Source organism: Eleutherodactylus coqui, chromosome 1 (genome assembly GCF_035609145.1).
Source record: "Eleutherodactylus coqui strain aEleCoq1 chromosome 1, aEleCoq1.hap1, whole genome shotgun sequence".
In the NCBI taxonomy this organism is placed as follows: Eukaryota; Metazoa; Chordata; class Amphibia; order Anura; family Eleutherodactylidae; genus Eleutherodactylus; species Eleutherodactylus coqui.
Window position 1 is genome coordinate 342,056,653 of NC_089837.1, and position 144,179 is coordinate 342,200,831.

Consider the following 144,179-nt stretch of genomic DNA (forward strand, 5'->3'; position numbering starts at 1 on the left):
ACAGCCAGGCACTTTCTCCAACTTCAGGGACCAAAGAAACTTTGGATCCCTGGTGTTTAACCCTTTAAGCCATGGTCAGTGCAACTGCGGCATGTAAGAGGCTGCCAGAGGTCGATCCCAATGGGTTGTGTGGGGTCCTGATGGGTTGCCATGGCACCCGGAGGCTTGAATATAGCCTCCTGGTCTGCCAGCTATCGTGGCCTATAAGGCTCAGCGTCTGGCTGAGCCTTACATGCTTTTTAATGCACTACTATACTTGAATATCAGAATCTTTTATTATTCTTCTAATACACTACTATACTTAAGTCCCCTAGTGGGACAAAAATAAAGTTCTAAAAAGATATATATATATCTAATAAATAGTAAAAAAGTACTAAAAAAAACCTCAAAATGCCATTTCCCCCCCCTTTACAATGTTAAAATAACAAATTGCGTACATGGTATCGCTATGTTCGTAATGACCCAGAGAAAAAAGTTAGTACATTATTTAACTCAGAGTGCATGTCATAGGCAATAGTTTTGTCATGTTTTTCTATCTCGCAAAAAAAGGATAGAAAGTGAACAAAATGTTGCGTGGTTCAACAAATGGTACTATTAAAAGTGCAATTCATCCTGCAAAAAAAACCCTTTCACAGCACCGTTGACAAAAAAAGAAAAAGGCAGCAATATTATACAAGCCTTGTAACAATCACTGGGAATTAAAAGCAAAGCCAGACTCCATGTACAGACAGCTGTTTCAGGGTATTTGCCTTTCTTTAGTGTACAGTTGTGAGAGGCCTGGGACGGGGGTCAGAAACGCTATCTTTTCTCCTTAGGCAAATACCCTGAAACAGCTGTCTGTACATGGAGTCTGGCTTTGCTTTTAATTTCCAGTCATTGTTACAAGGCTTGTATAAAGAGTCTGACTTTGTCTTGAAAGAATGCTGCCTTTCAGTAGGTGGCATTCTGAAGGTATTATTCCATCTCCCTTATTTGCATGTTACCCAGAGGAGCATGAATGGCCTCTTGCGTCTCATCACTCACCGTCTAGGGGCTCTCCCTAAGGAGAAAAGATGATGTTTCTGACAAAAGTAAGAAAAACATTTTTTTTTTCGTGTAGAAAAATAGCAAAACTGAATAAACATGGTATCACCAAAATTGTGCTGATCCAGAAAATAATGTTATTTTATTTATTTATTTTGTATACTGAATGTCATAAAAATGAAATCCCAAAAATCACATTGAAGATTTTTTTTTCTCCCCAATCCACCTAAAAAAAAAAAAAAATAATAGAAGTTATACAAAACTTTTAGGGCTCAGTCAAATGAGCATCTTTTTCACGTATTTAGGTGCACGGAAAAAAAAACAAAAAACGCATGGGAAAAAAAATATGCGTGACCGAAGCGGCAGACGCATTTTTAAATTCGCACTTATTGTGCGTCTCACGATGAAAAAATGTGCACATAAAGTGCGGTTCCAACGCTATCCCCTGTTGTGGCTGTGACCGCTGCAGCAGTGGATTCCTTGGATGTAAAACCTCCTGGATGCTGTTTCACTTTGTGCTCTTTTTCTGCAGCTTGGGGTGGTTTTCAGGGAATGGCTTATATTTAAAGCCCGTCTCTGAAAACCCCTGCAAGGCTTGCCGTCATCCCATTGCTTTCAGTGGGGCTGCAGTAGCATCCACCCCAATGAAAGCAATGGGAGAACATCGTGCTCCTGTGACAGTTGTGGCAGGGGAATTTTTCATCCCCGTGGGGAGTCCCCTTGTCACTGAACACTGTGACAGTGCTATCGCAGTGTTTAGTGATGAGGGGACTCCCTGAGATCAAGAAATCCTGTGCCACAGCTGCTGCCACCGGCCCCAATGACCACAAGCTGAAACCTTTGGATGTGACGGCATCCAGAGGTTTCACATCCAAAGAATCCCCTGCTGCAGCTGTCACAGCCACAGCAGGGGATAGCGAATTGCTGTCCTATTTTTTTTTTTTACCGGTGCAAATGTTTTTCACATGTAAAAAACAGACATGTGACTGCTTTCATTGGAAAGCATTTGTTCTAATATATGTGAATCGCAAACACACCTAAAATGCGTTAAAAAAACTGCTTGTCTGACTGAGCCCTTATATATATTCAAAAATGATGGCATTAAAAAAAATATAACTCTCCATATGGCTATGTCAACGGAAAAAAAATTTAAGTTTTGGTTCCTGGAATGCGACTATTAAATAAACTGCGGGAAAAATCACGACATGTCCTATCTTTGGGCATTCCCTTGGAACGCCTCGCATCACCTATTGTTTGCAATGCAGCCGGCGAAGCATCCCACGGCGTGAGAAGCGAGGATTTCAATTGAAAACCATGGGAAACACTCCATGGGGACATGGCTCATTGGCCTGTGCAGGATGTTATTACCAGCAACCCTTTTACAGTTTTTACTTTACGAGATGTCAAATCCCCTAATAAGACAATATCTTAAAAATTAATTATGTTTAAATTATGATTACCAGCGAACCTCAAGTTTAATTTAATTACGAAATGAAACATAATCAGATATGACCTCTGTCTCCTTCCCACGCCACCAATATATTCTATAAAGCGTCCGTACAAGTGTATGTGATGGAGATCTCAATTGTCAAACAAGAAGACATTTTCCTCCCACCATGACCTACGGTAAATTTGCAGATGAAGAAAATTTTGAAGCCATCGGTCCTCTGCCCGCCTGCAAATAGTACTCTTGATCAAATGTAAGAAGTTATGTTCTAATAAATATTTACCAACTTCCAATATAAACTCATTCAGTTCATTAATATATTCTCCAAACATCTGGCTCCCACTGTAGATGGTGTGGCTTCAGCGCCTAAGCCTACTCTACCTATATGCCGTATATATGTGTCAGTTCACAGGAGCTGCTTTACTCCCATGGCGTACATGAAGCAGGAAGGAGTTGGAGGATACAGGAGAAATAGGGAGGGAGTTATTAATGCAGTATTTCAATGAAGCGTGCCTAGATACGTCTGTTGTTTTTTAGCCATGTAATGATCGGCACGTTTATGAGGAATTTATCAAGAGCTTTGCACCAGTTTTCTGGCTAAAAAAAAAAAGTTTACAGCTTTGGCACAGCTCCTCCCCTTCATCTCTACAAGCTCAAGGGAGAAGACATCAGTCATTTGGCCAGGGTAGGTTTTGTGGATTACTAAGGGGACACAGCCTGAAGAAGCAAGACTGCCCAGACCATGGATTGTTGCTAATGAACATACAGTGCGGCATAAGAAAGCGCTGCAACCTCTTTCATTCCTGTATTTTCAGCTGAACATAAGGTAAGGCTTAATAGGACCTCCCCAGTCCTGTCAGGAATTAATCTTCAATATTTTGCTGATAGCCTTCCTTTGAATTTAGTTCCATAGAGCCTTGGGGCAGCCGTAATACAAACCTTCGAGGCTGGGGTTACACGGGAAGGAATTTCAGCAGAATTCTTGCGGAATGGCCGCACCGAAAAGCCCCAAGAATTCCACTGGAAAAGCATAGCTTCAAAACCTGTGGCCTTTAGCTGTGGGTTTTGTAGCGGTTTTGCTGTCGGAGAGAAGCCGCTGTGGAAAAGAGAAAAGAATTGATATGCTGCGGAATTGAATTCCGTGCCGCATGTCAGTTTTAATGCGGCTTGGCCGCAGCGTGTGGACGATATTTTTGCAAAATCTCGTCTACTTTGCTGGCTAATCCTGGGATATGGAAATTCCATGGCAATTCCGCCCCGTGTGAACCCAGCCCTAATGCGATCAATTTACCGTAATGTGAAACCCTGCCCAAATATGCATTGACATGGCAATGCAGAACACTTTTCTGGCAGATACCTTATAAACCTGACTAGAGATCTGTATGCCTCCATAGAAAATGAGAAGAAGATGGAGGTACCGTATCGCTCTACAGACTTTTTTGTGTGCTGAGATTTGTTACAGATTTTCTGTGCAAAAATCATAAATTTCAGGGCATGCTGAGGATTTTCAAAACTTGAGTGCTTTCAGCTCCTAAGCATATAAAACTTGTAACCGAATTAAATGAATGAACATAACAAACATGTAAATACAGAAAAGCAATTGTTTAATAATATGTCGCAGCTTATTCAACACGTAAAAATGTGGCTCTTCAATTTGCCAAGACAAATTTAATAAGTGCAATGGTTTAGACTAGACTGTGGACTGACTGATCTTGCATAAGTACTATAAACTACGTTTATCGTACTACGTTCCTCATAGGACATGGGAACCAGGGCTGTACCTTCTTATACTTGCTCAGATCCCCGTTTCTGTGCTCATAGACTCATTCTTCAGTCAATGCGGGCTCAGTCTCCTAGAGCAGGGGTCCCCAACTCCAGTCCTCAGGGACCACCAACAGGTCATGTTTTCAGGATCTCCTATAGTAAGAACACCTGTGGCAATGTCTGAGGCACCGACAATAATTACATCACCTGTGCAATTCTGAGGAAATCCTGAGAAAATGACCTGTTGGTGGTCCTTGAGGACTGGAGTTGGGGAACATAGTCATAGCGGACTTACACATTAGAACCTGCTGATTTTCGGTCAACTATCTTATGTATATAAGAGTCTCCTGAAAGAAGGTTCACGCTTTTGAATTTCATTGCCCAATCCTTTTGTTCTTTTTTGGAGGTAAGACTGGTTCCATGATGTTTCCATCCATTATGCAAGAAACTGCAAGGGGGATGCAAACCAGGACAGAACGTGAACGACACCATAGTAGTAGAGTGGTATTTAGATTTCATGCTGCCCTAGGCACTTTTAGTGTTCACGTCCTCTAATGGCGAGTCAGGTTAAAGCTGCTACCCATACCCTTCAGCAGAGAGGCACAAACCCTGAACTAAGCCCTACGCAGGTGTGAAAGCAGTCCAACTGTTGCAGCTTCTAAATTAGACGTCATAAAGAATGCAATGGAGCCCAGCAATGCATTTTACTAGAAGTGCTAATAAAAATATTCCAGCTGTTAACCTTGAGACAAGGAGTTGGTAATCAGCATGTTATCTCTTGTTCTTTGCGGAATACATCAGCCGTTTATATGGAGGGTGCATTTACACGTTGCAGAATTGGTGCAGATTTTCTACAACTGAACATCCACACCAAAATTCACACTACTGACGGGGACTTTAATGCAGATCTGCAGCAGACTTCACCCTTTCAATTGAATCTGCTGCAGAACCGTGTCAAAATCAGTACCAAGTGGTGTGGATTTTGGTGCAGATCTGCACCAAACTGTATGTTAAAGCAGCCTCCGGCTACATGTACACAAACAATTTTTCTACGTTGGGGTCCAAGATTCTCGGGTGCAACTCGCATTGGAGAGCATACGGACAACTTTTCCATATACTGTCTGATGTGTGGGGCACTGCACATGTACTATTCTGAATATGACATGTTGTAATTATTTTTACTTTAACCCTCTCCAATCCACTGTCTGACATCTAAAGACATTATGATTTAGGGCTATACAGCTCCGGTGTTGGAAGACATCCGTCGGGGTTCTCTTACTGTATATTGCCAGCCTCTCTGTTGTCGGAGCCTATCCAATGTGTCGCCTCATGCAGTACTGGCTTTAGCCAGCATATAGCGCCATAGTATAACAGCAGAAAAAGAGTAAGCCCCCTAGGAAAACCAGGATACAAATTGGATTGGAAAGGGTTAAAACAAAGCCCATATAAATACACCCATTCAAATAAATGGGTTCTATTTCCATCTGATTTTTGGACCAAAGAATTGGTTGTATGCACATAGCCTAAGGGCTCCGGCACACTTGCGTTTATCTTGCGCGTTTTTTTTTCATGCGATATCGCTGCGTTTTTTTCATGCGATTGTCAATGGGACTTTCTAATGTTAAAAACGCATCGCAAGTTTGTGCTTTGCAATTTTTGTGTGATGCGTTTTTAACATTAGAAAGTCCCATTGACAATCGCATTAAAAAAACGCGCAAGAAAAACGCAAGTGTGCAGGGGCCCTCAGGGTGCATTCAGATGGTGCAGACAAAGCTGCAAGAAAAAACACATTGTAAAAACTGTGTGCAGTTTTGCTATAATTTGCCGTAAGACGTAACAGCAGTGGAAACTTCTGCCAATATACATGCCATACCATAACTGTACCGCCTGAATACAGACTTAATATCTGGGCAACCAATGCACCCCACTCCCTCCCGTTGAGGTCAGTGGCCATGGCAGGCTCCTGGCTGACAGCTTACCCCTACTGTGCAGTGTGCCCCACCCCTCCCATGAGGATAATTGACACACCATAATGACAGCAGGCAAAGTGGTGCAGGCAGCGACTGGGTGAGTTCCTGATCCTAGGTCTTCTTCAGAGGTTCCATGTGTACTTGATTGGTGGAGCTCCACCAATGTGTGTCAGATGTTTCGATTAAAATGCGCTCAATGCAAAGGATAACCGGACTCCTTCCCCGGTCATCTGCAGGAGGCTGAAGAGTTGCAGTTTTCATGGATACAATTTTAGGGTACCTGAAACTCTTTGATTGCCTTTTATTGCATTTTTTTATGAGGCAGATGGACAAAATCTAGCAATTCTGATATTTTCTTGCTAAATGATCTTTTATGTTGTATGGGATAAATATCTAAATATTTTCATTGTTTAGATTGTTATGAACACAGCAATACCTACAATGTAAATTTTTATATTTTTTTATGTTTTTTTTATTTTACAAGTGTTTTTGTTGGGAATTTTTTTTATTTTTACACTTTTTTTTTTTATACTAAACTTTTATTGAACTGCTTTTTAAAATACTGTTTCATCCATCAAGGGGACTTGAAGATGTGATCGTTTGATTGCTAGCATAGTGCGCTGCAATCCTTCAAGGTCTGATAGGCTCAACTAAATGGCAGACATGTAGGCCTTTGTCAGACCTTTAGCTGCCATGGAAAGCCATCAGAATCTCGGGATCAATGCAGAATGATATTGACCATGGCACGGAAGGAGTTAACTGGTCAGGAGTAACGGTTTAGTCGATCCTGGCTGTGATTTTACCACTTAGACTTTGCTCTTCCTAACACAGGAGACCTATGCTGGCTTAAACCTGCACTGCTGTTAAAAGGCGATTTACTAGTTTTTAAGGCCTCTTGGTAACTGCTGCAAAAAAGGCATGCGCGCAGTCACTAAGGCGTTGGGGCGGACACCCACTGGCGTTTTTTTCTCCATTGCACTGCGAGAGCAAGTGAAAACTCTCGCCTCGCAGTGAAAGAAAAAAAACGGGATGATGCTGGGATATCGCCAGTCTTTTCAATGAGGCTAGCGGCAGCGCTAGCCCCATTGAAAAGATATGGAGAATACCGCGGACTTCTGCCACAGCTGTGGCAGAAGTGCAGCATGCTATCCCATTGCTTTCAATGGGATCGGTGCTGCTGCCGGTCCTATTGAAAGCAGTGGTTTTTGGCAAACCCTGCAGTTTGATTTTCGGGGAAGGGCTTGAAATATAAGCCCTTCCCTGAAAATCATCAATAAGTGGTTAAAAAAGTTTAAAAAAAGTACTCACCTCTCCGCCCCTCACACGCGTCCTCCGCTGCTGGCTCCCTGACACTGCTATTCAGCACTTTCAGCAGGCGGGGATTTAAGAATCCCCACCTCCTGAAAGGGCTGTGCTGATTTGGTACAGATAGTATTTATTCATGACTAGCTAAGATAGTGCTTAGCTATTCATGAATGAATAGCACTATCTGTAATTGGCTGAGCGATCAGCTAATCAGCACAGCCCTTTCAGGAGGCGGGGATTTTTAAATCCCCGCCTGCTGAAAGTGCTGAATAGCAGTGTCAGTGAGCCAGCCGGAGGACGCCTGTGAGCTGCGGATAGGTGAGTAATTTTTTTAAACTTTTTTAACCACTTATTGATGATTTTCAGGGAAGGGCTTATATATCAAGCCCTTCCACGAAGATCATACTGCAGGGTTTGCTAAAAACCACTGCTTTCAATGGGTCCGGCAGCAGCGCCAATGGTTTCTATGGTAACGAATGTTACATCCCATGAAAGCCTTATGTGTCTAATATATGTTTTCGAAATTTTGTGCTTGTAGCTTATGGCAACAGTGATATAGGGACGCGGGAAAACAAAATGGCGGAGTCTAAGGCGATATTTACAGCAAATGAGAGCCGAGGAGTGATAAAATTCTTGTTTCTGCAAGGAAAGTCCACGAAGGATACTCATGGTGATATGCCGCAGACATTGGGGATCAATGCCCTTCATATTCTACAGTTAAGAACTGGGTTGCCAAATTTGAAACGGGCCACTTCAGCACCAATGATGAGGAACGTCCTGGAGGATCAAGAGAGGTTGTTGTTCCGGAGATTGTCGATGCTGTGCACAACCTCATACTGGAGAATCGGCCAATTTCAGCTAAAGGAATAGCAGACATCATGGGGATTTCTTGTAAACGTGTTTGTGTCATTATCCATGAACATTTGAACATGAAGAAGCTTTCTGCAAAGTGGGTCCCCAAATGTTTGACAACATATCAGAAAAGCATGCGAGTGAAAACTTCCCGCTCCATTTGTCAGCGTTTCCGGACTGATAAGAAATTCCTGGATCGACTGGTCACTATGGATGAGACCTGGATTTATTTTTATGACCCTGAAACCAAGGAGCAGTCAAAAGAGTGGAGGCACAGTGGTTCTCCTCGCCCAAAGAAGTTCAGGGTGCAAAAATCAGCCACTAAGGTGATGGCGTCTGTGTTCTGGGATAAGGAGGCATGCTGCTAGTGGACTACCTTCAAAATGGTTCCACCATCAATGCAAGGTATTACATTGAACTTTCGGACCAAGGCCAAAAGGCACGGCAAGCTGTCCAAAAGAATCTTGTTCCTGCAAGACAACGCCACCGCTCACACTGCACAAGCGACCACAGCAAAACTGGTGGAGCTAGGCATCCAGCTGGTTAACCACCCACCTTATTCACCAGATCTAGCTCCCTCCGACTATCATCTGTTTCCAAACCTGAAGAAACACCTCAAGGGTACCAAATTTCACACCATTTCTGATGCCATGGCTGCTATGGATGACTGTGTTGAGGCATAACCGAAATCCTTCTTTTTGCAAGGCTTACAGAACTTGGAATACCGATGTAAGAAGTGTGTTGACATCAGTGGAGAGGATGTGGAATAAATGTAAAGTTTCATCTTCCTATCTCGTGTCTTTCTGGGTAAAGCCAAAGACTTATCAGCACCCCCCGTACTCCTTTTTCCTTCTTTGCAACAATTTTAAGAAAGAGGGCTTTCTTAACAAAATTAAATAGATTTTTTCCACTAAATAACTAATCACCTTCCCCCAGTATAGGAGGTAGATGTACAATATCTGGTGGTTTTAATATTCAGTTGAGCTTTTTGACAAGGGAATACCTTTAAATACCCGGAAACAATATTCAAATGCTGCCCTGATACTTGCTGCTCAGAGCGGGTGTGACGTCCTAACAATCGCCCTGAGTAGGAAGTATCGGGGCAGCGTGGCACTGCCATTGATTTCAGCTGGCGCTGCCTCTGCTTCTTCTGACTACTGCTGCCCGCTGCCTGTACAGCTGATGGACATGGGTCCCCATCCCTCAACTACCGATGCCCTATCCGGATCAGTGAAAATAAGCCTGGAATACCCCCTTAACGTTGAAAACATCTGCAGCATTAAAGGGTTAAAAAATCTGAACTGAAAAAAAAAACATACTTCTCATAGCTTTCGCTAAAGACACGTGAGAGAAGAACTTGAATTAATTCACGTTTCCGGTTTCCCGCTTCCACTCTGATCCATCGCCTGATTATTGTTTTGAACTAATCTAATTTGACCTCCTGGATGGAGGATATAAAAACCGAGTGTCGGCGCGAGCACAATGTACTGGGAGAGCAGTTCCATCTCCTGTATCTCCTCATACGCAGTACACATACTGCTCTCCCACACATACCGGAACACTCCATTGTCAATTTTACAGTAAAACGTGAACTTTTAAAATGTGGATTTTTGTTGCAGATCTTCTCATAGATTTAACTCTGTGCATACTAGTGCTCTTAGTTCAAGCAGAGCATCGCACTCCAGTGCACACAGAGCCCCAATTGCATCCTAGTTCACCCAAAATCTCCCATGGCATGCACCAAGCATTGCATCCCGATGCGCACAGAGCCCTCAGGCCATGCAGAGCGTTGCATCCCAATGCACTCGCTCCATGCAGGGCATTGCATCCCAGTGCACTCGCTCCATGCAGGGCCTTGCGGTACTACTGTACCTTGTCACCACCGAAAGCTAGGGGTTTGACAGGGGTTGCATTGAGGAACGCCCCTGTCACACCCCCAGCTCCCAATTGGCTCAATTATTCCCTGCCGTACAATCTGCTGGGAACCGCACAAAATGTTCTGCAGCCTCCTCTTCACGCCATGTGGCCTCCCGTTGCGCCGGAACACGCTGCAGCCGGAAGTGCTGTGAAAAGGCTCCCTGCTACTCTGGCCACCGTACTGTCCACTCACTGCTCCCGCTGCTGACTGGCACCTCCACTTCTGTCCCCCTGGTCAGGCACTGCCGGAGTGGACTGCTACAAATTTTGTCCACCCTCCTCTCCACGCCACAATAGGGTGGCCTCACATTCCCCCAAAGCACGCTGCAGTCGGGAGCGCTGTCACTAGGGTCCTCGCTGCTCGACCCACCGTAGTGTCACTTTCAGTAATGGTGCCCCTGCGGTTAGGACCTGCGGTGGTCAGGGGAGATGCTAGGGGGACACCTGCTCTGGGGAGAGTCTTGTACCTAGCAGTGTCTGCATTGATTTTTGCTGGGGCTGCAGGCTTAGTTTTCCTGTTAGACAGGTGTAACATGGAAGCATTTAGAGCTAATAATGTAAGCCTAACTGCAAAACTAACCCTAAACCTGCAGCCCAGGCACAAATCAATGCAGACAGTGCTAGGACCTTCAAGATTTCAGCCAATCGGGAACTAGGGGTGTGTCAGGGGCGTTCCTCCACGCAAGCCCTGTCAAACCCCTAGCTTCCCGGTGGTGACAAGATACAATAGTACCGGGGGTTGTGTCCCAGTGCACTCTGTCCATGCAGAGAATTGCATCCTAGTGCGCACAGAGTCCCCAGTACTGCACAGTATTGCATCTGTATGATGCGAGGGAACCCAGAGCCCTCACAGAATATTGCAGCTGCCTTTCATCTCGAGTTGATGGCCTTCCAGAAAAAAAACAGTGTAGTTGTCCGCAGTCACTGCTAAGACGTCCAGAAATCAACTGTCTTTTTTTAGATACTCCATAATGACTCTAGTCTGCTGCTGCAGCTCACAACAAGCCAGGAGGGCGGCGCTTCCCAGCTAACTCGGGAATAGCTCCTCCCACACAAGTCTGGTCACATGGGTGTAACGTCACCACAGGTCCTGTAGACCACTAGCATGCACCACTGACAGCTGCAGTGTCGCATACTAATGACATCAGACAGGTCCTTCACAAGAGACAATAGTCACGTCTGCTGAGCCGGAGCCATATTTTAGGCGACTCTCTGTTACCTAAACATAAGTAAGTCTTCAGTAATATGTCGGCTTCACAGTCCGCAGCTGGGATACACGGGGCCGCTCTAGTGGTGATTGCTGTGGAGGGAGATCTTACACGGGACGCTGCGGGTTGTATCGGTACAACGTGTCGGTGCAGGTGCGGATATGTGCCGTGTGTTATATGTGTGACTGCGGGGGGAGGAAATAATGTATGTATTTAGGTGATTCCAGTTTATGATTAGTTTTCTTCCCCCATTCTTGTAACTGTTGTCTGTTTTCAGATGGTGCCGGAGCTAGGAGGAGTATAGAGCATGAGTAATGCCATGGAGTTCGGTAAGTCTATGTGCCCTCTGTATTGTCACCAGTAATCCACCCTGTCGGTGCGGCCGCTTGCATGTACTGGGACACCCCATAAGGCCCCCTGCACACTGCAGGGCCAGATTCTGCATGCAGAGTCCGGCTCTACTGGCAGCGGCGTCCCCACGTAGCTGTCACTTAGCTTTTTTTCTTCTGTACTGCGGTTGGTCCATATGGCTCTCCGTCGGACATGCACAGTACAGTGGGTTTTTTTTTTGTTTTTTTTAATTGGAACTTCTGCTTTTCCTTCGTCATTGTCTAGCGATGGCGTGGAATCTGTGACCTTTCTGCAGTATGATTGCGGAAGGGCCGTGGATCTGACGGCTTCCATTGACTTCAATTGGTTTCCGCTCATGTGCAGGAAGAATCGCTTTCCCGTAGCATGCTATGGCTGCTATTTGCTGCTGATCCACAGTGCGGACAACCGCCGTGGAGTCCGCAGCAAATACCCATTCGCGGGCAAACTTATTTTACACGAGGCAATTCTCGTTTGAACGAATGAGCAAGTGACAGCGCCATGTTCGGGCTCCCGGACACTTGCGTTTTTTAACGCTGTGTTAACTCTGCAATTTTTTTTTTAACACGAATGTCAACGGGACTTTCTAAGGTTAAATACACATCGCAGGTTTGTGCTTTGTGATTTTTTTTTTTTTGGTGCGTTGCGTTTTTAACCTTAGAAAGTCCCATTTACAATCACGTTAGAAAAACACAGCCTTAATGCAGCATTAATAAAACACAAGTGTGTGGGAGCCCTGAGTGTCCCCCGAGGCCCTATATGACGTCATAGGGAGTATAGATGGTAAAAAAAAAAGTTATAAAAATAAGTGAAAAAATTTAGGCTGGGTTCACAGGGCGGATTTGCCGTGGAAATCTGCCGCAGCAGATCTGCCTGCGGCTGCTAATCCCATGATTGGTCGGCCATGTGGATGAGATTTCTTAGAAATCCCAGCGGAAATCTTGCGGTTTTTCGTTGCGGTCAAACTGCGAGATTTCCGCCAGGAATACGCCGCGTGGGGAACCCAGTCTTACAGAATAAAATAAACATATAAACCTAAAAAAGAAAATGATCCAAAGCCGACGCCAACCAAATCCATCACCATATACACCCTGTAATCCAAAGCCATACATATTATATATCAAAACATCCAAAACAAAATGAGGAACCCATTCCCATACTTTATTTTATTGTAAATATACTAATTAAAAAAAAATATATATATATATGTTAAAAAAATCTATGTTTAGTTTCATTGGTGGTAGAAAGCTACAAAAAAAGGTCAGTGAAAAACGAAAAAAAAGTAGTCCCATATGCCGCGGGAAAAAATGCGGCAAAAATAATTTTGGTAGCTGAAGGAAGTAAAACTACCAAAAAATCCTTAAAAACAGCCTGGTCCTTAAGGAGTTAATATTGCCATGACACTGCCTGTTTTGTATACAGTGGGCAAGGTCACAGTGAAAGAGAACAGCTCTATTAGGATATGGACACACGAGGTGTAAACCTGCAGTGGAGATTCATGCGGAAAATCTCCATTGTTTACAATAGCAGCATTGTGGATCAGATTCAAAAAAACCATATGCTGCAGAAAAACCTGTGTGGAATTCACCTGCATTGGGATCTTTGTTGATTGTTCTGGATTCCCACAGTAGATTTCACCCCTTTCGATGAGTAGGATGAATTCTACAACTAACCTGCATGTAACGTGTGCATTTAGCCACAATATTGCTGCAGAACTTACACTGAAAATTCCGCTCCATGTGGCCATAACTTTACAGATGCACAAGATCATACCAATGATAATATATGGCAGATATGGAAATGCCCGCCGACTAGCTAACCTCTTCACAGATATAAAGGTTAGCTAAACGTGGCTGATGTTGTACTACATGGCCATTTAAATACCGTTATTTATTTAGTTATGTAGCTACTGTTGTGCAAAAAATTTAAAGGGCCACCCCAGCGACTCATTCATCATGTAGCTATTCCCCTGTGTGTGTGTGTGTGTATAAAATATATATACACACAAAAGCGTTACTTTGGTTAGTTATTCCTTTCTGTCTGTAAGGCCTCCTTCCCATGGACGGATTTCCGCCGCGTTGCGCGCAGCTATTGGGTTCTATTGAACCCAACAGCTCAATGCTCACGGTGCGGAATTCCATCGCGGAATTCCACACCGTGAAATCTCCCGTCCTCACCCGCGGCATGCTCTATTTGCTGCGGGTGTACGCACAGCCGGCTTCCATTGCAGTCAATAGAAGCCGTCCGTTCACGCTATCTTCCGCTGTAGCACAGCGGAAGATAGCGTGAAATCACCTCTTCGCCTACCGCCACCGCGTCATATGACACGGACGGCCGCGTCATGTAACACTGTGGGCGTGTCTTGTGACGCAGCCGGCGTGTCACATGACGCTGCGGCGCGTCACGCCGAAGCGTCATGCGGGTCCCAGGACGCCGGATCCGCTGGTAAGTATGGGGTATCTGGGGGGCGCCGTGAAGGGCTTCGCCGCAGAATATTCCGCGGCGGAGCCCGTCATGGCCGTGTGCAGCCGGCTTAACTCCTGGCCTCTTCATCCTCAGAGGGTCATGTGATCTCAATTCTGACCAGCTCACTGAAACTAGTCACTTTCTCAGTCTGTCTGATGCTGTTATATGGAACCTATCACAGAGACAGACTAGAGGGGTGCACAGACACTCACAGTTACCTATTATGGTCACACAGCTATAATAGCAGAGATCGCAACTCATCCTCCTTACTATATACTTAAACTCTGTAGCCTATTTAGGTGAATATACAGACTCTAGTCACATTATTGTAATCACCAGGTCCTGTACAGATAGCAGCTAGACGGGCTGGCAGCAACTCAGTAAGGTGCTGCCAGGTTATCTCAGGTTGGAACTAGAGATGAGCGAACCTACTCGTTTCGAGTAATTACTCGATCGAGCACCGCGATTTTCGAGTACTTCAGTACTCGGGATTCGGGGGGGCGCCAGGGGGAGGCATGGCCGCGCGGGGGGTAGCAGCGGGGAACAGCGGGGAGCCCTCTCTCTCTCTCCTCCCCCCCCCCCCCCCCCCCCCCCACTCCCCGCTGCAACCCCCCACTCACCCACGGCGCCCCCCGAATCTTTTCCCCCAAGTACGGAGGTACTCGAAAATCGCGGTACTCGGGCGAAAAAGGGGCGTGGCCGAGTAGGCTCGCTCATCTCTAGTTGGAACCATGCTGACTGTAGTGCATCCCGCAGTTACTGGAGGATGCTTGGGTAGGGTCCATAGACCGTATATGATGATCGAGGCGGTCCCACAGATGCTCAATTGGGTTCTGAGGGCCAGGGAAGTACTTTAAAAGCCTTGGTCATGCTCTTCCAACCACTGTCAGACATTTTTAGCTGCGTGACATACAGCTTTGTCTTGCTGGAAAATCCCATCTGCCCCAGAGAAGACAAACAGCATGTATGGGTGTATGTGATCTGCAAAGATGGATTCTTCTGATACACCTTTTATCAGTATAGGTGCAGTGACCATCCATCTGCTTCAGAGCTTCACACACAGTAGGGTTTGCTTAACTGTTGTATTCACATATGTCTGGTGGCCCCCTGCTTCCTTTTCTTGGTAAGAGCGCTCCACCATAGTGTATTAGTTGGCCCTCGCATACTTTTGTAGCAGACGTTCACCTCTTACATCAATGGCACATGGTGCTCTGCAGTTTCCACGTTGCTAATTCCCAATGGTGCCCTTTGTCCACTCATGACACACTTTCACCACGGCAGCACACAAACAGTTCACAAACTGCACTATTTGAGTAATACCACCACCCTTGGCCTGAAAGCCAATAATCATCCTTTCTTGCAACCCTGATAAATCGCCCCTTTTACCCATGACAACAAGTGATATGTGAGCAGACAGCCTATTATACCCAACAAGCCAACCCACAACACATCACTACCTTCATGGGCTACACGCTGCCAGCATCAAAAGTAGGCAGCAGTCATAATGATGTGATTCGACTGTGTATGTAATGATTAACCATTCCCAATCCAATTTATATCCTGGTTTTCCTAGGGGGCTTACTCATTTTCTGCTGTTATACAACGGCGCTATATGCTGGCTAAAGCCAGTACTGCATGAGGTGACATGTTGGATAGGCCCTGACAGCAGAGAGGCTGGCAATATACAGTAAGAGAACCCAGACAGGCGTCTTCCAGCATCGGAGCTGTACAGCCTTAAATCATAATGTCTTTAGACGTCAGACAGAGGATTGGAAAGGGTTAAACTGTTTCTACTCCTCCAGGAAGAAATGGTATAGCATTTAGCTAATGCTGTACTGATGCATCATGGGATAGATGGGGAAAGTAAAACCTGTCATTCTCAAAGTGGTAAATGATAAGCATCAGACAGGCTGCTGCACTGCATGGAAGTGACTGCTTACAGAGGAGACCCCCAGAGTGCGACAGGAAATCAGTTGAGAGGGGCAGGGGTGGAAAAAATTTCTCACTGTAGTTGGCTTTCAGGCCATGTCCACTGGCGGATTGGATTCTGCATGTGTGAGTGCGCAGCAGGAATCTGACCCTGCCCACGGCTCAGGACACTGCTGGTCTTCTACTTTCCGGTCCAGGTCTTCATTTTCTTACCTGCGGGTATGTGTGTAAGCGTTGGTGCGCAGTGCAGTTGTTTTTTTGCTAGTTTTTTTTTTTTTAAACTCCTGCTTTCCTGCAGAATTTGTGGTTCGTCCGCAATTGCGCGAATCGGACGGCTTCCTTTTACTTCAGTAGAAGCCATCCGTGCGGGATCCGCACTGAAATAGAGCATGCTGCGATTTTTATTTATTTATTTTCCTTCTCTTGACCAAAAGGTCCGCAAATCAAATCCGCATGCTTTTATTTCATTTGCGGATGTCCATGTATGCCTATGGGTGGCTTGATTTGTGGATCTTCGCACGGATTCCGCAAATCATATCCGTCCGTGGTCATTGGGCCTTAAGCAATTTACTTTCATAGGGTTTTTTTTAAATTTTATTTTAAAGGGATTTTCCAGGAAAACACCTGTGTAGTTGCACTTGTAACTACAGTCTGGAGTCTTGTTAAAATCAATGAAGCTATGCCTGCAGTTACAAGCGTCGACCACTACAGAGGGGTCGGAGCAGCAGCTTCTGCTCTGACCCCTGTGTACTGCTGCATTAACAGCAGGCACCTGATCAGCTGGTGTCCAGAGCGGCGCACCCAAGCCAATCAACTATTGATGACCTATCCTGAGGATTGCTCATCAGTAGTATTTTACTTGAAAACCCCTTTAACTGTTTGCAAGTCATGCACAAAAAAATAGTCAGGTAGTGGTATAAACTCTTTAAAAGTATGAGTTCTGGAACGATTCCTTTTATAGGAATCCACTAGTGGATTGGGAATCAGTTGAACAGTCTCTGAACTTTAGGCTGGATTCACACAAACGTATATCGGCTCGGTTTTCACGTCGAGCCGATATACGTCGTCCTCATCTGCAGGGGGGGAGGGAGGATGGAAGAGCCAGGAGCAGGAACTGAGCTCCCGCCCCCTCTCTGCCTCCTCTCCGCCCCTCTGCACTATTTGCAATGGGGAGAGGCAGGATGGGGGTGGGGCTAATTCTCAGAACTTAGCCCCACCTCCTTTCATTGCAAATAGTGCAGAGGGGCGGAGAGGGGGCGGGAGCTCAGTTCCTGTTCCTGGCTCTTCCATTCCCCCCCGCAGATGAGGACGACGTATATCGGCTCGGCGTGAAAACCGAGCCGATGTACGTTCGTGTGAATCCAGCCTTAGATTGTAGGACTGTACAGAAGTGCTAGATATAAAACAGAAGTTGTAGATTCTCCTCAAAAAGAACTGGAAACAAATAATTCCCCCTTTTAGGTTTTTAACTGATTTTGAGGTTATTGAGGTCCTGGATTTGCCTTTAACATCTAGCTGCTAAATGCATTTTCTTAAGCAATATTTTTGAATTGTATGTAATTTTCATTGGTTAATACAATGTACCTGCATTCATATTGCTGTTATTTTACTGTTTCTTCTGCATAGGAAGCTGGAACATTTGTGAACAAATAGTGGTTCTACAAGGAGCTCTACTATTGGCAGAAAAAATAACTTTACAGAAGACCTTGTTGGAGATTAAAAAGGCTGATTGGCCTCTTGTTGAAAAGCCAATCACAAACGCTTTAAAAGAAATTAGCTCAGGTACCTGGTCACAAAGCCATGAATGGAGAAAGAAGGTCGTTGCTATATTTTGGGCTAAAGCACTCTCCAGTCAAGCACAACTCTCTTTAGAAGACGACCTTGAGATTGACAGAAGATGGAGAGAGGATATTTTCTTTCCTGTGGAAAACATGATCCCAAAAATTAATCGCACCGTTTTCTTTGAAGTACTCAAAGTCACCAAAGCAGCAGACGTATTTGCAGAACTTCTCTTGGCACTGCCAACAGATTTTTGGGTGGAAGAAGTGTCCTTAATGTTGAACCATATTTGTGATGAAACTTCCATAGAAGATGTGACTTTTTTCCTAGATGTATGGTGGGAGATCATGAAAAATAGTAAAAACGGGAAGGATGAGATTGTGGAAGCATTTTCAGCTGTTGCATGCCAGTACTTGACAAAGGCTAATGACGAAGTTTGCCAAAGCTCTAAAAGATTTAAGCCGGATCCTGAGCAATGCTTACCTCCACCTGAAAACATTCTTGCTGTGTTCTTAGAAGGGCTTCATAGAATCAGGCCGAGTATTGAGAACAGCAAACTGAAGTGCTACACAATAGCAAATTTAGCAGACATGTTGTGCTCATCTGCTTTTCTAGAAAAAGAGTCAGGGGATCTTCCTATAAGATTATACTTGGAAAAGTTGGTTGCTGTCCTTTGTTTTTGTAAGACAAAAGTCAAGGACGATAATCCTCAAAAAAGCCTCCCAGAAATGATTAGGGAGGCGGAGAAGATTGTGCAGAGTGGCAGCACTGCTTCCAGGTTTCGCTTATTAAGAGGCGCCCAGCACTTTGGTTTAAACATTCTGAAAGATCTTCTGCTTCATTGGGGGGAAGAACTGCACAATTACATGAATAACAGTGACAAGATGTCCTATGAATGTTTTAGGATGAATGGTAGTCTGGCATCCTTACAAAAAAATTTGCTTGCATTAAAGCCTAGTGAGACTTTTCCAGAAGAACAAAGAGCGAACGCTTTAGATGTGGCAAACTGCATTTCAAGCCTTCTGGAGAAAACTGCCAACATTTCGATAACATGCAAGATGAATGATGTGGACATGATGGCTGCTGTTGCCAAAAACATAATTGATTATAAAATGTTGCGCTATAAAGAGGTATGTTCCGAGTTTGCATCAGAAATCACGTGGGCATTCACCGGTGACTGGCTCAACTGTCTTAAAACTAATAAAGAACTTTTTCTGGAACCTGACCTAATTTTGAAATTGTTGGAGACTATTGATAAAGCCACATCCGAGCAGAACAATCTAAACCTTCTGGAGATTCAGAAATCTACTGCTCTCATTTTAGATATGTTTTGTGAACTTTCCGTACCTCAGATGGATGATGTACTGATGAGAGTCCTAAATACATGGGGTGAAAAGGGTCTATCTCACTGCATGTCTGCATTTACAGATAACTTCCAAGAGGAGCTCAACATGACATTCAATCAAATCTCTCAAAACGTAACGGATTATAACACGGTTTCAAAAGTGGCAAGACTGGCCGTGTTGTATCCGGAGCATGTCATAAGCAAAGCATGCCACTTTGCTGTATCTAATCTAGGGGCTCATGTGTTTTTGGCAAAAATATTGACTTCGCTTACGGCTTTAAGCTTTAGGTGCTCTAATAATGCAGGCACATCGTTATTATCTCGCTGCTTGATGGAGACCTGTTGGGGGAAACTGTCCTCCGATAAAGAAGAACTTCAGTTTTTGTACTTGCTCAGTTATGTAATGAGTCCTTCTGAAACTACTGGTAATATCTCCCTTCTACAGCCGGCTGAGGTAGTGAAGACATTCGTTCTTCCGTATATACTTGATGAATGTGTTCATGTGGAGTTGTGCTTGAATATTCTTCATAAAGCTCTAAATGTTGAGAACCCATTAGATGAGTCTGGTAAGCACTGGGTTCTGTCCTGCTCACCATTCCCTCTCATTATGTCTCTTTGTAAACTCCTCAATAGTTTCAGTAGGTGCTGGCAACAATCAGATAAGCCATATTGCCTTACACTTGGATCCAAGGAGTTAATCATTGAAATTCTCACCCAGATCTGCACCCTAATATTACCAGAAGCGGAAACTGGTGTAGAAACTTGGGGCAAATCACTGTTTTGGCTGCACAGGAAAATGGAGCATTTAGATTGGGTCGTGCGATTGAGACTAAAGTCTGTATTTGGAGAGCACTTTAAGTATGAAGCCCCTGCATCCTTGTTTCAAGTTTGCAAACTTTCAGAGAATGACTGGACAGCAGTAGACCTGCCAGAGTATGGTCCAGGCACAGGGCTATTGGCTTGGATGGAATGCTGTTGTATTTCGGGGGAAATGAAAGATCTAATGCTTTCACTTCTTCGTGTCAACACCGAAGACCCAGATGAGGTTAATCTTTTTAGTAAAGGATTTCTAGTAGCCATGATACAAGTCCTGCCATGGTGCAGCTCAACGGAGTGCAAGCTTCTTTCTCAGGTGGTGATGAGTCTTTTGAGGAGACAACTTCTCCATGTACCATATTCTCTGGAGTATGTACAGTATATGCCTCTTTTGAACCTGCGCCCTTTTGCCTATGATCTTCAGTTCTCGGTCCTATTACTCAGAGGGTTTCAACTCCTCTGTAGCTCAAGCTGTTCGAACTGGCTTACTTTTGATGGTCAGAAGCACACTGCAAGACTTTATAGCATCTGTATAGCTGACATGCTGGATGCTGTTAAACAGCAGCTGGCAGAATACAATCTCGAAATGCAAAAAGTTGAAAAAGAATCGGACTGTGTACAGGAGGTGCTATTTATTTATAGTCAGGTATTCTGTCATGTGCTCCATATAATAGCAATGATGCCAGAAAATACATGTGAACCTCTCTTCTTCTTGTCCCTAGAAATCCTCTCCCTATATGAAGGCCTGAGGGCAAATGACATTTCCACAAACAGCTCACTCAGGCAAGCTAATGAAAGACATTTCTTGAGGTCCATTACGGAGAATGTGAGCAATGAGCACCATCGAGCTACACTAATGCAGAAAATTAACAAGCTTTAGAGACACATCTATAGTCCTATAGCTAACAGTATAGTCATATATATTGATTTCAAATCTCCACTGATATAGCATACACCAGTAAACCTCTAGTATCACAGCAGTGACTGTTTAAAGCAAATGTGTTGCCTACTATCTACTCAAGAAATACCAGCCAGCTCGGTAATCTTCTCGATAGCTTTGCTACTTGCACTCCTTTAGATAGTCATGATTTTCGAGGGCCTAGAAAACCTCCAGAGTGGCAAACAGTGTTGCAATGCTTTTCATTTAGTTTTTTTTTGTTTTTTTTTTCTGGTTTGAAAGTTGATTTGATAAAAGTATATAACTATATATCACCCAAAATGGGCTTTTTTTTTTGTTTTTTAGAAACTAGTGGTAAGTGAAAATTATGAAAATTTTTGCATGTCGTTAGAAGAAAACAGGTGCTCAAATAAAAGCCATGCGTGAAGCCTAAGATATTTTTAAGCCACGTTCATTGAAATGATACCTGCAGTATATTTGTTGCATATCTGTTGTCTACTCACCCAATGTTGTTCTTGAATCTTACTTTTTGGCCATACTTTTAAGGCAGTGTTTATTTCTGTCTCAATAAAAGGCTGTTACCTGTCTACTTTATATGAAGGTTGGAAAAGGGGTTCATTTAGGGTTTGTGCATTATTTTCACTTCTCAATTCCTTTTGGTTACGGATTCAGTTGTGATCATGTTTGACTGCTGTTATCCAATTTACCTCTAAACGTGCATACAAAGCGGGGAGGATACATCTTGAATGGGCCAGGTGTACAGAATTTACCATTTTGGAAGCCAGCTGTTTGGCAGCTATCGAGGGAACACCTAGGTTGAGTCCTGTTGGCTTATGTTCACATTTAATTATGGCCCCTTGCTTGCTTGCAACAAAGCCAGATGGACACTGGAGAGCAGAATTGGACTTCATCTATAGCAGTCGCCTTTCCTGGATACTAACAATATCCCCCAGTACTCCGATACTCCCAGCCCTAAGAGTAGAGCCGAATTATATAAGGAGAATATAGTCACATGAATAAATATAGGAAGCATAGACGAGTACAAGTAGGTACTTCAAAAATAGATAATAACAGGGTGGCAACGATAATCAGATAATGGCATGAATGATGATGTTAGATAATTTGAGCAGGCACTTTGTGGAAACCAAGATAACAGCCTGACAATGAATAACACTCACTCAAATGTCAATTCCTGTGTTGGTTTGATGCTGACATTAATGTTTGAGGGTGGGGCTGGATTAAAGAGAAGGCACCCAGGACATGTCATGGAGACTCCACCGTTCCAGAACACGTTTTTGTCTTTGACAACACCGCAGCATCCATCCATCTGTGCACAGCGGAGGCAGGAGCTCCTCTCTGGCTGTGCAGGGAGGAGGACTTGATGATGTGCTAGTGATGACTCACCTGGGGCAGGCAGACTAGGGCAGAGGCTGTAGGGTAGGTGGCTGGAAGGTGTTACTGCTGCCCGCATCTCCAGAAAGAGTGGAATTACCTCTGATCTCCATGCAAAGCTGAAGGCAGTGCCCACGCCGTAGCCTGGTAGCTCTTGCTGTGTAGGCCTGTGCTGGCCTCTGTATCCTGTGCCATGCTATCAGCGCACAGTGGAACATGAGTTATTTTACATAAGGTATATACTATATACATATACTTGCTCTTGCTGTGTAGGCCTGTGCTGGCCTCTGTATCCTGTGCCATGCTATCAGCGCACAGCTGGACATGAGTTATTTTACATAAGGTATATACTATATACATATACTTTGTAGGGTTCCATTCACACTATGTTTATGCCTCTGTGGTTCCATTTGCAATATCAAATATGGGATTCGGATGGAACTATGGACAGACAATACTGACATGGTACCCAAAGTTGCAAGCTTTAGCTCTTTCAGCAGGTTTCCATTTATTTCCAGCATTTGTACAAACTTTTGATGAGCGATATATTTCCATCTGTTTACTTTATTCTGGAAGCGCATTTGAAAAACGTTGGCTTTTTTTCAACCATTTAGGAGACGTACAAATTTAACATTATCAACATTTTGAGGAACACTCTGTTTTCCTGCACCAAGCCAAGATTGTAAAGCCTCATTTGTGTCAGAATGATGGATACCCCACACCATTTTAATAACTACACCCCTTAGTGTATTCACTGAGGGGGGGGGGGGGTAATTTTGACCCCACAGTTTCTTATCAGCAGTTAATGCAATTTAGAAGAGAAAAAATACAAATTTAAATTTTTGCAGGCAGATTTTTTTTCTATAGTGCACATGAAAATGAGGATTTGCACCCACAAATGTATACTCCTGTTTCTCCTGTGTTCAGAAACATACCCATTGTGGCCCTAATGTTATATCTGTATGCACAACGGGGCCCAAACCGAAAGGAGCAGCCTGTGGCTTTTAGAACAGAGATTTTGCTTGAAGGTGATTTAAGGCCCATCCCACTTGTAGAGCCCTTAAGCAGCCAAAACAACAGAGAACCCCCACAAATGACCCCATTTTGCAAACTAGACCCCTTACCAAATTTATCTAGGGCTGTACTATGTATTTTGACCCTACAGGTTTTGAATGAATCTAAGCAAAGCAGAAAGAAAAAATGATTTTCATTTTTTTGGCAATTATGTCATTTTAAGAACAGGTTTAAACACATATGAATGAAAACCCATTTGTCCCGTGTTCAGAGACATACCCATTGTGGCCCTAATCTTCTGTCTGGATATACAATGGGGCCCAAACTGAACGGAGCATCAAACTTTAACTGTCTTTTAACTTTTCTGTGATTGCCATTATCCATTGGATAACGGCAATCACATGACCGGGGACTGCTCCCCGCTGCCCTTGGTCACTGCTCCAGGCTCTCGGCTACCTTAGTAGCCAAGAGCAAGGACATTTTAAATTTCTCGGGCCTTTCCCAGCCCTCTGCAGTCTGTAAGAGGAGCTGAAACTTTAACTTGATTTTACTTTGCATTCGCGGTGATCGCGTGAATGGGGAAAATGCTTCCCGTCGCCCCCTTTGCACCCCTGACAGTTCTAAGATGTTGGCTACCTCCGGTAACCGACAGCATGGACTTTTCACATCCACAGCCTGCTGGGCTTTAATCCCCAGAGGAAGCGTGTTTTTACATCCCGAGGATTAAAGCCCAGCAAAGCAGGACGTAAAAAATCGGGTGGTCACTAAGGGGTTAAGGTCCATAGAAAACAATAACTTTTGTAGGATTTTAACCTGGAATAAAAATGGATTTTACGTTCAGACTTTTTTTTTATAAACTTGACAAAGTAGTTGTGTTTTTTTGTGTTTTTTTTAACAGGGAAATGAAAAATGGCCTCGTTTTAACAAATAACTGAAAAGTTGTAAGCATATTGAGTAGTTTATTGAGAAGCAGTTTTACTACCTTCATTTCTTATATCTCAGTGGCTGGAGACGTGGTGTACTTTTTATTTCTTAAAGGGTAGAAGCATATTCTAAAAACTTCTGCCAGGTGAGAGTAACATGTCAAAAGTTTTGCTCAGTGGGGTCTGGATGCCGAGACCTCTTCACATCACTCAAATAAAGGGGCTTTAGCGTTATCTCGAATGCTGTGCCCAGTTGACTGTCTTTGTCTTCTTGGGAGCTGAAGACAGGCGCATAGACTTCTATAGACATCTATGCTTCCATCTTCAGCTGCCAAGATGAGCCAACGGGTAGCAAAGACAGCTGAAGGGGCACAGAGGGAGATGCTTCGGCCCCTTCATTTGAGCAATCGGCAGGAGTTTCGGAACCCAGACCCCCACTCACCAAAACTTTTATCATGTCGCTCTGACATGTCAAAGTTATTAAAAAGTGCGGTTACTCTTTAACAATTGTTGTTAATAAAGTTAACGGTTAAAAAACACAACTGTCTCTAGGGGATGTTAATAATACGAAGCGCAACCGTTCATGTAGAATATTACTCACTTTCTAGTCTTGTGTATTGATGAGTTTGCATTTCCGAAGAACGTGGGGCCCATTTATCAATAATGTCTAATCATAAGACAGTTCTTGTTGCCCACAGCAATAAATCAGAGCTCGGCTTTCATTTTACCAGGTTTAAGAAAGGAAAGCTTAGCTTTGGGTGCTATGGGCAACAATGACAATCTCCCGGTTAGACAGTAAGTAACAGTCTAAGGAAAACCAGGGATCTTAATATTGATTCATAAAAACTTTTTTTTCTCGCAAGATAGCAATAGAGAAATCCTCGTTAACGTGAAGGAACCCATTGGAAAGCATGGGCTTCACATAATATGCGTTTTATCGCATCGTGGCAAAATCACCCAATTTTGTCGCTTGTGTGAAAGCAGCATAAGAGAAGCAATCAAACCGACCAAAAATGGAAAGGCCCTGATGGATATTCAGGGGAATTTTTCAAAATACCCAAAGATAATATTGTAACTATTCTCACTGAATACTGTAATTCCTTCCTTCATTGAGAAAATATCCCCACCTTGTCAAAAGTAGCGCATATCAATGCAGGAGAGATGGGATAATATATGAGAGATGATTTCTCAATTGCATTACATGTTAAGAATGGATAGACTGAAAACCTTAAGACACGAAGGAAAACAAACACAGGAATTCTTTCAGAAGTGGAAAGTCTTTACTGGTACACACTTGATTAGGAAATATCTGATTTGGTCATTCCATTTACGAGTTTACACAGTGATATTGCAGATATAGACTACACATATTTAAACATGAAGCAGTTATATAGGCTCTCATACACAAACCCGGTGACAGGATGTGAAACTGCCAGACAACTGCAATATAACAGACCCTGTATATAATGTAGTGCCCATATTATGGGGGTAACTGATTTATTTTTTTTTAGCAATGCCATTGCAATAATAGTTCTCTCCTTTTTCTGTATGTTTCTTGATAATCATTTTCAACTCAAGATATTTCCAATATTTGTATGTCTCAAGTTTACAAAAATAATAACTGTATTCAAAAATCATTTTTAAAAAATGCACTGAATAGCATGTTGGCACTGTTTTCGGAGTGAAGAAGTCATGCTATGCATTTTTATTCCCAGTCAGCGTCGGACAGGAGATTGCAGCCAGTCTGAGCATTTCTATTGATGAATTTAACCCCTTTTACTGGTCGGACTGCTGTAAACATGCACTGGAGGCCCAATCCAGTAGAGAGTGTCATCATGCCCCACCCCCTTCTGACCAGCATGCCCCTGATTCCCACTATGTCATAGTTTTCCTCAGACATTACTTCTAGCTGTCGACTTTATTGGTCAGACTTCTAGCATTGGTCACCATGCAGTTCAGAGGTTTTTGGTTATTTTTGTATTTTAACCCCTTAACGACCAATGACGTACCTGGTACGTCATGGAGCGTCGGGGTATGTATGAAGAGAGGTTGCGTGGCAACCTCTCTTCATACAGTGCGGGCATCAGCTGTTTATAACAGTTGACACCCGCGGGCAATAGCCGCGAGCGGCCGCGCGGCCGATCGCGGCTATTAACCATTTAAACGCCGCTGTCAATTCTGACAGCGGCACTTAAATCCCCCGAACGATGTTCGGGGGTCCCGCGCGGCCCCCCCGCGGTGAGATCGGAGGAGCCATGCACGTATCATGGCAGCCGGGGGCCTAATGAAAGGCCCCAGGGCTGCCTTAGCAGACTGCCTATCAAGCCGTCCCCGTGGGGTGGCTTCATAGGCTGCCTGTCAAAAAGCAGTATGACGTAATGCTATAGCATTACGTCATACTGCAGGAGCGATCAAAGCATCGCATCTTAAAGTCCCCCAGGGGGACTTCAAAGTAAAGTAAAAAAAAGAATCAATAAAGTTTTTTTTTAATTGAAAAAAAAAAAAAGTTGTAAAAGTTTAAATCACCCCCCTTTTGCCATATCTATTATTAAAAAATCTAAATAATACATTAAAAATATGTATTTGATATCGCCGCGTCCGTAAAAGTCCGATCTATCAAAGTAGCACATAATTTTTCCCGCACGGTGAACGTCGTCCGAAACAAAAAATGAAGAACGCCAGAAATGCACTTTTTTAGTTACCCTGTCTCCAAGAAAAAAACGCAATAAAAAGCGATCAAAAAGTCATATGTATTCCAAAATGGTACTATCAGAAACTACAGGACATCCCGCAAAAAATGAGACCTTGCTCAACTACGTCGACAGAAAAATAAAAAAGTTATGACGCGCACAAAATGACGGCAGAAAATAATTGAAAAAAATGTAATGTCTTTGAAAAAAAAAAAGAGGAGTATAGTAAAAAAAAACCTAAACAAGTTTGGCATCGTAGTAATCGTACCGACCCATAGAATAAAGTTATCATGTCGTTTTTGTTGCCATTTGTGCGCCGTAGAAGCAAGACGTACTAAAAGATGGCAAAATGTCGTTTTTTTTCCATTTTACTCCACTTAGAATTTTTTAAAAGTTTTTCAGTACATTATATGGTACTTTAAATAGCACCATTGAAAAATACAACTCATCCCGCAAAAAACAAGCCCTCATACAGTGACGTGAATGGATAAATAAAGGAGTTATGATTTTTTTAAAGGGGGGAGAAAAAAACGAAAATGGAAAAAGAAAAATGGCCGCGTCATTAAGGGGTTAAGGGTGTCCCTGTTAACTGTTCTGCCAGTTCTAACTTTACTAACTCCTCCCACCCCTAATTTCATTATATAAGGCCCATTTAGACGGTCGAATGTCGGGCAAACAATGCCCGACACTCATTCTCGCACATACTAACTCTTGTGCTGCTGCAGCGGAGCTAGTGTCACTTGCTCACAGCGGGGCGGCTGGAGATTTCTCTCCTTGTGGTCCCCCGCCCCTCTCCATTGACTTAACATAGCGGCCATCCAGTACTGAACGTCCGCTATGTTTAGTCAATGGAGAGGGGTGGGAGAGCGCAAGGAGAGAAATCTCCTGCAGCCTCCCTGCTGGCCGCTCTGTGAGCGAGCTAGTGCTACTAGCTCCCTTGTAACAGCACAGGAGCGAGGACACACAGGGACGAGTGTCAACATTCGTCCTGTCTAAATGGACCTTTAGTCCTAGATCATTGTCTATTCTATCTTCCCTCAGTCCTTTTGAAGGACATGTGCTCTTCCAATCACAGTTGCTGGTCAGTAAGGTCTGTATAGCCTGAGCATAATATAGGCACAGATTTACATGTGATTTTGTGGTAAGAAAGTTGTTAATAAGCTAAAGCATTAGCGTGATCTCTTGACAATGAGATATTTAGGAATAAGAACAGCTGATCATTTGGAATATAAGATAACTTTATTCAAAACCAGCAGATATCGTATGTTTTTCAGACAGCTGGATAAAAAGTACTAAATTTTTGATATTAAAAATAAATAAATAATTAAAAGCCTAAAAATAATAAGTGGCCTAAATAGGTGGTATCTCCCATACAAGGCAAATAGTAGTAAAAGATAGCATATGTAGTATATGAATAGGACCGTAGAGTACATCATAGAGAGAAAATGTAAACAAACAAAACATTTATATCTATTCATACAGCATGCGCTCTTAGGGCATAATGTACTTATTCTCAGTGAATCCCATTAAATCACATAAAACGTGTATACATGAACACTGCTTTAATGGGACATGTCACGATTACCCTGATAGTGAATCAGTGCCTTATGGTCCCATTCTGAAATGATCATGACCTAAATAGTTAACAATATATACTACCATGATGGTAAATCTACCCCAGAAATCAAACGGAGGATTGCATGGGGCATTCATGCAATGGTTGGCATGAATAAGATCTGGAAGAGCAAAGCTATCACTCTAACTACCAAAAGCAAACTACCGTATTTTTCGTTCTATTAGACGCATCGGTCTATAGGACACCCCCCCCCGTTTTAGAGCGGGAAAATTGGTGAAATTTTTTTTTGCCACATTCGCTCTATAAGATGCAGCAACCCCCCCCCCCCCCCCCCGCTTTGGAGGGGGGAAAAGTGCGTCTTATAAAGCGAAAAATACGGTAGTTAGAGCTTTCGTCTTTCCTATGATGGTGTATGGGTCCGAGAGTTGGACACTAAGAGAGGCCGACAGAAGGAGAATCGCTGCATTCGAAATACGATGCTGGTGGAAATCATTAAGAATGCTGTAGACAGTCGGGGTAACAAACAAAGAAGTGTTGGATTGCATAAACCCAGGATAGCTAAAGTCAGTAGATTGCGACTGACTTACTTTGGTCATGTCAGGCATGTAGATTCGCTAGAAAAGTCAATAATGTTGGGAATGAACAGTGGAACTATAAGAAAGGCCAACAAAGAATACACTGTCCTGACACCATCAAAATGGATAACAATATGTGCATCAAGCAATTAAAAGAAGCAGTGCTTGACAGAGAAGCATGGAGAATGTTCGCCTATAAAGTTATCAAGAGTCGGACACGACTAAATGGATAGATTGATTGATACACTGTACACTAGCCTTCAGTGTCTATCTGCTATGCCAAGTTTGCCACAATCTGTTGTGCCTGCCTCCTGTGTCAAGTCTGCTGTGCCAAGGCTGCTGAGCCTGTCATGCCAAAAGCAGAAGGGAAGGGGAGGAGGAGAGAGAGTCTCTCATACACAGATGTGCCTGAAGCTAAGCGGTGGGTAATTTACAACTACTGAAATCACATCTACACTGAGCAGTACTTTTCTCGCGGCCTCCATGATGATGGCATTTTTTGTGTGTGCTATGGTGACAGGGGGCAGAATCTTCAGTTTTCTCTGTACACAATTTAGAGAATACAGCTAGATTTCTCGCACCAGTTCAGAGACAACTAAATGTAGGAGGCTCAAAGAGTCATACAGTATAAGGTTGCTTACCCATGGACAACGCAATTCCACCGTGAGAAAATCACAGCGATATCGCATTGGTGGTCACCATGTTCACCATATCACCATGTTTTCTAGCTGCAATATTGCGATTTTCTGTTGCTACAAAGTCGCGCGACTCTTTTGCGGGGGAGTAAAATGTAAGCCCTAGCTGCAATAAAGAAAACAAAAAAAACAGATACATCACCTAACAGCCGCTGCCGCACTTTTCCGTGACTCCCCGGCACTGTGTCTGCAGACAATTCTTCCTCGTCTGGGGTTTGAAAGACCCTGCCTCCAGGAAGCACCTCCTCTGATTGGCTGAGCCCTGGCACTCGAGAACCAATCAGAGTCAGCACTCGAACACTGCAAAAAACAAGCCCTCAGACATCTACATTAACATAAAAATAAGAGCTTGGGGGGGAAAACGAAAATGAAAAAAGAGACTGCATCCTTAAAGGGTTAAAACAAGCAGCAAACCTGCTGTCTTGTGAATCCAAAATTTTTGGTTGCTCTGCAGCTGTTCTTTGAAGTAGGCCTATGCTTGAGTGTTGTATTCATCCTTTACCATAAAACCTTGTTGGTACCACAAGAAAGACCCCTCTACCAAAAGATAAAACTGTAAAACTTAGGATGGGGGTAGGAAGACAGGGAGAGGGTGGGCAGGGGTAAGGGTTGGGCCACATGTATTATTAGAAAAATAAAGCCCTCTCTGATGAGTAGGAATATAAGGGAAAAGTGAGAAGAGGACAGAATCACATAGGAAAGGGAAGAGCCCAAATGTAACGCTGACTCCCACCCGTGTGCGCCACAAGATGCAGCAGTCGGAACCTATGTTGGGGCCAGCCTCGTGAACAACCACCTCCCCAATCTGGGGGAAAATCTGAAGTAGAGCCAAGGCTGCCACACGGCAAAAAACGTAGGAGTTATGTCCTCTTCAGCTTTCATCTCCTCATAGCTCAACAGGGTATTGACTGCCTCCACCCAATGATCTCTGGTTGCGGCTGCGCTGGTTCTCCAAAACCTCGGGATTATCTGCCTGACAGCCTAGACGAAGAACCATAATAGACTATTCTTTATACTAGCCATGGACTCCGGGACCATGGACAGCTTCACCAACTCGAAGGTGAGAACAACCGGAACGCCACCTATGGCATTATATAGGGTCGAAACGTCCAACCACAGAGCTGCTATCAGAGGACATTCCCACCAAATATGTATCATGCTGCTCCTGTCTCCCAGACACCAATGGGATGACTGAGCAAACATTTTATGTAAATGCTGCGGCGTTCCTTACCAACGCGATAAGATCTTAAAATTGAGTTCCTGGAGTCTGGAATATACTGCACCCTTGTATGTTAGTATGAAAGCTTTCTGCCATAGCCCCCTGGAAAGTGACGATCCAACTCCTCCTTCCAAGCCCCTATAAATTCCAAAAGGCTTTTCCCCCACTTGCCACGCAAGCAGCATGTTGTATAAGCATGAAATTTGATGTTTGGGAGAATCTGTGGACATGTATGATATTGCTTTCAAAACAAGCAACATACCTGCATTGGGGACCTTCTGGAGGGCAAATTACCGAGCGCGATTTTTACTCCCATTGACTTTAATAGGAATCAGAATTGGGTGTCCTGATTCGCGATAAATTCATGAAAACAGCCTGATGCCAACACAAACTGATTATTCTACTAATCGCTCATCAGTACTGGAGCCTGCAGTGTAAAAATCATATATTTAGTACTATATAATAACAGAAAAATAGTAACCCTGTGTTTAATATGTTTCTATGTGATTACAGGAACTATTTAAATGTAATTTGAATATACTAGTACATAAATACAATTTAAGCATTTTATGATGGCTATTTGTTATTGCTTGGATAGTGGCTGTCATAGTACCTTTTTACCTCACTATCCATCTAAAATAAAATAGCTGCTATATAATAACAATTTCTAGTGGATTTGCAGTACTGTCTGAAAATCAGAACGCATTAACTGAGATTCTGTAACAACAAGTATTCTAAGGTACTACTACGTCACCAGATCAGGGAGTACAGCAAGACACCAACTGAATTGATCTAGCTACATTGGAGAAGAGTACGCTCATGAGACAACAGCAGCAAATGTGAAAAAGACTTGGGTTTACTAATAGATCATAGACTGAACATGAGTCAACAATGTGATGCAGCAGCCAAAAAGGCAAACACAATTCTGGGATGTATTAAGAGAAGCATAGTGTCTAGATTATGTTTGGTCATTATCCCCCTCTACTCTTCCTTAGTCAGACCTCATCTGGAATACTGTCCAGTTCGGTCTGCAAATCCTGTCCTATGAGGAATGGTTAAAGGATCTGTGAATGTTTAGCTTGCAAAAAAGAAGGTTAAGAGGAGACTTAATAGCTGTCTACAAATATCTGAAGGATTGTCACACTGCAGAGGGATCAGCCCTATTCTCATTGTTCAAGGAAAGACTAGAAGCAATGGGATGAAACTGAAAGGGAGGAGACACAAATCTGATATTAGAAAAAACTTTCTGACAGTGAGGGTGATCAATGAGTGGAACAGGTTACCATGGGAAGTGGTGAGTTCTCCTTCAATGGAAATGCTCAAACAAAGGTTGGACAAATATCTGTCTGGGATGATTTAGTAAATCCTGCACTGAGCAGGGGGTTGGACCCGATGACCCTGGAGGTCCCTTCCAACTCAACCATTCTAGGATTCTAAGCTCCCGCCCCCTCCCTTTGCCAGCAGCCAGTAAGAGGGGGAGGGAGTTTAGCAGAGCTGAACTCTCTCCCCCTGGCCAATGGCATTCCGGGCTACAGCGTTTACACGTTGCACCCAACCATGTGAATGGGTGAGAAAATGGGAGATGCAGCTGCTGCCCTTTGTCCAAGTGGTTTACGGGCTGCGATTCGGGCAGCCGAAAATCACAGCACCTATATGAAAGAGCCCTTACTGTTACTCTACAGGTGTTGTGTGTCTGTAATAACAGGATCACGAATGATGGTGAGCAGAATTTGGCGCTGTTGAAATATTTATATTCAGTTCTTTTACATAATCTGTTCATCTCCAGACTTCTTCAATACTCTTTGTCCAAGTCCCTTGGGTCACATTATGATTCATATATTGTTTGTCAGAATGCTTCAGTTAAGAAGTACACAAATGCAATTTATATTACACAATAGAAAGATAATTGGCAGAAATGCTAGTATGTAATACTTCTATTGTAACTTTTCAAACAAATGGGGATTGGCTAAACAAAAGTTTATTACACACTGGATCATTCTTTATAGAGGCTGCACCAATTATCTATACTGCTGAACAAAGGGTTACCTGAATAGTAATGCTAAGAAGAATATGTGAATTATTTGTAAGTGTAAGAGATGGTGACCACTTGAAGGGGTATTCACTGCATTTTATATATTTCTGACCTATTCCCAGGATATGTCATAAATCTCTTATAGACTTATCCACAGCATATGCTATAAATGTCTGTCCCGCCTCTGGGACCTGTTTCTATCTCCATTAATGGGGGTCCCTCATGTCGTGTCCAGGTAGAGAATGGAAGTAAAGGTTGCTCTCTCCATTCACGTCTGTGTTAGTTATGGAAACAGCACACTTGGGAATACACTTTTAGTGGCTAATCTCTAAGGAGGGCTAAAAGTTGAGGTGAACAGAACCTTACTGACAGCATTATAGAAGTTCTCTGTACAGTATATTAACTACATCAAATATTTATTTCTATTACTTCAGTTTGCATCCAATACATGCAGTAGTCTTGCTGCAGTGTATTATGATCCTATCACCACTCTAAGGTACAAATGTATACTGCAGGAAGCAGAGGTGAACTGGGCAGGCGTGCCGGTCCCCCAGCATGTGACCTGGGCCGGTCCCCCAGCAATTGTTTCAGGCTGGCTGACCGAATTGAAATCGCATTGCTTTACCTATCAACTGCCTCTGTCCTGGACGGCCGCTTGCAGAGTAACCCGTGAAAGCTGTGGGAGCAGCAAAAGCAGGGAAAGTGTATTAAACTTGACGCTAGCAGTGTGGGGCCAGTGGGAAACGGTGGGTGCACTTGCTACAATCATTCCTATGTCACACTTTGCAACGCTTTATTCAGACATTGCAAACCATGGCACGCATAGGAATGACTTGTAGCAGTGCCCCACCCCTTCCTGCTGACCCATGATGTTAGTGTCTAGCTTACTACACTTTCCCTGCTTTCACAGGTTTGGGCTCGTTCACATCAGCGTTATGGGATTCCATTTTTCTGCTCTGTTCGGGAAGCAGGAAAATGGCACCTACTGAGTGAACAGCTCCGTCTTATGATGGAACCAAATGCCCCCCCCCCCCCATTGACTATTATGGGGGTCTGCTCAATTTTCAGCAAGCAGTATGACATTTTGCTGGAATTTACATGAAGAAAAAAGGCTGCTTGTAGTGCAATTTCATCCTGTTTTTTAGCGCAAATCAGCAATGGAAATTTTAAATGGAATCTCCAGCACTGCAAGCGGTTGTCTTGGATTTGGAAGCAGAAGGGGGAGAGCTGCTTCGAGACACACCTGGGTAGCATTGTGAGTGTTAGGTACATGAAAAGAGGTTAATGTAATTAAAAAGAAACTACTAATGCACCACCCACCATACCCATATTTTTTTACTGATTGGTGGGTGTCCACCATCTGTAATCCTCACCAATTGACTAATCCCAGGCACTGCTGACTGTATGGACAGCGCAGGAAGCCAGTAGCGCTGTCTGTACTGCAGCGGCCTGGGTTGGTAGTGCAAATGCAGCTCCCACTGATTTCAGCAGGGTCTGCATCTACACTACCGACCTGTACCACTGCTGTATGGTCGGCGCAATCTGCTTGCTGTGGTGTCTATACTGATAACAGTGTTGAGAATGACCTAGGAGCCCAAGCAGCAAACCCCCGCTGATGACCTATCCAGTGGATTTATGTTCTGAGCTTGGTTCCGGTGTTGTAGTTATGCTATGTGCTTGGTTCTGGTGTTGTACAGGGTGGTCCAAAGGTATTGAGATACTTGAATAAATGGTAATTAGGAATACCTTCTCGTGTGTGGCATCTTGCTAAAGGGAATATGATAAATCTGCAAGGGGTAATGTCCAACACGGCAACCATTTTGAAAGCCAACCATCTTGGAACCAAGTCGACATTTTCAGATGGGAAAGGGTGCATGTGATATTTCTGTCTGCTAGAGAATTTGAGGAGGAATCCAAATCCTTACTTAAATGCCATGTACTTTTATCCCTGTCAAATTATCAATTTTCTCTTTGATACAGACACAGATGTGGCTGCAAGGTTAACATGCGAGGACAGAGATTGTGCTGATCTGCAGAGAGTGTAATACTCAAGTCATTGCAATGGATTTCAATGGTTGGCATCCTAAGAGACCACCCATCTGCCATGGCACAGTTGTCAAATTGCTTGCCAAATTTCGCCAAACAAGTTTTGTATTGGACCTGCCAAAAGTGGACATAACAAAACTGCCACAGACAAATGATCAACAATAGCCGTGCTGGTTTCCTTCTGCAAGAGCCCACATTGTAGCACCTGGCGTCTGTCATAGGAGAATGGGGCGAGTTGAAGCACTATTCAGCGGATACTGGCTACACGCAATTGCAACTCGTAAAGGATCCAGTTGCTGCATCAAATCAATGAGGACGATCTCGATCACTGTGTTGAATTTGTGGAATGGGTGTCACAGCAATTGCAACAGAACCTACATATCATAGAGAGACATACTTTTCAGTGATGAAGTAAACTACGTGAACGGAGAGGTGAACAAACAAAACTTTTGATACTGTTCCGACACGAACTAACACTGGACAGATACCTCTAAGATGGTTGGTGCAGAAAGTCATGGTGTGGTGTGTAAGGTATGAAGATACTAGGCCCATTCTTTATCAATGGTAACCTTACTGCTAAGGAGAATCTGTAATTAGTTACGTAATGAGGCATTCCTGTCACTGTGCAATGAAATGGTACATTTTCATTGTGCTTCCAGAAGGATGGTTCTCCCCTCCCCACCGCATTTTTCCTGGGAAGTGGATTGGGCGTCGTGGCCTGGTTAAGTGGCCTCTGTGGTTGATGGAACTCACTCCCAGGATATAAGGATGAGCAGCGCCCTTGAAATTCTACCTGTTGGGTTTACGCAGTAAAAATCCAGTGGTGGCGCACATGGATCCTGGATTCCAGTGCAAGCATTTCTGCTGAGGGGTTGCTCTCAGTACATTGTGAATGGGAATAGAGGACAGCCTTGATGACATTGAGCATATCCTGTAGTAGATCCTTGTTGTGTTCCAATGTCACAGAAAAATTAAGAACTTTAGCAGGCATAAAGTTAGATGACATTTAGCACAGATTTGGATTCCTCATCAAAATTGCTATCAAAAGATACAGTATGTATTACCTTCCCATTTGAAAACATCTACTTTGTTTTCCGGATGGCAGCTTTAAAAATGGCCCCCACCTTGAACACTGCCTCTCTTAGATTTGTCCCCTTCCTCACACAGGACAGGTTGACATGTAAACAGGCTTTTGGTCGTCTTTGACTGCCTGTATAGAGTGAATGGACCGGCCGTCCATAAGAGGTAACTGGAGCGCTCTGCCTCCTTTCTCTGATGAATATCACTCCTGCGTGAAAACACATGAGCTACAGTCATTGGGATAGCCATCCCGTGTAAAGATACCTTAAGTACACACTGCAGCATCTTTGCACTTTGCCTAACATATATACACCTGGTGTATATGTTAACCTTTCTATACATGCTCACTTGTCAGACGGAGGTCAAAATGACGTCTTCTGGCCTATCTGCCTGGTGTGCATGATCATACCATTTTTAGAATTGCATAAGAAGTGCTGCAGACTATGCAAAGGATACAGTGAATCCTTATGGAACCTCTGCAGGCTCACACACAATGCAGACAGAGCCTTAGTTTATTTTTTGGACTCATCTTTGCAAAATCAAAACAAAATTAGAAATATCACAGAGAACCCCATTAACCCCTGCCTGTCACAGCCATTTAATTCCTACATTCTGAGTCATAAAATGGATATTTTTTTACTTTGACACACCTATGAGAAACCCTACAACTGAAGATTGGGAACGTTTAAGTTTTTCCTTTGACATAGCCATATAAGGGTTGGGGTAATGGGATGATGGAGGCAGCCTCACCTCTGTCTAATGGCTTAGATGTTGCGTTCGCTATTATCAAGACATCTAATTGTCAGCTTTGTATTGTGTACATCACATGCTGGGAAGGGGTTAATGGTTGTACAAGAGAACAACCTCAGAAACTGTGTAACTTATTACCCAAAAGATGTGCTCCACTACCTGAGCTGCATCATGTGGTGTGAAGGATATCAAAGCATAATACTATTAGTTGCTGCATTGCATAAACTTACACCCCTATGTGTATATTATAAATGCCTAAATATATGTATTTCCCTATCAAAAATATATTAGTACATGAAAGAATACAGCGGACGATATACATTATTCAGGCTTATTAGCCTATTATTAATAATGACATTAATGGTCAGTCATATTGATTCCTGACTTGCAGGAGTGAACACCAAACTTTTATCTGGTTGGCAGAAACTGTTGGTCGTATGTGATCTGCAGGCACATTTACACAGCTGTATTTTTAGGTATTTTGCCCAAAGTAAGCAAGAATATGTTTTCTTAATCTTCCACTTATGACATTTTCTTGTTTTGGGGGATCAAAATATGTTCATGCAAATGTACCCGGAACACGGTTTCTAAATCTAGCTACAGACGTAATGGCAAAAGGCCCCCATACATCTTTGTGGCCATTTAACTCTAGATGCCCCGTTGAATTATGATGACACGGCGCTATATTAACCCCATACATCTAGGTTGTGTATATAAATCCTGGGGCGTGACAGGGTTAAGGAGTTTTCCAAGACTAAACTGCTGATGAACTATCCTCAGGAAAGTTGATTGACTGGACCCTGCCACTCAGCTGTGTCAAGAGGCCACAGTGCTTCCAGCCGTGTGATGTCATGTTCATGAGTCATATGGCTCGAGGACAGCTTAATCCCATTCAAGTGACCGTCCTGAGGATAGATCAATACACTGGCCTACAAAGCAAATCTTTTTATTCTTTCACAAGAATTTCTAATGGTGATTCTAGTAGTATTTCACCTCCTGAATTCAAATATGTTGTTAGAATTTTTCCATAAGGGATTTTTTGTGACACATTTCAAGTTCTATAAAATTCTAACAACCTATTTGAATTCAGGAAGTAAAATACTACTAGAATAACCATTAAATATTCTTATGAAAAAAAATCATGCTGATTAATGTAATAAGGTCCAGCAAACCTGTTTAACCCCAGTGTCATGCACCGCCCCTCGGGCCTTAAGGCCCATTTAGGCACAACGATTATCGCTCAAAAGCCATCTTTTAATTGATAATCGTTGGGTGTAAATGCGGCCATCTTTCACTTTTCTGCTAAACGATGAATTTCAGTTTGGCATGACATCCACCATTCAGCAGAACAGCTGATAAGATGGACCGCACGCTGTGTTCTGCCCATTGCTCATTACATTGTCTCAGCTGTCAGCCCCATGGCAGAACAAAGGGAATTTATTCAGAGAACAGTGGGTGGTGTGTTCCCTGAATACAGCTCCCAGCGGCTCACACGCTACTAATTGGTACTATTAGGCATTAGTAGCAAGTGGTAGTTTGTGCAAAATGATCGCTCAAAAGCCATCTTTTGAGTGATCATATTTGAGTGCAAATGCAGCTTTAGACTAGACATAAAACAGTGTGTCAGTTTTATTCACAATTTTCCTTTAAATTGCCAGATTGTTTATCTAAATCGGTCTTTAGTGCGCAATATCAAAATATTATTTTCAGATGAGAAACAGTTCAATAACGACCATAGTTTTCACTCATCCATCTATTGTAGCTTTAGCGCTACCCTTCTTCTTGTGATAAGTATATAGGTATAAGTAATTTTAGTGTGTGACCAATGTTTATCAGTTCACATCCTACATAAGTTTTGGTACAATAAAACAGATTTACAAATTAGCATGTTTAACAATTAACACATTAATGACAATACATTTTAACAAAACTAACAGATTTTGCCCAAAACCCATAGTGTAACATTCAATTACCATGGAAGAAACGTTTTTCAGTTAAATCATGGCTTTTAATTAATGCAGCAATCGCAGAAACCTGAAACATATGACTGGCATAAAAATACTTTCTTTATTGCATTTAATATGCAGCAATTAAAATCTACATACATTCATAAAGAGGTGACAAGAAGAATAAAAACAAGTGCTGGTAGTTGCATTGTGTGATTGTTCTCAGTAAGGCTGGGCTTACACGGGGCGGATTTGCTGCAGAATTTCCACCTGGAATTTCGCCACGGCAAATCTGTCTGTGGACGCTAATCCCAGGATTAGCCAGCCATGTGGGCGAGATTTCTCAGAAACGGGACGGCAAATCTGTTGTGGCAAAGCTAAGTGCCGCGGGTTTTGAAGCAGCGCTTTCCCGGGGGAAATTTCACGTTTTTTTTCGCTGTGGCCAAACCACTATTTTTTCGCGGTTTCCCAGGAATACGCCCTGTGTGAACCCAGCCTAAGAGAAACCAAGTAATCTTGTAGATATGATACCTTTTAATGACTAATAAAAATCCATGATGGTAATGCGAGCTTTCAGGTGTTTATTATATTGACCCTTTGTCAGGCTAATGAAACTGGTTAAGATGGGGTAGTTGCATCAACACTGGTTAAATAAAGTGTAACCAAGCAAAGGGGAGATAGAAAATTACAAAGTCATAGAATCTGGAGTAATGCATTAAAATAACTGATTGGGGCAATTTCATAATGTTACATCTAAAAAAGTGCATAAAGTGTCACATGAGTAATGATCCGCTTGATGCAAAGTTTGCAGCAAAACAATAAAATGCCCAATGCTCACCCATTCATTTAAATTGAAAATAAATATATGTTTTAAAATACATTGTGTTTTGTATTGTATTTATTCTGTAAGTTGGATTCATCAATATGTGTTTTTTAAATGTGATCGATAAGTAAAAGGTGAAATTAAATACAATTTAGTATATTTGGAATTCAGGCATTACCTTTAACCCCTTAGTGACAGCCCCATTGCCTTTTTACGTCCTGGCCTGCTGGGCTTAATTCCCAGAGGACATAAAAACATGCATCCTCTGGGAATTAAAGCCCTGCAGGCTCAGGACGTGATAGCTGCATGCTGCCGGTTCAAAAAAAGTTGAAAAAGTGTAAAAAAAAAAGAAAAAAAGTTTCATCTCTTCACCCCTCAAAGCACTAATGAGACAGCAGCCAATTTTCTTCATTTTAGGGGGAAAAAATTCTTCCCAACTCCAAGTCTGGCAGTCAGAATAATCCCTGAATTAACATCCCCTCTGAAGTAATCTGTGACTGAAACATGTAATATTGTTACACTGAGAAAGGCATCCAGGCCCCTCTAAAACTCTTTTAGTGAATTTGCCATCACCACCTCCTCAGTCAGAGAGTTCCATAGTCTCACTGCTCTTACAGTAAAGAACCCCCTTCTATGTCAGTGTAGAATTCTTCTTTCCTATAAACGTGGGGGGCGCCTACTTGTTACAGTAACAGTCCTGTGTATAAATACATGATAGAGAGATCTCTGTATTGTCTCCTGATATATCTATACACAGTTATTAGGTCGCCCCTCGGACATCTTTTTCTAAACTAAAAAATCCCAATTTTAATAACCTCTCTGAGTATTGTAGTTTGCCCATTCCACTTATTACTTTAGTTGCCACGTTTGTATCTGCTCAAGCTCTGATATGTCCTACTTGAGTACCAGTGCTCAAAACTGTCCACAATATTCCCTGTGTGGCCTGACCAGTGACTTGTCAAGAGGAAGAAAAGTGTTTTCATTATGTGTCCCTAGACTACTTTTGATGCACCCCATATTTGCCTTGGCAGCAGCTGCCTGACACTGGTTGTACCAATTAAAGGGGTTGTCCCGCGCCGAAACGGGGTTTTTTTTTTTTTAACCCCCCCCCCCCCGTTCGGCGCGAGACAACCCCGATGCAGGGGTTAAAAAAACAACCCGCACAGCGCTTACCTGAATCCCGGCGGTCCGGTGTCTTCATACTTACCTGCTGAAGATGGCCGCCGGGATCCTCCGTCTCCGTGGACCGCAGGGCTTCTGTGCGGTCCATTGCCGATTCCAGCCTCCTGATTGGCTGGAATCGGCACGTGACGGGGCGGAGCTACACGGAGCCCCATTGAGGAAAGAAGAAGACCCGGACTGCGCAAGCGCGGCTAATTTGGCCATCGGAGGCCGAAAATTAGTCGGCACCATGGAGACGAGGACGCCAGCAACGGAGCAGGTAAGTATAAAACTTTTTATAACTTCTGTATGGCTCATAATTAATGCACAATGTACATTACAAAGTGCATTACTATGGCCATACAGAAGTGTATAGACCCACTTGCTGCCGCGGGACAACCCCTTTAAGTTTACAGTTACCTAAAATCCTCAAGTACTTCTTCATGTCAGATTTACCCAGTGTTTGCACATTTAGTGTGAAAGGGTGACCTATATTTTCCTTAAAAAATGAATGTTATTTTTAATGTGTTACATCGGATTCTATGACTTTGTAATTTGCTTGGTTACATTTTATATTGTTGATGCCACTGCCTGCATCCTCTTGTACCTCTTTATGTATGTATGAACATATTAACTGTTGCATTTGTTATGGCAGTAATAGGTTTCTGTGTTTGTTTTCAATTGTGTTATGGAGTAACTGCTAATTGATTATGACATGACTAGGGAGGTATGAGTATTAGCAACAGTATGTACCTACCCCCTTAATTTCTGTTATTGTTCGTGATCTACATACAGTATGTTGTCTTAATCAAAAGCCAGTAAGCTATGACCTCTTCACTAGTTATATATTTTTCACAAAGTAAACACATCTCACATAGGAATAGACAAGACTTGTTTTGCTTTCTCCCTTTTACAATGAATGACAATAGTAAATTATTTACCATCAGAACTTATTAAATGTCCTCAATGATGAAGGGTACTTCTACACTGAGCAAACATAGTTCAGAACGTCGGTCAGAGAAGTCGCTGGAGCGTGCTAACCACAGTTGTTCGAAAGCTTTGACACAGAGCCACTGTTGTTCATTCCATGTGTTCGCTGATATAACATACATAGGGGGTATCTCCATGCAAATTTGTTTGCAGTCTTTCGAGTATAAACAACTGTGACTTTACAGCACATGACTTTTGATTAACCAGTGACTATGTTGTAGGTGAGCTGAATTGAAACAACTAGCGATTAGTGAGTGATTTACTGCTTGTCATCCTGTTGGTGGCCAGGTCTACACGGAACAACTGTTGCTTGCATTCCCTCTTTCGAGCATATGTATGGACGATAGTCATCCCATCTAAAGCCACCTTAAGCTGCTTCCCCTTCTCTATAAAATGCCATGTAGACACCACCATTAAATATATTATTTGAAGAAAAGTAAAAGAACTCCTCGATGTGAAGACAACCTATTTCCTATATATCCAGAAAACATCAGTGCCATTCTTACTGAACATGATATGTCTCTTGAAAACTACATTCTTTCTGTTCTAAGAAAAAGATGTAGAACAAATATACTTCAGATTACCCATCACAAATATAGTGCAATTCTGTAGCTGTGGAATACCACCTTGTGATTTAGAAAGCAACCATCCTTCTGTATCTAAAACAGAGATTTAGCGTCCGTGTAACTTGGAAGCTTGTACCGTTTTGGTTTCAATACATATCAAGTAGTCACTGTCCATGAACCGGACTGCAGCTCCACTTAAAGGACTGCTACAATATATTAGTAAGTCTGTAATAACATCAAGCAAAAGTAGTCCAGTCCAAAAGTAAATCCCAGCCATATAGCATGACTTCAGCGAGCACATTTTAAACATCATCTGTTTTTGCCAGAGTTAGAATTGCTGTACAGTTTCTTGGCCTTTCGGCAAATAAGCCAAAACCAATATATCTGTGGTGCCATAATGGCAGCATTTGTAATGTTGCAATGCAGGGGAATGTTGAAAGGCACTTTGTATAGTGGAATCCCAAATTGCTTTCCATAGGCATAGTACATGAAAGGGAACAGCAGGATGCGGCAGACAAAAAATGTTACCAATACAAAAGCACCGTTCACTTTGTGCAATAAGGAATTCTGCAGATTCATCTGTTGAAAATAAAATACATTGTATTAGTAGGAATACCATTAGCTACTTGTTTACATGAGTCACTAAACCTACAATACAAGTTTATAGCATATTCATGTTATGGCTTCATTAAAGGGGTTGTGCCGCGGCAGCAAGTGGGTCTATACACTTCTGTATGGCCATAATAATGCACTTTGTAATGTACATTGTGCATTAATTAGGAGCCATACAGAAGTTATAAAAAGTTTTATACTTACCTGCTCCGTTGCTGGCGTCCTCGTTCCCATGGAGCCGACTAATTTTCGCCCTCCGATGGCCAAATTAGCAGCGCTTGCGCAGTCCGGGTCTTCTGCTCTCTTCAATGGAGCCGCTCGTGCAGAATGCCGGCTCCGTGTAGCTCCGCCCCGTCACGTGCCGATTCCAGCCAATCAGGAGGCTGGAATCGGCAATGGACCGCACAGAAACCCTGCGGTCCACGGAGACAGAGGATCCCGGCGGCCATCTTCAGCAGGTAAGTATGAAGACGCCGGACCGCCGGGATTCAGGTAAGCGCTGTGCGGGTTGTTTTTTTAACCCCTGCATCGGGGTTGTCTCGCGCCGAACGGGGGGGGTTAAAAAAAACAAAAAACCCGTTTCGGCGCGGGACAACCCCTTTAAGCTTACAATTCCATATGTTAAAACCATATGCAACCCCTATCTATATTTGTATTGCACTAAATGCAAACACCGATGAGGAGTGCACTAACAGCCATTTGTGCTGCTTGGTGGTAGCAGATAAGGCAAGGATTCCGGACTCCAGTATAAAACCGGCTTTATATAAACAGTATGGAATGAAAGCATCTTACAAAATCTGCTTACGCATTTTGAGTAAAGTTCTTGATCATACCTATGATAAAGCTATTGCAAGTTCAAGTCCACTTACGGGACTAAAATTAAAAAGAGTAAAAAGTGAGTAAAATAACGTTTTTGGAATTATTACAAAAAAATATTAAAAGTTAAAACCTTCACTCATATTTCTTGTAAAATCAAAACAAAGAAATATAAATATATTTGGTATTGCTGCATCGGTAAAAGTCAGATCTATTAAAATAATGCATCATTCATCCTGCATAGTGAACACTGTCAGGCGAAAACTGCATGACAAAATGCGCTCTTTTTGTTCACTCTGTCTCTAAGAAAAAGTTTAATGAAAAGTGATCACAAAGTTGTATGTATCCTAAAATGGTATCAATAGAATCCACAGGTCATCCTTCAAAAAATAAGCCTTCACACCACTGCATGAACGGTACAATAAACAGTTATGGTGGTCAGAAGATGGTGACAAAATTAAAAAAAAATAAAATAAAATTATACATATATATATATATTTTTTTATATATGGTATAACAAAAAAACTATATAAATTTGTCAGCACCATAATCATACTCACCCACTGAATAAAGTTATTTTTGATGCAGTCGGTACATCATAAAAACAAGACCCCTTAAAAATGGTGCAATTCCCTTTTAGCCAATTTTACTCCACTTAGAAATGTTTTAAATGTTTTCAAGATATTATATAGTACAATAAATAGTATCATTGAAAATTACAACTTGTCCCATAAAAAAACAAGCCCTCGGACATTGATGAAAAAACACAAAAGTCATGATTTTTGGAAAGTGGGGAGGAGAATACAAAAGTGAAAAAAGGGCCATGTCCTCAAGGAGTTAAAGGGTTTTTTTCAGCGACGACCTATCCTCCCCAACAATCAGCCGTTTTCTGGAGCTGCTATACATTGGAACTGGCACAATCCCTTGAATTAGACTGAACTTGCAATATCACTTTAGACCACTGCACAGTGTATGGAGCTGTGCTAGTTTTGGCATGCAGCAACTCCGGCAAACACCTAATCGATGGCAGTGTCGGGTGCTGGACTATTGCCGAACTGCTATTGGTGACCCATCCCCAATACTAAGTGAAGGTGTTGCGTATGTATCAGACCCAAAGCTGCATGTAAGAAAGAGAAAACATATATCATGAATTCGCGCACACCCAAAAAATATATGTTAACTGACAAAATTATCCTGAGGATAGGTCATCAATAGTATTTCCCCGGAAAACCCTTATAAATGATAGAGGAAAATTAAATTTATCCAATGCATGATATCATCAATAATGAAGTAATCAGATAAATAATTAATATTGCACCATAGAGAAAATCAGCCCAAAATATACCAAAATGTGCATATGTAAAGGTCAATCTCATGAAAGTTCAATAGTGCTTAAAGTAAAGTCTCTATGCATATAATGAAGTCAAAGAACGATTAGATATTGTAGAAAAGGGGCGGAGCCTGGCCGGAGATGTAGATAGTCGCATCTCAGAGTAGCTCCTGCAAGATCCGACATTCCCATCCTGTTAACGGGACCCAGAGACGCCGAAAGGCAATCAAAAAGCAGCGGAGGCACAGTAGCAAGCTCCGGAGACAGAACAGACAGCAGCAGAGTTAATGGTGCGAGGCAAGGAGCGGGGGAAGGCAGATGAAGCCGGCCTCAGGCAGAAACAACATGGCGCCGGAGGGAGGGAGCCGAGAACGCTCATACCGCGGCCCAGCACAAACAGTGCAGACACAGCACGTAAACTGGCGGGGTATGCCAGGGAGGAGGGGGGCAGAAAACAGGACTCCATAAGCCCTAAACAACAGAGGGGAGAGCGGGAGAGCCCACAGAGAAGCACACAAACGGAGGGAGCAGGAGGGGAGGAAGAAACTGCAGACACAGTACATGCAGAAAGTGAAAGTCAAAAGGAAAGAGCAGACAAAGCAAACACAACAACGGACCCTGCTAAACACAGCAAGGACAAAGAAAAACAAAATAGTCTACATGCTGTACAAGATCATGCTGGAAATAAGCAGGAAGTCACAAGTCAGGCAGACAACCCCAACTACAAAAATAAAGGTGCAAACAGTGTCAATCCAGACGAACACTACACAGAAGACAGCATGAATAATGCAAGCAGCCCAGGCATATGCACGCACAGCGCAAATCACGCAGACACCTCAGAAAGCACTATACGAGACACCTCCCAAAATGCAGAAGATGCCGCCAAAAAAGATCAAAGGCAGGAGGACGAAAGGTGCGCCAGGGAGCCTACGTTGAAAGAAATATTCAGCGAAATCACTAAAGGCAACGCATCACTGAACAACCTTAATATGCAGATGGGGGCGATGCAAAGTAATGTAAACCTGCTACGGCAAGATATGAGGAAAATATCAGAGCGTCTGACAGAAACTGAACAACGTATAAGCGACGTAGAAGACGCAATACAGCCGATGCAGCGAGACGTGGAAAAAAATCTGCATGACATACAATATCTACAGAACAAGGTAGACGACCTAGAAAATAGGTCAAGAAGGAACAACGTGCGGATTGTGGGCCTCCCAGAAAAGACGGAAGGAAGAAACCCTGCAGAATTTTTTGAAACATGGCTGCCCGAACTGTTCGGAAGAAACACTCTAACTGCAATGTTTGCAGTCGAAAGAGCCCACCGTGTACCGACACGACCCCTCCCCCTGGGGGCTCCAGCCAGACCGATACTCATCAAAGTACTGCATTACAGAGACCGTGATACCATACTCCAAAAGGCCCGCGAAAAGGGTGAAATCCAATATAATGGCGTGAAAGTCTCCTTCTATCCAGATTTCTCCACGGAAATACAAAAGAAGCGAGCAACATTTGTAGAAATAAAAAGACGACTGCGAAACCTACAAGTGCCCTACGGGATGCTGTACCCGGCTAAACTGAGAGTGGCGGCGCTGAGCACGACACAATTCTTTGAAAACCCAAAAGATGCAGGTGCCTGGATAGATCAAAATGAAGAACAGATTCGGAGGGGAAGATCGCCGCGCAAGACACCATGAAGAGGCTGCACCTAAAGAAACGTTCATGCAAAGGGAACCGAAAATTTCTGAAAGGAGCTCCTGGGACGACAGGATGCATCGCGTAGGAGAATGGAGGACTGGTACCCCGATCCGATGAGACAACGGATCAGTGAGTTACATGTTGGGGGTGTCTGTTGTTTGGTCTCTCTCTCGCATATTAGGGGAATATTAGATAAGATACAGTTAAAAGGGATAAGGTTAAACGATAGAAAAATGATTCAGGGTGGGATAAGGGGAAGAAATGTCAACGTAAATGTACAAATGATAAATGTGTTGCAAATAACGAAAATATGTATAGTAAATGTGGATAAATGTCTGTACTGGGGGATGTGGGGGACCAAACCAAAATGTTACTGGAGAAGCCCTATGCGGAGAACAAACAGTAATACACATACACATATACGGGGCGACACGGGCGAGACACAAATACAGAGATGGGGACCCTCCCAGTGCGACTCACTCATAAAAACAAAAAGGGGTGGAGGCGCCCAGAAAATAATAACCCTGCGGAAAACAAAAAACAAGGAAAATGGGTAGTAGGATAAGGGTCGTATCGTGGAACGTGAGAGGTATGAGTGACCAGACAAAACGATCAGCAGTACTGCAAGTCATCAAGGAACAAGGCCCGGCTATTATATGCTTGCAGGAAACACATTTATCAAAAGAAAATACGGACACGTTCAAAATAGGGGGGATGGGTCAGAGCTTCCACTCCACACACACGAGGTATTCCAGGGGGGTCAGCATAGTGATACACAGAAATATACCGTTTAAATGTCTCTCACGAAAAATTGACCCAGAAGGCCGCTTTATATGCCTACACTGCAGAATCTACAACTACACATGCATTATAGCTTCAGTATATATCCCGCCACCATATAATAACACGATAATGCGGCAAGTTATAGGTTTCATAACAGATAAACCGGACATTCCAGTCCTTATCATAGGCGACTTTAATTCGGTCATTAACCCTGCACAGGACAGACTAAGGGCAGGAAACGCAAACGAAGAAAGGAACCTGACACCACTAGGTAAACTAATAAACGAGATATCATTGATAGACATATGGAGAACACGGCACCCCACAAACAAACAATACTCCTGCTACTCATCCACATACCAATGCTTATCTAGAATAGACCTAGCGGTAGGGAATATTCAGATATATAGAGATATAACCTCGATAGAATATCTACCAAGAGTTGTTTCTGACCACTCCATCCTACGTCTGGACATACAGCACAGTAACACTGTGAGTCATTCCCAAAAAAGATGGAATCTGAACTCGCACTGGCTAAACATACTAAACAAGGAAATAGTGAAAAAAACACTAGAGGAATACTTCATATTAAATAAGGATACCACAAGTATGACGATTTGCTGGGAGGCCATGAAGGCATATATGAGGGGGGTATACATACAGCAAATCACACAGGCAAAAAAAGGACATAGAGAAAGAGGGCAAAAAATACGAGACAAACTAAAAGAATCAGAAGAAAATTACATAAAAGAGAAAACTATAACAACACTCAACCTATGGAAACAGGCCCAAGAGGCCCTTAATAAATACGTCCTAGAAACGGCAGCCACTAAAAATGGGTTCAGGAAACAGACATATTATGAGGAGGGAGAAAAAACGGGACATATGCTGGCAGTTATAGCCCGAGCACAAACCAGCCCCACATACATCATTGAACTAAAAGACGCACAAGGCGAGATAGTCAGGGACGCAACATCCATAAGAGAGATTGCACGGGAATTTTACTCCTCTCTGTATTCCTCGAAACTGGAAAAAACGGTAGAACAAATCGAGGAATACTTGGCGGATATAAGAACACATAAATTGACGGAGGAACAGAGAGAGTTTCTAGATGCACCAATAGACTTGGAGGAGATGCAAGAGGCAGTAAAAGATATGCAAAATAACAAGGCCCCAGGGGAGGATGGTTTCCCAATAGAATTTTACAAACAACATGCAGACACTTTATTACCACAACTCCTGGAGACATGGGCGGGGGCGGAAAAGGAAGGGGAACTACCACAAACAATGCGAAAAGCAAAAATAATAATTCTGTTAAAACCAGAAAAGGACCCCCTGTTGATGGACTCGTATAGGCCGATATCGCTGTTAAACGCGGATGTCAAAATTATAGCAAAAGTTCTAGCCAAGCGGCTATCACAAGTGGCATCCACCTTGGTGCATCCAGACCAGAGTGGATTTATACCAGCAAGATCAACGGCAACGAACATCCGTAGAGTATTTCTAAACCTACAAATACCCGTAGATAATACCGGAGACAGAATCATATGCTCACTGGACGCGGCCAAGGCGTTTGATAGCGTTGAGTGGCAATACTTGTGGAAGGTACTAGAAAAAATGGGCTGTGGCCCAATATTTGTGAGACGAGTAAAACTCCTATATGCTAGAGCGGAGGCGGATGTGTCCATCAACGGGGGGTCATCAGAAACATTCCCACTACATAGAGGGACAAGGCAGGGATGCCCACTATCGCCACTCCTGTTTGCACTTGCAATAGAGCCCCTAGCATGCAAAATTCGGTCACACCAGGAAATAGTGGGATTCATAAGAGGAAACATGGAGGAGAAAATCGCTTTGTATGCAGACGACATGTTATTATTTTTAGGGGACAGGGAAAAATCTTTAGAAACCACGATGCAAACAATAAAAGAATTTGGAGCCTTCTCAGGACTCGCTATCAATTGGACCAAATCCGAAATACTATCAATAGACACCCCAGACATGCAAGTTGCCAACAGAGAATTAACCCTGAAATGCACCCCAACAATTAAATATCTGGGAGTTAAAATTACGAAAGAGGTCAGTGAGTACGGGAAAATAAACCTGGAACCACTTATGGAAAAATGGAAACAAAAACTTCACATATGGAAAAAACTACCCATGACAATCATAGGAAGAGTGAATCTTATAAAAATGATATGGATGCCCCAATTACTGTATCTAATACACAACTCCCCACACTGGATAACACAAAAATTTTTCCACAAGGCCAAGGGACTGTTTAGAGAACTCATATGGGGAGGGAAGACACCTAGGATAAAATTAGAACTGCTATACAATTCAAAAGAAAAGGGAGGATTAGCCTTGCCCAATCCGTTCTCGTACTTCATGGCCTCCCAGCTGCAGCATCTCAGGGGATGGGAGACAGAAGAAACACACGACGCTAGTTTCAGAATCCTTAAAAATCTCTTTAACGGATCACATTTGTTTGAAACCCTGGAACGTGGAGCGTTTAAAAAAAACGGTCAAAGTGCCCCCACGCTATTATTGATACATAAAATATGGTGGAAGACCAGAAACATGCTTGATATAAAAAACTGCACACAACATACCCCCATATGGAATAACCCGCACCTGCCAGAAATCAACAAGCTAAAAGGATTCCAAGGGTGGAAAGACAGGGGAGTTAGGAGAATGGACCAGATACTGGAGGGGGGGAACTAAAAACCTTCGAGCAGTTAAGGCAAAACCACGACATCCCCAATAGTGACTTTTACAAATATCTGCAACTTAGACACGCTATACAAGCGGAAAAAAACACGGCGGAAATAACAATGGTAATAAATATAGTAGCGGACATAATAGGAAAAGCCACCACCACAGCGGGGAAAATATCTGTACTATATTCCCATATACAGGACACGGTCAATGCACACAACCCGTTATCAACAAGAGCAAAATGGGAGGCAGACATAGGGCCCATTGAGGAGTCGCACTGGGAGGAAATCCTACAAATGACACCCAAGCTATCTCTGAGCGAATCACACAGAGTCTCACAAATATTTCTAATACACAGAGTGTACCGCACCCCGGCCTTCTTACACAATATAGGAATGAGAACCTCCCCGATATGTGTAAGGTGCAAAACCCACACGGCGGACCTAATCCACATGCTATGGCGATGTCCGAAATTGCACAGATATTGGATGGGAATAAGAAATGCAATTAACGCGGCATTTGGCATACGTATGGACTTTACACCATACGTGTGCATTGTGGGATACATACAGGATCTAACATTAGATGATCATGAAAAACTAGCGGTAGCCAGACTATTGTATATAGCCAGAAAAACAATAGCCCAGCGCTGGTTGGACGAAGAACCACCCACGCTGGGAGAATTCAAAAACAAGGTCAACCAAATTTTACCGTGGGAAAGGAGTATTTACACTAAGCGTAAGACCAGTCAAAAATATCAGGACATATGGCTGAGATGGATACACGCCCAGAGCAGTAATGATGGATCAAATACATAGGGAGTGGTGAGCCGTGTGGGGAGGCACCAGTAAACCGGGGATTTACTAAGACATAACAACGTATGTAATGGATATATATAAAGTTTATTGGGAAATGTAGAACAAATTACAGACTCGATATACAATAAAATAAAGTGGTAAGGAGTAATAGGGAAAAGTTAAGAAAGGAGGGATTGGAGAGAGAGAGACCGGGCAACGGGCAAAAGAAATATGACCCCCCCTCGAATGCAACAAAAAAATCTAACCCTGAATCAATAAAAGAAAACAGCAAGAAGATAAGCAACACGAAGACCAAAGAAGAAAACAAATATACGTTACAAGAACTGTTATTATTGTTTACAACACAACACGGTGTTCATTCAGAGACAGTTTACCCAAAGAACAGAACGTTGAGAGAGAGATCTTAGGGGGGATGGGGGAGGGAGGGGGGTGAGGGGAAGGGGGTGGGTGAGAGGGGGAGGGGGAGGGAGGGAGGGGAAACCAAAGATTTGTTAAAAAAAATGTTTTAAAATATGCAAAAGGTGAAAAAGTTTAATAAAAAATACTTTAATTAAAAAAAAGATATTGTAGAAAAAAGATCCAATTAGAGAAAACTAGCAAGGTGCCATCCAATGATGAAGTGAAAAAATACTTAAATATGAAAGGTGCAGACAGCCCAAAAACATATAGTCCCCTAGTTATGAACAGGTTCTGTTCCAGGAGGTTGTTCGTAAGTGCTTTTGTTCGTATGTCCATTCTGGGGTGTGTATGGAGGGGGATCACAGGTCGATCCTGCTCCATACAACGCAGGTGTCGGCTGTTTCTTAAAGCTGACACTCACCCATAACAGCTCCGATAAGCCGCACTGCTCATCGGAGCCGTTAACCCTTTAAATGCTCCGACCGATGTTCGGGGATCCTACACTGCCGCCCGCAATAAGATCGCGGGTTGCCATGGCAGCCAGGGGCCTTCTGAAAGGCATGGCTTGATAGAATGCCTGTCAGATCACGGACAACCTTGTTCGTATGTAGCGAAGTTCGTAACTCTGTACTTGAATGCATCTTTATAACTGGGAGGTTTGCTGTGAAAAGCCAGGCCCCACTTGACGTGAATGGCAGACAACTGCACTACCAAACCAGGTCACTACCAAATGGACAGAATTTTAACAGTTCCAACTGTCCACAGCTCCTTCTCAATAGTTGATTGGTGGGGTTCACGGGTGACAGACCCTGACTTGCTGCTGGCGACCTGTCCTGAGGATATGTCACCATTAGTTTTCACCCAGAAAACCCCTTTAAGGGCTCCTTCACATGAGCATAAGCATATCTGCATCCCCTTTTGTGCTATGAAAGTTGCATATTGCACGCGCAAGTACGTTTTTACTGTACTTTTTATGCATGCAAAAATACACACACCGATGCTCCCAGCCATTGGAATGACCAAATTCTTTCATGAGTACCAGATGTGTTTTCCTGCACAGATCCGCAGGAGAATCAAGTATGCTACAAGTTCTTTTGGTACAACACAATTGCGCACACCAAATACGCTCTTGTGAACGAACTCATTGAAATTAATGTGTTGTGTTTTCTACGTATTGCGCGTGCAAATATGGCCGTGTGTAGGAGCCCCAAGGATTGTAAATCACTAAAAAGACAGCAGCCATGATATAAATAACTCTCGGAACCGGATACATACCTGTATTAAAATTTTACCAAGTGATACAAATGGTGTGCTCAGCTCTGCTACTAAGAGACAGCCAATGTAAAAATCTCCAATATCCCCTCTTATAAACTGCAAAACAGAAGCAAAGAAAGTAACAACGATAAAATCAGTATAAGCGACCTAGAACAGCTTTCAGGAAGAAATACATAGAATGACAACTCATCAACTTAGAGCAACTTAATGGATCAACTTTAGAGATGAGCGAGCATACTCGTTAAGGCGATTTACTTGAGAAAGCATCGCCTTTTTCGAGTACCTGCTGGCTCGTCCCTGAAGATTCGGGGGGGCTGCGGGGGGCGGTGGAGGCGGAGAGAGAGATCCCTCTCTCTCTTCCTCCCGATCCCCTCCGCAACCCCCCGCTCACCCCCCCCCCCCGAATCTTCAGGGACGAGCTAGCAGGTACTCAAAAAAGGCGATGCTCTCCCGAGTAAATCGTCTTAATGAGTATGCTCACTCATCTTTAATCAACTTTGTGATTTAACATTCAGGCCAAGATGCTACTATTACTATAATTACCATGATAATTAATACACAAAAAGAACATGTTGAACAGTGTTCACATGTGCAAATATACAATATTCTAGACATTAGATATCTAAGAATACTCATTTACACTCTTCTCACTAAGCTGCAGTGTAAGGAGTATAAAGGCTTGTCCCATTAGGATAACCTCTTTCCATATGTCCTATTAGGGTATAAGTCCGGCATGATATAGAGGGGAAGTCAACTACTCATGATCCCACTCTATTACTCAAAACAGAGTACTTGAAAGTACATGCTGGTCACCTCTGTATCCTAATGATGTAGATCGTAATGGTGGCACTATTTAAGCAAAAAAAAAAAAAAATTAAAGGGGCATTCCAGCGACTAAAAGTGGCAGTTATACGCTTCATAAGGTGATAACATGTAATTTTGCAATATAATCTTATAACGTGTTTTGCGAAGCTGCAAAAATATTGCTTCATCTGTGGTCTCCCCCCACCCCTGTTTAGTTCTCCATTGGGTACGTCCTGTAGGCTCCGCTGTATAACTGGTCAGGCACGCTTGTACAGTTGTGAATGTGCACTCTTTAGTAACTGGCAGTGGGGCATTGTGGGAGATGTAGTTTCTGCACTCCCAGAAAGCAATTTTAACAACGTGGAGCTGTCTGGAAATCAGAGGTGGTCCGCAAAATAAAGTAGTGGAGTTCAGTTTGATGATTTAGATGGATGTTTTGAATGATGACAATAAGTGGAAACGTTAACGAAATTTTTGAAAATTTTGCCCAGTGTCCGGAATACCCCTTGAAGTAAAAACATATCCCCAAAAAGAATGCCCTACTATGATTTTAGCTTCCACAATGCAGTTCTCTACTGTCAAAGAATGCAAAATTTAGCCTAGATGGGTATTCTGAGATTAGAAAAGAGTCACTGTTGTTCATGGGTTGTCGGGTAATGCAGCTCTGAGCCCTTCCATTGAAAGAAATAGCAGAGCACAGCGGTAGTGCTGGCCAGGAGCTAGAACGCATGTGCTCCTCAGATCCTGACCGCCAGATGGTGAGGAAAGAGGGAGCAGCAAGTCCATAAGTGCTGGCCGCCCTTTACTCTATAGCGCCAATGAGCTTGAAAGAAAACGTGTTCTGGTGAATGGGGCATTTTTGATATACAACTATATGGGCGAAAAAAGTATTATTTTGATATTTTAAAAACATTGTTTTATACATCGTTTCTGCTATCCTGATAACCATTATGAATAAAGACATCCAGTTAGACTGTTTGATGCACTTACCAGTCCAATTGGCAAAAGGACAGTCAGGAGTGATATGTGGTGAACAAGCATGAGAAAGTCTTTCTGCAGAAGGCTGTTCATTGTGGATGAAAAGTGATCTTTCCCATTTAGCACCTTGCTGTCTTTACACTTATACCAATGGCGAAAAAACATAGCGTAGGTGTCATACACCATGTATGGGATCAGCACCCACAGATATGTTGTAGCCAGCCAGTGTCTGTGGGTACAAAATATAGAATTAGTAGGACCTTATATATCATTGTACGTTCTAGTCTCTGAGCTTCCTTAATTAAATATCAGTCTTCAATGGGTTTCTCCTAGTCTTGTGACATTTCAACCTGTCTCTCCGTTTTATGAGGGAAACTGTTTCTTTGTGACTAGTTTAATATTATCATTAAAAGGCCGCCTGCACACGGATCCCCACAGTAGAGTTCAACCCGATGCCCGTCAGGTGACCCCAGCGAACCTCTCCAGCGTCTTCTCTCCTCTGCTGCGGATGTTCTGGCGGGCGTACATGCCTAGTAGAGATGACGCCACGCTGTCGCTACGGCTCACGCGACCATTCTGCAATGATGATTGTAGAATGGCCGTGGGACGGACAACTTCCGTTGACTTCAAGCACGCTGCGATTTTTCCCCCACGAGCGGGACATCATAATCAATTTCCGCTCAGGGACAGGAAATCACGTACTGTCATAGCATGCTACGGGCTGGATTTGCTGCAGAATACGGAGGCGGGATCTTTTTCCGGAGTTCACTATGCAAATCTGCTCGTGTGCAGGCAGCCTAATGGATTTCCATTTCCGGCATCCGCATGCTTATACATGGTGTGCATACAAAAAACAAAAGTCCGCACATTCAATAAAGTGTGAAGATGCACAATAAACTACGGTTGTAACAAAATACAGTAACACATGCTTCAGCACTCACACACACACACTAAGGCCAGCTGTCCATGGGTGTAGCATCTTTCCTCAGCGGATTTCCGCGTGGGACAACGCTAAAGTCACCACAATTTTCCCACGATGAACCTATCATTAATGATAAAAATCACAGAGGTGAGGGGGAACACAAAAATGCAATACCTGATAAGGTGCAGAGCAGGCACGATCGCCATAAGGCCGGCACAATGGCCCCAGGGTAGGCACAATGGCCGTAGGGCCGGCACAATGGCCGTAGACCCTAACAATATGCAGCAAGCCAGACTATAAACCGGAGGAGCTAAATTGTCCACTGCAGATCTATATGCAGCCACCCACTCAACCCTGCCCAGATTGGGGAGGAGCGACTGCATGTAACTAAATCTGCAATGTGAACGATACCACAGAAGCCAGCCAAGAGATGGGTGCGTCCCACAATACAGGATTACAAATCACACTGACATGGCAGTGGGTTGCCCTGTATCCCAACAGTGCTTACTCTACGGCCATTGTGCTGGCCTTACGGCAATTGTGCCTGCTCTGCACCTTATCAGGTATTGTATTTTTGGCTCTTTTCCAGTGAAATATATCATTAATGATAGGTTCATTGCGGAAAACCATGGCATGCCTCAATTTTTATACGTGAGCAGAAAATCACTGCGATTTTCTGCTTGTTTACATTGGGCTGCGCTTTCCATAGTTATTCTATGGAAAGTGTTCATTGCATTACCGACTTGCGGATTATCGCCACGGATAACGCAATGGAATATCGCCCGTGGACAGGAGGGCCAGATGTCTGCATAAAAATGCATAACTGTTGTTTATACTAACTGCTGAAAAAATTTAAGTTACTTAGCGCACAATTTGATCAAATTCTTGTGTGCCCATCCGCCACGTCAAGTGAGCCTTAGTGGAAGGGTATCTAGCTCTATAGATACCTCTCTTTGGGCTAAAAAAGCCTTCACATGAATAGGAGAGCTGGATACTATCACTGAACCACCTGGGATAGATGGGAAAATGGAGTGCAAGGCAAAAGTGCAGGCAGCCATTCCTACACAAATGCAATGCATATGGAAAAAAAAAGTAATGTGCAGACTTTTGTTTTTGTATGCATTGCACTTGTGTAGTTTAGACTGGCTGCATACGGGTGATCCGGATTCCACATGCGGGAGCCTGCAGCGGAATCCGGCTCTGACCATGGCCCGGCGATCCCACGTATGCGGAGTCCATTTTTTTTTATATTTGTTTTTCCATGCTCCATTGCTAAGTGATGACTCAGGAACCCATAGCCCATCCGTAAAGTCAATTGTGGATGGGCTGTGGGTCGGACGGCTTTTATCCCGCACAAGAATTGTAAATCAGCTCGCGAAAATTGCAAACGCTAGCAGCTCATCTGAGCGGACATGCAAATATGAAATTTTTTTGGTGGGTGTGGAATACTGCGGATCGTCCGCGTGGGTGACGATCATGGATTCAACAATTGAAATCAATTGTGCACCTGGCCTTAGTGTTAGTACATCGCTAGGTATCCAGCTCTCTCATTTTGGACAAATGCAAATGGGTCCTGTAACTAGTGGCTTGGAGCGGCACAAGAGGACAACTGCAGGTAATGTACGCCCTTCCCCTCCTGACTTGGGACATAATTCTAGGGAGATATTAAACCTTAGATTCTTAATATCTTCTTATATTAATAGACTATCCATACATACAAATTATTGCAACCATACATGTGATTTTAACATTTAAACAGCCAAGTGCTGACTTGTCCCTTGAGTACTGTATCAGTGCTATGACGCACACAGAATTGTTCCCAATACATACTGTATTTGTAAATGTCCAAACATCCATTTAATGCTCCTAGTAATTTCAGGGGTCTGGCGATTAGCAAAAAAAGATAACAGTATAATGGAAAATTACTAGAGATGAGCGAGCACACTAGGATAAGGCAGTTACTCGATTGAGCATCACTCTTCTCGAGTAACTACATTCTTGTCCGAGCAGGCTCGGGGGTGTAGTGGGGGGGAGAGAGTAATCTCTCTCCCCCCCCCCCCCCGGCACCCCTCGCTCGACCCCCGCCGCCCCGCCCCGAGCCTGCTCGGACGAGAATACAGTTACTCCAGAATTGCACACTTTCCCAATATACTTTCTGTATCAGTTCTTGAAAGTTTTCAAAACCTCTTCTTACAGCTATTAATTAATAAGCTTCCTTGTTTACTTCTAGAAGAAGTAATAACACAAGTGAAAAGCTAGTTACAAAAGAGCTCTAATAAATGCAATGTAATTAGACATTACTGTAATCTTTTTTAACAATGAATGTTCACATTAATAGTAAGATAGTTTGTGAAAGTGAAAAAAGAATAAATAAACTTCTCCAGCTCAGCCTACAGTCCAGCAAAGTTTTCCTCATTTTAGGGAAAAAAAATCCTTCCGGCCCCAAATCTGACAAACAGAATATATCCCTGAATGAATGACACATCTTACATAATCCAGTAACTATAAAATATATTATTGTTACACTCAAGAAATGCATCCAGGTTCCATTTGAGCTCTTTTAGTGAATTCCCCATCACTGTGTCTTCAGGCAGAGTTCCATAGTCTCACTGCTCTTAGGCCGCAAAGTGTGTAGTCAGTTTGTTTTTAGAACTGCTTGTTCTTGTTTTTTCCTGTGTGGTAGTGGTGTTTTTTGTTTGTTTGTTTTTTGTTTTTTTTTTAAATTCCAGCTTAAGGCCGCCTGCAGACAAGCGGGTCGGATCCGGCAGCGAGAATTCTCGCCGCGGGACCCGACCCGAGAGCCTGCAGGGACGAGCGCGTACTCACCCGCGCCTGGCGGCCCCGACTCTTTCATGTCCCGGCTGCGGCGCAGCCGGCGCATGCGCAGACCGGAGCCGGCGGCCGGGTGAGTGCGTGCCCCGCACAAAAATAGGACGTGCCGCGGTTTGTTTGCCGCACGAGATTTCGCGCGGCCAAACCGCGGCCGTCTGCATAGGAGTGCGTATTGTAATGCACTCCTATGCAAACTTTCAGTGGCGGAAATGCCACGGGAAATACCGCCGCGGGATTTCCGCCCGTGTGCAGGCGGCCTTACAGTAAAGAATCCCCTGCTATGTTAGCATAAAAAAACCTTCTCTCCTCTAGATGTAGATGATGCCCCCTTGTTACAGTTCTTGGTATAAATAGGTCATTAGAGAGATCTCAGTTTTGACCTGTTATATATGTGAAAATTTGTTTGTCACAAATGTTTGTTACTAAAGCAGCTGAAGGAATGTTGATTCATTGCTATGTGAAACAAACATCGTTTTTTACAGTTAAACGAAGCCAATTGTATGGTTAAATAAGACACTTTATCATTTAGCTAGTAAATAATTTAGACGTGTGGTGGATCCAGAATGCCTATGAAAAAAAGTCCTGACGAAAGCAAAGTAAGTAAAGTTACTGCGAGCGTGTGAGACAATTGAACAACGTGACCAACAATTTAAGAATGAGCTGAAAGAACCAGGACATCAAGGTCTGCAGAGACCCCAAAACAGCATCAGGCCCAAACTCAAAAAGAGAGGGAATGAGCCAGTGCATCAAGGGCAACAGAACTAGCGTGAGACCTGATTGTAAGTATTGAGAGAAAGAATTGAGGCCAGAATTCTAAAAGAGAAAGACCGAGACAGTGCACGAAGGGCAGCAAGGCATTTTAATTTGTTGATGGTTTTTAATATAGTCCTCACAAGGACTAAAATTAAAATCTGTATGTTATTATTGACCAAATGGATCGAATATGTAGCTTCTGTCATGATAAGAAATTTAAAATGAAGCCTCTCGTAATGTGGTGTAGGAGTAGAAACCTGAGCAATGCCAGGTATAGAAAGCTGAATATATATGAATACTATCACTACAAAAAGACATTTTGAAAACTATGATGTACTGATATACAAAGTATATAAGAAATTTGCATAATATATAAATGTAACCCCTTTAAAATATTGAATACTGTGTATACCCTTGACACTGCTTGGCTAGAGGAGTCTCTTGTTTTAGTACTACTTGAAATTCCATTTCTATCCGTTCAGTCATGTCTGACTCTTGGATACTCTGTAGGCCAGCCCTCTCCATGCTTCTCTATTCAATACGGTTGCTTTCAATTGGCTCATGACTGATGTCCATTCCTGTGACTTTCTTGATGGTGTCTAACAAACGTGTCTTTTCCAGGTTTCCTTTTACCACTGACCATTCTAAGTAGCATCTCTTTTTGAAGCAAATACACCCCCATCACGTGTCCAAAGTAAGTCAGTCTCTGTCTCATGATCTTGCCTTTCAGGGATACCTCTGGGTTGATTTGGTCCAGGACAGCTTTGTTGGTGACATTAGCTGTCCAGGGCATTTGCAGCCGTTTTCTCCAAATCCACAGCTCGAAACTGTGGATTTTCTTCTGTCTGCTATCCTCAGTGTCCATGTCTTACAGCCATATGTTGCAATTGGGAAGATGATGGCTGTGATTAGCCTTTGTTTTATGGTGACTTAGACATCCCTGCACTTCCATATTAGGTCCTTGCTCACCTTGCGTTACGTGTGCTGCTGAGACATGTTGTACTACTGTGCTTCCAGCAGCACAGCACTCTCAGGGTTAATGATTGAACTGGCTGGGTGTGGTACTTCCTGCTAACCAATCACCTGGGTCTGTGCTTACATATAAACCCAGCTCCTGGTCAGTCTGAAGCTGGTCTTGTACTGTTTGGATGTATCTGTGACAAGTGTCCTGTTACTTGTTCTCTGTTCTGTTGCAGCTTGCTGTGTGATCTGTGCCTTGTTGTTCATGTCCGTTTATTTTGTGTCAGTTTGGTCTGCTAAGTTTGTTTGCTATGTCTGGGCTAGGTTGGCCCCTAGGGCCCTCTAGTAGATGTGTCTTGTTAGTGTAGGAACTGCTAGATACGAGGGGCCTTGCAGCTTAAAGGGGTTGTCCCGCGAAAGCAAGTGGGGTTATACACTTCTGTATGGCCATATTAATGCACTTTGTAATGTACATCGTGCATTAATTATGAGCCATACAGAAGTTATTCACTTACCTGTTCCATTGCTAGCGTCCTCGTCTCCATGGTGCCGTCTAATTTCAGCGTCTAATCGCCCGATTAGACGCGCTTGCGCAGTCCGGTCTTCTCCCTGATGAATGGGGCCGCTCGTGCCGGAGAGCTGGTCCTCGTAGCTCCGCCCCGTCACGTGTGCCGATTCCAGCCAATCAGGAGGCTGGAATCGGCAATGGACCGCACAGAGCCCACGGTGCACCATGGGAGAAGACCCGCGGTGCATCGTGGGTGAAGATCCCGGCGGCCATCTTAGTAAGGTAAGTAAGAAGTCGCCGCAGCGCGGGGATTCGGGTAAGTACTAAACGTTTTTTTTTTTTTACACATGCATCGGGTTTGTCTCGCGCCGAACGGGGGGCCTATTGAATTTTAAAAAAACCTGTTTCGGCGCGGGACAACCCCTTTAAGTTCATTGGCCAATGTACGAACTAAAACCTCACATTTATATTCAGCCTATCATCTGCTATTAGTGTTTGCATTGTGGCTGCTGTATGCTGTGTATTCTGGCTCTGTGTGTCCTGTGGTTCAGGCCCTGTCATGTGGCATGTGTTCTGTTCTGGTGTGTGGCCCCTTAGGATCAGCTAGGGCCAGATCTGAAGACCGCTGGGCTGCCCTTATTGGGGCAATGTCCCCGCTTAGGTAGGGCACAGTCATCCCCCGTGTAGCACAGGGTCAGTTTGCCAGAAATCCATGTGCGTACCCACACGATCGTAACGTAATGTTCCCCTCCCACTTACAAAAGGGGGTGCATTATGTTGTGCAACATGTATGTTGTATGCAGTATGTTATGTTAGTATGTTATATGTTGGTCCTGAGTATGTTATGTTAGTTATGTTGTATGCTATGTGATATACATTAAGTTGTGTGTGAACAGTGACAGGTCCAGTGTCTGTGCTCGTGGCGGGACATCAGGTGTGGATAGTCATGTTCTGCATATGTTGGTATGCATATGTGGATATGTTGTGCAACATCTATGTTGGTATGTTATACTGCTATGTTATGCAACATCTGTTAGTATGCATTATGTTGATATGGTATGCAGTATGTTATATGTTGTTATGGTATGTTATATGTTGATTCTGAGGATGTTGTGTGTGTGGACAGTGACTAGTCCAGTGTCTGCACAGATGGCCAGACATCAGTTGTGGATAGTCCTGTTCTTAGGATGTTGTATGTGAACAGTGACAGATCCAGTGTCTGTGCAGCTGGCCAGACATCATGTGTGGATAGTCTTGTTCTGAGGATGTAGTATGTGAACAGTGACAGGTCCAGTGTCTGTGCAGGTGGCTGGACATCATGTGTGGATAGTCATGTGCTGAGGATGTTGTATGTGAACAGTGACAGATCCAGTGTCTGTGCAGGTGGCCAGACATCAGGTGTGGATAGTCCTGTTCTGAGTATGTTGGGGTTCATATGTATATTAGTCACACTGTGTTGTAGTGTCTGTTGCATGCGGTTGTTGGAGCAAGTTTCCCCGTATTTCCCCGCAGATGGTTTGGACACCTGCTGTTCCTCCCCTCCTGGCGTTCTGGGGTGGTGCACTCAGTAGTGTGTGGTATGGTGACCGTGCAAGTGTAGCCACTCGCAGGTTTCTCCTTTCCCTTGGCAGGTGCGGCCTCTGAACATCTGATTTTTGTGTGCGTGGTGCGAGCTGGTGACGCCGGCCACAATTTTCCTTATAGCTAGATAGGTGTTCTGGCAGTCCTTCCCCTTGTACGGTGGGTATGGTGGCTCCATACAACTTTGGTGGCATGCATGTTGTGTCTGAGTTCCATCTCTGTCTGTTACCCCTTCTGCGTTATGCAGTTTGTATTCCTGTCTCGGGTTCCCTCCTGCGGCGAGGTGCGCCCAGTGAACGTAATTTGCTGTAGACCCCGGTGCGGGAGGTACCAGTGTGTACTTCCTTCTCCTGCTGACTGGCTGGCGTCCGCATCAGGGCCGTAGTGGTAAGTCCTGTGCACGATATGTCAGTAGAGTGGGCTGCCTTGTGGTTCATGTCCGTTTGTACATTTATTTTGTGTCAGTTTGGTCTGCTGAGTTTGTTTGCTATGTCTGCGCTAGGTTGGCCCCTAGGGCCCTCTAGTAGATGTGTCTTGCTAGTGTAGGGACTGCAAGATACGAGGGGCTTTGCCGGGGCTTGCAGCTTAAGTTCATTGGCTAATGTACGAACTAACACCTCGCCTTTATATTCAGCTTATCATCTGCTATAAGTGTTTGCATTGTGGCTGCTGTATATTCTGGCTCTGTGTGTCCTGTGGTTCAGTCCCTGTCATGTGGCCTGTGTATGTGTCCTGTTCTGGTGCGTAGCTCCTAGGATCAGCTAGGGCCCAGATCTGAAGACCGCTGGGCTGCCCTTATTGAGGCAATATCCCCGCTTAGGTAGGGCACTGTCATCCCCCGTGTAGCACAGGGTCAGTTTGCCAGAAACCCGTGTGCATACCCAGTCCTCCTTTGGTCACAATCGTGTGGGCCCCGTGCTTAGTTTGCCCACATGATCGTAACACCTTTGCCATATACCTCAGTGTTAAACGATGTTTTATCTCACCTGTCAAGCTGCCACTATAATTGATGAGGTACCCAAGGAATATGAAACTATTAACCACTCCAATTTCCTTATTGTTGACCTTTATGTGGACTTCCTTGTTGGCAGTGGTCATGATCTTTGTCTTGATGTTCAAGTGAAGTCCCATCTTCTCACTTTCTTCTTTTAACTTTAGGATCAGTGTCTTTAGATGCTTTGCTGCCTCTGCTACCAGGGTCATATCAACTGCGTATCTTAGATTAGTGATGGTTCTTCCACCTATTTTCAACCCAAACCCTCATCATTTAAGCCCAGCTGCCTCATGATCACTTCTGCATAGAGGTTGAAAAGAAAAGGAGAGAGGATGTATCCTTGTCTTGTGCCCTTTTTGATCTTGAACTATTCTGTATCCCAGCATCTGGTTCTCACTGTGGCTTCTTGATTGCTGTAGAGGGACCTGGCCAACGTGATCAGCCATCTGGTACTCCTACCTCCCTCGGTGCTTTCCAAAGCTTATCATACTCAACACAGCGTTGGTATAATCAATGAAACATAGAGCTTCTTCTGTTTCACCTCAGGTTTGCAATGTGGTTGCAGGAACCTCTGCCCTTGCAGAATCCAGCTTGAACATCAGGACGTTTCTGGTCAAGGATATTGCCCAATTGCTTCTGGATGATTTTCAGAAGCACCTTGCTGGCGTGGGGAATCAGTGTGATCTTTCAGTCCTTGACATCTCCCTTCTTTGGCAATCGGATGAAAACTGATTTTTACCAATCCTTTGGTCATGTGCAGGTCCTCCAGATTGTCTACCATAGTGTTGCAAGTGTAGCTCTTGCGACTGGTATGGGCAGCTCTGCAGGAATTCGATCGATGCCAGGTGCTTTGCTCATTGGCAGCTGTATCATTACCCACTCCACTTTCCACAGGCCTGGTTCCAGATCCTCTTGGCTTCCATGTTCGCCAACGTATAATTCCTCTGTATAGCGTCTCCATTTCTTCTTGACACCCTACTGGTTACTGTTTTAATTCCCATCATGGTCCTCGATGGCTGTTTCACAGTGGCAAATAATTCCCTGGCGTGACCCTTGTTATAGGCTAATTCAAGGCTCATGCATCAGGTGTTCAGGAAGTTGTTCTTGTCGTTCCGGGCTTCTCTTTGGAATTTGCATCGAGTCGCCATGCCTTATCCAGCCTTCCCTTAAGGACCATTTACACACAAAGACAATCTTTCAAACAATTGAAAGATTGACAGTTTTAGCGACCATTTTGCATTGAGTGTTAATGGACACTAATGTCCATTAACACGTTATTAACTTAATGTGCATGTAAAAGGACCCCGGGAGCTGTTTGCAGAACACAGCATGTGGTCTGAGCTCTGCACATAGCTCCTTTGTTCTCACACGGGCTGTCAGAATACAATGTAATCTCCGACTCCCGTGGAGAACACAGCATACAGTCCCTGTTATGTTCCCTCCGGCTAAACGATGGATTTTAAGCTTTGAGCAATTTCAGTGATGTTTCCCTTTTGTCTCTACCCACAGTTCATTTGGGTCCCCACTTTCTTGCTCGAACAAGTCCAACCAGTTTCTCATCTTGACTGTGCATAGTGCAAATTTCCTCTATATCGCAGTATGCTTGAGCTTGCATAGTCTGACCCCAACTTTGACAATAAGAAGCTGGTCATAAGACCCGCAGTCTGTACCTGGTAGTATTTTTGCAGAGAAAATTGAACCTTTCCATTTCTGCAGGCAGAAGATACAGTTGATTTGTTTGCGATACTACCCATTTGGGGATGTCCAGGTGTAGAGACACCATTTCGGCTGGGTAAAGAAGGTGTTGATGATTCTAAACTTGTTCTTCTGGCAAAACTGAATAAGGTGTCATTCCTCTCCCTTAGGGTGGCTGCTTCTATTTGCAACATTGAATTCCCCATGGTGTGTGCACATGTCCGTGCTTTACAGGCGTGTGCCTGCAGAGATAGGACATGCGTGCACCATTGGCAATGCACGCATTGTTTTCAATAGAGCTGCCGGCACCCCCCACATTCTTTTTCAGGGAAGTGCTTTACATATAAGCCCTTCCCTGAAAAAGAAAGATTTTAGTGGCTTAGTACCTCAGCCAATCACATTCAGCTCTTTCAGCAGCCGGGGATTTTAAATCCCCGCCTGCTGATAGATCAGCACCACAGTGCAGGGGACGTTAGGAGAAGACATGGTTGAGCCCCGGCAGCTGAAGGGAGGTGAGTATCTATTTTTTTTTTAAGCACTTTTACTGGATTTTCAGGGAAGGGCTCATATTTAAAGCTCTTCCCTGAAATCAATTGAAGAGGTTGCCGGCAGCACAATCCTATACTGCAGCTGACATGTGTGACAGCTGCGGTAGAGAATTGAAGAATTCCTCTGCTGCATCTGTCACAGATGTGGCAGATGTAGCAGCAGGGAATTCTTTTAACTAGCAGGGATGAAGGAAACATCTGCCGCGTGCGGCAGATGTGTTCTTCATCCCCGCGGGGGTCACGGCAGCGGTGGAGAGGTAAGTAATTTTTTATTTATTTATTTTTTTACACTAAAATCTTTTTCAAGGAAAGGCTTATATGTAAAGCTCTTTCCTGAAAAAGAATACAGTGATGCCGGCAGACCATTGTTTTCAATGGAGCCGCCGACAGCAGCCGCAGCTCCATTGAACACAATGCGTGCATTTTAACCCCTTAATGACGCAGCCTTTTTTCTTTTTCCATTTTCGTTTTTTCCTCCCCCCTTTAAAAAAATCGTAACTCCTTTATTTATCCATCGACGTCACTGTATGAGGGCTTGTTTTTTGTGGGACGAGTTGTATTTTTCAATGGTGCTATTTAAAGTACCATTTAATGTACTGAAAAACTTTTTACAAATTCTAAGTGGAGTAAAATGAAAAAAAAAACCCCGATATTTCGCCATTTTTTTAGTGCGTCTTGTTTCTACGGCACACAAACGGCAACAATAACGACATGATAACTTCATTCTACGGGTCGGTACGATTACTACAATACCAAACTTGTATAGTTTTTTTTTTACTATACTCCTCTTTTTTTTTAAAGACATAAATTTTTTTTCAATTATTTTGTGCGCGCGATAACTTTTTTATTTTTCCGTCGACGTAGTTGAGCAAGGTCTCATTTTATGTCCTGTAGTTTCTTAAAGTACCAATTAGGAATACATACGACTTTTTGATCGCTTTTTATTGCGGTTTTTCTGGGAGACAGGGTAACTAAAAAAGTGCATTCCTGGCGTTCTTTTTTTTTTTTCGGACTACGTTCACCATGCGGGAAAAATAATGCGCTACTTTGATAGTTCGGACTTTTACGGATGCGGCGATACCAAATACATATTTTTAATTTATTATTTAGATTTTTTAATAATAGATATGGCTAAAGGGGGGTGATTTAAACTTTTACAACTTTTTTTTTTCAATAAGAAAAAACTTTATTGATTTTTTTTTTTTTACATTACTTTGAAGTCCCCCTGGGGGACTTTAAGATGCGATGCTTTGATCGCTCCTGCAGTATGACGTAATGCTATAGCATTACGTCATACTGCTTTTTGACAGGCAGTCTATCAAGCCACCCCACGGGGATGGCTTCATAGGCAGTCTGTTAAGGCAGCCCTGGGGCCTTTCATTAGGCCCCCGGCTGCCATGACACCCGCACGGCTCCCCCGATCTCACCCCCGATCTGACGCCCGCACTGTATGAAGAGAGGTAGCCACGCAACCTCTCTTCATACATGCCCCGTGGCTCCATGACGTACCGGTACGTCATTGGTCGTTAAGGGGTTAAAAAAATTTTTTTCAGGGAAGAGCTTATATGTAAAGCCCTTCCCAGAAAAACAACTCAGGGGTGTCGGCAGGTCATTGCCTTCAATGGAGCCACCGGCAGCAGCTGCGGCTCCATTGAAGACAATGCATGGACCTGCATTCACGAGTGTTTTTGCACGTACATGGGTGCGCACCTATGTATACGCAAAAACATGTTCATGTGAAGCCACCCTTAGGCTGTGTTTGCCAACCACTCCTGCAACCTCTTCTTCCGACTTGGAATTACACTGAACCAAATGCAAATCCAGTAATGACACATCGCTATCTCCAATTATGTTTTTAAATGTAATGAGGCATGCACAGGTTAGCCAAACACTGATAACATCAAAAATGATAGCTGGTAGTAGGAGAGGCTCTAACCTATCTATGTGAAACAAGGTGTTTCTGCATTATTTTGTGACCTACATTTTTTGATGATTACTCTGACACATCCATTATGTAATTACAAGATTGCACTACATTAAAAGTAGAAAGTTTATTCAACTTCGGAGACCAACAGCATCCCATCCCAGGCAACACATTTTTGGTTGGCCAGGTATTAATTCCATTTGTGCTTAAAAATATATTTCTGCAGTTTGCAGTGTAAGGTCTCGTAAACACAGCTGCATTTCCATTGAGGAAGATGGAGCCTTACTGTACTTCAGTATGCATCCAACTTCATACCAAGACATGCAGTTTTCCCTTTGAATTTGACAAAAAAAACCTGTGTCATGTTCAATCACCTGTAGCAGGTAGGAGATAATATGTCCCTTTAAGGTAAATAAAAAATAGAAAATATATAGGTGATTAAATATATAGAGTACACGTAAAAAGGTAAATATATGAAAAATGCAAACAACGTGTAACATGTTAATGGGTCTTAGAGGAAGAGATTTCTAAGAGTCTCTACAGCAACTGTTGTTTGTGACCTGGAGAATCTATGGGATAGCTGGGTTACAGGCTGCAATAATGGTGCATTCAGAGTCAAGAGTTCCCAAAATGGCCGAATGCATCATCACGAAGCTGTAAGGTAAGGTGACCAGACATCCCGACTTAGGTGGGACAGTCGTGCTTTGGGACCCTGTGTCCTGCTTTACCCAGGGTTCCCAAGTGGGTCACCATGAAAACCACTACCAGTCGGAGTGCCACGGTGGCACTGCTGCAGGATGCACACACTGACAGCAGTGTGTGCACCCAGGATCCTCCTCACCTGACCTCTCCTCCTTTGTTCTGCAAAAGGAGAGGAGAAGGCGTTCAGGTGCACATGCTTCCGCCCGCAGCAGAGCCAAGCAAAGGAGCAGTGGCGCTTTGAAGAAGAAGAGGAGGCAAGTTTATTGGTCTCAGGGGGCTACTGTGGAGCTCACTATTAACACTGGGGCAGATATAGGGAACACTATTAGTAAAAGTGTCCCCTATATCAGCCCCAGTAGTAATAGTATTACTACTGAGGCCACTATTATTACTACTGGGGCTAATATAGGAGACACTATTACTACTGAACCCAATAAAGGGGTCACTATTATGACTGAGGCCCAAAATAGTGATATAGGAGATACTTACTACTGAGGCCACTGTGGGGGTCACTCTTATTACTGGTGCTGATATTGGGGACACTATTTCTACTGAGGCCACTCTGCACGTGGCAGCATACCTCAAGCTGACTTTGGGTATGTTTACATGTGGAGGAAATGCTGCAGAATGTCCACAGCGGATATTCCCAAGGCAAATTACGCAGCATTTCCGCATCCAAAAAATAGTCCAAATCCACACCATCAGTGTAGATTTTTAATGGAAATCAGCCAAACATCTGCATATGGTTTCATACTATATGACACTTCCACACACCTCCTCCAAAGGCTTCCAGTGGCCCCGGTCTATTTTGAAACAGCTCTCTTCTTTTTATAACGAAGCAGGTAAAATCATACATCGTGATAAGCCCCGCCCCCTGAAATGTTGGAACTTTGCGATAAATAAGTGGGTTTTGGGTTGCAGTTTGGTCACTTATGTGATTACTATTATCCATTGGATAACAGCGATCACATGACCAGTAACCGCATACCATGTCCCCCCGTGACTTCTCCAGGCTCTCCATGGCTACCTTTGGTAGCCAGGAGTAGGGAAATTTTTAATTTCCTGGGCAATCCTTGACTTTTGCATGTGTGTCCACCATTATGCTGACGGGCGCATGTGCCGAAGCTGGGTAAGGTCTGCAGATAAAGATCCAATCAGGAGACGCATCCGGGGACCTTAGTTATATAATTTCATTTCCCCTCACGATCTGTAAGGGAAGATGAAACTTTAACTTTTTTAACTTTTTAACTTTACATGATCACTGTTTTCTGATGGATTACTCCACAAGCTTTTCAGTACATTTTATGGTACATTAAATAGCACCATTTAAAAATACAACTCGTCCTGCAAAAAACAAGTCCTCATACAGCGACGTAGATGGGTAAATAAAGGGGTTATGATTCTTTAAATGTGGGGAGGAAAAAACGAAAATGGAAACGAAAAAAAAAAGCCCACGTCATTAAGGGGTTAAGGACCAGACACTTTTTAGGGATTTTACATCTGTGGTGGTTTAACTGTCCTATATTTTTTCCTTCAGCGCTAAAATTATTTTTGCTGTGTTTTTTTTCTTGTGATACATAGGGCTATATTTTTAATAACTTTTTCACTGACTTTTTTTTCCGTTTTTTAGTTTTATTGGAGATAAAAAGCTAAAAATAATGATCTTTTTTTAACATTTATAGTTCTTTTTTTAATTGGTATATTTACGCTAAAATAAAGTATGGAAATGGGTTCCTTATTTAGTTTCGGACCTTTTGATATATAGTATGTATAGTTTTGGATTACAATGCGCATACGGCGACGGTTTTGGTTGGCATCGGCTTTGGGTTATTTTCTTTTTTATGTATATATTTGTATTTTATTCTGTAATTTTGTTTTACTTATTTATGTAATTACTTATTTTACCATCTATGTTCCCCATAATGTCATATAAGACCTCTGGGGGACATTCACATGTTTTCTTTTGATTTTAATTTGACACTCTTTCATCCATAGGAGCCTCAGTTACAGGAGAAAACAACCCCTGTAGTGACAATAGTCACTGGCAGTGCTGATCAGGGTCTGCTACGAACCTGCAGCTCTGCTGTAGCAGGGAATCACAGCGATCACGTGACTGCTGGCTCGTGTAGTGGAAGTTATACTTCCACTTTTAGTACATAGTACTCATGCACTCGACTCGGTTTAAAGCCCAGGACCAAGTGTGGTAAATTTACTGTGCTTGGTTCTTAATGGGTTAAGGTGAACTGTTTAAATAAAAAGAAAACTATGAAAAAAATAGTTTTCTTTGTTTACGGCAGGGGGTTTAAGACATAACCTTTTTTTTTTCAGTCCTCAGCAACTACTTTGTGGGTGAGGTGGTTTGGGGGGAGGACAATGGGCAGACAGAGAGAGCCCTCTTTTTCTCTCAAACTTCTTAGGTGCTGCAGTGTTTAAGGATATTATTGTACCTTGTCACCACTGGAAGTTAGGGGTGGTGACAAGGTATCAGCTGTCAAACAATGTAGTAACACCCCAGGCTCGTGATTGGCTGGGGGCGTGTGTAATCCCCCAAGTGCCGTACTGACCTAGCATGAGGACAGTGGCGCGGGCAAAGCTAGAGGCACCAGAGGAAACTGGCCACTGCCGTTCTGAGATGGCAGGAAGACAGCAGCGACCCTGGGAGTGGCGGCAGAGGCACAGACGCCAGAGGAGACCGGCGGGGCTGGGAGTGGCGGCCTGTTGAATCCCCCAAGTGCCATTCTGACACGGCAGGAGGACCACACCAAGACTGCGACTGGGAGCGGCAGCGGCGGTGGCTGAGGCAGAGGGACAGCAGACCCCATCAGTGACTGACCGGGGCAATTGGCGGCCGGGATGGAGCTGACAGCTGGCACAGTGGCTGCAAAAAAGTGGCCACACTGAGGGAGTGTAGGGACAGCAGCAGGGTGTATATCGATTTATAGAGCCTCGTGTGGCGCAGAGTGTAAGCTCACGACCTGAAGATTGCAAGGTTCCATCCTTCCGAGGTCGGTAAAATGAGTACCCAACTTGGTGGGTCATAAATAAAAATTATCTGAAAGTGCTGCGCAATAAGATTTATTTATTTTATTTTATTTATTTTGTGCCCGTGCGGGAGGGTTAAGGTTAGTTTTACTATTAGGCTTACATTTATAGCTGTAAAGGCTTCAGCATTTAGTTAAATAATGCAAGCCTAACAGTAAAACTAACCCCCTAACCCTCCAGCCACAAAATCAATCCACACGCTGCTGCTAGGACTTACTGAATTCAAAAATCGGGAGCTAGGGGTGTGACAGGGGCGTTCCTCCATCCAAGCCCTGTCAAACCCCTAGCTTCCAGGTGGCGACAAGATACAATAATACCGTGTTTAACACTGTGGCACCTAAGTGGTTAAAACAAGCATGGACCATCATTATAAGATGTTAGTATCTGCGAAGGCACTGGGACTGCAGTGCGCATAGCACCGTTATGTTCTTCTGCAGTATCACAGTAGAAAACGGTGCATGAAAATAAGTACCCTGAATGGTTACTGTAAAAAGACAATATGACGGTAGTTAAGGGGTTAATCTGATAAAAATAAATATTCAAATGATAAATTAATCTGCACATCAGAAATGTCCTGTACCCCCGTAGTCTTGCACTTACCTATCATATTTCACATCTTTGCAGGAAGTTATAACAATTATCCCAGAAACAGCAGCAAGAACTCCTTGAACAGAGGAAACAATTCTGAAAAACAAAAGATGAAAAAGAAGCTAAAATGTGCATTTATTATTCGGTAAAACTGAACCAGTGACATGATCCAGGGCCTCAGTTGCCACCTTTTTTCCTCCCTTCATTTGGCAGCCACATCTTCCACCCCCATGCTCCTGTTGTCAGAAACAGACGCCGCATGCTTTCCTGACCCAGGCTGTGTTTCACTACTACCCTTACGACATGTGCTGCCCTTTAAAGGACCAGCGCACAAACAGTTTAAAGTCCTTGGTCAATTCTAACAAGTTCTGAGCTATTTAGTTCTACGCTGCCCACTGGAGTTGCCTGATTAATTAGTCTCTATTGTGTACAAAGACGTCTGCCGTTCTGATAGGTCTACTGGTTTTATTCTATGCCTGTTCCAGTAAGCTTTCCTGTCTTCCCCACTCCTGACCTCATCTTATTTATTGACCACCTTTATTCATTCTGCTGCCTGCCCTAACCCTTGGTCTGTTTCTTGGTTACACAGGAATTCCAGCAGTCAGACCTCCCACTACCATATCTCTATCTACACCCACTGGCACTGCATTACATTAAAGCTGACCAAGTTGCGCCAGCTGCCTCTTAACCAAGACTAGTTTTAAGATAACGGTCTGAGGTTCTCAGTACCAAAGACTATATCCCATTTGGTGAGGTTAAAGGGCGAAAACCAGGAGACCCAAGCTGCAGCCTCTGGATCTAGCCCTAAGCCAAATTGGTTTTTAGGCACCATAGATGGCACACCCACTGCCCTGACAGTTCCATAATAAGAAACCATTAACAGCCTGTGGGGTCATACTGATTTCATACAGAGGCATATGGAGTTCTTTTTGCACCATGCTCTATCATATGCTGCATTACAATGGCACTGCTTCTAATAAAGAGCTCCTTAGTGCTGCTATACAGAGGAACCATACAGTGTGTGACACTAGGGGGTTAGTCACGACTCGAGACTGCGATCTTTCCTCCCCAGATCGTGGCACTCTCAGGAACTCACTTGACAACCAGAACTTTATATCTGGCACTTGCCAGTTTTATTACGTCACTGCAATGATTTACAGCACTTCACACTTGACAGTAAACCAGTACATAAATCAACACCTAGTTGTCTGGCCTCTAACTATACATTATATATGGCCCTGTCTAACAGGCCTAATGCCATCACACATCACAACAGCGTAACCAAAGTCCTTTACCAACACTTGTGTTATAGTACAGAGGGCATCTCTTCCACACAGGCCGGGTGCCAGAATCCCAGGAGTTCAGAAACTACCAACCGAGAGGGACACTTCCTTTTTGCAAAACCTTTTCATACGCCTCCTAATTAACAAGCAGGGGCACCCTTTCTCTGCCAGACAGACATTTACTGAGCCTTCTAATGGCTATTTCTGACACTTTGCTACTACAAGTAGCACACAGAGTGCTTATGGCTGATAATACCAATATCACTCCCCCAATACAAAGGCCCAGATAGCTGAGATATGGAAAATTAGGTAGGGTCCTTATACTTTAAGGATAACTGCGCTTTCTAAAAATGCGAGAGAGAGAGATTGATTCTCTAACTTCCCGGTGTCGTACAAACATGAATTTGGCACAACCATTCTTTAGCACCCAAACAGGAAAAGTAAAGAAAAGTAAAAAGTGATCAAAACAATCATATGTACTCCAAAATGGTACCAATAGAACCTACAGTACGTACCGCAGAAAATGAACAGTATATTTTAATAGTAGTACATAGCAAAAAATAACAATTTGGTATTGAAGTCATTGTACTTACCCATAGAATAAAGTTGTAATTTAATTTTTTCTGCTGTACGCATAGAAACAAGACCCCCCTCTTACAAATGAACAATGTTTTCCTGCATGGCACCACAATACGATGCTATGCGGGAAACATTGTGGCATGTTCTATCTTGCTGCATGCTCTTGCTTTGCGCCGTCCATTGGTTTCAATGGGGCCGGCGGCAGCATTGCACCACGTGCAATGCAATGCCAGGTCTCCCATTGAAAATAATAGGAGAGACTTTGTTATCCTCCACCACAGCTGACAGCCATGCCAGAGGATCCCTGCATTTCCAAAGTGATGCGAGGCTGTTTTCACATCCCTGGGGATTTCAGATGGATGGCATGCTCAATATGCGGGCGGGATTCACGGTCCTATATCGCGTTTGCTCGTGTAAAGTTAGCCTTAGGTGCATGTTGCGTAACTATTCAGATCGAAAGCGCTCAATGAACCAATCAGAGCAATCCCTTTCTGGAGGCGGGGTCTTCAGACCCTGCTACCATCAAGTAATGCTCTGTCTGTGATGACAAGTACCTGGAAGCCTGCAGGGATGCCAAAGAACAGCGGAAAGGACCCGAAAGGCACTTGCTAGGTGAATATTACTTTTTTTTTCACGTAGTGTAGCTTTCAGGGTAGGGCTTATGTTTCAAGCTCCCCACTCCGAAAATCAGGGTAGCAACCTCTGTTTAGCGCTGCCAAAAACGTGGTACTAAGTTGTGCCGCGTTTTCAGCAGCCATTTCAATGGGCGACACACAGCTGAAAACGGCCAAAAATAGGACATGCGTTGCTTTCAAAGCGTTTTAACGCTTGTGTGAGCAGCCCCATTGAAATTAATAGGAGCGTTGTACAGTGTTTAGCGCAGCGCTGAAAACACTGTACAGAAACGCCTGTGTAAGGGGAAGCCCAAGGTTAATGATAACATGTTTCTGAAAGGTAAATGGTTCATAAATGGTGAATGAAATGTAAAGCCAAATCAGCCCTGCACACTGCAATCACAAGTTGGAAGGCTCAAGAACAATGGCATACAAATATAGTTTGACCTTACAATAACTACCTCTCTCTGAATGTTATCATAGCAAGAAACACCCAATGCCTGAACAAAGCGATAACAACCCAGGCACAAACAAGATAGTAACTTCAACTTTAGATTTATGATCTCCCACACTAGAAATCACAAACATCACAACCCATACACATTGTACAGGAGCAGCTACAAAAAGCAACCTGTGCCGCATAGGAAAATGCAAAAACATTGTGAAATTCAATGTGAAAGACCAAGGAGCTGTAGCAGCTCTGCTTGTCGGTATTTTTGTATTGCAAATTCATTGGGTTTATCAATGATTAAAAAACAAATAATGTATAATCTATGCAAGGAAATGTATAACACTTCCTTTTTTTATGTAGCTTAGGGCGGTTTCACATCTTTGTCGGAGGTTCTTTCGCAGGTTGGGCTAAAAATACTGAAATACAGAGAATGTAGCACTTCTTCTATCCAAAAGCCAGGCATCTGGGCAGAAAGCGGGTGGACCTCATTATAGTCAATGGGGTCCATCTGATGCTGTTCGGTTCAACCCAGAGACTGAACCATTCAGCCGCGGGATTCCCCTTTCCTGCTCAACAAACGTAGCAGGCAAATAGAATCCCTGCCGCAGATGTGTAACCATCCATATCCCCTTAACCCCTTAACGACTGCCCCATCGGAAAACTACGTCCTCAGTAAGTGGGCTTTAATCCTAGAGGACGTAGTTTTATGCATCCTTTTTGGATTAATGCCCACTGGCCTGAGGACGTGACAGCTCCATGCTGTCGGTGCCAGCAGGTAGCCGACAGCATGGAGCTGTCATCCCAGGATGCGGGCAGTCCCCCCCGGTATTGCGATCGGCGGTATCCAATGGATAGCGCCGATCGCAAAAAAGTAAAGAAAAGTGCCTAAAAAGTTAGATATTCAGCTGCCCTGATGGATCGGATCCATCAGAGCAGCTGAAAATTCTTACCTGGCTTGTCGGCGGTGTCCCCCGGAGATCGGGTCCTGCCGGACCCGCCGGCGGTCTTCTGCGCATGTGCGCCAGACGATGACGTCAGGCGCATGCGCTTGAAATCTCCTGGCTCCTGAAGGTAGCCCGGAACCAGGAGGTGTTACCGGGGACCGCGGTGAGCGGTCCCTGGGCACGCGATCGCCGCTAACCATTGGATAGCGGCGATTGCGAAAAAGTTAAAAAAAAAAATCGGATCCATAAGGGGAGGTGAAAATACTCACCTAAGTCCTCCCCGATGTCCCGGGACCCGAATCCCCGTCTGCGCATGCGCACCCGATGATTGACATCGGGCGCGTGCAGAGACAGGCTCAAGCCCCGGGAAATTTAAAATCCTTCTGCTCTTGGCTGCCATGTGTAGCCAGGAACAGAGAGATTATACCGGGGACATGATCACTGTTATCCAATGGATGACAGTGATCATGTAAAGTTAAAAAAAAGTGTAAAAAGGGAAAAAAAAGTGTAAAAGTAAAAAAAAAAGTTTTAAAAAAGTTTTAAAAAGTTAAAAAAGCTTGCGTTTCATCTCCCCCCACGGATCATATCCGTGAGGGAGGATGAAATGACGTACCTAAGGCCCGCGGATTTATCCGCGGACCTCACCCCAGCTTCTGCGCACGCGCTCGTCGCCAAAATGGCGGACGCATGTGCAAAAGCCATGGATTGCCAGGATAATTTAAAATCTCCCTGCTCCTGGCTACAAAACTTAGCCGAGAGCCTGGAGATCTCACGGGCGGCCGCGGTGAGCGGTTCCTCGTCACGTGTTCACTGTTATCCAATGGATAATGGCGATCACGTAAAAGTAAAAAAAAGGTGAAGCGTCATCTCCCCTCACCGATGCGATCGGTGAGAGGAGATGAAACTTTTTACCGGAGGCCTCCGTATTTGCACCCCGACGCGATCTTCCTCCGTGAACTTACCCGGATTCTGCACATGTGACCACCGGCAAAACAGCGAACACATGCGCAGGAGTCGGGGAGCACAGGAAATTTAAAATCTCCTTGCTCCCAGCGACCAATGGTCACCGTGAGCCTGGAGCAGTGACGGGTGGCCTCGTTAAGCGGTCCCCGGTCACGTGAAAAAAGGTAGCGATCTACCTGAGGCCGGTCTCACATGACCGGATAGGAATTACGGATTCCGCATGTGTCTGATCCGCGGTAATACGCAGATGAAGCGCATTGGATTACACAATTCCGCTCACATTAGCAGGTCGGAATTGTGTAATCCACTCGCAGAAAAGAGAACGCAGCAGGTTCTATTTTACCGCGGATATCCACAACATAGAGCCCATTGTGCTCCATGGTCACGGATATACCCGCAGCCCATACGCAACTACATTGTGTACGGGCTGCGGGTACCCGGGTCATCGCTAAGCGACTGTGTGGGAAATACAAATTTAAAAAAAGTACTGCGAATGACTGCCCGTGTGAGTAGGCAGTTATGCGCAGTACAATAGGCGGCCGTACGCAGGGACACAGCCAGGCTCACAGCTGGGATCCGCTGCGGGCCTCCGCAAGCGGATTCCACCTACGGCCGTGTTAGCCCGGCGTTATTCAGACCGCTACCTGTAATACGCAATTTACAAGAAGCCCCGGGAACGCTCGCCTTCATGCAGTTCCAGGAGAAGCTTGTTGAGCGTCTTCTGTGCGAGACCGCCGCACCTCATCAAGCTTACGGAGACTCACAGAGCGCCACTTTTTACACCCCCTGCCCACCACTGAGGTCAAGAAATGACCCCCAAAAAGCATGAGAGGAGGGGGGATACACGGTTTTATTGCCCCATGTACCCATCCCAACCAGCCTCCGTAATTACCCCTGTCTTCGGAAATACCACACAGTTCACATTATTACTTTTATCTAAGATTTGGGGAACGCCGAAACGGGCGCGGAGTGTGTGGGGGAGGGGCGGGGGATTTTTAGGGAGTCAATTTTTATTCCGTACAAATGAACAATGGGGCCTTGAATTTATTCAGTTCTGCCCTGAAATCCAACGGGTGTTCCCTGCATTACAGGCCTAACCATGTGTCCTATAAGTAGATTAGGGCCACAATGGGTATGTTTTTGAACACGGGACAAAAGGGGGTATCCATTTTGGGGTGAAGGTATTCATTCCTATGTACACTGTACAAAAAAAACTGTTTTTAAATTGATACAAATGCCAAAAAAAATGAAAATTTTAATTTTTTTCCTACTGCTTTGCTTAGATTTATTGAAAAATTGTAGGGTAAAAATACACAGTACACCCCTAGATTAATTCGTTAAGGGGTCTAGTTTTCCAAATGGGGTCATTTGTTGGGGTTCACTGTCGTTTTGGCCACTCAAGGGCTCTACAAGTGGGCAATGGGGCCTAAATCACCTTCATGCTAAATTTCTGTTCTGAAAGCCACCGACTACTTCTTTCATTTTGGGCCCCGTTGTGCATCCAGACAAAAGATTAGGGCCACAATTGGTATGTCGCTGAACAAGGGACAAACAGGGGTATCCATTTTGGGGTGCAAGTCTTCATTCATATGTGTGCTGTACCAAGAAAGCAGTTTTTAAAACGACAGAATTGCCAAAAAAACGAAAATCACATTTTTTTCCTTTTGCTTTGCTTGAATTCATTCAAAAGCTGTGGGGTCAAAATGGGCAGTACACCCCTAGATAAATTCGTTAAGGGGTCTAGTTTTCAAAATGGGGTCACTTGTGGGGGTTCTCTTTGATTTTGGCCGCTCAAGAGCTCTACAAAAGTGCTATGGGGCCTAAAACGCCTTCAAGGAAAATTTATGTTCTGAAAGCCACCGACTACTCCTTTCATTTTGGGCCCCGTTGTGCATCCAGACATAAGATTAGGGCCACAATGGGTATGTCTCTGAACACGGGACAAACAGGGGTATCCATTTTGGGGTGCATGGCTTCATTCATGTGTGTGCTGTACAAAAAAAGCAGTTTTTAAAACGACAGAATTGCCAAAAAAACGAAAATCACATTTTTTTCCTTTTGCTTTGCTTGAATTCATTCAAAAACTGTGGGGTCAAAATGGGCAGTACACCCCTAGATAAATTTGTTAAGGGGTCTAGTTTTCAAAATGGGGTCATTTGTGGGGGTTCTCTTTGGTTTTGGCCGCTAAAGAGCTCTACAAAAGTGCTATGGGTCTAAAACGTCTTCAAGCAAAATGTATGTTCTGAAAGACACCGACTACTCCTTTCATTTTGGGTCCCATTGTGCATCCAGACATAAGATTAGGGCCACAATGGGTATGTTTCTGAACACGGGAGAAATGGGGGTATCCATTTTGGGGTGTAAATCCTCATTTTCATGGGCAATATAGGAAAAAAATATGTCTTTAAAATGACATATTTGCAAAACTATGAAATTTTATTTTTTCTCCTCTAAATTGAATTAATTCCTGAAAAAAACTGGTAGGGTCAAAATACTCATGACACCCCTCAGTGAATACATTAAAGGGTGTAGTTTTTTAAATGGGGTTATTTGGGGGGGGTATCTATTATTCTGACACTCATGAGCCTTTGCAAACTTGGCTTGGTGCAGGAAAACAAAGTGTTCCTCAAAATGCTGAAAAGTAATGTTAAATTTGTACGTCCTCTAAATAGTTTAAAAAAACACAAAAGTTTCTCAAGTGTGCATTCAGAATAAAGTAAACAGATGGAAATATATATCTTATCAAAAATTTGTACAGTATGTTTGGACATATTTGAGATATTACAGTTGAAAATTTGAAAAAATGACAATTTTTTCAAAATTTTTCCAATATTGGTACTTGGTATACACAAATTATATCGGTCTCTTTTTACAACCAAAATGAAGTACAACATGTGGCGAAAAAACAATGTCAGAATCACTTGGACATGTAAAGCCTTTACGGAGTTATGCTACGTTGAACGACGCATGTCAGATTTCCAAAATTTGGCTCCGTCACTAAGGCGCAAACAGGCTTTGTCACTAAGGGGTTAAAGGCGTTATGTGAAAACCTTTCCCCCAGCTGGGCCCTGCAAAAAATAAAAATCGATGGTATACTCACCTCTCTTGGAAGACAGTCACTGCCGGTATTCAGCGGTGACTTCCGGGTAATCAAATGGCCAAAGCACGTAACCGCTGCAGCCAGTCTGAGTACGCAGCGTCACATACCCAAGCATCATGGTGCCCAAAAAATGAGTGCTGATGCCATGAATGCAGATGGTGTTACTGCAGCCTCTGATTTACTGCAGCTGTCATGTGTTTCTTTTGTCTGACTATCCAGAAGTCACCATCGAATTCCAGCAGCGAATGCTAGCTGCCTCTAGGGATTCCATGAGAGGTGACTATACCTTCATTTTTTATTTTACACATACCAAAGATGTTCTACAGCAGTAAGTAACCTATGTTCCATATATGTTTTGTTGCTGTAGAACATCTGTAGTGGCATGACTAAAGGAAGGCAGCCTTTCATCAAGCAAAGAGATTGAGGGGCGATACAAAGAACACATCCTTGACCATACATGATACAGTGCATCAGTTTTGTTCCAAGTCTTACTTTAAAAATATGCTGTAATTGTGAAAAGAAAAGGTACATAGATATAAAAGGCCATTAAATATATCACCCCCCGCCACCCCCCAAAAAAGTATACATGTATATATCCAGTAACTATAAGTTTTTGAGAACTTTTTCTGTCAAGTTGGTAGTTGGCAAAAAAAAAAACCTACAATAGGGTAGTACAATAGGTCACCTGGCATTCAAGGAAATAGGAACATTTTCATAAATTTTAGGCCGCCTGCATACGAACGGGTCGAATTCCGAATGCGGGATGCTGCAGCAGAATCCAACCCTGTGTCCGGCTGGCGTCTGCGCGTATCTGCCATGTCTTGTCTTCTACTGTACTGCGGATGGTCCAGACGGCGAAGCCGGCAGACATGCGCAGTACAGGTCTGTTTGTTTTTTAAATGTTTATCTTGCCCGCAATGATCCTATCTTTCTAGGCGATGGAGCGGGTCTTGCAACCTTTCCTCAATGTTAAAGGGGTTGTCCCGCGCCGAAACGTTTTTTGTTTTTTTTTCAATAGGCCCCCTGTTTGGCGCGAGACAAACCCAATGCATGTGTTAAAAAAACAAAACGTTTAGTACTTACCCGAATCCCCGCGCTGCGGCGACTTCTTCCTTACCTTAGCAAGATGGCCGTCGGGATCTTCACCCACGATGCACCGTGGGTCTTCTCCCATGGTGCACCGTGGGCTCTGTGCGGTCCATTGCCGATTCCAGCCTCCTGATTGGCTGGAATCGGCACACGTGACGGGGCGGAGCTACGAGGACCAGCTCTCCGGCACAAGCAGCCCCATTCACCAGGGAGAAGACCGGACTGCACAAGCGCGTCTAATCGGGCGATTAGACGCTGAAATTAGACGGATCCATGGAGACGAGGACGCTAGCAACGGAACAGGTAAGTGAATAACTTCTGTATGGCTCATAATTAATGCACGATGTACATTACAAAGTGCATGTATATGGCCATACAGAAGTGTATAACCCCACTTGCTTTCGCGGGACAACCCCTTTAAATGCGGAAGGGCTGTGGGTTGGACTGCCTCCAATGGAAGCTGTTCGCATACAGCCCGCATGAAAATGGAGAATGCTGCGGTTTTTCCTCTGCGAGCGGAAGATCACAGTCGCTGTCCACTCATGTGAGTGGACATACGGATGCTCCATTGATTGAATTGGTACAGAATGCCACAGATCACCAACGCGGTAGACGATCGTGGATTCCGCAATTTAAACCTGGTTGTGTGCAGCCTGCCTTAGTATGAATTTAAACGGGAACTTCTCACAGCATTACAGTTGTCAAGAGAAGTGTGCTTAGAAATGTTTTTTAGACGAGTACCTGGTAATGTTATAGGATCTCCCTCTACATAGCAACTCTTCATTGCGTAGCAGCCACAGCTCTGTAGTTTTGGCAATACTCACATACACTTAAAGGGGTCTTCCAGGACTGAACTATTGCAGCCTGTCCTCAGAAAACCAGGACACAAATGGTATCTATGTTGTCAAATGTGGATACTTATTACAGGCTGCTTTGTAATGTTTCCTCATGTGTTAGCCCCATAATGTAGTTTATGAGGCACAATTATGATGACATGTTCCCTTTAAAAGCGGTTTTCCAGGCATTTACCATTGAGGAACTATCCTCAGAATAATTCATCAATAGTTGATCGGCAGGGTTCGCTGCTCTGGATCCTTGCTGATCAGTTGATCTTCCAGCCAGCTGTCATTACAGCAAAGTCGGATGTCCACAATAACGGTCAGACCTGAAAGTATGATAGAAAGGCTTCGCAATTGATTTCAATTGGAACAAAGTCTTTCTATTACACTTCCAGCTCTAGTCACTGAGGAGGACATCTGGCTCTGCTAAATTGACTGCAGGCTGGAGGATCATAATAAATGCCTGGAATACCCCTTTAAAAAGAATTGAGACAGCCATTACAATATGGACTGTCATTGGGGGTCTTAAACCAAAACAAGTTGATTATATGCTTACAGAAGATCCTGTCATTTCTATAACTAGATTGACCCGATGTCCGCTACGCAAACTGGTTCTAAATGTTTTAAGAACTGTGCAGCCGAGGATTCGGCTTGAACTGGTCGCCGTTCATGGCTTGGTCTTCCACATTTTGGGGACAAGGCAAAAGTCAAACTGGTAAGCACTTAATGTGAACGTGGCTTAGCAATGCTTGACTTTCCCTAGCGGTGCTGTTGGCTGAAGCACAACCGCGCCGCTAGACTTAACATAGGAACTTTGACCCGGCCTGATTGGTCACTCAATGTATCAAACTCAAATTTTAGGATTTTACGATGGTGATGAGGATGTCACAAATCTAATGACACCAAAATCATCCACCAAAGGTCACGCAAGGGGTCAAAGTGTGGTGCAAGTAAAAGCCTGTAGGCTTTATTATATTAGATATATGCATTGCCAGAAATACATAAAATATATGCCCCCTCCCTGCCGCAGCTAATAGTTTTCAGGATTGGTTCTCAAAATGAGAGGCTGTGTGAGTGGTTTGATTCTCTCTTGTAGCCTCTCGTTTGGAGAGTCCCGGGTTTCTTACAGGATTCCAATAATGTGCTTCTGAACTTTTACAACAGAGTGTGGAGTGTACATGCCCTTGTTGTTAAGGCCCCTGATTGTATAAATGCATCCTCAATCCGGTTGTCCTCAAGGCCTAGAGCAGCACTTGACTAAGTATAGTTTTTTACTCCTTAGGGCTCATGTCCACGGGCAAAAGAAGAATTAAAATCCGCAGCAGATTTTAACTCTTCTCCTGCCCGCGGATCCGCACCCCATAGGGATGCATTGACCACCCGCGGGGTAGATAAATACCCGTGGATGGTCAATAAAAGTGATTTAAAAAAAAATGGAGCATGAAAAAATCTGGCCCATGCTCCATTTTCGTGCGGGTCTCCCGCGGGGACGGCTCCCGCGGGCTTCTATTGAAGCCTATGGAAGCCGTCCGGATCCGCGGGAGACCTAAAATAGGAATTTAAAAGCATTTACTCACCCGGAGCGGGCGGGGAAGGTCTTCTCTTCCTCACGGCCGGATCTTTCTTGCTTCGGCTCGGCGGATGTGCCCGGCGCATTCGCGCGGCACGTCGGCGACGTGCCGCCGGCGTGACAAGTTCATCCGCCGGCCGAAAAAGAAGATCCGGCCGTGAGGAAGAGAAGACTTTCCTCGCCCGCTCCGGATAAGTAAATTCTTTTAAATTCCTATTTTCAGCGCTCATGTCCGCAGGAGGCACCCGCTGCAGATTCTACATGTAGAATCCGTAGCGGGCCTGATTTTCCCCGTGGACATGAGGCCTTAGATTTGCAAGGTTTTATGAAGCAAGTGGCCATGTTTTTTTATTGCACACAATTAAATTGTTTAGACAGTAATTATTTTTTTACAGGTACGAGGGGCGGGGACCTCTCAACACGTGTCAAACAGTTTTTCAACTCAAAATCCCTTAGCTGACTCTATATTACAGCATGGCTGATACAGAGGTGACATGATTTATTTGGTGGTAGTTTGTGTTGTGTGTGTGTGGATGGGGGTGTGTATTGGGGGTGGATGGGGTGCCTGCCATAATGAAATTGTTTTTAGCTATATATTTATGACTATATTCTATAGTTTACCAACCATTTTGATCTGAAGCAAACTCATTTTCTGGATCTGTAACTGAAGGGTGAGAGGGTGGTCAGACTATCACTACCTCCACCCGGCCATAGGCAGGGCTTAATAGGTCAAATTCCCTGACAGCCCTGGGAGATTTCACAAGGCCCCATGCTAACATGGAAATCGAACGGCATCCTGCACTCTCATCAAAAAAGGGACATTTGGGGGACAGAGGGAGAACATATACGGTCAGCTGCTCAATGCAGCATTTAAAGGGTTAACAGCTGGAAATTGAATTATCTCCAATCCTCACTTCTGTGGCCAGGTGTCAGCTGTGTTTGATAGATGACATTCACTGCATATAGAATGGGCTTGGCTTCAAAGCCCACTCCATAAACCCACATACAACCCATGCATACTAATGTCGGATTGCATTAAGGGATTAATTTTAGGATTGGTATTTTTGCTAAGCCTTGAGTGCCAAGCCATCTTTGGCTCCCCCTTCAGCAGACGTATGGCTGGTGCATCCTGTGCTAACACACAGGTTGTGCACCCCTAAGGCTGGCACACTGAAACTTATGTAACCCCTTACTGCCTTACCACATTAGCAGATTATATTGGCGTGTGTTGCTTTAAGTATCACAGGAGGCGGAGATTTCCCCAAAGGATCAGTAATAAAATACTATTTCCATAATGGGACATTTTTCTCCACGCCACTTTCAGATACTTTTAAAATGAGAACAGGCCTTAGCTGGATTTAAAACAGTAAAAAAAAATGTTAATATCGACATCTACAAAAATGTAACATGTCATAAAAATAATGATTTTGTTACTTTAATAAAGATCTAAGTTTCTTCCATAATTTTAAGGCTAACATCCCTTTAGTTTGTATAAATGCTTTTTTTTTTTTTTTTTCTGAGACCAACTATTATGTTGTATTAAAGAATTACGCTGGGTTCACACTGGGCGTATTCTCTACGGAAATCTCGCGGCTTGGCCGCAGCGAAAAACCACGAGATTTCCGCCGGGAAAACTGCTGCTTCAAAACCCGCGGCGGTTTTGAAGCAGCCCAGCCACTCGCTCTTCTGCTGCGGCCGGCGCTCCCATAGAGGAGAGCGCGGCTGCAGCGGAAGAAAAAAAAAATGAACATGCTGCGGCCGGCAAATCCACGCCGCAGCGGAGGCTTCTGCAGGCTTTGTCGCAGCGGATTTGCCGTCCCGTGTGGATGAGATTTCTGGGAAATCTCGTCCACATGGCTGGCTAATCCCGGGATTAGCGGCCGCATGCGGATTTGCCGCGGTGAAATTCCGGACGGAATTTCCGTGGCAAATCCGCCCCGTGTGAACCCAGTCTTAGAGGTTTCTACCAAATTAGTAAACACAGAGAACAGGTTTCTGATTTAGTATGTACATCTAGTCTATAAACAGTGATATCTAAACTTTAAACCCTATAGAATATAGCCCCACACTGCCAGCTTAAACAATAAATCAAATAGGACGTACCTATGACGCTCGCCATGGTTATCAAAGTGCTTTAAAAATAGCCATGTGAAATCATAGTATAATCAAAACCTGCACTTAATACTCCAAGTCTGACTACGGTACATACATAGTCCAGGTAGGCTGTCGTCTAATAACAGGATGCTGGCCCCAGAATAAATTGGGTTACCCCAGAGCTGAACAAGTCCCAGGATGAGTTAGTCAATGCACCTTCCTTTATCGGTTGTTTTCCATTGATGTCAGTTCTTATTACCTGGCTACTTAACCTGTCACCAGATTTATGCCACCCTATCTGAGGGCAGTATAAAATAGCGAGAGTCTCTGATAGCAACCTTTGGAAACTTCTGCACAGAGTTTTTATGTTCTACATGTGTTTGTGTGGGGTTCCTCAACTCTAGTCTCCATCTATACCTCAAACAATGGCAGACTGGGGTCCCCAGGGCCCACTAGTAAAATTAATTTTGGGGACCCAATTTACAGCTACTTGCAAATCCCTGTCCACAAATTCTTCTCCACTGTATTCTCCATATACTTCAATAAAAAGGTGATTGCATTTGCATATACCCCTGTTTCCACTGAACTATATGGAGAATGCAGCGGGAAGGAACTGGTAGACTCAATTGAGCCAATATGTGCAGATCCTGTGCACAGCTCATGTGGGGGTCAGAGTCTAGAGGCCCACCCTGGCTCAGGGCCCTCCAGGGAATTCACCTGTTATCCTGTGGGCCAGTCTAAGCCTGACCCTAAAATCATTAATATTTTAATCCCTTAATGAGCAGCCTATTTTGTGCCTTAAGGACAAAGTGATTTTCATTGTCACATTGCAAGAGCTATAATGCATTACATAGCCATATGAGCACTTGTTTTTTTGGGGGGGGGGATTGTATTTTTCTTAATGGTACCAATCTGGGGTACATATAATGTGTTGTATTACTTTTATCACCTTTTTAGGGGAGGGGGGGGGGTGTAAACCCCCCCAGAAATTCCGCCATTGTTCTTTGGGTCTTGTTTTAACAGCATTCGCCATTCGGTAAAAATAATGTTACCTATTTTGTCTGGATCAGCACAATTCCTGCGATACCAAGTTTATATATATAGATTTTTTTAAAATACGTTTGGAGCTGTGTGGGGTCTTGTTTTTTTGCAAGATGAGTTGCAGTTTTTATTGGTACCACTTTGGGGTATATGTGAGTTTTTGATTGCTTTTTACTGCATTTTTTGGGAGTCAAACAAAAGGAAAACAGCAATTTGGGCATTACTTTTTAAAATTATTTTTATGGCATTCACGATAATATTTTAATTGTCAGGATCGTTACAAACACAGTAATACGTATTTTGTGCTGCTACATAAAACATTGTTTTGGTATTTTATCCATTTAAAAAGGGTTTATGTCGGGAAAAATGTGTATTTTTGTAAAATTAAACTTTATTGAACTTTTTGGTGCTATTTTTTAGACCTTTAAGAGGACTTGATGATGTGATTACTTGATCTCTAGGATAGTACACTGTATTATTTATGTAGTGCTTTCTACTAATCCTATGACATCAGCCTACCTGACTTTGTGGGAGGCGGGGCTTAGTAAGCTGAGTTACATGGCAAACACGGAGGCCTTTGTCAGGCCTCCAATCTTTATTTAACCTCAGGCTATGCGTTATGGAGCCAAACTGGTTCCTTCGTCAGGCTGCTTACAGAAGTATAGAAACAAAAGGACATTTAAAACATTGTGTGGAGTGGGAAAACTTGGGCACCTGCTACAGCGGTGATCTCCACCAATCACTGCTCGTGATCTCCCACGTATAGTAAGGACACAATGTTATAATATTATTCTTTTATGTGTACTAATGTAAGGATAGTATTTAGAGATGAGCGAACGTACTCGGTAAGGGCGATTTCGCAATCGAGCACCGCGATTTTCGAGTACTTCACTACTCGGGTGCGCTGTGGGTGAGCGGGGGGTTGCAGCGGGGAGTGGGGGGGAGAGGGAGAGAGAGAGGGCTGCTACCCCCCACTCCCCTCTGCAACCCCCCGCTCACCCACAGCGCACCCGAGTACTTTTCACCCGAGTAGTGAAGTACTCGAAAATCGCGGTGCTCGATTGCAAAATCGCCCTTACCGAGTAAGTTCGCTCATCTTTAATAGTATTAAAATAAAAAAAATATTCTCCTTAGTATAAAATATTAATTTTTAAATTCAGAAAGCTAAAATCTGAAATAAAACTATTTAAAATGCAAACCATTTTAAAAACATCTTCCCTTCCTTGGTTGGCTGATTTCCCCTTCATTGGTTGGCTGTGGTAGACCACAGTGTTGAAACTGTAATATGATTTCTCATAAAATGAAGAGTTTTTCCATCACTATAGTAGCGCCTTTTGTATTTTTTATTGCAGTTTTTGTTCAAGCCATTCCAGTTTTTGTCCAACTGCCATGAGAACCTATTGGTACCTTGCAACCACATTGTAGGGTGCCGGTGGTTGACAGGCCCCTTTACCTGTCTTTTGCATACATGCTGCAGTTGCTATTGCTTGTGGCAAGTATGGGGTTAAACCACCAATATCTGAAGTTTCTCCATTCCTGTCTGTTAGAGCAGGAGCCTGGCTGTCAATAGTCAGCCAAGTCATTGCCTTAAATAGATGTATGAACAGATTTAAAGTCCACTAGTGACCACCGTAAAGAAGGTGTATTGGCAGTCACTAAGGGGTTAATTTGGAATTTAGATTGTGAGCCCCAATGGGGACAGAGCTCAATGTCAGTGATGACTGAGGATTATGTATGTGCTATATAACTAAGCAAAAATATAAATACATGAAATTATGTGCAGATACACTTTTTAGTGCACTTTTGCAACAATGTCCGCCACAGGTTTGTACAGCCGCTAACAGTTGTTGTTTCCATCATATCTTTATCATCTTCTCCAGAGATAAAGCAATGACGGATTCAGACCAGCATGCCAAAGAGAGGAGCGCAATAGAAAAATGCTGCACTTTGTTCTTTCACTTCACGGCTCATTTCCATTGTGACATGTGAAGAGGATGTGTAACAGTAAACAATGTCGGATCTACAGGCAGCGAGCTATAGACCAGGAGGAGCTGAGCAGATATATATATATATATATATATATAGTTTTATGGGGAAATCAGAAGGTGCTGTAAATCACTGCTCCCCGAGGGCTTCCCAATATAATGAGCTCTCTCCCTCGATGATTGACGGGACGTCCTGTGTGAACATGAATACATGGCTGTCCTCTCTACTTGCTAATAGGATTTTACATGTTTGAGGCCGCATTCCCACACAACAAAAAATGCTTACAGCTGTAACTCCGCCTAGCCACGGCTTCCAATAGCCACCCAGTCTTGCTGATATCATCGTCAATATCGTGCAGCCATCACAACTGGATGTGGTTCCAGCAGCAAGCAGTTTTTGCTGTCTGGGAACGCAGCCTAAGTAATCTTTTCTCAATTGCCCATGTGTGATATATTTCCCTAAGGGCTCCTACCCACTTGCGTTTTTTTTAACACAAATGTCAGTTGGACTTCCTAATGTTGTCATCTCCGGCGTGTCTTCTAGCAGGCCCCCGGCACTCTTCTTCAGCTTCTCTTCTGACATCGTATTGAAAAATCCCCGCCTCCTGAAAGCACTGTCTCTGATTGGCTGGCAGGAAATGCAGACTCCTATGCTGAGCTATTGCAGAGAATGGCACTATCTCGCAACAATAGTATAGGAACACTCACGACAAGACAGTGTGCAATCGCTCAGCATACCCTGCTAGGCAGTGAATGCTGCGTCACTAATGACGTAAAACGAAAAAAAGGTTTGGTACCATGTTAGCCGGTAGAGCAATGTGTGATCGTTCTCAATGAGCCAAAACAAGTAATCTTGTAGATATGATACCTTTTAATGGCTAACAAAAATACATGATGTTACAGCAAGTTTTCAGGGATATCTCGCCCCCTTCATCAGGGTAATGAATAAAACTAGCTTGGATGGCACATAATTATAACATACAGAAACAGAGGAGAGGGGAACACGCTCTTTTTGATCTAAATAAATGTTCACACACAGAAATTTGGGACTGTTTTGCACTCAAAACTTAAAACAACAGACAAACTGAGCGGAGACATAAATCCCTAATCAGTCCACTGAGCTCAGGACAGTTTTATGATGTGTCTTATCTCTCCTTCAACCTGCACATGGAAGGAGATGCAGCACCATTTATTAGATGGCAACATTATTACAAGTCAAGTTTTGAATTTTTATGAAGTTTTAAAAGAAAAAAATAAATAATTATGATTGGGAAGAGGACGTCCCTCTTGACCTCTTTCAGACCTTTCATATTTTCCACTTATGTAAGAATCCCGGGCTGTGGTTCATTTCATCCTTGAGGGTTTTTTTTCTTTCTTTAAAACTTCATAAAAATTCAGAACTTGACTTGTAACAGCCGGCTCCCGCTAATGGATAGCGCAAGATCTCTTATGATCTTGCGCTGTCCTCAGGGCATACATTTTGTACACTAAGTACCTCTATGCCAGGACGTACAGTTAAGCCCTGTAGCGGGAAGGTGTTAGGGACAATCATATCTTTTAACTTTATAATGTCACGTCCACCGGTGACATTAGAAATGTCATGACGCAGGGTGACATTCACACAGACCGCAAAAAGTATACACCAAAACTACGCTGGACAGTGAACACCACTGTAGGAACTAAAGATGGAAAAACCTGTTCCTTACCTAATAGGGAAGCGAGTAACCCCTGCCTACAAGCAGAGTAATTGTCCTGATAAGGACAGCCCCGATGTCTTCTCCTGGGCCCTGACTATCCTTTGCAGGAGCCCCTGGAAAGCTGCACTGACACAGCAAAACAAAATACTAAAGGTAACAAAAAACAGCAGAAATGATCACTAGAACTTATCTGAATATGGAAGTACTTCACCCAGCCTAGAGTCACCAACCTACTTCAATCTCTCCTCTAAAGAACTGAAATCAACAGCAAGGGAAAGAGGGCATGATAGGAATATAAAGCTCTCTACACCTGCTGATAGGTAGAGCAGCTAGAGAACCACACCCCCAAACCTTCTCTCAGGTATGCAGCAATATTTGCACAACATGCATTAACCCTTGTCCTGCGTAGTAACTGAATGACGCGACATATACACATCACAACTGCTGCAAAATATCATAATACTCTCAGCTGCTGCCTCCCCCATGCCCCCCCCACCCCTTAAACATGAACGAGATGGATTTCGCATGCGGAATCGGGCTGTGACACCGGCCAGCAACCCCGCATACCTTTTTTTTTTCTGTACTGCGGATGACCGTGGATGTTCACTGTTAGTCATGCACAGTACAGATTAAAAAAATAATAAGTTTCCTGTGCTGTCGCTAGGCGATGACGTGGGTACCCAAAGCCTATCCACAATGTCATTTGCAGATGGGTTACAGATCAGATGGCCTCCAGTGACTTCAATGGAGGCCGTCAGTGCGGAGTCTGCAGCAAAATGGAGCATGCTGTGATTTTTCCTCCTCTTGCGGAAATCGCAATTCATTTCCGCGAGTGTGTAGGAAAAAGCGATTTTTACACACTTTTTAATGCATGACATTTGCTGCGGATCCTCCGTGCGAAGGCCAACCGCTGATTCCACAATTCAAATCCGCCTGTGTGAGACCGGCCTAAGACAGTTTTTATAACAGGGTGGGTATAGATACATTGGCTCAGCTATATGTATAGAAGTATGGCTCAAAATAATGCAGTCATTAAATAATGGTCATATACCAATTCTACACTATGATGGTGATTACAGCTCAGTTATCTATCTATCTGAGAAAATGAACTTTTGTATTGTTAGATACCCTGTGGACAGGAGGCTATATGTTCTCAGCAATTATTTTCCATTTCTAAAAAATCACGTTTAACCCCTTAGTGACGGCGCTATCGTAAAACTACGTCCTGCTGTTGCAGGACGTGTATGGAGGGAGGTAGCGCCGCTATCTCCCTCCATACAGCGCGGGCATCAGCTGTTTATTACAGCTGACACCCGCGGGCAATAGCCGCGCTCGGCCGTTCGCGGCTATTAACCCTTTAAATTCCGCTGTCAATTCTGACAGCGGCATTTAAATCCTCCGAATGCTGTTCGGGGGTCCCGCACGGCCCCCCCGCGGTGAGATCGGGGGAGCAGTGCAGGTGTCATGGCAGCCGGGGGCCTAATGAATGGCCCCAGGGCTGCCTTAACAGACTGCCTATCAAGACATCCACACAGGGTGGCTTGAAAGACTGCCTGTCAAAAAGCAGTATGACATAATGCTATAGCATTACGTCATACTGCAGGAGCGATCAAAGCATCGCATGTTAAAGTCCCCCAGGGGGACTTCAAAGTAAAGTAAAAAAAATAATCAATAAAGTTTTTTTAATTGTTAAAAAAAAAAAAGTTTAAATCACCCCCCTTTTGCCATATCAATTATTAAAAAATCTAAATCCTAAAATAAAAATATGTATTTGATATCGCTGCGTCCGCAAAAGTCCGATCTACCAAAGTAGTGCATTATTTTTTCTGCACGGTGAACGTCGTCCGAAAAAAAAAATAAAGAACGCCAGAAATGCATTTTTTTAGTTACCCTGTCTCCCAGAAAAAACGCAATAAAAAGCGATCAAAAAGTCGTATGTATTCCAAATTGATACTATCGGAAACTACAGGACATCCCGCAAAAAATGATCCCTTGCTCAACTACGTCGACAGAAAAATAAAAAAGTTATCGCGCGCACAAAATGACCGCAGAAAATAATTGAAAAAAATTAAATATCTTAAAAAAAAATACAAGTACTACAGCAAAAACAATACTATATAAGTTTGGTATCGTAGCAATCGTACTGACCCATAGAATAAAAATATCAGGTCGTTTTTGTTGCAGTTTGTGTGCCGTAGAAACAGGACGCACCGAAATATGGTGGAATGTCGTTTTTTTCCCATTTCTCTCCGCTTAGAATTTTAAAAAAGTTTTTCAGTAAATTATATGGTACAATAAATAGTGCCATTGAAAAATACAACTCGTCCTGCAAAAAATAAGCCCTCCTACAGCGACGTCGATGGATAAATAAAGGAGCTAGGATTTTTTAAAAGGGAGTAGGAAAAAACAAAAATGGAAAAAAGCAAAAAAGCTCCGTCACTAAGGGGTTAAAGAGCAAAAAGCGGGTGCTAGGAAAAACCCACCACAACAGTATGTGGCTTTTAGTACTTTACAGCAAGAGGAACTGTGTTCACGTTCATGGAAATGGAACGATATGGGTGCTAAAGTCGAAAAACCCTCAGAGTATGCAGTTGTCGCTACTGAGCCATGGAAAGAAATGAAAAATGTGATTGTTCTCAGCAAGAGAAACCAAGTAATCTTGGAGATATGATACCTTTGAATGACTAACAAAAATGCTTGATGTTGGGGGCGTGGCCTAGCCAACAGCGGGAGCAGGCGCCATTTTAGAGGCTCCTGGGTGTGCAGCGCTTCTGAGGGACATCCCGCCGACACGAGGCCCCATCCGGGGATAAAAATAGCACCGCTGGCACCGCGCTCTTGAGAGCTTTAAAAAGAGACCCCTCCGGGCCTCCTAGCGGCATTTACACCGCCGCGGCCTACATCACAAGGCGGATCCCCGAGCTAAATTTGCCGGCCCCAGCCGACCGGAAGTTGCGGCGGCGGCCGGATCGCGGCAAAAAACGGCCACTGAGTCACTCACCAGCCTGTGGCTCTACCCGGCCAGGCGACAGAGGCACCCAGAACGCTCCTGCAGGAGAGGGAGAGGAGACAGCAGCACCAGAGGAGAGAGACCCCGGACGAAACGGAGACCGGGGGGCGAGTGGCAGCCCAGATCCTGGAGAGGCTGAGGTGGAGGAACCGGCAGTGAGTACGAGAGATCGCTGTGAACTCAATCACACGGCTCATCAAGATAAGCAGAACCCCTGAAAGCCTCCTGAAGGCCCTCCTGTTGGGGTTCCTCTTTCCTGCGCAACCCCCTCCCCCCCCCCCCCCCGCCATTCTGCCTTCTCTCCCCCACCTCGAGCTCCCCAGCAAAATAGGGAGAAGAAGAGGGAGCAAGACAAAGAGACCCACAAAGAGACCCACATAATAAGCCCCCCAGAGCTGGTCAGCACAACTGAGAGGCTGAAAACAGAAGAAGAGCTCTGCTCTAATTTTTCCTGAACCGGTAAATCCAGTTCTAATATATAACAATTTTTCTTTTCTCCAAGAGATGGGGAACATCACCTAATACCCGAAAAGACACTGCAAAATTCTCGAACCCACCTAAAGGAGTAAAGGAGTAAGCAAGTGTATTGTCTTAATTTTTTCTTAAATTTTTATGGAACTGCAGAACAAGTTCTGAACGTTGATAACACTCTACAACATTAAGTCTCCCACTTAGGGGGGGGGGCGGAGCCTGACTGCGGAGCAACATGGCCGCTTGAGACCGGAGCTCCCACAGTACAGCGCTCACAGAGGTCTCCCAGCACCATTTACAGCCGCTACAATGAGAAGAGCAGTGAAGGACAGAGGAGGGGAACTACCCTGCACACCGAAAACCTCCAAAAGCCAGACGGGCATGCAGCGGTACCTTAAAGAACGGAGCTCCCGCTCCCCGCACCCGTCCCCCAAGATAGCGCCGGCTCAGGGAGCTGCAACTAACTACAGTAAGGAGGGGGAGGGAGAGCTCTCTTCAGATGAGGAGGACACAGAAATGGTGTCAAAAGGCTTCATGAAGGAGCTGATTATGAATGCCCTGACTCCCATCACAGCAGATTTAGCAGAAATAAAGGAGGACTTTAAATACATGGGCCGCAGAATAGAAGATATAGAAACTGCTTCTGCTTCCATCACCTCCCATGCCCTAGCTGTAGCCAGCATATTGAAAGAGCAACATGAACACCTCAATCGTGCCCTTATCCTCCAAGAAGATTTAGAAAACCGGAATCGGAGGTGTAATTTGCGTCTTAAGGGCCTCCCGGAATCCTGGGCTGCAGAATCCCTCCGTAAGGTTACTGCGGAAATTTTTGAACAGCTCCTGGGAGCAGAAAGAGCAGTCTCAATAACCGTGGAAAGGGTCCATAGAGCTCTCAGACCGCCACCTACCCCGACAGACCCGCCGCGCGATGTTGTTTGCAAATTGCTATCGTTCCAGGACACTTCTGCTATATTAAAAGCAGCAAGAGTATGCAAAGAACTCACCTACGGGGGCTCTCCCATTCAGATTTTTCAAGATCTCTCGCCGGCTACTCTTGCGAAGAGACGTATCCTGCGCCCTCTTCTAGAAGCACTAAGGGCAAGAGATATACGCTACGCCTGGCTTTTCCCTTTCGGCATTAGCATCTTCTATAAGAATCGCAGACTCATGGTCCACTCTCCAGAGGATCTCCACAACTGCTGGGAACACTTGGAGATGGACCCAATTGAGCTGCCTTGTTGGCTCCCCCTTCCGGAGTTCCCGAAACTACCGAAGCTGACCCCTCCTGAGGCCTGGCAAGTGGCGGGTAACTTCAAATCCCCGAAAGGGAAGAAGAAAAAGGCTAAGGACTCTGTGGTCAACTCTGACACTTGAGTCTGTGTTGACTCCTTTTTTCCCATGTTTGGTATCCCGTGAGTTCCCTCCACGGGCCTTGCTTAAAGTGCCGTGAAAAGGACTTTTATTCTATTAAGTCAGTATCACGCCACGTATAGTCTCCCCCAGGAGGATCCACTCGCCATCCTGGTCTCCTAGGGGGATACGGTCCCTTCTGCTCAGTTACATTTGAATGGTTGTTCGCGAGTAGTAAAACCACTACTCTGATTGTTGTTCTATTATGTTCCCCCCAGTGAGGGGGTTTTCCCTCTCAGTGGCTGTTACATATTTTTCTTTTTATAATTTTGAGACCTAGTGAGTGTCTGGCTGGTCGGGCTGGTCACATAGTCCTCTGTCCTCTTTTCCCAGAGCACAGACGACTCGCTCCCACTTAGCACCGAGCCTAAACCTTTTGGACTCGGGGATGCTAACCCACTTCGGTTACTCGTTAGTAACTGCTGTTTGTTTATTGTTTGTCTGTACTCTTCCCTTACTGTAAACTCCCTTCCTGCCCTCCTCTCCCTTACTCCACCCCCTAACTTATCCAAACTCCCAGTCAGATCACTCTACACCCCCTTCCTGGGAGAGAAGAGCTAGGCTTTTTAGGATAAGCTTAACCTCGTTGTATAACATCTGCTTCTTTCCTTCCCGACAAAGAGAGGAAAGGTCTACCATCCCCAAGGTTGAGACATGGATGATCTCCTACGTATCACGACGCTCAACGTTAATGGCTTGAATACTCCTCAGAAGAGGCATCATGTAGCTCTCCTACTAAAGAGGTACGGGTCGGGCATGGTCTTTCTGCAGGAGACCCACTTCAGGGGCGACAGATGCCTGGCTCTCCCAGGTAAGCAATATCCACTCGCATTCCACAACTCACATCCATCTTCTGCCTCAAATGGGGTCTCCATCTTGCTCCACAAATCCCTCAATTTCACCTGTGAGGCACGCCACTCAGACGAGGAGGGCAGGGTTCTCCTCTTGAGAGGTCTTTTAAATAATACCAAGGTAACCCTCGCGAATTTATACACTCCGAATACTGATCAGGTGACCTGGCTTGTCAAACAGTTAGAGGTCCTCAAACTCTTTGCGGATGGCCAGATCATCCTAGGGGGAGATTTTAATCTCACTCTCTCCCCTATAGTGGACTCCTCAACAGGAAAGTCACGTATACCCCAAAAGAAATTAGCCAAACTGATTCGTACCCTAGCGGAGATGAATTTGATAGATAGCTGGAGATACTGGAACCCGACTAAAAGGGACTACACCTTCCTCTCGCAGGTCCACTCCTCCTTCCAGCGCCTTGACTATGTCTTCGTATCATCCTCCCTCCTCCAGCAGGTAGAGAGAGCCCTGATTGACTCAATATTAGTCACTGACCATGCCCCGGTACACCTAGACCTTCGCCTGCCAACTGCCTCCCCCCGGGAGTGGAGGTGGAGACTCAACCCCTCCCTTCTCGATCAAGAGGAGGAAAGAACGCGACTAAAAAATATGATGGAAGAATTCTTCCAGTTAAACAAGTCGGACGACCTGTCTGTCCCACTTATATGGGAGACCCACAAGGCCTTTATCAGGGGGCTCTTGATCGCAGCAGGGACAAGAGCAAAGAGAAAACAGCAAATAGAAATTGACAATAAACTGGCCCAAATCTCTAAACTCAAACGCGCGACGAAACAAACTCTTAGTAAGTCCTCCTCTGAGGAACTAGCTTCCCGCAGAAGAGAACTTAAACTCATCCTTGAGGCGAAATACAATAAGAAGCACCTGTACCTTAGACATGTCAATTATGCTCAGGGGAACAGGGGAAGCAAATATACCTCCGCGCTCCTAAAGAAAGCACGTACGAGAAACCTTATAAAGTCCATCAAAACGACAACGGGTCAGACGGTCTCCGCTACTCCCGAAATCGCTAGGGAATTTCAAAGTTTTTACTCCAATCTTTATAACCTAAGAGACCCTCTCTCTCCAGAGTCCACCCTAGATTTTAAGGCAAGGATAGACTCTTTTCTTGAAGAACTCAGCCTACCCAAAATAAAAGAGGAGGACTCGATTGACCTGCTAACCCCTATCACTGCCCAAGAAGTCGAAGAACTGATAAACTCCTCCCCACCGGGTAAAAGCCCTGGCCCTGACGGCCTGCCTCTTAGTTACTACAAGGCCTTCAAATCCACACTTATACCTAAACTAACCGAACTATTTAACTGCTTGTTGAACGGTACTCCTCTACCTAAGCAGGCGCAAGAGGCGCATATCACCTTAGTATATAAGGAGAACAAAGATCCTGAATCTTGCGGGAGCTACCGCCCTATCTCCCTCATCAATTTTGATATAAAACTTTGGGCCAAAATACTTACCAAGCGACTTGAAAAGTACATCACGAATCTGATAAATCCCGAACAAGCCGGATTTGTTAAGGGCAGAGAAGGTAGAGATAACTGCCTTAGACTGCTCCATGCGGCCAGTTATTCCCAAACTTACAACATCCCACTCGCTTTTATCGGCACAGATGCCGAAAAGGCATTCGACCGGGTCGACTGGACCTACATGGAGCAGGTCCTAAAGCACTACAACATCCCTCCCAAATTTATAGCAGCAATTTTCTCCTTATATGCGACGCCCTACGCTCGACTCAAAGTTAATGACTCTCTTTCCCCTCCGTTCAATATAAATAACGGTACAAGGCAGGGCTGCCCCCTTTCCCCTACTTTATTCATCTTGGCACTTGAACCTTTTCTTACAGAAAGTAAGGTTAGACCCTTTGATACAAGGCCTGAATGTCGGTAGGGAGAAGCTCTCTTCTACTGCCTACGCTGACGACATCATCTTTCTTATTACTAACCCGGAGACGGGCCTCCCCCGCCTAGTCTCGCTGCTGGAGGACTTCGGTGCACTCTCCAATTTTAAAATCAACCTAGCCAAATCAATCGCCTTAAACATATCCATCCCCCCTAACCGTTTTAGGGACATTAAAAATAATTCCCCCTTCATTTGGACGGATTCAACAATCGACTTCTTGGGCATAAAGCTCACCAAAAAATCCGAGGACCTATACTCTACTAACTTCCTCCCGCTTCTGCCCAAAATAAAAAAATTGTTGAGAGCCTACGATAAGCCCTTCATATCCTGGTTGGGAAGAAAAAATATATTAAAATCATATGTTATTCCCATCATCCTCTATAAAATCAGGCTTCTACCAATTTTTATCCCCTCCAGTTTTTTCAAAACTCTCCGTTCAATCTTCTCCAGGTACATCTGGAGGGGAAAGAGGCCTAGGCTGGCCCATAGCATGTTGATCAGGAGGCGCTCGGAGGGGGGAGTGGACCTACCATGCCCAAGAGAGTTCTACTTGGCTGCCCATCTAGACCACTAGATGGAACTAGCATGCCCCTGCAGGGACCCCATGATTCAGCTTCTTGCCAGAGGGGCCTACGGCCCGACCCTAGACGCGGACCTTTGGTTCCGGGGGGGGCAGAGGAGGAGGAACCCGCTCCTAAGGGGGACTCTTGAGACCTGGTCTACTTTGGGGAACACTCTGGCTCCTAGCCCCTCACCATACACGCCGCTATCTGCACTATACAGATATATGGCTATTACGTTAGATCCCTGTTCAGTGAGAGTATGGAAGCTCCTAGAAAACAAAAACTTTCAGGATGTGATCTCTATAGCACATCAGGCTCCCTTATCCTCCCTGGAGGATATCTTCCCTAATTGCTCAACCCCGCTCCTATTATCCACACACCTGTTAAAAATCATAAACGGATTCTTAAGAAGACATAGGGATGTCAGGCCCCCTACCCCTTTCGAGACGGCGCTGAAAGGATCTAATCTGGCTACCAGAAAAGTCTCCTACATACGCAAACATTTTATTGCCCCCCCGAGGGAGACGAAACCTGCCTTTCTTGTCTCATGGGAAAGGGAGCTCGGGATATCCCTAACTCCTAGCGAGAGTAAACTCATATTGAAGACTGCTTTTGGACTCTCCCCATGCGTCACCTCCCAGGAAGCGCATTATAAACTTCTGGCAAGATGGTATAGAACCCCCCAATGGCTGGCTGACCATAAACTACTGGCCCAGGATTGTTGTTGGAGATGCGAGTTGGATACTGGTTCATACCTACATATATGGTGGGAGTGCCCCCTCATTACTTCCTTTTGGAGGGAACTAGAGGGGATCCTAAAGCAGATGTTGCCGAGTCTGACGCTCTCCCCTGAGGTGGTTCTCCTGTGGAGGCCGTCCCCGGCCTTTCATCCCCTTAAGCACAAATTGGTTGCTTTACTCATTGATACAGCTAAGGCTCTTATCCCCACGTTGTGGAAACAGAAAAATCCCCCTTCAATTGAGCTTTGGAGAGACAGAGTGAACCTCCTTGCCAATTTAGAGGAGTTATCGAGCTGGACCAAGGGCACACACGATAAGTTTATTGAGACATGGTCCCCCTGGAGGGCAGTGGTGTGGAAACCTGGTGACTAGGTGGAGTGGGCCTTTATCCCCTTTCCCTCCCCCCCCCCTTTTTTCTTCCAACCTTTCCGTGCCTTACACCCCCCCCCCCCCCCCGTCTACCTACCCCGCTGTTCGTTCCGTGTTAGTTAGTTCTGCATTTTGTTAAAAGGTAGTGGAGACCAACATACGTAGCTTCCTGCATTATAGTAGGAAATACCTCCACAGCTCACAAGCACCGCTCCGGTTCATTTTGTTTGGACGGTTCAGAGTCGGCCTGAAAAGTTTCTTTTAGTTATCAGGGCATATTTTGTAAGGCTGTCATGCACGTTGTCTTCGGAGTCTAGAACTCCATTGTATTGTATTGTATTATGAGTATATTTTGTCAAAAAACTCAAATAAATATTGATTTAAAAAAAAAATACTTGATGTTATAGCAGGCTTTCAAACCTCTCAGGGTTCTTCCTCAGGCATAATGAAATAGATCCAAAGAGGCATGCATATATATACACCCATACATATGACAAGGCACAGACATGGATGTGATTAATTTGCACTTCAAAGAATACAACAACAGGATGAGTATAGAAATAAAAAAATACTTAGTCACTGAAAACGTGGTTTTATGATCCCTGAATTAGTGTTAGGGGGTCACCAGATCAGCAGTGTTATCTGTGCTATAGATTTCTCATACTTCCCATTAACGCATGAATCCTCTTGAAGAATTTAACCCTCTATTGAAAGTGTCAAAAGCTCTTATGAATTTGTACTCCCAAATTCTTCTATGGCTTTGTGATTTGAAATTGCCTTTAAGTATAATACCTTTAATGTGTTCTGTGTTGTGTCCATGTCTAGAATAGTGCTCCACCACAGGTAATTCTGTCTTTCTCTCTTTAATCATACGGCAATGATTTTTGTCCTATTTCTTCAACATAAAACCCCCAACAGGACATTTACTGCACAGGATCAGGTACACATCAGACGTGTGAATGTCCCTGGGATCTTATAGTCCTGTTATGTGTTGGGGATTTGTATCCTGTCCGTGGTCCTTACATATGAGCATGTCCTGCAGCTCCTTACATTACAGGGATAAGTTCCTTTTTGTGTGTCAGAGGGCAATGTACTTCTGATTATAAAGTTCCTCAGATTTGGGGGTTGACTGTAACACAGAAGGGGAGGGTCTGGGAATATGGTTTTCAGATGGTCATCCTTGTGTAGGGTATGGTAGAGTTTCTTTGCAGTCTTCCTTAGTACCTCTAGCTGTGAATTGTAGGTCACTACTAGAGGTACACGATAGTTTTCTTCCTTCTCTGTGTATTGGAGTAGTTGATTTTGGAGGTGCAAATGAGAAAATAGATGTGCACCCGATATACCTCTGCTCAAAGACATGACAAAAAATGTGTGAATTGCCAGTGAATGGAAACCCACTATTGCTGAATTTGGATTCTAACTGGGAGGTCTCAGGAATCCTGCAAGAGATACTGCTGTGCACCATGTCTGCTCCTGACACCTGTAAGGATTTATTCAGACTGGTAAGTACAAGTTTCTAATGTCTGTTGTGACTGTACAACATGGACTTAAAAAGTCTGCTGGCCAAATGCTAAAAATGTGTTGCATGCGTTATTGTCTGATGAACATGACACACTACTTATAGGATAAAGTTAGTGTAATTTCAGGTTGTGTACAGAAATTGCCTGTAGTCTGTGTCGCACAGTCTGCACAGGGGAATGTAGAGTGTGAACTGCTTGCTACAGAAATTGCAACCAAAACACGAGGGGATTAACTCAAGTGTGCCCCTAGTGGTAGTGGTTAAAATGGAAAGTGTATCACACATGATATGTGTACTATGGTTAATAGTACATGATCCAGAGAAATGCGTTGTCAGTACAGTTGCCTGTGAAACTAATGTGGTTGCTAGTGGCAACCAAGTGCCTGCTACACTACAGATAGCAGAAAGACAGAAGAAAAATAAAAATAAGGCTACTTCTCTGAGGATTGAAGATGAAGTCACAGAAGACTATGGTGTCCACTGTAGCAAGGAAGGTGAACAGTAGTACAGGGATCTTTAGGAGAAACTTATACAAATGAAATGGAGATTCTTTTGAAGGCCAATGTTAAAGCAGAAGAGTCTCATGCTGTAAATAGAAAGTATCAGAGACATTTGGCAGAAGAAGCTGCCTGATTGTATGTTTTTGCAAGAGATGACAAGATGCAACGGCTACTGGGGAAAGAAGCAGGAAGGATCCTGAAGGAAAAACTGTCTGTCATCAATGAGGCCACTAAGATGAAGACAGGGGATGAGTTTACTGCTGCAGAATTTGGCAAAGAACAAGCATAGCGAGGAAGAGATGAACCTGCAGGTGATATCACAAATGGCAGTTATAAAGGCTGCATCCAGCGGGCAGTAATCAGCTTCTGCACCTGATACCATGCTCTCTGAATGCCCAAAGAGTATGCCCATCAATAATACCCAGTATACAAGTTTTGGGATTAAGATAGATAGATCAATATATTTTTTTAATTATACCAAGTACCCCATGCCAAGATTCACGGGAGGGGGAGGCACTGCAGAACAGAGGATAGGGTGAGAAAGAAAATAGGTTCACCAGAATCCATGTCATCTAAACTATAGCCACCCTAACTTAGTTTATGATGCTTATAGTTGGTGACAGGTTCCCTCTAATCAACATGATTACCATCTAGTTTCTACAGGTGTTGTCACCTGTAGAAGATCTGTCACACAGCCCTCTGAATAGCAAAGCTGCCTGGTCATGATTACCATCTAGCTTCTATAGGTGTTCCCATATAGCATTCCCAGACTCCTGAATAGCAAAGCTGCCTGGTTCTGTAGTCACACATCTCATTTGGCCTTATCACTGTATATTTAGGAAAATTTGCCACTCAGGAGTCATTAATGCAAAAATACCTGTTACAGCCCTAGTCATTAACGCAGCAATATCTGATGGAATTATTACATATTCTTATCTCAATAGGCATCAATGAAAGAAATGAAAAGAGGCATCCCATGCTTCTAACTATGCATTATACATATAGAACATAATGGGGCGGTGTACAGTAAAGGCTGACTAGCTGTTCAGAAACTCTGCGCTCAAGAATGTCTTTAGGGCTTTTCGTCTAGTCAGTGTGAAACCTGAGCTATAGTATAATGACCTAAACACTTGCTGTGGTGTGGGGGGATTTGTGGACAGGCTTCCAGTTCTCATGGAGAAGCAGAGGATTGTGTTATATACAGTACTGGGCCTGGGGGAACACAAGGACAACGATCCAGATACTCTGCTATTCCAATACAGGCAGGCACAAAGTTAGGGACTCGGGTTGAGATGCATTGCTGCTGAGTGTAAGTTATGGTGCTTGTTGAGTCCAGGAGCCTCTTTTCATACTCGCCCAATTCTGCGGTGTACTCGGGGAAGTCAGCATCCGCACACCTAGCTTGACTCTTTTTAGAAGGCTGTGCGTGCACACTCCCAAAGAGATGTTGTTTTTTCATTAGGGCTGCGTACCCACGGGCGATTGTTCATTGCATTTCCCACATAGCGTTGCTATGGAAAGCGCAGGCGTTCACGAGCGGAGAATCATAGCGATTCTCCGCGGTGAACTTATCTGTCAGATAGGCTCACCGCAGAGAACTGAGAGCTCTTCCTCGCGGCGCAATATCGCTGGCGATATTCCGCAACAGCCGTGGTCAGGGGGCCTAAATCAGATCATTTTCATTGAAGTTATATTTTTGGATATAATTATGCCTTAATTTCTACACATTTATACATGCATAAGCATAATATACTTAAAATTTATCATTACCCCACCCAACTAAAAGCAATTAATTATAACTAATTTTAAACAAATCATAATCTCCCCATTCCCCTAAAATAATATTTAGACACACACAAAAAGAAAAAAAAATAAACCTAACTCTTCTCCAACTTCTCAAATCTCTCTCTCTCTAAATACTATCATCTTTTCTACAATACATCAATGCAACCAGCACTCAATATGAACTATTATATATATCAGACGATCTTCCTCATGTTTTCTCAAAAGTAATGCCCATCTACACTAGACGAACAGTTGGGCAAACGATGCAGACACGCGTCCCAGTGAAGCTTGCTCCTGCGCTGTTATACAGGAGCAAGCATTGCTGGCATCACTAAAAGCGCTGCTGGCATGGAGGCGGAGCGAAGGGAGAGCACTATCCCCTTGCCTGCCTCCATTCACTGTAAGTAGGCAGTCGTTCAGAACTGAACAACTGCTGTTTACACTGAACGGCTAGTCCAGGTTTCTGCATGTAGAAGCTGAACGACTGAACAACTCTTGCTCAGTCGTTCAGTCTCTGCATGCATTTACACGGGATGATAATCATTCAAATGATTATCATTCAAACTCCCGCAGCAGCATGGGTATTTGAACAACTCTGAATGATAATCGTCCTGTGTAAAAGGGCCTTAAGGCCTCCTTCCCACGAACGGATTTACGCCGCGTAAATTCGCGGCAAAAATCCGCTGCGTGGCCCCCTGCTATTAGGTTCTATTGAACCTAATAGCACAATGCTCACGATGCGTAATTCCACCGCGGAATTACGCACCGCGATTTCTCCCGTCCTCACCCGCAGCATGCTCTATTTGCTGCGGGTGAGGACGGGCTGTACGCGCTGACGGCTTCCATTGCAGTCAATGGAAGCCGTCCGTTCACGCTATCTCCCGCTGTAACCAGTATATGTAAAATGTATATGTTCCAAAAACATTACCCCTCTTTTTTCCCACTGTGAAAATCCCTCCAACTTAAAACTCTGGCAAATTCAAAGCTATTGAGTTGCAAAATATGCTTAAAGGGGTTGTCTCGCGGCAAACATCAAAATTTTACATTAGCCCATTCCCCCTGTCACCCCCCTGGCATAAAATAGCATTTTAAAGCGGTTTTTAAACCGCTTGCTACTCACCGATGTGATGAAAGATGAACTTATAAAATTCTTCTCCCAAGATGGCCCCCGGTCCTTTCCCAGGGATGCACTGCGGTTTTCTCCCATGGTGCACCGCGGGTCTTCTCCCATGGTGCACCATGGGCTCCGTGCATTCCATTGCTGATTCCAGCCTCCTGATTGGCTGGAATCGGCACGCGTGACGGGGCGGAGCTACGCGATGATGCGTAGAAGGGGGCGGAGCCAGAACGCCGCTCGTGCCCGGACCGTCCAGAAGGGAGAAGACCCTTCTGCGCAAGCGCGTCTAAAAAAGCTAGAAGACCCCAAAATTAGACGGAGCCATGGAGACGGGGACGCCAGCACCGGAGGAGGTAAGTGAATAACTTCTGTATGGCTCATATTTAATGCACGATGTATATTACAAAGTGCATTAATATGGCCATACAGAAGTGTATAACCCCACTGTCTTTCGTGAGACAACCCCTTTAAGAGCTAATGCCCACGGCCGTATTTCTTCCTAATAGATCAATGTTCACGCAGCGGAATTCCACATTGTAAAAGAAACTGCGGCATGCTCTAATTTCCGCTGGAATATGCGCGGCCGGCTGCCATTGCAATTTGCATTTGTAATTGCCAACCCTCCAGACCGTTTATCCCTTTGAAGGGTCTCTAACTTCATTCTAGTAGATTTTGTATTTCATAATAAAATCCTAAATATCATATGGAGCCTAAAAAAATATTATGCTGGAATCCAAACTAGAGCGTTTTGAAGTATATAGAGGATATGTGATATCGAAACTATTTTAATTAGATTTACCCTGCCAATTATTGAGAATGGGAGACGATTGACCTTATCATGAATCTTTGATACCATTGGAAGAAAACTGGTTCCTATAGAGATGAATGGGAATACACTTGCGCAGCCTTCTGAAAAGAGTCATGCTTGCTGTGCGCACGCTGACTTCCCTGGGGAACACTGCAGGAACAGGGGACCAGATATGTATGAAAAGAGGCTCACTGGAATCCATGTCACCTAAACTATAAGCACCCTAATTTAGTTCATGATGCTTATAGTTGGTGACAGGTTCCCTCTAATCAACACGATTACCATCTAGTTTCTACAGGTGTTGTCACCTGTAGAAGAACTGTCACACGGCCCTCTGCATAGCAAAGCTGCCTGGTTATGATTACCATCTAGCTTCTACAAGTGTTGCCATTTAGCTTTCCCAGACTCCTGAATAGCAAAGCTGCCCGATTCTGTAGTCACACATCTCATTTGGCCTTATTACTGTATATTTGCCATATATATATTTATACATACATATATATACACATATATTTGCAAGATTTGCCACTCAGGAGTCATTAATGCAAAAATACCTGTTACAGCCCTAGTCATTAACACAGCAATATCTGATGGAATTATTACATACATTTAGAAAAATGGATATTCATATCTCAATAGGCATCGAAAGAAATGAAAAGAGGCATCCCATGCTTCTACTATGCATTATACACATAGAACATAATGGGGGACGTACAGTAAAGGCTGACTAGATGTTCAGAAACTCTGCGCTCAAGAATGTCTTTAGGGCTTTTCGTCTAGTCAGTGTGAAACCTGAGTTATAGCATAATGACCTAAACACTTGCTGTGGTGTGGGGGGATTTGTAGACAGGCTTCCAGTTCTCATGGAGAAGCAGAGGATTGTGTTATATACAGTACTGGGCCTGGGGGAACACAAGGACAACTATCCAGATACTCTGCTACCCTGTTTCCCTGAAAATAAGACATACCCTGAAAATAAGACATAGCATGATTTTCCATAATTTTTGAGGATGCAAAATGATTTTTCAGGCTTTTTGAGGATGCTTGAAATATAAGCCCTACTCCAAAATTAAGCCCTGCTAACAGTTAATTAAAAAGGTCAATTTAAATAGTGTCCAGGCAGCTATACATGTAAAAAAGTTAAACCTTCTTGAACAAAAATTAATATAAGACACTGTCTTATTTTCGGGGAAACACGGTAGTTCATTACAGGCAGCCACAAAGTTAGGGACTCGGGTTGAGATGCATTGCTGCTGAGTGTGGTAGACCATCCTAGAGGCTAATGCCTGCCCCATCTGTCTCTCCCATCCTATGGCACTGCCATCCTGCATGACGTGCTCTGTCCACTTTTATCGTATCCCTGGTGTCTGCCCGTAAGACTTGCGCACATTCCTGCCCCCTCTTTAAAAAAAAAAAGAGCCAGCATGCACTCCCTAAACTGTCCCCTCCCATTCCATTCCTGCATCTGCTATATTAGGCATCCACACCTGAGGGTGGATGACTAAGCAATTGTTCCCATTTTAACAAAGCCCCAGTTTATGAATATTCCTGGTCCTGATCATTGCCTGTCTATTGACTATTCTGACTTCTGTGCACCCTTACTTTGGCTCTGTATTCTGGAGTCTGCTATTGCTTGCTGTTTGCCCTGACCTTAGGCTTAGACCTCATCAATGCACCTTTGCTGCCAGCCCTGACTTCAGACAGCATTTTCACTTTAATTTTGTTTAGACCTACAGGTACAGCACTTTGGCCCAGTGCAGCATCAGCAGCCACATTACCAGGCTATCTGTGTATGTAAAGGCTAGTGTACCCTGCAGCAAAGTCAGTATCCCATTAAGTCTGAAAATCTGAGTCCCCCAAGTTCCTCAAATAGCCGAAAGCCAAACCAGTGTGTGGGAAGCCAGAATCACATCTGTCTGCCTGACACTAAGTCCCTGCAGAAAAAAATGACGCACTTATCTGTGTTTTTGCATAAAGTTTCCCTTCTCATGCATTTAAAAAGTCTCACACTTGGTCTGCGGACTCTCCTACATTCAAGTTTCTGGCTCAGGGCATTCCCAGGACTGATCAACTGGTCTCTCTCTTGATGGCATGCAAGCTCAGCCCCCCTCTTCTCCTTCAGAAGCTGTGTGACATAACCATGCCCCCTCAATATTTCACAACTTTCTCTCCATCTATCTCACCCTCTCTCTGAGTAGCTACTGGTCTGTTCCCTATAACTGCTGATAAGAGCATAGAATTCACCCAGAGTGAATTACAACCCTCAGTAATAGTAGCTTTCTCTGCTCTGCTCTTTGTCTTCCTGATCTCCTCCACCCCCGCCAGCAATGTCACTCGGTCCTCTGTAATAGCTCACTGGAAAAGCAGTGAATGCATATTCACTATAGAGCAGCAGGCTAGGGGAAAAGCTGAGAAACATTGGTGTACTCTGGCATCGTTAGCTCTGCCTCCAGTCACTGAGTGGCGATCACTCCTATGTGAAAGCACAGGAGCGATAGTCATTGGGCCAATTTTTGGGATGTGTAAAAGTACCCTTCATGCCCACGGCATTGTCGGATTCCTCCTGCGAAATATCGCAGTGGAATCAGACCCGGCGCCCCCCCATAAACCCTATATTCACCTGTCCGGATCTGCGGCGAGTGTCTTGGCCGACCCTGGGCTCTGACGCGATTTACCGCAATGCTCGCTGCAGAAGTAGACAATGGCTTCTATTGACTGCAATGGAAGTCGTCCATGCGGTTTTCCGCACATATTAGAATATATTGCTATTGTCCCCCGCAAGTTGAAAATCGCAGCTGATTTCCGCTCGTGGGCATGGGAGAATCTTTTATCATAGCATGTCTATAGACGGACATTGCTGCGGAATTGGCCACGAATTCCGCAGCAATAATCCGTCCATGGGCATTGGGCCTTAAACTGAAGACAGCAGAAAAAAAGCTGCTAGAAAAATAGCAGTAAAATGTCCCTGATAATGAGTTCCCCCCCATTGTGCTTCATATATCAGTGCAGCCGGCATTAGGCTACAGATAGTAAGAATCAGTTTACAAGCCATGTGCATTCATGTACTTTGTTCATTTTAACTATTTTTCTTCCAACAACTTAGCAGCTGTAGAGCAGTGAAGTCAAAAGGTATAATATCTACTATATATAATAACTGCAGATCATGTTTTTTTCTGGCACCGTCAATAGAGAAAGTATAAATAATTAAAGGGGTTTTCCAGGGAGAATACTACTGATGACCTATCATCAGGATAGGTTAACAGTAGTTGATCGGCTGGGGCCTGTCGCTCGGGACCCTGACCGATCAGCTGGTTTCAGTAAGAGCCGTGCCTGCAGTTAAAAGCGCCGACCACTACACAGAGGTCGAAGCAGAGACTTCTGCTCCGACCTCTGTGTATTTATGGTGCTGACGGCATGCGCCCAGTCAGCTGATCGGTCGGGGTCTTGAGCAACGGACCCCAGCCAATCAATTATTGATGACCTATCTTAAGAATCGTAGAATGGGTCCAACCCCCTGCTCAGTGCAGGATTCGCTAAATCATCCCAGACAGATATTTGCCCAACCTTTGTTTGAACACTTCCATTGAAGGAGAACTCACCACCTCCCGTGGTAACCTGTTCCACTCATTGATCCCCCTCACTGTCTAATATCTTCTCTGTGTCTCCTCGCTTTCAGTTTCATCCCATTGCTTCTAGTCTTTCTTTGTACAAATGAGAATAGGGATGATCCCTCTGCACTGTGACAGCCCTTCAGATATTTGTAGACAGCTATTAAGTCTCCTCTCAGCCTTCTTTTTTGCAAGCTAAACATTTCCAGATATAAGGTGTGTTATACAGAAATGTTCTCATTCCAGAGCCTCATATCAGGGACCTGTACATTTAATTATTTAAAAGAGAATTCAGACAGGTAATGGGTCCCGGTCAATTAGTTAATGCTCCCTTTTCCTTTTAAGCAAAGCATCGTTCTTTGTTTATTTCAATTAGCACACCAGAGATTGCCAAGTGCTTGAACTCAGCAATCCCCGATGTTCTCATTGAAATGAATGAAGCAGCGGTGCACCTGAGCAACCTCCTCTCTGTTCACCTGTGAGCACATTTTCCCCACAAAAACAAAATGCTCCAGTAACTAAACGTTCCTAAGGCCACTCTTCAAGTAGCTGAAAAAGCTATTCCACCATCTCTAAGTGAGGGTCATACACATTGGATACAAGTAGGTTGCTAGTTGAACAACCCTTGAATGATCCATTGTCTAGTGAACAATCGTTTTGCTGATGCAACCATATACATGCCAGTCACTTTTTGCACCTCACGGAGCACGGGGGCATAGCTTGATGGCAAGAGGTGGGAAGCACCAATTTCACTACAAAGTTGTACATGGCCACGTTTATTAATACTGGCATTTCATATGGCAATCTTAAACCGAAGTCCGTCAGAGTGATAATGTGGTAAATTTATTAAAGTAGCAAGAAGAGAAAAGTTGGAAAATTTTGTGACTTTTTAAAGCCAAAAAATCAGTGCAAACTGGTTAATAAATCCCCAACAGTGTAAAAGAATACTACAATCGCCAAGAAATATGCCAACATTGAATATATGAATTTTGAAATGCATTACTGCTATACTTACTACATATATTAATTTGAGGGTATTAGTGCATGTTTTGATCAAATTTAAAAGGGTATTACAGGCTTTTACAACAGATGACCTATCTCTATCCTCTGGATAGGTCATCAGTAGTTTATCAATAGGGGTTTGCCACACGGGATGCCTGCCGATCGTTGATGGCCGGCGAGCTCTCAGTGTAGTGGGGCCAGTCTTTGTCATCAGTGTTAAGGGAAGGAGTGCACCAGCTGACTTCAATCCAATTGATATTACATTAAAGTGGTTTTTCAGGGACAATACTGATGACCTATCCTCGGGATGGGTCATCAATAGTTGATTGGCTGGGGTCCACCACTCGGTCAGGTGATCAGGTGCCTGCGGTTAGGGCAGCAATACACAGGGGCCAGAGGGATGCAGCGGAAGTCTCCGCGCCGACCTCCGTGTAGTGGCCGGCGCTTGTAACTGCAGGCACAGCTCTCATTGAAATTAACATGAGCTGTACCTGTAGTTACAAGCGCCGGCCACTACACAGAGGTCGGAGCAGAGACTTCCACTGCTTCCACTCCAACCTCTGTGTATTTGCAGTGCTAACAGCAAATCGGTCAGGGACCCTAGCGACGGACCCCAGCTGATCAACTATCGATGACCTATCCTGAGGATAGGTCATCAGTAGTATTCTCGCTGAAAACCCCTTTAATAGTAAATTTGTCTAAATTGATGTGTGCCAAAAAAAGTTGCCACTTACAACAGAATTCTGGTACAACATCAGTAATAAATGTGCCCTGAGGATGTCCGGTAATGAGGAGCAGGAAGTGTAATAGGAGGCAGCACTCCAACTGATTTCAGTAAGAGTGCAGTTGGCTAGTACACTTCCTTCCCTGAGCACTGATGGCGATGTCTGGTCCCGCTGCACTAACAGCAGGCTGAAGATCAGCTGGCCGGTAGGGATCCCGAACAGTGAACCCCTGTCCTGACAGTAGGTCATCAGTTGTAAAAAGCCTAATACCCCTTTGGTTAGAACAGAATTTAGCTGGATCCTATCTGCCCCAAGTTATCTTGTAAGGCTAGGTCCAGCAGAGGCGAGTCAGTTGCTACAAGATCCCATTTGAAGAGGTCATCTTGTCGGGACAGATGGGCTCTCAGAACTTGATCAAAAAAAATGTGCACTAAGATCCTCGGGGCATATTTATTACTGATGTTGCACCAGAATTCTGGTGTAAATTGTTCTTTTTGATACAAACTAATAGTAAATTTGTCTAAATTGATTTGTTCCAAAAGAAAAGGTTCAGACGTTACACCTCTGGCGTCTAGAAAAGGGGTCTGAGTGGTGTGAGGAGGGTTTTAAACAGATTTTAAAGCCTTATCCCAATCTCCCTTTCGGCAGCTGGATGGTGTACAAAGTGACTCCCCAACTTTAGATATATGTAATGATGTGACATATATATCCACCTCAGCTGATACATTTATTGCACTTTAAACTGGAGAAGGTAAAAAGTTAGCAGTAAAATGCCAGTAAAAATGTCCCTGATGACAAATCCCCTTCATTCCTATACCTAGTAGATATAGCAGTAATGCAATCCATTAGTCATTCATTGAGCGCCTGCACACCTCTTGGCACGCGCAGACTGCTGTCACACCACTGGCCCTCTTATAGCACACAGGTAATATCTGGCAGTGATATGACACCTGGGCAATACATGATGTATATGTACCGCCATGACCTACCGGCAAGATACAGATGCTGGAGGTGATGATGAGCGCTGGATGACAGGCCTCTCCCATCACCACTTCCCAGCTGCACACATACCGGCTCCAGATGTTTCATGCGGAGGAGACAGATGTTGGCTCACAGTCACTTACCTGGAGCTGATGAGCGAGTAGTCCGCCTCCGGCCATCCCGGCCGGGCCCAGCAGGCACAGCGCTTACACAGATGGTAAAGTCCGGGGAAGAAGAGGAATCCAGCAGCTACGACGTGCCACATCGTGCCCGCTAACACCTCAGCTAATGCCCAAGTCCGGGAGGCATATTTACTTTTTCCACCCCACTTCTGCCCTAATCAGCAATTCCAGCAACCTGATTGGTTGTCTGGCTGATTCACCGCCCCTTCACTGCCGCCTTTAGAGATGTGCACGAGGACAGAGTTCCAGAGATGTGCCCGTGAAGCAGTGAAGCCTGTGCTGAGCCGGCAGTGGAAGTGATCGGGGCTCATGTGTATGCAGTACATATGGTATGTTGTGTGAATATGTGTGTTAGACTACTGGGGGTGGGGTGCTAGCATGTGCTCATGGGTGTATGTAGTTAGCATGTATGTGTTGTATTGGTACATGTAGTGTGGTCGTGTGTATGTGGTACATATTAGCGTGTGTAGGCTGTGTGTGGTGTAGCCAGAGCATATAAGCGTGTGGTTGTCTGTGTATGTGTGGTGTACTAGCATGTGCTTGTGTGTATTCACTAGGTTGAAGCATGTGTAGGCGGTGTATGTGCAAGTGCGTGCTCCTGTTTATGCAGTACGTGTGGTGTGTGAATATGGCACATATTTGTGTGCGCGCGGTGCATATTAGCATGTGTTTGAGCACATGCACTGCATATTAACGCATGTGTGCGCGCGGTTCATATTAGCGCAAGTGTTTGAGCACGCACACGGCATATTAGCGCATGTGGTACATATTAGCGTGTGAGAGTGCGATGCATATTAACGCATTAGCATGCGCACATTAGCGCATTTGTGCGTGCACTTTAGCGTGTGTACATTAGAATGTGTGTTTGCACATGTTTGTGCGCACGGCGCATATTAGGGAGTGTGCGCGTGTAGAGTGCATATTAGCGTGTGGTTGTGTGGGGTGGGATGCCTGTTAGTGTGTGGTTGTGTGTGTGGGGTAATAGACACGCCACACGCAACCACGAGCTAACAGGTACCACCCCACACACAACCACACGCTAATATGCACTCAAGGTGCGCACACACACTCTAATATGCACCCTGCGCACTAATATGCACCATGTGCGCAAACACGCATGCTAATGTGCACGCTAATGTACACACTCTAAAGTGCACGACAAACATGCGCTAATCTGCGCATGCAAATGCGCTAATATGTGCGCTCAAACACGCGCTAATATGCATCGCACACACGGGCTAATATGCACTGCGTGCACACACAAATATGTGCCATATTCACACAACACACACCACACGTACTGCATAAGACCACGCACCTGCACAACACATACACAGCCTACACATGCTTCAACGTAGTGAATACACACAACCACATGCTAGTACACCACACACGACCACACCACAGGTACACAGAGAACCACACGCTTATATGCTCTGGCTACACCACACACAGCCTACACACGCTAATATGTGCCACATACACACGAGCACACCACATGTACTGTATAACAACACATACACCCATGACCACATGCTAGCACCCCACCCCCAGTAGTCTAACAAACATACCTGCATACACACATATCCACACACTAATACATGCTAATATGCACCATATTCACACAACACACCATATGTACTGCATACACATGAGCACCGCGCTCCGATCACTGGCGCTGACGGCTCAGCACTGCCTCACATGCACACCTCTGGAACTCCATCCTCGTGCACACCAGCCAACCCAAACAACCAATCAGGTTTCTGGAATTGCTGATTAGGGCAGAAGTGGAGTGGAAAAAGTTAATATGCATCCGGGAGCCGCCTGCCAGCACCAAAAACATGCCCACAACAACGTCACTGCTTGTAAGCCCGCCCATAGGTATTCCTTGGCCATGCCCAGAAGATGCCTATCTCAGACCTCAGGGCTCAGCTGCGGAGGTCACGCCCACTCCCCAATCTACTGGAATGCGCTGATCGCAGTGCAGGCTTCATACATAGCAGCACATGGATAGAAGTAAGGAACATGATGCAGAGTAGCATGTGAAGAGCATCTGGAGACAGAACGAGAATATTCGGTGCAGGGAAGATAGATTGTGCAGCCAGAAGAGCTCTCCAGCCTGCACGCGCCTGCTCTACTACAATATTAGGGCTAGCCCTTTGCATGTGCCTTACATTTTACAAACCCAATTAAAAGCTACTGTTAGAACATGTTTTTCTAAGTGTGTCATCAAGATGTAGACTGGAGCAGCAGTGGAGGATCCAGGTTTGTTTTAAGGGTGTGGAATGTGTAAGCTACAGGCAGGTCTACTAGAGAATGTCAGTCTCAGCAACAGAAGCCCCTACCCCTCCTAAATGTTACATGGAAAGAAAGAGCTAAATGGTCTTGAATGAATCATTTGTAAGGTTCTTAGAGGGCAACTCTTAGGCAGACGGCCGGGTCGGATCCTGCTGCAAGAATTCTCTCAGCGGGACCCAACCCAGCGCAGCACTCACCTCTCCCGCGCCTCCGGCTCTTTGATGTGCCGGCTGCTGGCCATGCCAGAGCGGAGCCGGCGGCTGGGAAGTGACATTTCTGTGCGAGCCCCACATAGGAATAGAGCATGCTGCGATTTGTTTTCTGCGCCTGATTTCGTGTGGACAAATCACGGTCGTCTGCCTAGGATTGCGTTTTCTAACGCAAACCTATGGCAGCTTCCACGAGCGGAAATTCTGCAAGAAAATCTGGCTGCGGAATTTCTGCCTGTGTGCAGGGGGCCTTAGGGTCCTTTTATGCAGGTTGATAAATCGTTAAAGGGGTTGTCTCGCGAAAGCAAGTGGGGTTATACACTTCTGTATGGCCATATTAATGCACTTTGTAATATACATCGTGCATTAAATATGAGCCATACAGAAGTTATTCACTTACCTGTTCCGTTGCTAGCGTCCTCGTCTCCATGGTTCCGTCTAAATTCGCTGGCAGCTTGCTTTTTTAGACGCGCTTGCGCAGTCCGGTCTTCTGCTCTGAGCACGAGCCGCTACAGCTCTTCTGCGCATGCGCAGACGAGCTGTCACTTCTCGGGAGCGCGCTGGAGCGGCCATTCTGTACCATCCTCTCTTAGAGGAAGGTGCAGAAACTTGAGCCGCCCAGCTGTCCCGAGAAGCTGCCCAGCTGTCCCGCTGTCCTGCCGTCCTGCCGCCCAGGTAAGTGATGGGCCGGGGGGGGGGCTGCCGCTGTGCCGGGGGGGGCTGCCGCTCTGCCGGGGGGTCTGCCGCTGTGCCGGGGGGGGGGGGGGCTGCCGCTCTGCCGGGGGGGCTGCCGCTGGGCCGGGGGGGGCCTTTGTCTGTTTCAGGGGTCTAGCGCCGGTTACCTGCTGCCTGGCGGTGGGTGACTGTGTGCCGTGGTCGGCGGCTGCGGTGGGTCCGGTCGGCGGCTGCGGTGGGTCCGGTCGGCGGCTGCGGGGCGTCTGGTTGTCAGGGAGACACAGCTGGTAGCGTCTCGGGAGCGCGCACGTCGGGCTACAGCAAGCGACGGGAAAAAAGCCGGCGGCCATCTTGGGAAAATTTTTATAAGTTGCTGAAACGCTGGAACTGTAAGTACAAACCAGCTAGAAAAGTCATTTACAGGGGGGCTTAGTAATGTATGCTTAATTAGGGGGACTGGGCAAAAAAAAAAATTCACTGCTTCCTCGAGACAACCCCTTTAAGATTCCCGCATCCTGGAATCCGAATGACTATCGGTCATTATAAATGCATGCCCCAAGTGAATGATGAATGAGAACTTCTTTGCTTCTTGTTCGTCATTCTGTTTCTGCATGCAGGAAACTGAACGACAATTCGGCCCGTGTGTACAGACCGTCGTTCACTTATGAACATTTGCCTGTTTATTGTGAATGGAGGTGGGTGGGCTGGAACGATCCCCGGCTCACTCCAACTTCATTCAGTGTGCGAGGTCACAAGACCTCCTCTGCTGCACAATATCTTCCTACACGGTACACAGTGAGTTCAGCATCTTGCATATGTTGATGAATCCTCCTCCTTGGCCACTTCCCATCTAAGGTTCAGGAGTGGGGGAGAACAGGCTGGAGAGAGGGGATGGCAGCTGAAAAGGATTCTATATGATCAAGAAACTACCTGAGGCCCCCCTGTCCACGGGCGTTGTGGTATTCTGCGGCGGATCTCTGCCGTGGGAGCCGCCGTTCGGGAGCAGGAGCTGGCAGACGGATCTCCGCTGTATCGCACCTGAATCGCAATGATTCTCCGCTCATGGACAGGGGGCCTTGCTCCACAAAAAGGACGTAAAATACTCGTGATGTATTCTCACAAGCAAGAATTCTGCGCGAGTACTGTCTGTGTCCGAGACGGAAAGAACTCGCACGAAAAAATAACTCATTCACCTGAATGGGTTCATTCACATGAGGTACTTTTCACTTGGATCAAGGGTCTGAGTTTGAAAAATTGCTGTATATCCTATTTTTGTGCAAGTCTTGTAAGAGAATAGTACAATGGCCCACACATTGGACACATATCGAGAGAGTGCCATGTGCTGTGCGATCCAAGTTGCTTCCAACAATCTTGCTCTCGACTGGGTGAATATACCCTTAGGCATTCTAGACAGACAGGCTAGTATTGCCCAAGTAGCCCATCCCTAAATCTGTCAGTGGACTAGACAAGTAAATGATGTCATTCCCTGTACAAGCCATACAAATCAGCGCAGGGCTGGGATAAAGGAGAATGTGCTGCTGTGATTAAACCATTCTTTCTGTGATCATTAAGGGGATTGGGGCTATTTGCTTAGGTGACCCCTTTCCTCTCAGTTAAAAGGAAAATTATATTTAGGTACCCTCAAAATTGTACCTAGATTGTAACTGGTTGCTGCCCCAAGACTGCTTTGCAGCAACTCCAGACACTGCCAATACTGTGCCTGCTGCTATTGCATCAGGTGCCTCCATTGCTACGCTATATTATTGCTACACTTACTAACCTCCATGTTCTCCTACACCGTCTAGAAAGAACTGATTGTGAGCTGCCAATTAGCTATATAGTTATGACTTCCACTTCCTTCAAGCATGTGGCTAAACTGTCTGATTACTCTGCCGCACCCTGTAATATTATTGAAGCAATTAAAATAGGAACGTGGTTTATAAATGACAAAAAGATGTATGTCCATCTAGTTAAGCCTGTTATCCTGTAGTGTTGATTCAGTGAAACACAAAAACTCCCATTAGGCACAAACCCATTTTCCTGATCTCATGGGAAAAAATCCTTCCTAATCTGGCAATCAGAATAACTCCCTGGATCAACAACCCTTCTCCAAATAATCTGGTGGCTATAACATGTAATATTGTTCTGCTAAGGAAAGGCACCCAGGCCCCTCTTGAACTGTTTTAATAAATCCACCCTCACCACATCCTCAGTCCGTCAACCATCCACCAGTCCCAAAGTCTCACTGCTCTTAGAGTAAAGAATCCCCTCCTCATAGAATCATAGAATGGTAGAGTTGGAAGGGACCTCCAGGGTCATCAGGTCCCACCCACTGCTCAGTGTAGGGGTATTAGTGTATCTTGATGCCACCAGAAGCTAGGGGTTTGACAAGAGGAACGGAAGACAAGAGGAACACCCCTCTCACACCCATAGCTCCCGATTGGGTCAAGGCTACAAGGTCCTAGCAGCCCACTGTGCATTGATTGTTGCCGGCTGTGGTGTCTTATGGTGAGGGTAATATTTCCATGTAGCCATACATTAAGAGCTGTAATACCTAAGGAACCCTCACTGTACGCCACCACAGACGGCAAAAAGCAATGCATAGGCTTCCCCTGAAACTCGCTCACCGCTGGTCGGCGCGTTGCTTCTGTGGGATGGCTCCCGGACGGCCGGAGGATGAGGGCTCAGTGACAGCTGTCGAGTGTGTGTAGCGTTCCTGTCGGCAGCTGCCTGCTCTGCTGCCTCAGTCCTCCGTTACTCCTCTTCCCCCGCGCATACTGACTAGGAATGTCGCGGCAGTGGCGCTGATAGTCCTGCTGCTGTTCCGCGCCGCACTGGGAAGACTGCTCTCATGATGCTCTGCTTTGCATCTGGACGCCTGTCAGTGTTTGCCCCCGCTGCTGTGCCCTCCATCCTGCAGCCGCGATTTCTACGTGATATGGGGGAAGGTGGGGTGGTTGCGCTTGTTGGCCACTGGAAAATTAACTTGAAGGCCATGCTCTGGCCATACAGTGAGGGGGTGTTCCGCCTTCTGCCTCCGTGACGCCCTTGCAGCAGGGGCTGCCATGGGGGCCCCTGTATGCCTTGTAAGCATGTCTACTGCCCTTCCAGGACCTAGAAGCTTTAGAGCTGGCTACCCAATCAGCTACAGGTGGTGTCACCCCTTGTCAATCTTGACTCCACCAGCACTTGGTGGTGGCATCAAGATACACTAATACCCAGTGTAGGATTTACTAAATCATCCCAGACAGATATGTGTCCAGCCTTTGTTTGAAGACTTCCATTGAAGGAGAACTCACCACCTCCCGTGGTAACCTGTTCCTGTGTTGCTATAGTTTTTTTCCTTTAGAATTTGTGAATGTTCCCTTGTTACAGTCCTGAGTATAAATAGATTGTGGGATAAATCTTTATATTGACCTAATATATTTATACAGCACATAGTCATTACCCATCTTTTTGGAAAACTAAATCACCCTAGTTTTGATAATCTCTGTGTATTGTAATCCATCCATTCCACTTATGATTTTAGTTGCCCAATTTTGAACCCGATATAGTTACAATATGTTTTTGTTGTGCATAACTGTACACAATATTCTATGTGTAGTCTGACCAGAGAGCTGTAAAGTGAAGAACTATGGGAAGGTTTGTTACGACTGGCATTTGAAATGCTAGTCTAAAACTAAATCTTGGAATAATTGTGCCAAATGTATTAAAAGGAACAAAAATTTTGACACATTTTGTACTTTCCTAAAGTCTTTCAAAATATGTTTATTGGGATTTTCTTATGTATATCACATACAATGACTGAACACAACCTGCTTAACAAGGTTACAAAGAAATATATTGGTTGTAACATATGAACCATTGGCATAACAAAAGAGAGAGACAAGAATAAAGAAATGAAAATACTGACCCTGAATTCAATCATTGTTAGAATTATAACCTTGACAAGTAGATAATTAGATTCTGTCTAAAATAAGACAAATATTAATAAACATGTACATGTACCATGCGACATGCGGGCCTGTTCCTCCCTAAAAAACAAAATATGGGCCTCACTAGAAATAAATTGTGAGGCCGCAAAGAAAATTTTAGAACGTAAAACCCCACGACATGGCTCTTTCGGGGATAAAAAGGAGAGACAAAATACATGTATGTATATAAAGCCCACCTGTCGCATACCACTATACAAAAGGAAGGAAAAATAAAAGGGGAAAAAGGATAAAAAAGGGAGAGAAGGAAAAAGGAAAAAATAAAACTTGGGCAAAAAAAAGACTATACGAAAGGAGGGGAAGGCAGGAATTGGTCCTCTCTCTCTCGGCCACCACACATATAAAATTGAAATAGGACATTCTCCAATGGGATCTTTGGAGTGCAATGTGTCGTCCCCTACACCGAACCATCGGCAAGACAACTGGGTAACACCGCGGATCCCCTAAAGTCTATCCAAGTTGTCCAAGTGTTGGAAGAGTTGTCGATTACCTGGTCTACCTCTAAGTCGGAGCTCCTAAGATCCTCCATATACCTGATAAAATCTAGGGCTTTTACGCACATAGCCCTCGTCAACGTTCCCCTCTGCTTCCAATGTTGGGGAATAATGTGACGCATGGCCATGATGAAATGACTTAGAAGCCCCTTTATGGCTTGTGAGATAGAGCCTGGTAACATCAAGAGAAGAGCAATCTCAGGAGTGAGGACCAGGGGGGATCTACACACTGCTCTATATAGACTGGCGACATCACGCCAGAGAGGAGCAATTAACAAGCAGCTCCACTAGATATGATAAATAGTTCCAACCTCAGAATGGCACTTCCAACATTTGTTTGGGGTCGTAGGAAAAATTCTGTGGAGTTTATCCGGTGTCCTGTACCATTGCATCACTATTTTGTAGTTTAGTTCCTGAGCTTTGATCGAGATAGACATCTTATTGGAAAGGATGTAGGACTTGTTCCAGAGCTCTCAGAGGAAACGTCTCCAGAGCGTCCCCTCCCACTCCACCTCCCATCTTAAGCGGTCTCCTCCCATCCCTTCATTAATCAGCAACCCGTACAGCAGAGAGACCACAAGCGGTGGGGAAGCCGAGGCCACATATATCTTTTTAAAAGACGTAAGTTCCGCCCTTAATAGTTTGGGGGTTCTGAGTGACCCGATGTAGTCCCCCACCTGAAAGTACTGCATCCATGCTCCTGGTTTTAATCCATGTCCTTCTATCAAGTCCCCCAGCGAGTGCATATCCTGTGAACCCAAAACATTACGGACATGTGGAAAGGGGCTATTTGGCAAAAAGGATAGTACCTCTGTCGTCATTGTGGTCGGAATCTGAGGATTTCTGGTCAGTGGGGTCAAGGGTCAAGGGTCCAGGACTCGTGATCACCCGCCTACTCCTAACCAGACGAGTCTAAGCTCAAAGCAAATTCAGGGCAAGGGGAGAAGCTTCTGCCCCTCTCCCATCCACCCTACCCAGAACCCAAAAAGTTTCCTCCAAATTGATCTGATTCTGGCTTATTTCCAATACCACCCAGGCCTTCTCATTAGCGCAGTGCAAGATATCCAATATGCAACTCCCTATTGCTGCTTTATGACAAAGTTGAAGGTCCGGTAAACCTGTCCCACCCAAGTTTTTTGGCCGAGTTAGTGTCTTGTAGCTTATTCTGGGGGAGAGACCTCTCCAGACAAATCTCACTGGAGACTTCCAGAATTGAGTGAAGAAGTGTCTGGGAAGGTTACAAGAAATGTGTCTGGAAAACATATAATATTCTAAGGAAGATATTCATCTTTAGAACATTAATTTTTCCGAACCAGGAAAAGAGTATCTTCAACCATCCCTCTCAATATATTGGCTTCAGGACTTGAAAGGGAGATATTGAGGATTTATTTTGAAATTACTGAGCTTCACGTATCTGGTCAGTTCTGATATAATCCCAGGTAAGGAAATTCGGGGATTTGTGACAGAAAACGCATTCAACACTTGCTATGACCAGGAGTAGATTTGCTCCATAATGTTTGCCATATACTAGCTTTAAGCTTAAAAGGACACTAACTTTCCAGAAAACGTATTCTTGTCTACTAGCCTGTGTGTATTTGATCAATCTTGTAATATACTTTTATTAAAAACTTTTTTATTTTACCACTGAAAATGAAGTTTGAAGTAAAGCCTCTGTGCAATCCACTGCCTGTTGTTAAGTATTCAGCTTCTCTAGTAACTGGAATGTTTGGATGTGTTTTTTTTTTAACGGGCGAGGATCCAAATAGTGAAAACACAACCATTTAAATCAATGGTTTCATTTCATCCAGTTATGCAGCTGTGATTCTCACAGCAGTATAATGGGACAAAAACACGCTCACGTGTTTAAGCCCTAAAATTAGTTCATGTGAATAAGTGTCAGTTCTGACAGGTACATTTTTGGACTGTGTGCTGTTTGTGTATTCTAGACACAACACAGACCCAGAATAGCCCATCATGATATTCTCATGTGCAGTGTGCTGTGAAGAGGACAGGACTTGCGATGATATTATAAGGGGCGGAGCTCAGCAGTGAAAACTGAAGGTCCTTTGATTATGGATTTTTGGGTGAGATCTTATAACCAGTGGAAAATGCTGGTGGTTGTAGTTTTCTCCTTTTCTGACTTTACATTATAATATCCTGAGTGTGCTGGGAGTTGTAGTACTTTTATACTTCCTACTTGTAATGTTTTCTAATATCACATAACAGCATGGGCATGCTGAAACTTTCAACCTCTTATATTTGCCCCATATAATTTCCTGTGTTAAAATGGTATTCTGGAACTTTTTTTATATTGATAACCAACAGGGATCTACTGTTTTGGATCCCCGATGATTAGCTTCCCGAGTAGTCCCTTGCTTGTCCCAGCCGACTCCTTCTTGTCACACCCTAATATCTTCCTGAGCCTGGTGTGATCTTTTTATCAGGCTGGTGGCTTAAAGGGGTTGTCCCGCGCCGAAACGGGTTTTTTTTTTCACCCCCCCCCCCCCCCCCCCCGTTCGGCGCGAGACAACCCCGATGCAGGGGTTAAAAAAGAACACCGCACAGCGCTTACCTGAATCCCCGCGCTCCGGTGACTTCTTACTAACCTGCTGAAGATGGCCGCCGGGATCTTCTCCCTCGGTGGACCGCAGGGCTTCTGTGCGGTCCATTGCCGATTCCAGCCTCCTGATTGGCTGGAATCGGCACGTGACGGGGCGGAGCTACCAGGAGCCGGTCTCCGGCACGAGCGGCCCCATTCAGAGAACAAGAAGACCGGACTGCGCAAGCGCGTCTAATCCGGCGATTAGACGCTGAAAATTAGACGGCTCCATGGAAACGAGGACGCCAGCAACGGAACAGGTAAGTGAATAACTTCTGTATGGCTCATAATTAATGCACAATGTACATTACAAAGTGCATTAATATGGCCATACAGAAGTGTATAGACCCACTTGCTTTCGCGGGACAACCCCTTTAAGCTTTGCTGAACTCCTGACTCCCCTGCTTTCTATGGTACATATGTGATGACCTTGGTTCTGGTGCTGTATTTATGTACTAAACTTGATTCTGGTGCTGTATTTATGTACTGAACTGTTCTAGTATTAGTGATTACAATTATATATATATTTGGATTACTCTAATTGTTTTATTGGACTATTAGTTTAGGGTTAATTTTCTCTGGCGTGTGTGGGAGGACAGCTCGGTAGAGTGCGGGTTGGCGGCAGTCAAAGACAGAAACGGGGATAAAGTCCAAATGCAGGTGTGACCTGCATTTATTTCAGTCCACTGAACCAACACAAATTCAGCCTTAGCTTCAGGCATGAAAATAACAGTCCAGCAATAGGTCCATAGGCAGTGCCTGCCTGACCAGGTCACGCTCAGCAGGTTCACCACACAGCAGGGCTTCTACCTCTAGCAGGTATCACAGGCTGCCAGGGTCCAGCAGCCATCTTATTCCCCCCTGTGTCAGTGCACACTGCTATTTATATGCACACCTCCTGCTGGCTCAGCCTCAGCACCTGTGCTGATTGACCTTGCACACAACCTGGAGTGGAGGAAGTGGAATGGATGGTCCCACTACCAACCTGACATCCATCCCAGAATCCAGGCCCAGATACTTTTAAAGAAAAGACCTCCAGCAAGTACTTGCTGGAGATTACATTGCACTCCTGGCTTTTCATGTCTAAAACAGCAGGACATGAACTTCCTCCAGCCCCACTAGGCATAATAGCGGAACCTAGGGGCGATGTAGCGACCATCCACTATAACGCCCCTCAGTACCTCACACGTGCTACACCGTGGACATTTGTTACGGTTATTTTAATCACCCAAGATTTTGAGCCCTAACCCTAAAAGCATCTTCTTCTGATAGATTTGGTGTGGAAATGAGTGTGGCTGGGGGCGGGTCTTAGAAAAATTGCCTGTCCTCCTCTTCTTCCCTGTAAAGTTGGGAGGTATGATTAACGCCACAGGGCATAACTGTACGTCCTGGCAGGGAGGTACTTAGCGCAACAGCAAGTACAGTTACATCCTGAGGATAGCGCGAGATCAGAAGAGATCCCGCGCTATCCGGCAGTGGGAGCTGTCTGTCACCGATAGCTAGCCTACCGCTGCAACACAAAACAGGGAAGCATCAGGCCAGAAACCCCCGCTGTTAACCCCTCCATAATGCGATCTATGTAGATCACAGCATGTAAAAGGTTCACAGAGGGAGTGCACTCCCTCTGTGACGTCATCGGACTCATGTAGTATAATCGTGGAGAGCCCGATGGGTTGCCATGGCAACAGGATGCCACATACTGGCCATGCATCATGCATTGCCAATGCTTATGATTGCTATAACAAGTGATAATGCATTGAAGGACAGAAGTCCTGCAATGCTTTATCATAGCGATCAAAGCTGCTATTCTTGAAGTCCCCTACAGCGACATAAAAAGTGTAAAAAAAAGACAAAAATAAAAACATTTTAGTGCTTTTTCCCATATTAGCATACAATTATTTTTTTTATTAAAATCCCACATATTTGATATCGTCGTATCTGTAACGACATGTACAATAAATTGAACACGCATTTTATCCTGCATGGTAAAAAGCGTAAAAAAACCCCTAAAATTCTGAAGCAAAATGCTTATTTTTTTTCTCCATCACACCCACACAAAAAGAAAAAAGTCCTCATCAAATGGTTGTCTGTAGGAAAATTAAAAAGTCATATTCTCGAACCGCTATGACAGGGAAAAAAAAGATTTACTGTGTCTTCACGGCCCAACATGTCTGTTTCCCTTAGGATGGGCTCACATAGGAATTGCATATTACGCAGGCTCTGTAAGCCCATGTGATAGGCCTCATGCATACGGCAGGTCCAGACTCCGGCTGCGGAATCCCGCACAGAATTTGTCCCTGACCGCAGTGGGTAACTGTGTGTGCAGGCAGCGGCTTCCGCGTGGGCCTCTCTTCTCGCCGTTGAACATACGCAGTACAGAACTTTTTTTTTTTTTTTTTAAACTTCTGCTTTTCCAGCGGAATGTGCGGCCTGTCCGCAATGTCAATTGCAGACGGGCCGCGTATCGGCTGGCTTCCATTGACTTCAATGGAAGACGTCTGTGTGGGAACCGCAGGAAAATAGAGCATGCTGCAATTTTTCATCCGCAAGCAGAAACCGCAATTGATTTCCACTCATGTACATGAAGAATATTTTTTGCATTGCTTACTATGGAGGGTTATTGCTGCGGAATCTGGAAGCGGATGCCCGCTCTGGATTCCATAGCAAAAATCCGCCCGTGTGCATTGGGCTGGAAGCGGATGCACTGTAGCTCACAGGCAATCAATGTATCCGGTGTAGCAATGTCTGCTTGGGGGTGAGGAGGAGGCGGCGAAGTCAGAGGCTCACTTAATCCAGATAACAGTTCAAGTTGCTCTTTATTTTCCTTATTTCCAATAATAACAAGGTGACCCCCAAAAAACAGCGACCACTTGCTGCACGTCAGTTTAGTGCAAAACATAGCACAAAGTGAACTAGATCCCGGAGAAGCTCCAGCTATACATGAGGTTCTTCTCACAGAAGACTAGCTTGCAGCAAATGATGATCAGGAATAGAGATGAGTGAGCATACTCGCTAGGGGCAATTGCTTGATCGAGCATTGCCCTTAGCGGGTACCTGCCCGCTCGGGAGCAAAGATTCGGCTGCCGGGCGGCGGGCAGGGAGCGGCGGGGGAGAGCGGGGCGGAACAGAGGGGAGATCTCTCTCCTTCTCTCCCCCCACTCCCCCTGCTCCTGGCCGCAACTCACCTGTCACCCGCGCCGGCACCCGAACCTTTTCTTCCGAGCTGGGAGATACTCACTAAGGACAATACTCGATCGAGCAATTGTCCTTAGCGAGTATGCTCGCTCATCTCTAATCAGGAACCCTCAGTAGTGGCACTCACTTCCAGGCTCTGACCATGACTGCATGGCCTTGCAGTCTTTTATGTCCTAGTATTAAGCTCAGTGTTTTCAACTGAGCTCACTGGGACCCACAAGAAAGTCCTGGACTGGATCCATACCTCATCCAGGCCAAGTGTCTGGGTGAGATATACACCCCGTCCAGCACCTTCCCATTAACTCTCCACAAGACGTATAGGCGAAATAGAGCCCACTGTTCTCTATTCTCGCACATATACCCGTAGCACACACATAATTACATTGCATACAGGCTGTGGGTATATATGTCCTCGCTAAGCGACTGCACAGGAAATAAAAGCTAAAAAACCCCCACAGGTATACTGCACATAACCATCTGCGGTCACGCACAGTACAATTTTGCCGCCATACACGGCCGTATGCAGGGTCACAGTCCGGTTCACCGCTGCGGGAGTTCTGTGGCGTTATACGCTTTCGTACATGTGAGCCCGGCCTAAGGGGTTAATGTGCAACTTGCTCCTGACGGATGGCCATCAGGGAATCTGTCACAATGGCAGACCTTGAACTTAAGAGTGCATGTAAAATGCTACAATTATGGCATGGCAGTGGGTGCTACTGCACCTGCTGAATGCCCTCTTCAGTTTGTGTTTGGGGATTTTAAGGCACCTTGTGCTGTATATTAATTGCAGGTAGCTCTCTGCCTTAAACCACCAGAGAGATCTGATTAAAAGCTAAGAAGTCACAGAGGATTTCCTACAGCTTGTCAACAGGTTTGCAACAGTCTGTTGCCTCCATTCCGTAGAGAAACCAAGGGCTGTATTTAAATAGCCAAGGAGCAAGATGCTGTACACTAACCTACCAAAAGAATTTGGACACCCGTATCAGTAGAATGGATTGTGTCTCATTAGCATGTCATGTCTGCTGAAACATGCTGCGTAAAAGTGGATACCCACTACAGTTCTTTTTCGTTTTTTTTCTCCAGGTGTCTATGGGACTTGTTAATGTTAAAATCGCGACGCGGCAAAATCCCGATTTCACGGTAAATTGCGATTTTGCCGCGTTGCGATTTTAACATTAACAAGTCCCATAGACACCTGGAGGAAAAAAAAGCTGCGAATTTGGCAGTGAAAACGTAACTGTAGGGGGTAGGTAGTAGGTACCCTAAGGCTTTACATGACTTGTTCCAAAGAATTTACAGAGATTACATGTGCTATCATTGTTGGCTGGGATATTAGTGGACTATCCGTTTGGGACATTACCACTAAAACCCTGGCCGCCAGATTAACTCTGACTTACTTGATCAGGACGTGGAGAAGAGGGGGAAGTACCACGCCTAAACCAAGAACCGTAAATCAAAAGGTACGAACGACAGCTAGGAGTTATTGTTTGCAGAGCTCACTCTTCTACTATTCAACAGCACAATGAGAATCTGCAAACAAGTGGAAACCAAGTCAGTATCAGCACTGTATGACGGAAACTGCGTGCGACTGGATATGTGGGTTATGCCACTATGTACAAGCCATCCATGGGCGTAACTATAGAGGATGCAGGGGATGCGGTTGCACCCGGTCCAGGAGTCTTAGTGATACCATAAGGCCTCTCTTCTCCATATAGGGAACCCAGTACTATGAGTAAAGCTTTATAATTGGGGGCCCTGTTTCAGGTTTTGCATTGGGGCCCAGAAGCTTCAAGTTACGCCTCTGAAGCCATCCATCACAATTCTTGCTCAGGTGTTTAAATACTTTTGGTAGGCTGGTATATGTAGATGTATTTTGCTATTAACTTTAACCTTTTTAAAGACATGATGCAGTGATTTTTTTTTCATTTCTTTTTATTTTTTTCCATTGACATAGTCATATGAGGGCTTGTTTTTTGCAGTATGAGTGCTTAATCAAATGGGTGCATGCGCTAATACGCCACTACGGAGCGTATCAGGGCTCCCACACACATTGCGTTTTTTTTAACGCTGCGACATCGCTGCGTTTTTTTAACGCGACTATCAATGGGACTTTCTCATGTTTAAAACACATCACAAGTTGGTGCTTTACAATTTTTGTGTGATGCGTTTTTAATAGAGATGAGCGAACGTACTCGGTAAAGCACTACTCGTCCGAGTAATGTGCTTTATCCGAGTACCTCTCTGATCGTCCTGGAAGATTCGGGACGCGCTGCGGAGCGGGGAGCTGCAGGGGAGAGCGGGGAGGAATGGAGGGGAGATCTTTCTCTCCTTCTCTCCCGCCTGCTCTGCCCCGCTCCCCGCTGCGACTCACCTGTCAGCAGCGGAGCGCCCCGAATCTTTCAGGGCGAGCGGGGAGGTACTCGGATAAAGCACATTACTCGGACGAGTAGTGCTTATCCGAGTACGTTCGCTCATCTCTAGTTTTTAACATTAGAAAGTTCCATTGACGATTAAGTTAAAAATACGCAGCAATATCGCAGCGTTAAAAAAACGCAAGTGTGTGGGAGCCCATAGAGCATAAACCAGGGTTTTTTTAACTATTCCAACTCCGATCTATTCCGTGCGACTTTGAAAAAAAAAAACAAAGCGGGAAGATAGGTCCTTACCCGATCTTTATTGTACGTAGAAAAACTATCTGCGAGAAAGATGTTATATTAGGCTGCTTTCACGTCTGCGGCATTGATTCAGTTTTCTTGCTCCGTTCGAGGAGCAGGAAAGGGGAATCCCCTGGCCAAACAGGTCTGTCTTATGATGGAACCCAACAGTGCCAAACAGACCCCATTGACTATCGTGAAGTGCGTTCAGTTTCCGATTTGCTGCCCGGCATTTTACTGAAAGAAAAAGCACAGCCCGCAGCACTATTTCTGCTGTATTTCGTGCTGGCTCTGCAGCGGAACGTCTGAACGGAGGTTCCAGAGCAGATGTGAAGGCAGCCCTGGTTTTGTTGATGCGGTTTAAAGTGTTCTTGTTTGTATGTTATTTTGCAAATAGCTAAAAGTTTGTAAATTTAGCAAGTAATCCTAATTTGCAACTGTGTGTAGGATGATATACAATGTAGTGAAGGGATGCATAACTGTCTAATAAACTAGTCTCTCTCATTACATTTGGAATGTGCAATCCAAGGATTTCTCATCCCACACACACTCGACGGGCCAGAGAATGTGTAAATTTATTGTCATGTTCCTTGTAATACTCCAAGGATTACTAGATTTTGATAAACTATTGTAGTTGAAAGTTAACTGATGTGAATGAGATTTTAAGAATACACACACTATGGAATAACTCCACAGCATAAACTGATCTGTGGTGCAGATTTTAAAATTGCAGTAAGTCAATTTACAAGCTGGCACATATCAGTTGTGTAGCTGTGTAGGGGAAGGGGCAGGCAGGGCATGTGCCCGGGGCGCAGATTTAGGAAGCAAGGGGGAGCGGCACAGGATGCCGACATTTGGGTTCCTTCTTCATGTTTCCTGGTCTTCTTGTTCTGCTCCCTCTCCAGCTAATAGCTGTAGTAAACTCTTCTGCAGTGCAGGGTAGAGGAGGAAGTAGAACTACTGCCTATGTCACATTCCCAGGCAGCCAACAATGACTACATGTGCTTTCCCTTTCTCTGTGCATCAGAAGCTGGGACTCACACTTGCACTGAATAAGGACTCATTCATGCTGGGGTTCATCTTGTGTTCAGGCTTTCCGTGTCTGTTCTGTATGTAAGGCCAAAAAAAGAAATTGTCCATCCAGTTCAGCCTATTAACCCCCGATGCAGAGAGAGAGATGGCATTAAACAATTCCTTTTTCCCCCAATTGATTTCAGTGGGATTAAAAAAAAAAAAGAAAGCAAAAGGAAAACTTTCTGTTTGCTTCCGTTCTGTTTTGTTTCAGTTAAATAGAACAAATCTCGCAGTCTCATATCAATAGGTTCATACACTTTTTCCGTTGTTGCGCGCGCATTTTGTGTAGATTGTTTAGCCGACAGTCATCCCGTGTAAATGGGGTATTAGACATCTGCTGGCAGAGTACAGGCATGTCTTTAGGCCACTCTCGCACATCTGTTTTTTACAGCGATTACTGTGGTGCCTTGAACGGCGCGGTAATCGCGGTATAACTCTCCCACTGATTTCAACGGGGCGTCACAGACATGCATTCGAACGTGGTGCTAGAAAGCACTGTGATTTTCGAACAATTTATACTATATTTTGCCGTGTTTAGCGCACCTCATCGGAGAAACAGCAGTAAAATCATGGCAAAACACTGGGATCGAAATCGCGGCATTTTGCCGACGGCATGTGTGAGAGTGGCCTTATGGTGGATTATGTTCGGTCTATGATTTACTGGCAGACGCAAATGGTTCTAAAAGGTCTGTCTACAAATCTAAGGCAGGAAAGTTGCAGGAAATTGAATTCACCTTGACTTCTCTGTTCAATTATTGGATCACTCTTAGGCTGGGCTCCCACAACCATATGGTAATATGCTGCGTAAAAATCGCAGTGTTTTACCGGTATAGGGAACTGCGTATCTGCGTATTTTACTTGCGTATGTCTGTGCACGTACAGTGTATTTTACGCACGTTGTCCTTCACTGGCTTCCCGATTTCTTATTTTTTTTCGATTCCCTGTCTCCTAGCAACAGGCCTAAAAAAGACGCAATGTAATTGTGTATGCACTGCGTTTCGAACGCACCAATAGAGAACAGTAGAGCTCTTACTTGTGTAAGGGTGGTTTCACATGAATGTATTTGTGGAGGCATTTCAGCACATGATAATCTCGCCTGTTTAACGCAATGAAGTGAGGCCTTCAATTTCAATAGATTCGTTCAGATAAACCTATTTTTTTTCTGCACAAAATCTTCATCCGAGAAAAGTTAGAACCTGCTCTATCTTTGTCCATGTTACGCAGAAAGCTGCCATAGACTAGTGTAACACGCGTGAACTGGCATTTTAATCGCAAAAAAACCGCTCTATCTGCCGGCACGGACGTATCCTTACCGGTGAACATATTTGCACATACGTTTGTCTGAAGCCGCCCAAATAGGCGCCAGAAAAAAGTATGCAAGTGTGAGTGGAACAATGAAAATCAATGTACTTTCATTAACGCCATTTACTGTGTATTATTTGCACGTAATACGCAATGCAAATATGTTTGTGTGAGCCCGGCCTTATAAGGAAAATATGTCTGACAACAGAATAATATGAAGGCCTTGCTGTGTGTGTAGTTCTGTAACTCACAAATGTTGATTTTTACATTAAGTTTTAGCTAAAGTTTTTCAACATGGAATAGCTGAATTATTACTAATGCTGTGAACAAAATACAATTATAACCACAGTGTCTCACATTTCTTATCATGGTTCAGAGCCTCAATGTGTTCATCTTTGGCATTCTTCACATACTCTGCTATCCTAATTGCCTGTTTAATGAGAAGACACTGTTGTGCCTCCTGTGCTAGCCACAGCCAACCTAAATAGATTCCTTTATCTATCCACTGGAGTCATACTTAGATTAGGGACCACTGTTTCCATGTCTGCTGTTTGAACCCAAGCTGCAATAATGGAAATACACTCATTGTCAAAAAAAATCACGCACCTAGAAGAAATTGTCGTTTTGATGCAAAACTCTGCATGCAGTTATATCTCAGGTAGATATATGATTAGAGTTCTAGTGTAATTAGACGAACAGTCTTGCCACATGAAGCCCTAAAAGTGGCCTTACCTGTGACATGCAAAAAGGCTGTATAGTGGACCTCTTCTTCCGCTTGTGTAGAACTTGTTGACCACTAGACGCCTCTAAAATGCAATCAAAAAGATTTTTAAAAGGGAACAGAGTTTTTAGAGGGTTAATAAGCTATGTGTATATCAAACATGTGCACAAGGAAGTCTGTAGAAGCACAGGTCCCAGATGCACAACCTTAACAATTGTCACACTTTTTGGCCCGTCCCGTCAACAGATTTATCGCCAATGGAACGTGTATTGCACCATCTGGGATGCCAACTTTGACAGCTTACATGTTTGTACTATCTAGAGGCTCAGGTACCGCAAATGTGGACCAATATGCCGCGGGATACTATACAGAATCTGTATACCTCCATGCCCACCCATATCACATTTTGTATCCAAGCTAGAGGCGGTACAACAGGGTACTAGAACCTCCATGCCTGCTGGTATCACATCTTGTATCCAAGCTAGAGGCGGCCCAAAGGGTACTAGAACCTTCATTCAAGTGTTCAGTTTTCCACAATAAATTATCCTTTTGTTCTGATATCATCACTTAATTATATCAACGTTACAATCACACATATAAAGTTTCATTCAATTCTGACAACTTCTTCTAGGGGTTTCATTTTTCTCTCTCAGAAGGATGATGGGACCCATCTTCAGTTTCCTAGGGCATGTATCTATATGGATGTGTCTGGATAGCAGGTGATGGTGGTGGTATGTAATCTGGCTGACGATGGTACCAACGTCTTCAATTGACCCTCCAATTGTTCAAGGCCTCAGAACATTCAGCAGTGGAAAAGGGGAGGAGCAGACATCAAATAGGGTTGCAATGGCTGATTGCATCTGTGTCACAAGTTGCTATGGCTTTTGTAGTGCACATCAGCCTAGTTCTTCTTTCTTTTGTTCTGGAGCTAGTCAAAGACATTTTGGTCTACTTGAACCTCTGTCCTTGTTGTTAGAACAGCCCTGCGCTGTACAGCAGCAGCAGAGCAAGAAGGACACGAAAGCCTCAGAATGCTCCTGAACTTGTTCTGGCTGTTCACTAGTCCTGGAAGCCAGTGAGCTCAGTGACGCAGCCTTCTGTATCTCTTTTTCCTTCATCTCAGGGAAATGTCAGACTTCATAATGAATACACAAGAAACCCAAATATGGAAGAGACTCAAAGACCACAGTGCAATGATCTGAGTGGAGGCAAACCAATGTGAAGGAGACCACGGGGAAACAAGATGGATGCCACAGGTGGCTCTCAAATGCCTCCTGACAATGGCGGTAAAGGGCCTGGCTCGGTTGCATGTAGTGGCAAAGGGTTTGCTAACTGTAGCAATTATCAATGGTGGTTTGTCACATGACGCCAGTTGACGCCTCTTTCTTAATAGACTCCATTTGTAAATCAGGAAATAAATGACACGAGTTCTTGTAGCTTTGTTTGCAGACCGGAGGTACTCAGTTTACTTCAGCTTATTTGTAACGCTCAAATAATATGAACAGTTCAGAATAATACAGAGGCATTGCTTTGCATTGACATAATGTTGCTTCAAGTATCAGAAGAACACAATTCAGATTTGACTTCAACACTCTCTCTCTCTCTTTGCATTTAAGTTTCCATAAAGGAATTCCCACAGTCCTAGTTATCTGAGGTTTCTTGTCCAAAGGATTACTAAGCAGTTGGTGAAGATAGTTAGAAGTGTGCCTCTTTCACTTTCCCTAGCTTTATTTTTTACAGGGGTTTGTGCAACTCACTGTTGTGTAGATGGGTCCCAATTAGAGATGAGCGAGCATACTCGATAAGGCAAACTACTCGAGCGAGTAGTGCCTTATTCAAGTACCTGCCCGCTCATCTCTAAAAATTCGGGTGCCGGCAGGGGGCGGGGAGGAACGGAGGGGAGATCTCTCTCTCCCTCTCTCCCCCCGCTCTCCACTGCTCACCGCCACAACTCACATGTCACCCGCACCGGCAGCCGAATCTTTAGAGACGAAGGGGCAGGTACTCGAATAAGGCACTACTCGCTCGAGTAGTTTGCCTTATCGAGTATGCTCGCTCATCTCCAGTCCCAATCTTTTCTCCTCTTCACTGCATTTGATTTAGAAGTCGAAAACTCTTGTTTTCCCCTCCGGGCAATGTTAATCCTTTGTAGCTCTGCTGTATACCTCCTCTCACATCCTCCTTCAATGACAACCTGCTCACTACTCCTCCTAACTTCTCCTTCACTTCTTGTCTTAACTCCTGCACTTTCTAAACTCCTCCTCACATCCTGTCTCGCCCTACTTATTTTCCCGCTCTTAAATCTCACCCTTCCCCCTCTACCAATCAGGGATAGAATGACAAGGAGCCAATCAGCAGCAAGCTGTTTGCTGGGCAGATAGCTTAAGCCTGTGAAGAAAGGGGAAGGACAGGGTCATTCTCGCGTATGACACCTTCTGTATCTCTGCAGAAGCACATAGCCAGGTGCTTCATGACTAGTGACTGTGTGGCTACCCTGGAGGACCCTCCGGGCCACTACAACAGAGTCACGTCTGTCTCCTGAGATCTATTGTACTACAGGTTCTCTGGAGCTTACCTGCTTAGGTATGGGGGATTGTGCTGGCTGGGCGTGTGTGTGTCTCCAGCCAGCCAATCACTCTAGGTTAGTACACATAAAAGCTGTCTTCCCAGGTGTGGGTGTGTTCAGCTTTCTCTGTTCTCATTCTCTCTCTATGTTGTGGTGGCTGCAAGAAAGGATTGTGTCTTGTAGTTATGTTTGGTTATGTGACTAGACTCCTGGTTAGTGTACAGACTATTGATATTGCCAGGAGCCATGATGTGGTCTGCTAGCTTCCATATTTTGGCCAGAATGTCAACAAATGCCTGGCATTTATAGCATTAACATCTGCTACTAGTGTTTGCATATTGACTGCTGTATGGTGTGATTATGGCTCTGTGTGTCTTCTTATCCTGTCCAGTTGTCCCTGTCGGTTGTGCCATGTGTATGTGTCCTAGCCTGGATGCGTGGGTTCCTGGAGGCAGCATAGGCCCAGATCCGATGACCGCTTCACTGCCCCCTATTGGGGCGATGTCCGCGCTCAGGTAGATTCTTGGTCAACTTCCTTTGTAGAACATAGGGAGAGGTATTAATCGGTGTTGTTTCACCTGGTATTCCCTATCCTTGGTAACGTTCGTGTGGGCCTGATGCTCACTTGCCTGCGTGAACGTAACATACAGTTAACTGTATTAAGGCTTTTTTACAGGGAACGCCCTGTTGGGCGCTGATGCCCAGCAGGCCATCCCAGCGGTGATCATTCCTTTGCTTTTATAGAGGAAAGCTCTTTGCTAATTGAACTGAGTCCTAAACTGAGCAGTGAAAGAAGTATCGTTCTTTGTCCAGTCTGTTCATGTATTTATGATGAAAGAAGAACCAAAGGCCATTTGGTAGTCTCTTACCTGAAAGGGAGAGGATATATATTATCACACATCATCCCCTTACATTGCAGGATTCACTGGCATACCAGACACTTGTATATAAGTGTCAGTATTTATCAATGTATTTATCAACGACCTGATAGAGGGACTGCACAGTAAAATATCAATATTTGCAGACGATACGAAATTATACAAGATAATTAATGCACCTGAGGACAATGTGCGGCTACAAAAGGACCTAGACAAGCTGGGAACTTGGGCAGAAAAATGGCAAATGAAGTTCAATGTTGATAAATGTAAGGTTATGCACATGGGCAGGACAAATGGATGTCACCAATATACACTAAATGGGGTACTGCTAGGGAAAAGTGAGATGGAAAAAGACCTGGGGGTACTAGTGGATTGTAGACTAAACTGGAGTAACCAATGCCAGTCAGCTGCTGCAAAAGCAAATAAAGTCTTGGGGTGCATTAAAAGAGGCATAGGGGCGAGGGACGAGAATATTATTCTTCCACTATATAAGGCACTTGTCAGGCCCCACATGGAATACTGCGCACAGTTCTGGTCACCGGTGCTCAGGAAAGATGTTACAGCGCTTGAGGGGGTTCAAAGAAGGGCAACTAAATTAACAAATGGAATGGGAGGACTGGAATACCCAGAGAGGCTATCAAAATTGTGATTATTTACCCTGGAGAAAAGATGGCTAAGGGGCGACCAAATAACTATGTATAAATACATTAGGGGACAATACAAGGATCTCTCCCATGATCTGTTTATACCCAGGACTGTGACGGTAACGAGAGGGCATCCGCTACATTTAGAGAAAAGCAGGTTTCATCACCAACACAGAAAAGGGTTCTTTACTGTTAGAGCAGTGAGACTGTGGAACTCTCTGCCTGAGGACGTGGTGATGGCAAAATCCATGGAGGAGTTTAAGAGGGGACTAGATGTCTTTCTAGAGCCAAAGGAGATTACAGGATATAAATTTTAGGTGATCAGCGGGTTGTTGATCCGGGTCTTACAGACAGGTAGGAACTATTAAAGCAGGCTGAACTAGATGGACGTTGTCTCCATTCGGCCTAACATACTATGTAGTATGGTAATTTTAGAGGGTTAATAAGCTATATGTATATCAAACATGTGAAGACTGTACTTTTGTTATTTTAAATATGAATCATTGTCAAACTTTGTATTTCTTACTACACATTTATTATACAACATCCAGGTCTTTTAGAAGAGCATATTTACATAATGGGGAAGAGGGGTCCGTAGGTATAAATATACCCAGCCAGAGGAAATACCAGTAATGACCTCTCTTGCAGATTCTCTCCCCAACCATGTAGATAACAACTGTGTCTCTGGATCTGGTCTATTACATTCATGACATGTTCCTGGCAAACATTAGAAATCAGAACCATGGAAAATTCCAAAGTTTTTGAGGTTAGCCCTTTCACTGAAATGACAAATGTAGCAAGTTCTAGTCAGCGAAAGGGTTAATGTACAGTAAATCTGATTTTATTATAATTCCTAACTGGCTATACTAAAAAAAACACAGTGGGAATTGATCAGGAACTTTTTATATCAGTTTTCTGACAGCTTTTCTTCCCTTTTCCCATTTGAAATGCTACAAATGTATTGAATGGGGTACAATGTTAGTACATTTGTCAACTCTTTAAATGTGTCTAGAGGTGTGGAGTCACTTTGTATAACACGCAGTTACAGGAGTGAGATTGCCATGAATCTTAAATATCTCTATTAACTCCACTCAACTCAAACCCTGCTTCCTTTTCTTGAAACGTGGATTGAGAGGCATAACATCTGTTCTCTTTGGTGCAAATCAATAGTAAATTCGTCTAGATGTATTTGTGACAAGAAAGTGCAATTTATTCCAGAATTCTGGGGCAGCACCAGTGATAAATGTGTCCTAATGAGTTGCTAATAAGGGTCAACTCTTTGGACAATATATATGCTTTTGTGCACATTAATAATTTGGTGGGGCCCCTGTCGGACCCATATGCATCATAAAGCGGTGGCATATCCTCACAATATGACATCACTTTTTGAGGCAGCAAAAGCTATTTAAGGCCAGGCTCACACGAGCGTAAGATCACCGCATATTACACATGTGATGTACGCGTGTGAAATATGTGGTAATTCATCGGCAATCAAATACATTGTCTTACGCTGTTTCACTCATATTTGCGTGTGAGCATTGCGTAATATGCGAGTGCAAAAAAGAACGCAGCATGTTCTTTTTTGCCACATATAACATGCGAGAAAGCCTATTGTTCTCTATTGGCGTGTAATCAATGCCACCCATACATTATTAAATTGTGCATGGGCAGCATATACATGCCGTTGCAAAGCAACAACGCGGGAAATTTAAACAATAAAACCAGGAAGATTGCATATGACAGTGTGCGCAGTACAAGATTGCTGCCATACACAGCGGTAAAACCTTGCGTGACTCACACAGGGTTTTATGCATATGTGAGCCCGGCATAATACTGGCTTCAAACGTGCAAAATTTGCGCACACAATACGCAGTGAATAGAACCCATTTTTTCAATTCACATAAGAATATTTTTCCTGTGCAATTCAGTTGCGCAAAATAAACCCCCACAGCATTCTCTATTTTTCTGTGCATTTTCCACCAAAAGTCCTCATAGAAGTCAATGGGGATGTGCAAATGTGCATGCATTAACCTAGGACAGTGATGGCGAACCCTAGTGAGACCGAGTGCCCAAACTGCAACCCAAAACCCACTTATTTATCGCAAAATGCCAATACGTTGGGGGGCGGGGCTTATCACAACGTGTGATTTTACCCCCATCGTTCTAAAAAGGACAGGGCTGTTTCAAAATAGGGAGCAGATTTTGGATGCAGAAATGCTGCAGAATTTGCCACGGAAATATCCGCTGAGGACATTCTGCAGCATTTCCACCACATGTAAGCATACCCCAATGGTAATAGTGACCCCCACAGCTGCCTCAGTAGTAATAGTAACACCCCACAGTGGCCCCCATTAGTAATAGTGACATCACACAGCACCCCCAGTAGTAATAGTGACACCCCACAGTGGCCCCAGCAGTAATAGTGACATCCCACAGTGGCCCCCATAGTAATAGTGACATCCCACAGCTGCCCTCAGTGGTAATAGTGACACCCTACAGTGGCCCCAGTAGTAATAGTGACATTCCATAGTGGCTCCAGTAGTAACAGTGACATCCCACAGCGGCCTTCATAGTTATAGTGACATCCCACAGCGGCCCTCAGTAGTAATAGTGACATCCCACAGTGGCCCCCATAGTAATAGTGACATCCCACAGCTGCCCTCAGTGGTAATAGTGACACCCTACAGTGGCCCCAGTAGTAATAGTGACATCCCATAGTGGCTCCAGTAGTAATAGTGACATCCCACAGAGGCCCCAGTAGTAATAGTGACATCCCACAGTGGCCCCAGTAGTAACAGTGACATTCCACAGTGGCCCCCTGTAATAATAATAATCTTTATTTGTATAGCGCCAACTTATTCCGCAGTGGCCCCAGCAGTAATAGTAACATCTCACAGCACCCACAGTAGTAATAGTGCCACCCCACAGTGGCCCCAGTAGTAATAGTGACAGCCCACAGTGGCCCCAGTAGTAATAGTGACCTCCCACAGCGGCCTCCGTAAGAATAGTGACATCCCACAGTGGCCCTCTAGTAATAGTGACATCCCACAGTGGCCCCGGTAGTAATAGTGTCATCACTCAGCGGCCCCTGTACTCATAGTGACCTCCTACAGTGGCCCCCAGTAGTAATAGTGACACCCCACAGCGGCCCCTAGTAGTAATAGTGACATGCCCACAGTGGCCCCAACTGGTAATAGTGACATCCCACAGTGGCCCCAGTAGTAATGCTATTACTACTGGGGCCGATATAGAGGACACTATTACTAATAGAATCCCCTATATCAGGCCCAGTAGTAATAGTGCTCCCCGAGACCCATATACTTATGCCCTCCCCTACATGGAAACACCGCTGCTCCTCTGCTCGGCGCTGCTATTGGCGCTGCTCCCAGGTGCTGTGATGTCAGTGTGTGCTGCTGGACGCTGTGGTGGAGACATCAGTGGTGGGGGAAGGAAGAACACGCAATTCAGTTGTGCAAAATAAACCCCCACAGCATTCTCTATTTTCCTGTGCACTTTCCACCAAAAGTCCTCATAGAAGTCAGTGGAGATGTGCAAATGTGCATGCATTACCCTAGGAGAGTGATGGCGAAGCGTATAGAGACCGAGTACCCAAACTGCAAACCAAAACCCACTTATTTATCGCAAAGTGCCAATACGTCGGGGGGGGGGGGGGGGGCTTATCATAATGTGTGATTTTACCCCCATCATTCTAAAAAGGACAGGGCTGTTTATAGGGAGCAGATTTTGGATGCGGAAATGCTGCAGAATTTGCCACGGAAATATCCGCTGAGGACATTCTGCAGCATTTCCACCACATGTAAGCATACCCCAATGGTAATAGTGGCCCCCACAGCCACCTTAGCAGTAATAGTGACACCCCACAGTGGCCCCCAGTAGTGATAGTGACACCCCACAGTGGCCCAAGCAGTAATAGTGACATCCCACAGCACCCACAGTAGTAATAGTGACACCCCACAGTGGCCCCAGCAGTAATAGTGACACCCCACAGTGGCCCCAGCAGTAATAGTGACATCCCACAGTGACTCCAGTAGTAATAGTGACATCCCACAGCGGCCTCCATAGTTATAGTGACATCCCACAGCGGCCCTCAGTAGTAACATCCCACAGTGGCTCCAGTAGTAATATTGACATCCCACAGTGGCCCCCATAGTAATAGTAACATGCCACAGCGGCCCCAACTAGTAATAGTGACATCCCACAGTGGCCCCAGTAGTAATGATATTACTACTGGGGCTGATATAGGGGACACTATTACTAATAGTATCCCCTATATCAGGCCCAGTAGTAAAAGTGCTCCCTGAGACCCATATACTTACGCCCTCCCCTTCATGGAAACACCGCTGCTCCTCTGCTCAGCGCTGCTATTGGCGCTGCTCCCATTGTGATGTCAGTATGTGCTGCCGGATTAGTGGAGGGGGAGGAAGAGCCCGGGTGCACACTGAAGTCACACTGTGGGCCGGGACTAGAGGCGTAACTTGAAGCTCCCGGGCCCCGATGCAAAACTTGTAACAGGGCTCCCAACTTTAATGCTTTATTCATAGTACTGGGTTACCTATATGAAGAAGAGGGGCCTTATGGGCCCCCTAAGGCCCCTGGGCCTGTGTGCAACTGCATCCCCTGCATCCTCTATAGTTACGCCCCTGGCCGAGACCAGTGCAGGTGAGTGAATGCCATTGCAGTCAATGAAGGTGACCGTCCCACGGTGAATCGCCTCAGATTCACGTCATTGCCAGCATGTCATGCCCTGCTCTGGGCATGGGTCTCTGAGGTTCAGTGCAGGGGTTCCGTGTCTGATTCCGCTGGTTGTGGGAATGAGGACTATGACAGTTGGAAACAAGGAAGTGACCCCTTTGTAACTATTAAAGGGGTTGTCCCGCGCCGAAACGTTTTTTTTTTTTTCAATAGCCCCCCCCCGGCGCGAGACAAACCCGATGCATGTGTTGAAAAAAAAAACTGGATAGTACTTACCCGCTCCGGTGACGTCTTACTTACCTTGCGAAGATGGCCGCCGGGATCTTCACCCTCGGTGGACTGCAGGTCTTCTGTGCGGTCCATTGCCGATTCCAGCCTCCTGATTGGCTGGAATCGGCACACGTGACGGGGCGGAGCTACGAGAAGCAGCTCTCCAGCACGAGCAGCCCCATTCACCAGGGAAAAGACCGGACTGCGCAAGCGCGTCTAATCCGGCGATTAGACGCTGAAAATTAGACGGCACCATGGAGACGGGGACGCCAGCAACGGAACAGGTAAGTGAATAACTTCTGTATGGCTCATAATTAATGCACAATGTACATTACAAAGTGCATTAATATGGCCATACAGAAGTGTATACCCCAACTTTGTTTTGCGGGACAACCCCTTTAAAGTTGTTTGTTTAACTGCAGCATCAGGTTCTCATTGTCTTCAACCTGCAAATATTCTGTTGGATCTTTGTCAGATTCAGCAGGACAGCTATGTGAAGGACTTAGACACTACAGCATAAGGCCGGCTGCACACAAGTGGTCAGAGCCTTTAACCCTTTACCTGCCAGTCATTTTGGGGGGTTTTCATTTTTTTCATCCCCATGTGCAAAGAGCTGTAAGTTTTTATTTTTCTGTTGACATAACCATATAATAGCTTGTTTTTTGAAGGACGAGTTGTATTTTTCAATGGTAGCACTGAATGTACCATATAATTTATTGGAAAACTTAAAGTCGGGTGAAATGGACGAAAAAAAAATGGGAACGTGCTATTCTTCAGAGGGTTTGCATCTGCGGTGTTCATGGTGTAGTAAAAATGACATGCTAACTTCATTCTATGGGTTAGTACCATCCTAATAATACTATGTTTATGGAGGGGAGATCTCTCTCTCCCCCCTGCTCCCCGCCGCAACTCACCTGTCACCTGCGCCGTCCCCCGAATCTTTAGAGACGAGCGGTGAGATACTCAGCTAAGGCACTACTTGCTCGAGTAATGTGCCTTAGCGAGTATGCTCGCTCATCTGTAGCAGGGAGCATCAGTGCACATTTTTCTGCATGCACAATTGCGCACGAAAAAAGTACTGTAAAAAATGCATTTGTGCACAAAAATATGCAGCTTCCATTAGGCATAAACGCTGTGCAAAAACGTGCTTAGATATGCTTATGCTCATGTGTACCCGACTTAAGAGAATTCTGGCACTATGTATTTTTTTACAGTGTGTCCACCATGTGAGATAAGTAATGCAATACTTGGGGCTTATTCAGACGGACCTATTTGCGCAGGCATTTCTGCACGCTTTAAAAGTCACACAGATAACGCGACCATGCAATGCATTTGATTGTAATGTCTTCATTCAGATGAATGTGTTTTTTCCGCGCAAAATATTAGTGTGAGGAAAAATAGGACCTGCTGTATCTCTCTCAGCCGTATCTTTTATACGGCGCATGGCCTATCTTCACCTATCTTTCGCGGTGTTTCGCAGAAAGCTCCAATAGACATCTATGCCTGCTGAGAAAAGGAAGGTAGAGGGAGTTTAATTGCCATTAGGTATTTAATTGCCATTTCGAGGATTTCTTCCGATCACTGCTTGCCATCGCTTCAGCATGGTTTTTGTTACATGCGCGCTGCAGCGACTGATGTGAATGGCTTTAAAAACGCTGATTACAATGCAGAGTCAAGCTTGTTAAACATGTATTTATGACAACATACGTTCCGTACGGGCGAATGCATGCTCCCGTGTGAAGGAACCTTTAATCCATAATTCAATGAATGGCTGAGCGTTGCCTGTGATTGGCTAAGCGTTCAGACAATCAGACCAGCGCTTTTTGGGGGCGAGGATTTTTCAATCCTTGGCCTCCAGAAGACAGAAGGCGACTGCCGGGGCCGGAGAGAAGAGCCAGACGACTCTTCTAGGTGAGTGAAAAAAAATTTTTTCCAGCTAGGGATGATTTTCAGAGAAAATTTTTCAAGCCCTCTCCCGAAAATCATCGCTGCGGGGGTTGCCTGCAACCCACTGCTTTTAATGGGGCTGCAGCAGCACTGGCACCATTGAAAGCAATGGGATAGCATTGTACACTTCTGCCACAGCTGTGATAGCTGTGGCAGAGGATTCCTTCATCCCCGCGGTCCATACGAGGATGAAGAAATCCCCTGCCATAGCTGTCACAGCTGTGGCAGAAGTCCACGATGTATTCCCTATGAGCGATATCACAGATTTTTTTCCTGCACTGCGAGGCTTGAGTGTAAAAATCGCAAAGGAGTATGAAACCATTGAAAATCATTAGTTTCATCACATGTTTTTACTCGCTCTCACTTCGCAAGAAAACATATCGCTAGTGGGTAGGCACCCCTAGGCACCAAAATCCACGTATGCAGATTGTGATGCGGAATTAAAATTGGCTTAAATCTGCATGCAATTCACAAATTCACATGCAATATCAAAATCCACTGTGTGAAAATAGCTGTGTGGATTTGGTGCAGTGTCTGCAGCTAAAAACTCCACTGCGTCTTGATGGGTATGAAAGGGTATGGATAGTTAAGGCGTGTTCAGACATGGCAATACCAGTTATGATTATTTCTTTTATTGTTTTGATCATTTTGTGCTAAAAATAGGAAAATGTTTTTTTTAAAATATGTTTTAAAATATTCTTTAAAAATTTTTAGACTAAGGCCGCAACAGAATATCGCCAGCGATGTTCCACCGTGGGGGAGGAGGGGGGAGCACTGTAAAGTTTCTGCAATGAACTTATCTAATTGATAGGCTCACCGCGGAGAATCGCGACAAATCACAGCATGCCACGATTTTAATCACGTAAGTGGAGAATCGCTATGATTCTCCGCTCGTGGATGTCGGGCTGCGCTTTCCATAGTTATCCTATGGAAAGTGTGTAATGCGAGCTCCACGGGCGATTTATCCCCACAGATCTCACTATGACATCTCGCGGCCTTAAGGCTGCCTGTCCACGGGCATTGCGGTATCCTGCGGCGGATCTCCGCCGAAGGAGCCGCCATCCGGGAGCAGGAGCCTGCAGACGGATCTCTGCGGTGAGCCTATCTGACAGATAGGCTGACCGTGGAGAATGGCAGCAATTCGCAGCCTGCTGCGAATTGCCGGTCGCAAGCGGGAAATCACTATGGTTCTCCGCTCATGGACAGGGAGGCTGTGCTTTCCATAGCAACGCTATGGAAAGCGTGCATTGCATTCCCCACGGCCGGATTATCGCCACGGGCAACACAATCCAAAAACACCCATGGACAGGCAGCCTTACAGAGTACCTACAGATTTCTTTTTATGTACAGAAAAGGTGATTCTAAGCATTATTTGCAATAGGTTTCATTAGCGTTTTCTGTACATTTTTCTTACAAAATTTCTCTTCTGCTATGCTGCTAAGTGAAGACGGGGCTGAGGAATCCATCTTTACCTAGCTGCACATGTTATTTAATCATACATGGCAGCCCTGCAAGCTTTCATTAGGCCCAGGCTTACCATGGCAAATGTTGACACCCCATAATCTCATCACTGGGGAACTAATGGTGATTCGGAGGGGGGACTTCCCCACCAGCTAACGTTTTTATACTGCGTTCAGAATTGACAGCGCATGTAAGATGTCAAACAGCTGCGATTGGAGCTGCATCTGGCATGCACCGGGTATACAGTGGGGACAGGGGTTAATATTGATAGCAACAAAAAAACTTATTTTTTTTTATTATAGAGAAAAAAAGTGACTACGTTATTTTCTGACAGTAGATTCCTTTTACCACCTCTATTCGCACTAAGATAGTTTGCTCTAGGACAGTGATGGGCAACCTTTTGAGCTCGGCGTGTCAAAATTCGCCAAAAAACGGAGCATAACTCGGGTGGTGTGTCACTTTGAGAAAAAAATCCATAAATTTGTGATATTTATAGTTTAAATAACAAATATGTGTAATTGTAATGTATAACAGTATTTAATAAACCCAAAACACCCATAGCACAGGCCCTCGCCTCTCCCAGCCTCCCCCCTCACTTATCTCAGTAATGATGAGCCACCAGCAGTGATAGTGCTCCTCACAGCGGCCCCGAGCAGCGACAGTGCCCCCCACAGCGGCCCCCAGCAGTATCTGCCCCCCCACAGGGGCCCCCAGCAGTATCTGCCCCCCACAGCGGCCCCCCAGCAGTATCTGCCCCCGCATCGGCCCCCAGCATTACCTGCCCCCCACAGTGTCCCCCAGCGGTGACTGCTCCCTTACAGCGGGTCCCCCCAGCGGTG

General features: G+C 44.5%; 2 protein-coding genes across 3 annotated transcripts; one reads left to right on the plus strand and one right to left on the minus strand.

The window, feature by feature from the left end:
• Nucleotides 1–11,435: 11,435 nt before the first annotated feature.
• GEMIN4 (gem nuclear organelle associated protein 4) lies at nt 11,436–21,682 on the plus strand. 2 transcript variants are annotated; one of them, XM_066576030.1, is made up of 3 exons: nt 11,436–11,507; nt 11,764–11,815; nt 17,877–21,682. In XM_066576030.1, exons 2-3 carry the CDS (start codon nt 11,794–11,796, stop codon nt 21,068–21,070), a joined length of 3,216 nt encoding a protein of 1,071 aa, XP_066432127.1. In that variant the 5' UTR covers nt 11,436–11,507; nt 11,764–11,793; the 3' UTR covers nt 21,071–21,682. The 2 variants fall into 2 exon arrangements, with proteins under 2 accessions (XP_066432127.1, XP_066432119.1); XM_066576022.1 differs by lacking the exon at nt 11,436–11,507 and adding an exon at nt 11,534–11,639.
• Nucleotides 21,683–39,066: 17,384 nt separating this feature from the next.
• Nucleotides 39,067–111,785, minus strand: TLCD3A (TLC domain containing 3A). The gene is made up of 5 exons (XM_066576044.1): nt 111,610–111,785; nt 71,859–71,942; nt 54,810–55,026; nt 53,016–53,111; nt 39,067–43,145 (listed from the first exon to the last, which is right to left on the minus strand). The coding sequence occupies exons 1-5, from the start codon at nt 111,729–111,731 to the stop codon at nt 42,876–42,878; spliced, it is 789 nt and encodes a 262-aa protein (XP_066432141.1). The 5' UTR covers nt 111,732–111,785; the 3' UTR covers nt 39,067–42,875.
• Nucleotides 111,786–144,179: the final 32,394 nt, after the last annotated feature.

Bases quoted from the DNA above. Each gene is read 5' to 3' on its own strand.
- GEMIN4 (XM_066576030.1), top strand. From the start codon at position 11,794: ATGAGTAATGCCATGGAGTTCG. The intron at 11,816-17,876 runs GTAAGTCTATGT...TCTTCTGCATAG, and splicing joins GAGTAATGCCATGGAGTTCG to GAAGCTGGAACATTTGTGAA.
- TLCD3A (XM_066576044.1), bottom strand. From the start codon at position 111,731: ATGTGGCACGTCGTAGCTGCTGGATTCCTCTTCTTCCCCGGACTTTAC. The intron at 71,943-111,609 runs GTAAGTGACTGT...TTTGTTTTTCAG, and splicing joins TACTCGCTCATCAGCTCCAG to AATTGTTTCCTCTGTTCAAG. The intron at 53,112-54,809 runs GTAAGTGCATCA...TCTGTTTTGCAG, and splicing joins TCCTTTTGCCAATTGGACTG to TTTATAAGAGGGGATATTGG.